This window comes from Macaca nemestrina, chromosome 8 (genome assembly GCF_043159975.1).
Source record: "Macaca nemestrina isolate mMacNem1 chromosome 8, mMacNem.hap1, whole genome shotgun sequence".
NCBI classification, from domain to species: Eukaryota; Metazoa; Chordata; class Mammalia; order Primates; family Cercopithecidae; genus Macaca; species Macaca nemestrina.
The window spans coordinates 68,333,544-68,477,722 of record NC_092132.1 but is presented as its reverse complement, the minus strand read 5'-3'; the positions used below and the strand labels follow the sequence as shown (position 1 = coordinate 68,477,722).

General features: G+C 36.3%; 1 protein-coding gene and 1 long non-coding RNA gene across 4 annotated transcripts; one reads left to right on the top strand and one right to left on the bottom strand.

Moving 5' to 3' along the window:
• Window positions 1-26,768: 26,768 nt before the first annotated feature.
• On the bottom strand, window positions 26,769-64,086 carry LOC105483557 (peroxisomal biogenesis factor 2). Of its 3 annotated transcripts, XM_011744439.3 has the most exons (5): window positions 63,888-64,086; window positions 62,948-63,090; window positions 51,038-51,069; window positions 48,869-49,012; window positions 26,769-47,264 (listed from the first exon to the last, which is right to left on the bottom strand). In XM_011744439.3, exons 4-5 carry the CDS (start codon window positions 48,903-48,905, stop codon window positions 46,330-46,332), a joined length of 972 nt encoding a protein of 323 aa, XP_011742741.1. In that variant the 5' UTR covers window positions 48,906-49,012; window positions 51,038-51,069; window positions 62,948-63,090; window positions 63,888-64,086; the 3' UTR covers window positions 26,769-46,329. The 3 variants fall into 3 exon arrangements, with proteins under 3 accessions (XP_011742741.1, XP_011742738.1, XP_011742743.1); XM_011744436.3 differs by lacking the exon at window positions 51,038-51,069 and having other exon boundaries at window positions 63,888-64,003; XM_011744441.3 differs by lacking the exons at window positions 48,869-49,012; window positions 51,038-51,069.
• A 21-nt stretch (window positions 64,087-64,107) lies between these two features.
• Window positions 64,108-126,892, top strand: LOC139355822 (uncharacterized). The gene is made up of 3 exons (XR_011606944.1): window positions 64,108-70,382; window positions 111,290-111,407; window positions 125,989-126,892. It is a non-coding gene; the product is annotated as an uncharacterized lncRNA (long non-coding RNA).
• Window positions 126,893-144,179: the final 17,287 nt, after the last annotated feature.

The following is a 144,179-nucleotide window of genomic DNA, read 5'->3' as shown; positions in this document are numbered from 1 at the left end:
CTTAAATATTTCCTTAATAAATGCCACCGCATTTGGGAATTCATTATATGGAAGAACACTCTTTTCTATATGTTAACTGCAGCTTCAGCAATAGGAAAGATGATTAAGAGATTCTTTGAACGAAGTTCAACTTTCTCAGCAGCAGCCTAATAGCTATGATTTTTCTAAAAAGAGCTTTCTTAATAACCTGTAAGCTTTCCTAATCCCTGATTCAGGACTGTTTTCTGTCTACTAATAAAAATAGAATAGATCTAGAACTCAACCCTAAAATGCTTAAAATTTAGAATTTCCTTGAAAAGAGAAGACAGGTTGGCTAATAAGCATTTTCTTTTGCTGAATATTTTTATTTTTGTTCCCTATTTCTTACCTATACAGGGCTCCAATTCAAGAAAGAAATCTCTAGCAATATGCGTTCATAAATATTACCTTAAAATTGGAATGCATCATAGATAAGTTAGATTACTTTGTTTAAAAAATGTATTTGTAATTAGTACTTGAAGAAATAACAGATTTCAGACACACAGAGTAGATATAGAAAGTAAAACTATAATATCTGAAAAAATTTAGGCTCCAGACTTATGAGGTCTTTTCAGTATTGGGAAAATATCATGAATATATTTGTAACAACAATATTAGCATATATAACTCTATAGAATGTCTAATGTCAGCTGTAAAAATAAAGCATAGAGAGTTTAAATAATTGTCTGAATGCAAGGGGTAAAACATTCCATGATTAATTTACATTTCTCCCACCCAGATAATTTATCTTAAGATAAAATGCTCAAATGTTTCTATACTAATTTGATAAAAGCTAAGTTAACGATAAAACTGAAGTAATTATGTAAATAATCCAAATTCCCATAGAATTTCTACCTATAATGTCCAAATTATTGGGCAAAAGCTTTTGTCCTTGGGCTGCCTAATAATTTCTTCAGGTCTTCATTTTGTGCAATTACATCCATTTGTTTCAGACACTATCAATACTTATGCACAATGGGAATTAGAAATTTACATAACACCATCAAGAACTCATATACTCTAACATAGTAAGCTAAGAAATATATGATACGTATATGAACTTAATTTCCATCTGTTAAAAGATAGAAAATATGTCTAATTCATAATCTGAATTTTGGGGATATTTTCATAATAAAAGAAGAGTCTCATCAATAAAGAAAAAATTAGGCCTCGTGCTGTGGTTCATGCCTGTAATCCCAGCACTTTGGGTGGCCAAGGCAGGTAGATCACTTGAGGTCAGGAGTTTGAGATCAGCCTGGCCAACATGGTGAAACCTTGTCTTTACTGAAAAATACAAAAATTAGCAGGGTGTGGTGGTGCACACCTGTAGACCCAGCTATATGGGAGGTTGAGGCAGGAGAACTGCTTGAATCTGGGCGGTGGAGGTTGCAGTGAGCTGAGATGGCACCTGGGCAACAAAGACTCTGCCTCAAAACAAACAATAAATTGTTTTAAATTCTATATTTTCCTTAAAACAAAACCTGTACATGAATTGTACGTTAAAACCAAATTTTAAATTTGGCACAAATACCACACTTTGACCAATTTTTAATTTTTGAAAGTAGATATTCACATGTGCATATGGATGTGCATTAAAAAAGCCTTATTCAATAAAGTTTGATTGCATACTATGTACCAGACTTTAAACTATGTGCTCTGCTGCCACATATACAAAAACACAAGTAACCATAGAATTCCTTAGAAAAACAAGAAAGTTTATGAGCCAGAATGTTTCCATTGTTCATCTAGGATGATACTTTTTAACCTTGGGCTACTTGTGGGTATTATCTAAGAGCTTCTAAAAGTTTGATACCCAAAATTTACTAGTTAAATAAGAACCTCTGGAGGTAGGACCCAGTTGGTTTTCAAGTTTCCCATATGATTCTAATGTGAGGCCCGCTAGCCTAGAACAAGTAAAGGATAGGGAGATGAAATTTTCATTAACTCAGCAGGTAGAATCAACACAAATGGAACGAGCCATTAAACGATCTTTCACCTTGATATTCAACATGCATTCTCTAAAAGCAGTTAGCACCTGCTATTCACAACTGCAAAGGCATGGAATCAACCTACATGTCCATCAATGATAGACTGGATAAAGAAAATGTGGTACATACCCACCATGAAATACTATGCAGCCATAAAAAAGAATGAAATCATGTCCTTCACAGAAACATGGATGGAGCTAGACACCATTATCCTTAGCAAACTAATGCAGGAGCAGAAAACCAAGTACTGCATGTTCTCACTTATAAGAGGGAACTAAATGATGAGAACACATGGACACATAGAGGGGAACAACACATACTGGGGCCTATTGGAGAGTCGAGGGTGGGAGGAGGGAGAGGATCAGGAAAAATAGCTAATGGGTACCAGACTTAATACCTGGCTTATGAAGTAATCCGTACAATAAACCTCCAGGACACAAGTTTACCTATATAACAAACCTATGCATATAGCCCTAAACTTAAAATAAAAAATTTTTTGTTTTGTTTGAGATGGAGTTTCGCTCTGTCACCCAGGCTGGAGTGCAATGACACGATCTTGGCTCAGTGCAAAAAATATTTTTAAAAATGTAAAAACACAAATAAGACTGCAGAAAAAATTTCCATTTGTGTATAAGTTAAATTTCAATTCCTGAGTTTTGAAGATGAAACTAATGCATTCAGCTCTTCCATATAAAATTAAAGGTTTGAAAAATCTATCTATACTTACGAAGTAGGATGTAGCCAATTTGCTAATAATCACCTCTACACATATGTTAATTCTTTCCCCTGAAAAGGATTTCTCCTCTTTTTCCTTTTTCCCATTGGTACATTTCTACTATATTTCAAATTATAGATAAAGTATTATCTTCCTGAAGAAGCCCTCAGTGACCCTCCAGTCTGATGTATATGTTGCTCTTCTGTGCTCCCATTTCATGCTAGCTAGATGTATTAAAAGGGCGGGCTCACTCATCTCTCTCTCCCACCTCTAACAAGTTCCATAAAGGCAGTTACCATAATTGGCTCATCTTTGTATACCTGGGACCTAACAAGGTGCCTGGACCACAGCAGCTACTTAATACTCAGTAAGATATTCAATAAATTTCACATGTCTAAGACAAAACCTATTAATAAACACAACATTTGGCTTTTTAAAAAAAATTAATCAGTGCTTGAAAATTACTTGTGTGATGAGCAAGTTACTTACACTCTGTGCTGCAGGTTGCTCATCTGTGAAATGGGGATTATGATATAAAAATTAAATGAATTATTATGTTCAAAACACTAAGACAAGAGTCTGGCACAAGAAAATATAAGTACTATACAGCTGTCCATTGAGTAAATATCAACTTACAACAAAGCAGCATTATTATGTTTTTTAAAGTGGTTGTATTTATTTTTTGAGCTCTACTACTTTAATGCATTTTGAAAATGTTTTATGCATATTCTTTACACAATGGAGGAATTTATTTCTCACAGTTATGGAGGCTGAGAAGTCCAAGGTCCAGAGGCCACACATGGTGACAGTCTTCTTGCTGATGGGGTCTCTCTGTAGAGTCCGGAGACAGTACAGGGCATTACATGGTGAGGGGGCTGATCATGCTAGATCAGGACTCTCTTCTTCTTTGTATGAAGACATCAGTCCCACTCCCATGATAATCTATTAATCCATTAACCCATTCATGGATTAACCATTTATGAAAGCAGAGCTCTCATGATTCAATCATCTCATAAAAGCCCCACTTCTCCATACTGCCACATTAGAGATTAAATTTCGACATGAGATTTCAGAAGAAACAAACATTCAAATCATGACATTTTCCCATGCTTTCTTCCAGTGATTTCATAGTTTCAGGTCTTTCAATTAGGTATTTAACCCATTTTGAGTTGATTCTTGTATAAGGTGAGAGAACGAGGATCCAGTTTTATTCTTGTGCATGTGGTTATCCATTTTTTTTTCCAGCTCCATTTATTGGAGACGGTGTTCTTTCCCCCTTGTGTGTTCTTGGAACCTTGTTGAAGCTCAATTTCCTGTAGATGTGTGAACTTATGTCTGGGCTCTCTCTTCGGTCACATTGGTCTATTTGTCTGTTTTTATGCCAGTACCACGCTGTTATACTTACCATAAGCTCTGTAGTATATTTTGAGGTCAGGTAATGTAATGCCTCCAGATTTTGTTTGTTTGTTTGTTTACTTAGGATTTCTTTGGCTATTTGGGGTCTTTTGTGGTTTCATACAAATTTTAGGATTGTTTTCCTATTTCTGTGAAGAATGCCATTGGTAATTCAATAGAAATTGCAATGAATCCGTAGATCACTTTAGGTACTATAGTAATTTTAACAATATTAACTATTACAGTCAATGAAGATGAGATGCCTTTCTTTTTTTGTATCTAATGTGTTTCATCAAAGTTTTGTAATTTTCATTGTAGAGATCTTTCATGTCCTTGTTTAAATCTATTCTTAGGTATTTTTATGTGTGGAGTGGGGGCTATTGTAAATAAAATCTCTTCCTTGCTTTCTTTTTCATCTAGTTCATAACTTATGTATAGAAACACTACTAATTTTTGTACATTGATTTTCTATCTTGAGACTTAATTCATTTATTAGTTCTAAGAGTTTTTTGATGGAGTCTTTAGGTTTTTCTTTATATAAAATCATGTCATCTATGAACAGGGACAATTTGACTTCCTCCTTTACAATTTGGATGTCTTATTTTTCTTGCTCTTGCCTAACTACTTTGACTAGGGCTTCCAGTACTATGTTAAATAAAAGTGGTGAAAGTAGGCATTTTTGCCTTGTTCCAGTTCTTAGAGGAAAGGCTTACAACTTTTCCCTGTTCAGTATGAGGTCAGTTGTGGGCTTACTATACATGGCCTTTATTGCATTGAGGTATGCAATTTTTAATCATGAAGGATTTTGAATTTTATTAAATGCTTTTTCTGCTTCTATTGTGATGATCATATTATTTTGATGTGATGTATCACATTGATTAATTTGCATATGTTTAAGCATCCTTGCATCCCTGAGATAAATTTTACTTGATATGGTGTGTAATTTTTTTATGTGATGTTGAATTTGGTTTGCTAGTATTTTCTTGAGGATTTTTCCTCCAGGTTTATCAGGGATGTTGGCCTGTAGTTTTCTTTTTTTGTTATACCTTTGTCTGGTTTTGGTATCAGGGTAATGGTAGACTTATGAATGAATTTGGAAGAATCTTCTCTCCTATAATTTTTCTGGAATGGATTGAGAAGAATTGGTTTTAGTTTTTCTTTAAGTGTTTGGTAGAATTCAGCAGTAAAGCCATTAGTCCTGTTTTTTTTTTTTTTTCGCTGGGAGAATTTTTATTATTGCTTCAATATTGTTTGCCATAATTGGTCTTTTCAGGTTTTCTGTTTCTTTCTGGTTTAATCCTAGTAGGTTGTAAGCATCCAAGAAATAGTCATTTCCTCTACGTTTTTTGATTTGTTAGCATATATTTGTTCATAGTAATTTCTACTGATCTTCACTTTTATGGTATCAGTTGTAATGTCTCCTTTTTCATTTTTTATTTTATTTATTAGGGTCTTCTTTATTTTTCTTAGTCTAGCTAATGGTTTGCCAATTTTATTTATCTTTTCAAAAAACCATGTTTTTTGTTTTGTTTTGTTTTGTTTACCCTTATGATTTTGTGGTCTCTATTTTGTTTATGTCTGCCATGGTATTTATTATTTATTTCCTTTTTTTTTTAAGGGATTGGTTTATATTTGCTCTCCTAGTTCCTTGAGATGCATAATTAGGCTGTTTATTTGAAATCTTTCTACTTTTTTAATGTACATGTTTATTGCTATAAACTTCTCTTTTAGTACTGCTTTCTACCCTGGAAAATGTTCCATGTGTTAATGAGATGAATTTGTAATCTGTGGCTGTTAGATAAAATACACTGCAAATATCTGTCAGGTCAATTTTGTCAAAGTGAAGTTTAAATCTGATGTTTCCTTGTTTATTCTGTCCAGACAATCTATTCAATGTTGAGAGTGGAATACTGAAGTCTCCAACTATTATATTGGAGTCTATCTCCTCTTTTAGATCTAATAATATATATACGTATACATTTGGGTGCTCTGGTATTGGGTATGTATATATTTACAGTTGTTATATGCTCTTGGTGTATTTATTCCCTTATCATTTTATAATAACCTTCTTTGTTTCTTTTTACAGAGTTTGATGTGAAGTCTATTTTATCTGATGTAAATATAGGTACTTTTGCTTGCTTTTGGTGTTCATTTGTATAGAGTACTTTTTCCACCCCTTCACTTTCAGTCTTTGTGTATCTTTACAGGTGAAGTGAGTTTTTGTTGGCAGCATACAATTGGACCTTATTTTTTTTCCATTCATCAATTTTATCTTATATTTGGGGGAAATTAATTCATTTACATTCAAGGTTACATTGATTGATAGACTTACTTCAGTAATTTTGTTAATTATTTCCTGGTTGTTTTATACACTGCTTGTTGTTTTCCTTTTCTCTTAGTGCTGATCTTTCTTTATGGCTTGGTGGTTTTCTGCGTTAGTAAGATTTGATTCCTTTCTCGTTCTTATTTGTGTCTCTGTTTTACAAGTGAGTTTTATACTTTCGTGTATTTTCATGATGGTAGCTAATATAGTTTGGTTATTTTTCTCTTCCACATCTCATTATCTTCATTGTTAGAGGTTGAGCCTGGTGGGAGGTGTTTGAGTCATGGAGTCATATCCCCTGTGAATGGCTTAGTGCCAGCCTCATGGAAATAGGTGAGTTCTTGCTTTATTAGTTCTCATGAGATATAGTCATTACAAAAAGTCCAACATCGTCCTTTTTTCTCTGTCTTGCACACTCTCTCACTATGTGACACATCTGTTCCTCCTTCACCTTCTGCCATGATTGGAAACCTTCTGAGGTCCTTATCAGAAGCAGATGCCAGTACCAGTTCTTGCACAGTATGCAGAACCATGATCAAAGTAAACCATTAAAAAAAAAAAAAAATCATTCAGCCTCAGTCGTTCCTTCATAGCAATGCAAAAATCGACTAAGACAATAGCTATTGCCTTTTGCTTCCACATGTATTTCCTTTAGTACTTCTCATAAGAACAGTTTACTGGTGATTAAATCCTTGTTTTTGCTTGTCTGGAAAAGATTTTATTTCTTTTTCATTTCCGAAGGATAGATCTACTGGGCATAGTATTCTTTTTATTTTATTTTATTTTTATTTTTGAGACGCAGTCTTGCTCTGTCGCCCAGGCTGAAGTGCAATGGCAGATCTCAGCTCACTGCAAGCTCCGCCTCCCGGGTTCACGCCATTCTCCTGTCGCAGCCTCCTGAGTAGCTGGGACTACAGGCGCCCGCCACCTCGCCCGGCTAGTTTTTGTATTTTTTTAGTAGAGACGGGGTTTCATCATGTTAGCCAGGATGGTCTGGATCTCCTGACCTCGTGATCCGCCCGTCTCGGCCTCCCAAAGAGCTGGGATTACAGGCTTGAGCCACCGCGCGCGGCCGGGGCATAGTATTCTTGATGGACAGTTTTGTTTTTGTTTGTCTTATAGGACTTTAAATACATCATCTCACTATCTCCTGGTCTGTAAGCTTTCTGCTGAGAAATCTGCTGTTAATCTATTGAAGATTCTGTTATATTTGACTTGACATGTTTTTATGGCTTTAAAAATTCTGTTTTTGACTTTCAGATTTTGCTTTTAATGTGTCTTAAGGAGATCCTTTTTGAGTTGAGTCTATTTCAAGATCTTTGAGCTTCCTGGACCTGGATGTTCCTATTGTTTTCAAGATTTGGGAAGGTTTCAGATATTATTTTGATTAAACTAAACAGGTTTTCTCTGACTTTTTTCATCTTTTCTCCTTTTGAAATTCCCATAATGTAAACATTTGTTTGGCTAAAGGTGTCACATAATTCCAAGAAACTGTTTTCATTTCCTTTTTTATTCTTTATTATTCTTTTTTGTTATTACAGAAAGAGGAAATTTACTTTGTTACTGGTTTATTTCAAAAGACTTGCCTTCAAATTCGTAAATTATTTCTTCTGCTTCATCTAGTCTGTTGCTGAAGCTTTATTGTATTTTTTCTTTCATTCATTAAATTATTCAGGTCAAAATTTTGTTTCGTGCTTTTTGATTTTATGTGTCTGTCTGTCTGTTAATTTCTTACTCCGATCATGAACTGTATTCTTAATTTTGTTAAATTGTCTATCTCTTCTCTTGCATCTTACTGAATTTCCTTAGAATCACTATTTTTAATTCCTTCTTTGGCATTAGATTTCTTTTTCTTTGGGGTCTGTTTCTGAAGAATTATTGTGTTCTTTGGGAGGTGTCATGTTGCCTCATTTTTTCATGTTTCTTGTGTTTTTACATTCGTATCTGCATATCTGGTGGAAGGGTCACTCCCCCCAATTTTATAGAGTAGGTTTTGTAGAGAAAGATTTTTCCTGTAAATATGTCCTATATTATGAGTTGCATAGGATGCTTTGGCTTTGGTTCTGGGTAGGCACAGTAGTATAGTCTCTGTGTGATTTCTTTGGCTGCAATCAACATGAGAGTGCCTCTATGGTCTAAAATGGTTTTGGAGAAAATGGCATGACTTTGCTAAGGGCAGGCCAGTTTTTGAGCCATTGGTGGGCATGCATCTGGCACAGTAGCTCTACTATTATAGAAATTGTGTTATGGCTGGAATGTACACTAAACATGTTTGTCTTCAATTTCTGAGGGACACAGTTGTATGGGGTAGCATAGCTAGCAATCACGGGGACTTTGTGGGCTGATCTGCATCACCTTGGGGGGAACATAAGCCTATGGTGGCTCTGGCACAGAGGAGGTAGGGTCGATGGCCAATTTGGGTGCTCAGTCCTTGCCTTATTTTCAACTGTAAATGGAATTACTGTCTATTCCAGCATTAAGCATGACAGTTATTAAGATGCCATAAATATTTATATCATTAATAAATTGTTCCTTTTTGCTAAAAATATACCTTTAATATAAGTAGATACTAAATTTATCAGTTACTTTTAGGTCATCTATTAAAATGATCTTTGATTTTGTTCTTGTGACCTATTAAAAGAATTAATTAGAGTTGACCATTGAAAAACATGGGTTTGAACTGTACAAATCCACTAATATGCAGATATTTTCCAGTAAATATAAATTAAAATATTATTGCAGATTTGTGATAATTTGAAAAAATTTACAGATGAACTATGTAGCCTAGAAATAATGAAAAAGTTAGGTATGTTATGAATTCAGAAAATGTACATAGATATTTGTCTGTTTTATCATTTGCCACCATAAAATATACACAGATCTATTACAAGAATTTATCAAAATTTATGCACACAAACATAGCCTGTCTGTGGCATCATTCATAGTTGAGAGATATGAAAGCAAACATAAAGATGCAGTACTATATCATAATTGCATAAAATTAACTGTAGTACATTAACTGTAATAATTTTGTAGCCACCTCCTGTCGCTTTTGCAGTGAGCTCAAGTGTTGTGAGTTTCTGCCTAAAACACCATGGAACACTAATCATCTCCACCTGACCAGTTTATCTCTCCAGTAAATTGTATGTCACAATAAAAAGAGATATTTTGTTGTTCTTGCATATTTTTCAGCGTGTTTAGTGCAATAAAATGTATCTTGAATATCACCATGTGACCCATATGAAGTGTGACTAGTGATGCTGGAAATGCACCCAAGAAGCAGAGAAAAGTCATGACATTACAAGAAAAAGGTGAACTGCTTGGTATGTGCCATAGATGGAGTCTCCCACTGTGGTTATCCAGAATTTCAAGATAAATGAATCTGGTCTAAGAACCACTGTTAAAAAAAAAAGAAAAAGAAAAAGAAAAAAAAAATTTATACAGCAGTCACTGCAGCTACACCAACAGGCACAAAAACCTTGCAATTTTGGTGAAATACCTTTTTATCTTGTATTGAAAGTGCAGCTTTTATGTGGATGCAGGATTTCTATAAGAAAGGTATACCCATAGACTTTAATATAACTTGAGAAAGAGTTATTATGTGGCAACTTAAAGCAGAAGGAAGATAGAGGATTAAAATTTGGAGAATTTAATTCCAGCAAAGGATGGTTTGATAATTTTAGAAAGAGGTATGACTTTAAAAATTTCAAGATAACAGGAGAAGTAGCTTCTGCGACCAAGAGGCAGCAGATAAATTCAGAAGCCTGAACAGGTTTTTAATGCAGAGGAAAGTGCTCTATTCTGGTGGGGAGAAAGCCAGAAAACAAAACACTTAATAATAATAAATAAAAGTGAGCATCAGGATTTAAGGCAGGAAGGAATAGGTTAACTCTACTGTTTTGTGCAAATGCAGTCAGGCTTAGAATCAGGACTGCCCTTATCTATGAATCTGCTAACTCTCAAGCCTTGAAGAAAAAAAATATAAATACTAGCTGCCAGTCTTTTGGTTGTGCAACAAGAAGGCATGAACAATGAGAACGCTTTTCTGGAGGGGTTTCATCAATGCTTCGTCATGTTATGCATGACTTCACAGGATTTAAAACAGAGCCAATCAAGGAAATCATGAAAGAGACTGTGGATGTGGAAAAAAAAAAAAAAAGTGGGGTTTAAAGGATTTCAAGATATGGATCTTGAGAAATTCAAGAGCCAACAGATGCCACACCAGAGGAATTAACAGAAGATGATTTGATCTGGAGATGAGTGCTTCCAAACCAGTGCCAGACAATGAGGAAAAAGCTGTTGAAGAAGCAGTGCCAGAAAATAGATTAGCATTAGACAATCCGGTAGAAAAGTTTTGATTATTAAGGACTGCTTTTGATTTATTTTATGACAGGGGCCCTTTAATGATACAAGCACTTATACTAAAGCAACTAGTAAAAGGAGGATTGGTACCATATAGAAACATTTTGAGAGAAATTAAAAAGCAAATAGACAGAAATTACAATGTCTTTCTGTAATGTTACACCAAGTGTACCTGCCTCTCCTGTCTCTGCTTAGGCTTCCTCTACTTCTTTCTCCCCTGTCACCCTTGAGACAGCAACCACCAACCCCTTGTTTCCCTCCCAGTCCTCAGCCTACTCAACCTGAAGACAATGAAGATGAAGACATTTATGATGATTCACTTCCACTTGATGAATAGTAAATACATTTTCTCTTTCTTATGATTTTCTTAATGACATTTTTCTCTAGTTTAGTTTCTTATAAGAATACAGTATATAATACATATACCATACAAAATACGTGTTAATAAACTGTGCTATCAACTGGGTGCAGTGGCTCACGCCTGTAATCCCAGCACTTTGGGAGGCTGAGGCAGACAGATCACAAGGTCAACAGGTTGAGATCATCTTGGTCAACATGGTAAAACCCCATCTCTACTAAAAATACAAAAATTAGCTGGGCATGGTGCTGCGTGCCTGTAGTCCCAGCTATTCAGGAGGTTGAGGGAGGAGAATCACTTGAACCCAGAGGCAGAAGTTGCAATGAGCTGACATTGTGCCACTGAACTCCAGCCTGGGTGACAGAATGAGACTCCATCTCAATAAATAAATAATAAATAAACTGTGCTATTGGTAGGGCTTCTGGTTAACAATAAGCTATTATAGTTAAGTTTTAAAGAAGTCAAAAGTTATACACAGATTTCTATGTATATATGAAATGGTGGGGGTTGCCATCTGACCTGGAATGTTGTTCAAGTGTCAACTGTATATTGATTCCTAACAGAAAATTACAGTTACATCCATTTTTTTATATAGTGCTGGGTTTATTTGCCATTATTTCATTTTAGAATTTGCATCTATTTTCATAAAAGAAATTGTTCTATTTTTTTGTCAGTATCTTATGACATGGTTTGTTAACAGGATAATTTAATTGTTTTGTTTATTCTTTATATTAATTGTAGGTTTTTCCCTTTTTAATTTTTTTTTAATTTATTTATTATTTCCCTTTTTAATTTTATGGAACTTTTTTTTTGGATAGGATCTCACTCGGTTGCCCAGGCTTGAGTATAGTGGCACAATCAAGGTTCACTGCAGCCTCAACCTCCCTAGACTCAGGTGATGCTCCTATATCAGCTTCCTGGGTAGCTGGGACTATAGGCACACCCCACCATGCCTGGCTAAATTTTTTTGGATTTTTTGTAGAGATGAGGTTTTGACATGTTGCCTAGGCTGGTGGTCTTGAATTCCTGGGCTCAAGTGATCTGCCCACTTTGGCTTCCCAAAGTACAGGGATTACAGGTGTGAGCTACCCCTCCTGGCTCAGAACAACTTTTAAAAATAGAATTTATCTTTTTCTTGAAAGCTTTGAATAATTTAACTGTAAAATAGAGCGGATCACATAACTTTTGAAAAAAAATCTTTTACAAGATTTTAAATTTTATATATATTGATTTATTCACATTTTGTCTTCTTGAGTCAGTTTTGGAAACTTTAATTTTCTATGGGTATCAAGAATTTCATCAAGATTTTCAAAATTATTATTATATAATTTTATATATAACATTCACTTACACTTAAAAAAAAAATCTGTTTCTATGAAGAAAAAGAAAGTGCACCCAAGTAGGAAGAGAGCAAGTCAAACTATCCCTGTTTGCAGACAACACGATTCTATATCTAGAAAACCCCTTAGTCTTGGCCTCAAAGCTCTTTCAGCTATGACTTTAGCAAAGTTTCAGGATACAAAATCAATGTACAAAAATCACTAGCATTTCTATACCAACAGCAGCCAAGACTAGAGCCAAGTGAGGAAGAAAATTCCATTCACAGTTACCACAAAAATAATAAAATACATACCTAACAATACAGCTAATCAGAAAGGTGAAAGATCTCTACAAAGATCTCGACTCTACAAAGAACTCTACGAAACACTGCTCAAAGAAACCAGAGAAGACACAAAAAAATGAAAAAACATCCCATGCTCATGGATGGGAAGAATCAATATCATTAAAATGAACATATTGCCCAAAGCAATTTATAGATTCAACACTATTCCTATCAAACTACCAATGGCATTCTTCGCAGAACTAGAAAAAACTATTTTAAAATTCATATGACCAAAAAAAGTGCCATAGTAGCCAAGGCAATCCTAAGCAAAAAGAATAAGTTGGAGGCATCACATTATTTTATTCAAACTATAATGCAGTGTTATACTAACCAAAACAGCATGGTACTGATACAAAAACAGACATATAGACCAATGGAACATAATAGAGAACCCAGAAATAGAGCTGCACACCTACAGCCATCTGATCTTTAACAAAGCCAACAAAAACAAGCAATAAAAAAAAGAACTCCCTACTCAATAAATGGTGCTGAAAAAATTGGCGAACCATATACAGGAGAACGAAATTGGACTCCTACCTCTCACCGTAAACAAAAATTGACTTAAGATAGATCAAAGACTTAAATATAAAACCCCAAACTACAAAAACCCTGGAAGAGAACCTAGGCAATACCATCCTAGACCTAGCAGCAGGCAAAGATTTCATGACAAAGACACCAAAAACAATTGCAACAAAAGCAAAAATTGACAGATAGGATCTAATTAAACTTAAGAGCCTCTGCACAGGACGAGAAACTATCAGTAGAGTAATCAGACAACCTACAGAATGGGAGAAAATACTTACAAACCACGCTTCTGACAAAGCTCGAAAATTCAGCATCTATAAGGAACTTCAACAAATTTACAAGGAAAAAACAAATGACCTCATTAAAACATAGGAAAAGAACATGAACAGACACTTTTTTTTTTTTTTTTTTGAGACGGGGTCTCGCTCTGTTACCCAGGCTGGAGCACAGTGGCCGGATCTCAGCTCACTGCAAGCTCCGCCTCCCGGGTTCACGCCATTCTCCTGCCTCAGCCTCCCGAGTAGCTGGGACTACAGGCGCCCGCCACCTCGCCTGGCTAGTTTTTTGTATTTTTTAGTAGAGACGGGGTTTCACCGGGTTCGCCAGGATGGTCTCGATCTCCTGACCTTGTGATCTGCCCGTCTCGGCCTCCCAAAGTGCTGGGATTACAGGCTTGAGCCACCGCGACTGCCCAACAGACACTTTTAAAAGAAGACATATATGCCGCCAAGAAGCATACAAAAAAAAAAAAAAAGGCTCAATATCACTGATCATTAGAGAAATGCAAATGAAAACCACAATGAGATACCATCTGACACCAGTCACAATGACTATCAAAAAATAACAGATGCTGGTGAGGTTGCAGAGAAAAGTGAACACTTACACAGTGTTGCCAGGAGTAAAATTACTTCAATTATTGTGGAAAACAGTATGGTGATTCTTCAAAGAGCTAAAAGCAGAACTGTCATTCAACCCAGCAATCCCATTACTGGGTATATACCCAGAGGAATAGAAATAATTCTGTTATAAAGACACGTGCACATGTATGTTCATTGCAGCACTATTCACAATAGCAAAGACATGGAATCATCCTAAATATGAATCATTGACAGACTGGATAAACACAAATGTGGTACAGATATACACCATGGAATATTATGCAACCATAACAAATAATGAGATAATGTCTTTTGTGGAAACATGGATGAGCTGGAGGCTATCATCCTTAGCAAACTAACGTAGAAAAGTAAAATCAAATACTGCATATTCTCACTTATAAGTGAGAGCTAGATAAAAAGAACTTGTGAACACAAAGAAGGAAACAACAGACACTGGGGACTAATTGAGGGTGGAGGGTGGGAAGAGAGAGAGGAGCAGAAAAGATAACTATTGAGTACTGGCCTTAATGCCCAGGTGATGTAATAATATGTACAACAAACCCTCATGACACCTGCTTATCTATGTAACAAACGTTCACATGTACCCGCAAACCTGAAATGAAAATTACAAAAAAAAAAAAAGTCACCAATGTTTTTACAAAAAAAGTAAATCAAAAGCAAGCTTTTTATTAATTTTATTCTTTTTTGTTTTCTGTGTCACTTCTTAAATCTATAAAAGCACATTCCCCTCCAAATATGTTTTTACGGGTCCTAGGATTTGTAGCAGAAGCTGTTAGTTGTTTACCCAATATTCAGGCTCAAGTTTTAAACTAAATAACAGAATCGTAATATTAATTTGGACAGCAATATGTCTTTTTTGAAAACTGCATTTCCCAGTTTCCTTTCAAGTTAAGTGTGACCATGTCACAATGTCCTGGCCAATGAAATGTAAATAGAAGGTGGAGGGTGAGACTTCCAGATAGGCTTTTAATGGAGTTAACTTTGCCTTTCCTACTTCATTCTGCTGGAGTATGGATGTCATGGCCAGAGATTCAGTAGCCATCTTGTGATTTTGAGAATGGTGTCAATGTTCAAAGGATTGTATAGCAGAGGATTAGCAGAAGGAACTTGGGTCTCTAATGTCGACCTCCAGACCAGACTTGGGATGCTCACGTCTGCATTTATTTTTTCATATGGGAGAGAAATAAATTTGTCATCTCATTCTGTTTCACCACAATCTATTGTCAACCTAATAGCCACATTTACACTTTCAAAGTGAAAATCAGATTATGGTTCTCCTTTGTACTAATCATTATTTGTCTTCACTTCGAATTTGGTGATTATTGATATTGGCTTCTTTGGTTTGATGCTTTTGTAATGCTTTAATTTTTCACCTTTTTCTGTCATTCGGTTTTAGGTACGACATAAATTGATTAGTATAAAATTTAACTTTGTTTAAATTCAGTATTTAATAATGAGTGCTTTTATTGAATACTTACTATGTGCATGGTGCCAACCACTTTTCCATGTTTATTTTTCTTTGTTTTATCTTGAAACTGTCATAGATTTTTATCATAAGTTATCAGGTATACTCTTATCACCATTTTATAGATAAGAGAATTGAGGCTAAAAGAGGTAAAGTGATTTGCCCAAGAAAAAGCAGAGAAATAATTTGAACTGAAATATCTCTGAGTCCTAAGATTTGCTCTGCCATCTTAGAGAGTCCATGACTTGTACACACGTATTGTACAAGTACTGTTTCATTAGTATATACGATTATCTTAGATTATGTAATGTTTTTTGTTGTGGTTCAATATTTTTTTCCATTTTGCTTTATTCAAGTTTTCCTTCAATTTCTGTAATTCATCTAATGAGGGGCTGGACTAACCAATATAGTCAAAGATTTTCTGGAAAAGCAGGACCAGTTCATTATAGACTAGACAGCTTGGAATAATCACATTGTTACCAAGATGCCTGCACTTGGGGCCCCGCGTAGTGTTGGACAGAGGAAGGATGTGAAGGAGAAAGAAAAGAGAATAAGCCCGGGTGGCTTTCTCCTTCTGTTACACTCTGAAGAGGAATTCCTAGAGGTCTGAGAAATTTACATTTGAACCTGCCTTCCAGGTTGTTATGGAGGACATATTTTTCAGAACAGAATTGACATTTTATTTAACAGTTAACTGAATTTGTAATTTTAAAATATTTGAAAAGATGGTTTGTGAGTTTCCATTTGTACTCTTTTAAAAATTATTTCAATAGCTTTTAGGGTACAAGTGGTTGTTTTGTTACATGGATGAATCATATAGCAGTGAATTCTGAGATTTTAGTGTACCCAGCTTCCCAGTAGTGAACATGGCACCTAATGTGTAGCTTTTAAATTACAAATTTGGGGTAGTGATCCACCTCAATTTGAGAGAGTTATTGGGAAAGGTGGATTATCTGAAGAAACCCAGACTTCCATTATGGTGGAGGAGGAGCTGTAGTAATCAGAAAAATGGCTCTCTCAAATACCCTAATACTCCCAATCCCTTATCCCCAGTATCTGTGAATATGTTATTTTACAAGGCAAAAGGGACTTAGCAGATGTGATTATGTTTAAGGATTTTAAAGTAGGGAAATTATCCTGGATTATCTTGATGGACCCAATCTAATCATACTGAGGCCTTAAAACCTGAGAGCCTTTTATATTTGTGGTCAGTGAGAGATGGCAATGCGAGAAGGCTCTAACATCCTGATTCTGGGACATAGGACCATAAACAATGACCATAAAGAAGCTTCTAGGAGCTAAAGGTCCCCATTGCCAGTCAGCAAAAAAACAGAGCTCTAATCCTGCAACTGTGAAAAACTGAATTCTGCTCGTAGCCAAATGAGGACACAGATCTCCCTAGAACCTCCAGACAGGAACATAACCCGCCAATACTTTGATTTTAGCCTGGTGAGACTCATACTGGACTTCTGACTTAAGAACTGTAAGATAATAGATTTATGTCGTTTTAAGCCACTACGTTTGTGGTAATTTGTTAGATCAGCAAGATAAAACTAACATTGGGACCACTGTGGGAATAAATTAAGGCATTAAAGTAATTTACTGACCAAAGAATGGGGATTTTAGAGAAAAGATTAAAAATGTCTAGGGGGATACTGACATAGGCTTCTTGAATTTCTGAAAATGTACGTATAATTTATTTTTTAAGTGCCATACCTTCTCTCATAAACTTACATGGCAATATAAGACTCCAAATTGTATGTGTTAAAATGGAAATGATGTAATATGAAAAATGTGAAAAATCAGTTTGACAATTAGTCCTTAAAATTTTTATAAACTAAAATTAAAACTGTATTTTTATATTAATAAAATTCCACAAACCCATTGCTTTTTGTAATTAAAAAAATTTTAAAATAACAAAACAAACTTCATTTTTATTGCCATAGGAGATTAACTTATAAATAATAAAAATGATTAACTTCTTGGCTTCCAGTCTACTATTTAAATCTAGAAATATTCTAGAAATGACTTAGTCTCAGGGCAGAGCCCAGCTCATATGACCTCTTGAAAACTGCTCAAAAGAAAGGAAAAAAAACACAGAAACAGAAACCAAACAAGAAAAAAAAACAAAAAACAAAACAAAACAAAAACCCTGCCTCTCTGCACCTTCTGTGATTTCACAGCAAAGATGAGTTCCAATCCATCCCATTTCCATTCTAGTCCTGTATGCCCCACTGGTTTGGGAAAATTGTTCCTGACAGAGGGAAGAAAACAGATGGGAACTTGCCTGCATTTTGCTGAGGTGCAGAAGAGTTCCCAGAATTTCCTCCTGGCAAAAGCAGATCTTTCAATTTACATAAAAGTGACTGTGTTTTTCCTTTTACACGTACCCTTTTGATTTACATTCTTCCTTATTGACTCACTTCTTCCTGGCGTGTTAAAAATCACTCCTCCAATTCTAGAATGACTAAGACTCCTCTCTGGCTCTTTTTCAAGCCATGCTTCTTCCTGACCACACTCTTTCTCGTCAAAGGCTGCTTCACTGTCATGACTGGCCTAGAGAATGGGCTCCTGCAGAGGTGGTCTCTGTGGACCAATTCTCTCTGCATATGGGGGAAGTAAAAACTTACTTATTGCACAAGCCCCTGTATGCATGTTAGTACCTAAAACATTTTAAATATTATTTTTGTTAAATAAATCAAGTATATTAAAAACAGCACTCTAGATAGAAGAATGTCAACTTTAAGAATATAAAGAATGAGGATGATTTACGGAAGACTTACAAACAAAATAAATGCAATAAGCTTTTGTACAGTTAAATTGATGGAGAACACGGAACTCAATAATAAAAGGACCATAGGTTTGAAATGAGATCGAACTACCTTTCATGTGAACAAAAGTTCCATAACCTATTAGCTCTGTGACCTTTAACACTTAACCTCTCAGCCTCAGGTTTCTTGTTGCGATTGTCCCCATCTGTAAAATGGTGATATCTACATTATAAGGCAGCTGTTGTGAGAACTAAAACACAATAATTCCTGATACACTGAACAACTTAAGTGCATTAAGCGGGGGAACGATGTCTTCTCACTTTGTTTTTCTCATGCTAAACACAGCAGCCACTGGCAGACAAGCAAAAGATACACAATGAATGACTGAACAAGAGCAGTGGTGCAAATAACCTAGAATCTCTGATAACTGGAGTGAATGGTATTCTTGGTGGTGGAAGTTTCCATGTGGCTTTCCATGGAATGAAATTTACATGATTCATGGTTAGCCATTATTTGCAATTAGATTGCACTGCTTGGGAATACAGAGGTGGAGAAGAAGGCCACTGGAGACCTTGCTGAACAATTAAGGGGCAACTGGCGCAGGACTAACAACCCTCATAAAAATTAAATTGAAGTCAATAACAATGCCAATCATTTTATATGTATTCTCTTTTTTAATTTTTAACCCTAGAATCAGTGGATCCAGGCTAACACCTACGTAATATTATACTGTAGTTAGAGCTTTTCTTTTGGCATATTCAAATAAAGTATTTGTATCTTATAGGGCATTTTGGCCCACTGTGGGATTTTGATTCTTTTCTCCACAAAATCTTTAATCTCAGAGTATGAAAAGAACCCTAAAATCCAGAATTGAGCAAAGATTAATTTCAGTGGCAGCTTCAATTTATGTCTAGCTCCCATGGTTTTTGTAACAGGCTTTCACTTACTTAAAACCCTATAGTGGGACTATCTTTGAGCTAAAACTCGGAGATCTTTTATTTAATGAAAATAGTAACCCAAAGAATAATATAAACATTACCAGTGATTAGGAAAGTAATTGTTTTGAAAACAAAATTTATGGGAAAGTAATTGTTTTGAAAACAAAATTATGGGTTATTATCGGTATTATTTTTAATCTGACTTGCTGTGGGTTGCATATAACCAAAAATCACTCATAAATATTTTAAAGCCATGTACTTTGAAGACAGTCGATTAAATCTAAATGATACACTTGTTTTAAAATGACATATTTAAGCCTTCAGCTACAAGGGCTCTTTAAACCTTAGAATGGCATCATGTTTTACTGGATCAATTGCACCAGAGAATGAACATGAACCATGCTTAATTTTATTAATCTATTTATATTGCTGCTTATTGTCTGAATCATCAAAATATTTATGGCTTTTAAGGAACCTAATGTTTTACTGTTCTTTTGTTTGCAATAATTTAAGAAATTCATATCATATGTCACTTGTAAATGCCTACTATGAGTGGGAAAAGTAATTAAAGACTTGTGATGACAAATATTTCCACTCCTGATAGAATAAACCCAATGGATTTAAGCAATTTAACAAATAATTTAGCTTGTAATTTTGTAGCAATAAATATAATGAAGAGAATCAGATTATATTTTTTAAAAGAAAACAGAACAAACATGTTTTTATTTAATTAAATTGATTCATTAGCTATATTATCATGACTAGCACACTAAGGAAAGTAATTGTTAAATAATTAAATATAGAGGCACTCCATAGTACAATATTGCATTGTTTTAATCGAAGTATCAGCTCCAATAATGTAGATACCAATGTGTTAAGGACAAGGAAAGCCAAATAGGTTTAGGGGATAGAGATGGTGGAAAGCATAGAAGTAGGTAAAGGGTAGAGATGATACAGTGGTTAAGGCTGAGCTAGGGTTCTGAAAGCAAGTCCAAAAGGTGGGTAAGATATGGGGAAAGAAAAGAGGGGAGGTTTATAATACAATATTAAAAGAAAATGAGCTTCGGAGTCCAACACGCATTGGTTCAAATCTCAGTTCCACTGATTATTTACAATATGACATCAGAGACTTATTGAGCCTGTTTTCTCATTTGTGAAATGTGGATAATAATGTTTGCCTCTTATGGTTAGTTTAGGTATTAAGATAGATAACTTGCATAAAACACGAACACAATACTTCCTAAATGACACTTTTTTGTGACCTTGACACTGCATTCCATATTTATTTCATGTGTTCTTACCATGAAGGATTATCTTTGAATTAGTTCCCACTCTTCAGGAACTTACATTTTAATACACAAGAGAATGTGTACACAAACAATGACTATAGCATGAAAAATAGGAATAATTAACTCAGCTTGGATAGGCAAAAGGAACTGCACAGAGAAGGAGATATTTAATCCTTATATATTCTATTATTGACTGTCCAAGGTAAGCATCTGTCTTAGTCTGCTCAGGTTGCCATAAACAAAATACCACAGACTAGGTGGTGTAAGTACCAGACATTTTTCTCATATTTCTAGAGACTGGAAATCTGAGATCAGAGTGCCTGCATGCTCAGGTCCTAGTGAGAGATCTCTTTCTGGCTTGCAGATGGATACCTTCTCACTGTGTTCTCACACAGTATTCCCTCAGTTCGTAGAGTGGAGAGAAAGAAAGATCTCTTCCTCTTAGAAAGCCACCAATCCCATCAGGTCAGGACTTCAGCATTATAACCTCATTTAACTGTAATTACCACCTACAATCCCCATCTCCAAATAAAGTCCCATTGGGAACTTGGGCTTCAATATATGAATGGGCGGGGGGCACAATTCAGTTTATAGCATCATCTAGTCAGAGGCAGGCGCCAAAGCTTTAGGACTAAGGGACAATGGATGCAGAATCCACGGAGGGAGTCTGAGCAAAAGAAATCAGAAGCCTGGACAAGTAGTCTTGTCCACTGGTTATTCTTTACTAGAACTGGAATTCTTCACACTAAGGTAGCAATTTTTCTCCAACTGGGGAAATTTTGCATATTTCCAATTTTTTAGGGAAAAAGTCTCCAAGTGTGGTTATCTGGAGTCTTGTGGGATAGCTCTGAGGGAGTACACAGTTGGATAAATAATGATGGTATAGAAAGGGATGAGAGAGAAACAGGAAGAACTGCTATCTCATCCATCTTTGATTTTTCCATGGGGCCTGGTACACTCAGCAGGTGTTCAATACATGTCAGTTTAATCAACTTGATAGGAAAATCCAAATACCTAAAAATAAACTTTAGTTTTTGCCCCATTGGTGACAGATAGTATCTTCTTTTCAGAAAAGAAATAAAATTTCTGCTTACTGTTTCAGGAAAGTTTAGGTATTTGTTAAAATAGCTGACTTATCTCTTCTACAGCAGCTTATATATGTTCAACTCAATGAAGATTGGGTATAATGACAGTGCCTTGGTCTAAATTCTATTTCCACTTCCTCTTCCATATGCACGAGAAGACTGTATTGTGCAGTCTTCCTTACAGGTAAATTGGATCCATGCAACCAAATACTGGCCCATGGGATATGGGCAGGAGTGATAAAAGCTACTTCCAGGCCTGCCTCTTAAATACACCTTGTGTGGCTCTGAACCTCTCTCTTCACTGCTGCAGGTGGCATACTGTCTTGGAGACCACTCATTCCATGTTGTGAAGTTGTAAGACTGAAGGGGCTCATTTAACCTGCATTGGCTTTGCACACGTAAGGAGATTTTTATTGTGTTAAAGACATTTAGGTATCAAGTATAGGTTAGTCTATTTTGACTAATACATTACCCTTTACATGAGTGAGGACATTTATTTTATCTTTTACTTACTTTTATTTATTTTCAAAATAGCTCTTCTCAACCTGCTAAATTGATTAATGAATCCTAGGGGGCTATGATCTGTAGTTTGAAAAACACACTTTAGAGACTGCTAGAGTTCAGATAAAGTAATGAAATGCTTGCCATGAAAACAGATGGAATGAATCAGATTCCAAAAGACTCTGGGGCTCTGGTTCAGACTAATCACAATGAGATGGTTCTGCTCTCTTCTTAGATAGTTAATATCTCACCCTTCTCCTCATTGATTGGTAACAATGGGCACTAACTCCAGATACTTGTCTTTTTCAAAATGCAGCAAATACTATTCAAACAACATAAATATTAATAATTCAATTCATAGAAAGAACAAAGAAATGAGAGATCAATTTTAAAATGACTGTGTTTCTTTTCTTCTGGATCTTTGATGTCACAGACTGTCTTGTCCTGTTTTATTTTCATGCACTGTCTTCTTCAGTCTAGGTTTCCTACCTTTCAATTCATATCTGTGTCTTCCTGGAGCAGTATGACTGTGGTGCATCCCCAGGAACTATGATCTGTCCAGTTGCTCTTCCTCCTTGAGGTTTGAATCTTTTGAGATAAACTCAAAGCCAGTTAGATATTGACCTTTCAATTAACTCAAATAGTTAAGATCCTAGTAAGAGAGGTTATTGTTTATTATTTATTTTTAAGAAATATGTTACTCAAGCAAGGGGGTATTGAGCTTAAAGAGAGACAGCAGATCTCTATCACTTTTGAAACTGTAGGAAGTCTGGATACCCTAATGTATTTCAGGTTTAGATCTGATCTGTCTCAGCCCAACTTTCCATCTTTGGGTTTCAAATTATTTTAAACTTTTAGGAGACTTTTTATCTACCCTGTCTCTACTTGAACAATGAGAAACGCTTGATAACAAGGAACTAAGCGAGCTTTCTGCTGATAAGAAGTTACGTTAAATTCTTTTTTGCATTAAAACATCTTGATGTTTCAACATAACATAGCAAAAGAAAATGTAAGACACATTTAGAACTAGCTTCTTCATAGGTTCAAATCCTCTGTTACTTAGTATGGGGGAAAACGATTAGTAAATGTTTCAGTAAATGTGGTCATGCTCTTATATGAAGATTCCATAATCTTTGGACTTGCAGAGTAGGAATATTAAAGTTCTTACAGTTTGAAAGTATATTAAATTCACTAAGTGCCAGATAATGAGCAAGAGGTACAAATAATATTATAATCAAATGTGCTGCTGTCATTTACAACAGGGCAGAGTCTACTAAGAGTGGAAATGATAAATTTATATCACAGTTTTAAGAACAGAAAAACCATCAGAAATCATGGTGAAATTTAAAGTGCCATCTTTAGGGAATGTATTTGATTCACAATAAATAAATTTCAACTACTAGTTTCTACCTTGATTTTGAAGAATGATTAGTATTTAAGACCACAGAAAATTGACATGAACTAGAAACAAAGATAATAGGTTGTTGGAGCCATGTTAGTTCTTGACATTTGCAAAGAAGTGAGAAGCATCAGAGTTATAAAGAAGTGGGAATCATCTGAAGCACACACACATAAAACCCTGGAAGTTTATGGTGTTTCCATTGTGGATAGCAAATGGGGCAAAGAATCAAAGGTTCTTGAAGCCATGCCAAAAGAATTAGGCATTTCTCCTTTTACTTAAATAGGAAACCATCAAAGAACTTTTAAAACAGTGTAGATGCCTGATATGGTTTTTGCTGTGTCCCCACCCAAATCTCATCTTGAATTGTAGCTCCCATAATTCTCACATATCATGGGAGAGACCCAGTGGGAGGTAATTGAATCATTGGGGTGGGTCTTTCCTATGCTGTTCTTGTGATAGTGAATAAGTCTAATGATATCTGATGGTTTTTTAAAGGGGAGTTCCCCTACACACGCTCTCTTCCCTGCCGCCATGTATGACCTGACTTTGTTCCACCTTTGCCTTCTGCCATGATTGTGAGGCCTCCCCAGTCATGTGGAACTGTGAGTGAATGAAATCTCTTTCCTTTATAAATTACCCAATCTCAGGCATGTCCATAGTAGGATGAAAACAGACTTAAAAGGTCTGATTAATTTAAAATTTAAATAGCAAGCAGCATTGTTAGAGATGCATTGGGTGTCTAGATAGGAGACAAGGAAGTCAGAGAGTATTATAATCCAAACTAGGGAAGGGAAGTAGAAATGAAGAGTAGTGAGTAGAAAGGATATATAAGGCAATACAAATGTAGAATTGCAGAGCTGGGGGAACAACTGAATGGAAGAGTGAGAGAGGAGGGGAAGTCAAGAAATAATTACAGCTTCTCTTTCATTGTAACTAAATAGATGGTGGGACAATTAAAAGAACATAGTAAAGAGGAGGGTTTGGGGATAATGATAATCAGTTCAGTTTTGAACCTTTTGGGTTAAATTTTCAAGTAAGATAGATCCAATCTATAAGTCATTGAAAGCCAGGTCCAAAAGTTCAGCTTTGATAAAGTAATTAGACAAGAGCTATTGAAGAATAGAATCACAGGATAATAAAAATGGTGCTACAGTATAATTTATTGCATAACAATATATAACTTTTAGGAACAACTAGATTAAGAAAAAATCTATCTTTCAGAAGTTGGTGATGTTGGCATATTGATAACAATAGAAAAATTTAGGAAGCAACCAGAGAGGGGAGATTATAAATCATGTCATGTAAAGAACACAGGTCCCCTAAACTCAGATGACAACTTTGTCTCAATAAGAGGAAGGTTCCTTCTTGAGATAAACTAAATCATATAGATAAAAAGCATGACAAGAGGACCAAATGGAAGTACTTTCATGAAAATTATAAAAAGACATCTTCTATGGGTGGATACAGTCCCAGTGTTGGGGTCCAACACTTAGCACATAGAGTGTAGCCTGAATTTCAGCTCCCATGCTGCTTCTTGACCCAGCTTCCATTGCAGCATGGGTGTATGGTTGGTGCTAGGGGTGACTGACTGGACATGAGTAAATGAAGACAATCATGCTGTGTTTTACTTCAATATATAAAGAACTCTCTTGAGGAAGGAATATTCTACTTTTTCTAATGGCTTTACAAGACAGAATTACAACCAGTAGACAACTATTTTTAAATGACAGGTAAACACTTTAAGTAAATAAAACATCTCAAAAGCATGACTGATTTTTTCTTGGGAGACTGTGAATTCAGTTACTGAAAGTAATAAAATGGAGTCTGAATACCCAATTGATAAAGGTTTTATAGAGGTATTCTTTAAAAAAGTACTTTCAAGCCTGTGATTTTATGATTACTTACCAAATAAGCACTGTGGCCAGTAAATTTATGATCACAGATAAGAGCCTACTATGCAATGGAAGAGGAAGAACATTTGGTTTTTGTAAAAGGAATAATTCCTCAACTACAAAGATTCAGGAAAAAAATAGAAGAACCTTGGGAAACATTTAATTTTTTATATTTGCATATCAGTATAATATTTACTACAGTTGACTGTGATTTTATATAGCTTTAGCCTAAAAATCCTACTTGATAGATTATTTTAGTATGAAGAGTTGTGGATGAAATCCTGATTAGTCTTTGGCTAGATTATGTGCATTCCCCATATTTTCTAACGTACATAATGAGATCGCTAGTGTTGTTTTGTGCTTCAAACTCAATTGCTTTGACTGGACGTACTTTAGAGCTAGGACATCATTTTTATTTCAAAACGGAGGTCTTCAGTCAGGACCTGACTTTGTTAATAAGTGTACAAGTATACAGTATCTATATTTCACTGAAACAAGAAAGTAAGAATAATAAACATCAAATACCTTGTTTTCACTGAATATTAACTTGATCAACTAATTTAAAGAAAATAAACTTTTTTTCCATAAAAAATGTAAGTTAATAGAAAAGTTCCACCCCCCCCCCCAAATACTTCAGCAGTAGAGAATGCTGAAAGAAAACAGAAAAATGGAAAGAGCCCACTAAGAAGGACAAAGAGGAACCTGAGCTAGCAGGTTAGTTACACAGCTAATGTTATTGCTTCTGTCTTTTCAAAAGATAAATAGAAGGTCAGGAAGATAAAGATCCTGCTTCCTGGTTCAAGAGGTTGCTGAGCATCTTGGAACACACTCTGCCTTCCAAACCATAGGCCTCACTGAAGATTAGAAACAGTTTCCGACAGATCAGAGTATCTTAGAGTTGGTGTTTTTAGCCAAGTAGAACATTGGGTCTAGCAATTATGTATACAAATACCTATTTCTGGTGATAGCAGTTTAATCAGAATTGTAAGAAATAGAGGAAAATAAACACTGGAAAAATCGGTGGTACAGTGAACTCAGTTAAACTCAAACACCTTACTATTTAAAAAGAAGGACTCACATTTAATTTATTCATCAATATTCATTTATAGAACGTTACCATGTGACAGGCATTTAAGATAAAAACTGTAGCAGCAACAGCAATAACAACAAACACAATACCCTTTTCTTCATTGTTTTTTATTTCCTTGTTGGCTTGATCTAACAAGCTAACTAAAAAAAAAATTTTGATTCAAGTAGCATTTTTTAATTGACTAGAAACGTACACCTTTATGATATATCAACCATAATTGAATTTAGAATATTATCATTGTTACCAATTGAAAGTATTGTATGTCAACATGCAGAAGTTATGTTCCTTAATTTTCAGTCTCAGTCAAAACACCTCAAGTGACTCAATGTAAGCTTTCCTAGGATTTATTCCATAAATTCCTCAACATATACATATGTAAACCATAGGAGTGCATATCACTTTGTAATATACATGTTTTGCATAATTCATTGTCCCCATTTCTGAATGCTTTACTGTGACAGATTCTAAGAAGTAGAAATCTTGGGTCAAAAGCTATGGTTGTTTAAGGCTCTTCATTCATTCTGGAAACCTGCTTTCCCCAAATATATCATTACCGGGCTTTCAACAATAATAAATATTCATATTCATATAGTACATTGTTATTCTAATTTGATTCTAATCACCATTTCTTTCATTGCTGGCCAAGAAGAACATATTTTTATAAGTCCATTAGCCATTTTCATTTCTTTTTTTCTGAGGATTGTTTTTTCTTGTATTTGTGCTCATTATTTTTTGGTAGATAGGTGGGAATTAAGTACATTAACTCTACTTTTTATATAATTTGAAAATACTTTTCTCATTTTGTTGCTTGCTTTTACATTTTTATGTTTTTTTAAAATTTTGGTTTTTGTATTTTTGTTTTTTGTTTTGTTTTTTGAGGCAGGGTCTTGCTCAAATTCTCAGGCTCAAGCAATCTTCCTGCCTCATCCTCCCAAGGAGCTTGGACTATAAGTATGCACCACCATGCCCAGCTAATTATTTTTAATTTTTTTGTAGAGACACGGTTTCACTATATTGTCCAGGCAGGCCTGGAACTCCTGGCCTCAAGCAATCCTATCACCTTGGTCTCCCCAAATGCTGTGATTATAGTCCTGAGCCACCAGCCTGATCCTATTTTTTTCCTTCTATAAAATAATTATATATTTATTGTAGAAAATTTGGAGAATACATACAATCACATAGAAGGGAATACAAATTACCTAAATCTCCCATAGATGGCTACTGCCAACATTTTTACTACAAATTTATCTAGTCTTTTATAATAGACTTAAATATAAAAATATACATGTTCTGTATTTAGGAAAACAGGATGATATTGTACATTTTGTTTATAACCAACTTTTACTTTTTACTAAATAATAGATAAAATACTACAGTATTATTAAATATTCTTTTACAGCATGGTTTATGTAATGTATCTCCTTTGGGAGATTTTTGGTTGTTGGCAATTTTTGCCATAGTAAATAGAGATGCACATCCTGGTAAATAAATCCTTCTATTAGCAGTATTAAATTACAGAACTATAATTTCTTGTGAAAAAGGGGCATTTTCTAAAGCTGCTGATGCATATAACCAATCTGCTCTCCAAAAAAATTTATACTGGTACAGTACTTTAAGAAGATGCTAACTTCTCTATACTCCCAACAATACTTGGTATTTTTATTACAAACATCACCACCAGAAAATAGCTTTGCCAATATGTAAGTTAAAATCAGCATCTCTAGTGTTTTCCCTTTCCCTTGACATTCATTCTTCTAGTCATTCAACAAGTAATTATTGAGTACAACCATGGATGAGGCACAATGTTGAGTTCTGAGAAAACAGTAACTCTTTCCTTTCTGAATCATTATCCTCCCTTTCTTGAGTCAAAGAAAGTCTTGACATGGGCTTTTCCTCTCATGTATCCAAGTATCTCAAGAATATGCTGTATCTCTTCTATCTCAATTTTACCTACTCAGGACATTCTAGTTGGTTTCTATTCTCATATCGCCCCTACTTTAAGTGGTAGTTCCATCTGCGTGACCTTTTTTTTAATTTGACACATTTCTGATTTTTGTTGAGATCAGTGTATTGCAGAGGGTATGGACAAGCCAGTTCAACAATGAGCCTCTGGCGACTGGGCGTTGTAGAAAGAGGGTAGATTTTGCATCAGAAAGACCTCAGTTCTCACCCTTGCTGTGTAACCTTGGGGAAATTACTTAGTTGTCTCTTTTGTAAAGAGTGTCTTATAACACATCTCACAGAGTAAAAAGTTCTAAAAGGGTACCGCCATCTGGTAGAATGATGAATTTTTGGTTCATTTCAGCCAAAGTTTGTTTGCTACTTGGTCTGTCCTCTTTCAACAGCCTTTTCTCTAGTTTTGCTTCCCTTTGTCTTCCAAGGCATCCTTAGCCTTCCCTAGTGGCCCTGGAAAAATCTCAATTTGGGATTACCAGTCTGTGCTTTCTTTCCTAAAGGATGTCTTATGTTATGACTCGATCTTCACCTTGATCTTGCATAAAATCCTGTTCTCACTGGACCCTGTTTTCCATAGTGATTAACTAGTTTTCAGGAAAACTGTGAGTTTCTTAAGGGCAGAAAACATGTCCTGTATTTACTGTCTTTGCGTCCTTGATGCTTACCTAGCACAGTGTCTGGCAGAATGTGAGTCCTTGATGATTGTTGAATGACTACTCATCTTAACTTGGCTGTTAGGGGCTCATAAGTCTCAATAACTTACATACTCTTAAGATATTCTTGAATGTTATTGTTTTTAGATATGAGGAAATCTAACGGTTCTGTGTATACACACACATATCCATAAAAACATATGTATATATGTCTGTGGGTGACGTGTGTGTACATGTGTGTATATCCCATTTTGATGTCCTTTTTAAATTTCTTTACCTGAAGATATCCTATATACCTAAAGACTAAACCGAAACGTCATTGTCCCCGGAAGGCCTCTACAGGTCTCTGATGAAATAAATCACTCATTTCTCAATGCTCTCCAAGCACTTTGTCTATTTACTCACATTGCCTTCTCCTTTGGTAGACTCTAATCTCCTATTTATCTTTGGATTCTTAATGCCCAACATACTGAAAAACAATATTGAAAAACGTGTTCAATAATCATTTAGCTGAATGAGGCGAGAGGCTAGGCTTAATCATTCATGTGGCTTTAAGTTTTAGTTTGTATAAACGAGAAGCCAGTTTACAATGAACTTAGAGGGCCAGATAGAGTGGCTCACATCTATAGTCCCAGCACTTCGGGAGGCCGAGGTGGATTGCTTATGGCCAGGAATTCAAGACCAGCCTGTGAAGCATGACAAGACCCCTGCCCCTAAAAAAATAAAATAAAATAAAAATAAAATGAACATGAATTTAGAGGATAGTAAGTAAAAAGAGGTAATGTTTAAAAAAAATTAGTGGTTAGGGAGATGAGGAAAGAGAATAGATTTTGATTGGTGGTTCTATAGGTTATAAATGTATGTATACGAGCCACCTTTCTCCCACTCCAGCTGCCTCTAATCTCTGACTGGTTCTAGCAGGAAATCCACAAAAGAAGGCAGCAAATTGCATGGAATTTACATTTTAGATAATGCTCTGCCCTTATAGACATACTACTTTCAATTGATGATTAAATTCCAGGAACCATGGCAGAGCTAAGGGCAGATATTTATACCTTTAAAACACACGTGGAGACCTCTGCCTAAGAGTGACCCTGCAGAGACCAAGTCCATGGGCATTACTTATTTAACACATTAAAGGAAATATGTGGGTAACTAGAGCTGCAATAGAAGGCAGAGGAGGAAATGAGGACCAGCTTCAGAACCAAATTGGCGATCTTGAAAATCTATCACTTCGCCCTTGCAATAGCTCATAACTTTGTATTATAAGTAAATTTAATTATCATGCTTTTGATTCAACCTTTCAATCCAAGGATGATGTTCTTAAAAAAATTAGACTTTAATTTCATAAGCCTTTTAGGAGGTATTTAATCTTCTGAGAGAAATCTTTTGTACTTCTGAGAAATTTTCTTTTATCATATATGGCCTTAGACCATCACTGAGTCTGCAGGCTTTCCCCCACTCTTATTTCCATATTTTATACTGAATACCCACCTTCAACTTCTCAACCTTGAAATGCTAGACAAAACCACACTCAAGTTATCAGTGGAGGAAATTTACCTGAGGAAAATTCTCAGGAGCTCCATTAATTGATAGATGGACACTTCTGAATTTCCCCCAGCCCTCTGCCTGACTTCCTTACCCTGGGGTAAAAAAAGAGTGAAAATAAGCACGATTGAAGAAAAAGGATTTAGGTTTGGGAAAATTTTTGTTTCTCTTAATAGTTCCACTTTGATTCCAGGGAAAAGACTGAATGTCATTGTTTCAAATATGAAGAAATCTGTTGGTTTTGAATTTGCTACCAGTTATCCATCCATGTGTGGAATCAACATATATAGGAAAGCAAAGGAGTCTGATTTCTTAATTTTTAAAAAATAAAACAGATGAGACAGCAAGTGATATTCAATCCTATTAAAGAGACTAAGCACCGACCTTTAAAAAAGTCCTTATGTTCTTTGCATTGGGATTGTGTGATATGGCTCCACAATTCAGGAGTACTGGAAATTACAGAACATCTGCAATGAAATTGTTTTTCTGTGAAAAACTGATGAATCACTTACTGCCAATGACTAGAAGGAGAAGCACTTGCTTATGCCCTTATGTAATGAATTTTTATGAGGTGAAGTTTGCTGTTTATAAAAAATACACTTTACGCTGCTATAGATGTAAAATAATAGAATTCAGAATTCACAGCAATGCATTACTGTGAAGACAGTCACCAGCAGAATATTACCTGCTTACAAAACACCAAAACAGGGCTATTACTTCTATAATGGAATTAAAAAAAAAAAAAAAAAACTTCACCTACCCAGTTGGATTCTAGAAGAAAAAAGTATTTAAAGAGACATAGTTAAAATTGACAGCTCTGAAATTGCATGTACTTTCAAAGCAAAGTTATTAATTCTCTTATTGGGTTCTTGAATTCCAACTGTTTTTTTCTCAAAGCAAGAATGCTACAGGATATTTTTAATTAAAAATGGCAATCTTAAGATACACTACAAACCTGAGGTGTGGCCTTTCTACAACATCATAGACATGCATATAGAATTCTCCCTACACTAATACCATCAGCTACTCTGCTCAATCCTTGTGAAGGGCTTGATGATCAAACTCCAAACTATCTTGGTTTCTACAGACATTTACAGAGCATCTATATTGTGCCAGTCAGTTTTTGGCTATAGTGCCACAAAAATGAGAAAGATACAGTCTCTGTCCTTACTGAGCTCAAAGGTTATTTTCCTGTTTGAAAGAGTCATCAAGTTGAAACTGAGAAAAATTCCACTAGGTCTGAGAAGGAAAACTAAGAAATAATGCTCACAATATTGGATGAGGATCCTTGCTCTTAAATTTTTTTTTTTTTTTGCCCTCTATATTTAGTCTAGAACTAAGTATTTTTAAAGCAAGTAATTATAATTTCATTTAGTGAAAAAGAACTGAAGTATTTTATTATTTCTGGTGACTATAAAGGCACTCTTACAAATTGGTGTGGATTTAAAATAGAGGCTGTCAGGAGAGGATGATATTTTCTGAGTGCATGGTGAGATATATTTACCAAGGAACCATTCTGAAAACCTCAAGAACAGTAAAGACTTAAGTTCCAATAATTCAGAATTGTGACTATTTACTTTATATATTTTCTTGAGACAGTCTTGCTCTGTCGCCAAGGCTGGAGTGCACTGGTGCGATATTGGCTCACTGCAACCTCCGCCTCCCAAGTTCAAGCGTTTTTCCTGCCTCAGCCTCCCAAGTAGCTGGGAATAAAAGTGTGCACCACGAGGGCCCAGCTAATTTTTGCATTTTTAGTAGAGATGGGGTTTTGCCATGTTGGCCAGGCTGGTCTTGAACTCCTGACCTCAGGTGATCCACCTCGGCCTCCCAGAGTGCTGGGATTACAGGCATGAGCCACCACGCCTGGCCAACTGTGACTATTCTTATTAGGTCTCAGTGGAGATTCAAGTTTGCATTGTCTCTTATTGGCAGCCAAACCATAACAATACTCAGAAATGTCAACATCTTTGTGTTGATATCTGGAAGAAACACAAAATCCTAGGTCAGACCCTGTATCTTAGATTCTTAGTTGTGGAAATAGTGACTTTACAAGTTTAGGCAGTTGACAATATTCAATATTCATGTCACTTCTTCAGATCTGGTGTATTAGCTCTAGAATTTTAAAGTAACTAAAATACATTTTTTTTTAATTTTTTATTTAGAAACACTGTACAAATATTTTGGAAAAGGAAGTAGGAACTTTTATTCCTTTTTGCCTACATACTTCTAAGTGATTAAAATGCACATATTACATGGAGTCAGATATTTAATATGTAATTTAAGACATATGAGATAATTCAGACTTTCTACAGTTGTGATTGGCTATAAAGGCAGGCTTTATTTAATGCAAAAATAGGTACTATAGTAATTTAGAATCTTTTACCTCCTAAATTATCTCACATCAAAAGACTTGTTTACGAGTTGTGAAGATGGTTTATCTTTGGATTAACTGAAAACTGGCCATGAGATTTTAAAGAAATAACCTGTTTGGGTCTTATTAAAAATAATTATATGCTCATTGTAGAAAATTTGGGAAATACAGAAAAACATAAAGAAGAAAATCAAAATTTGATTACCGAGAGGTATTTGTTGAAAGACATATTATGTGCCTATTTATCTCATTGGTGAGCTCATATTGTACTTAATTTAGTATCCTATTTATTTAATTTAGTATTACATTATGAGGACTTTCTCATGTAATTAAAAATATTCATAAATATTTCTGCATGAAATTCTTTCCTGTTGTATTTATATTGCATTACTTTAGTCAACTACATTGCTACACTCTTTTATTTATTTCCCTATTGTTGAGCATTTATGTTGTTTCACATCTTTCTGTATTATGAATAGTTTGGCACTAAACGTTACCATTTCCTTCAGATAGATCTCTTGAAGTAAATAAATATAAACATGTCCACATCCACCTGATTTTGAAAATCAGTTTTACTTAACTAAGTAGATATACAATTTATTGGTTCTGAGGTTTCAGCATAGACATAAGTTGAACCTGTTAATGAGAATATATTATTCTGCTGCTAATGGGAAGGGAAGTGAACTACCTACAGAATACTACACTTAGGGATCTCCTGGCCTCAAGAGTGACTTCTCTCAACTTTGTTTGACTTTTTATAGTTTCCAGAATAACAACGCAATTCAGGATTAGGTAAAAGACATTATACAAAATGGTGCTTACTTTATTTTTTCCCAACATTTTAAAACCATAAGCTTTTTTTTTTTTTTTTTTTTTGGAAAAAAGGGGAAATAAGAGACCACCTGGAAACATGAAGGCATATTCTCATATTCTGTCTTGTTTCATGATTTACATACTCTTTGAAAGATAAAAGAAATAGATACAAAAAAAGTTGATTTTGCTCCCCTCAAGATGGGGGATTAGAGACTTTTAATACATCTCAGCCACCTGGAAATAGCAAGACAGTGCATAAAGACCAAATCTGTGAGCTTTAATTCAAAAAGGAAAATAGGAATCCATCAAAATTGTGAAGGACACCCCAGATTCTATCAGTGTCCAGCTGATAAAAATGAGTGACCCCAAGTATGTGAAAGAGGCAGAGGGCCTCCCTCTGAAACTCACCTTTCCACTGCAGATTCAAGAAACCCAGGCCAAAGGAGAGCACTTTGTTTCTCCCAAAGCCAAGAGCTAATTTGGGGAGAGGCTTGGAGACTTTGTGAGGAAAAGACATTGGGAAAAGCTGCAAGCATTTTCCCACACCCAGGACTGAGAGCAGAATGCCATTTTTGATCAGGGTGCATACAAAGTCTCAGTCATTCTTTGGTGACCTAGCAGCACAGCCACGCACACATTGTAGTATCAGGCCAGAGACTGGAGCACTTGATCTGGAGCACAGTAGGGACTCCACAGCCAGAATTGTGGAAAGTGCCTCAGCAGTAGGTACTGGAATTGTGCTCTCCCCTGTTGCAGGCCTGAGGTGGGAGGAGATCTGGTACAGCTGCAGTTTCTCCTGGATGACAAGACTTGCAGCCAGGGCCAGCTTGGCAACCTGGAACTAGTCTGCCTGTGTTACCACTGGGTGTCCCTCCCTGCTCCCCTGAGATTGTGGTGCAGTGGGGCCTGTTCCACTCTACCCCCAGGCAAAAATCTAGGCATCTGGAGCACCTACTTGTCTGGACCAGTAGCTTGGCTACCCCATCCTTCATGGATGTAGATTATGGTGGAATAGGGCCCTTTCTGCTCCATTCCCAGGCAGATCTCCAGCTATTCAGAGCACTCCCTTGCCTGAATCAACAGCCTGAGCTGTCCCACCCTTCCAATGCATAGATCATGGTGTCGGGGGTAGTGGTGGGGGCCATGTTAATATACAGGCAGATCTCCAGAGATTAGGAGCACATGCTCCCCCTGGTTCAGCAGCTTAAACCGCCTCATGCTTTCTAGGCAAAGATCATGATACAGTGGGGCCCTCTCTGCTCCACATATAGGCAGATCCCCAGGCATTTGGAGTATCTGCTCACCTGGACCAGCAGCCTGAGCTGGCCCACTCCTCCTGGGCAGAGATTCTGGTACAGTGAGGCCCTCTCTGCTCCCTACCCAGGCAGATCTCCAGGCATGTGGAGCACCCACTCTCATGGACAGGGAGTTTAGGCTGCCCCTATGCCCTGTGCAGAGAACCTGGAGCTGGGAAACTTTCTCAGCTCCATGCCTAGGCATGACTCTGGGCACTTGGTGACGCCTCAATGGATTCTCCCTTGGCACTTCTGCATGTGCATGCCATCAAGGGGCCTGCAGGCAGACCTGTCTAGTCCAGCCCTGCCCATCTTGGCCCCCACCCCATTGGGGCTAAGGAGGGAACTCAGATACCTGTGTACTCTGTGAATAAGTCCATTGCCTGAGGCAACAGAGCTTCTCCAGTACACAATGATCAAGTATATATCCAGCTGTGTTGGCCCAAACTGGCTCTTACCCATGAGCACTATCCACTGGCTCTTAGGTTGAACTGCACAGCCCAATATAAAACCTGACAACAGAAGTGCCTATTAGGGCAATAGAAGTAAAGCCAGAAGATCCTACACAGCATTCTCTACAGTGATACCACTTAGGGAGAGCGGGAAAGGGAAAGTGGGGAAAAAAAAAAATTATAGGGCAAGAAAGAAAAAGAAAAAATCCTACCCCCACACAAATAACTACAAAAATTAGAAACACCAATGTCTCCAGATGAGAAGGAACCAGCAAAAGAATTCTGGCACCATAAAAAAAAATCCAAATGCAGTGACATCACCAACATTCTCTCTCCAGCAATGGTCCCTAACCAAAATGGAAACTCAGTAATGACAGATAAAAAATTCAAAGCATGATAGGATCAAAACCTCACATACAGATATTAACCTTAAATGTAAATGGTCTAAACACCCTACTTAAATGGCACAGAGTGGCAAGCTGGATAGAAAAAAAACATCCATCCTTTGTCTTCAAGAGATCCATCTCACATATAACAATACCCATAGGCTCAAAGTCAAGGGTTAGAGAAGATCTATCATATAAGTAGAAGAGAAAAAAGACCAGGGGTTGCTATTCTTATATCAGATAAAACAGACTTTAAACAAACAATAGTAAAAAAAGACAAAGAAGGTCATTACATAGTGATAAAGGGTTCAATTCAACAAGAAAACTTAACTATCCTAAATATACACAAACCCACCATTGGAGCAACCTGATTCATAAATCAAGTATTTCTAGACTTATATAAAGATGCAAACAGCCACCCAATAATAGTGAGAAATTTTTATCACCCCACTGACAGCATCAGATCATTGAGGAAGAAAACTAACAAAGAAATTCTGGACTTAAATAACCAATAGAACCTCATAGACATCTACAGAATACGCCACCTATCAACTACAGATATACATTCTTTGTTATCCGTGACAGAACACACTCCAAGATTGACCATATGTGCAGCCAAAAGCAAGTCTGAATAAATTTTTAAAAAAACCAATATAATACCACCAATCACACTCTTGGACCACAGTTGACTAAAAAGAGAACTCAATACCAAAATGATCTCTCAAAACCACACAATTAAATTAAACAACTTGGAAATTAAACAACTTGCTTCTGAATAACTTTTGGATAAACAACAAAATTAAGACAGAAATAAAAAACTTCATTGAAATAAATGAAAACAGAGACATATCATGCCAAAATATTTGGGATGCTGCAAAAGCCGAGTTAAGAGGAAAGTTTATAGTGCTAAATGTCTACCTTAAAAAGTTAGAAAAATCTCAGATTAACAATCTAACATCAAAACTAGAGGAACTAGAAAAACAAGAACGAATTAACCCCAAAGCTAGCAGAAGAAAAGAAATAACTAAAATTAAAGTGAAAATGAAACTGAGACTCAAAAATCCATACAAGGAATCAATGAAACCAAAAGTTAGATATCTGAAAGGATAAACAAGATTGATAGGCTGCTAGCTAGATTAACAGCCTGCCTCTCTCTCTCTCTGAGAAAGATCCAAATAAGTATAACCAGAAATGACAACGGGACATTACAACCCATCCTACACAAATACAAAAGATCCTCAGAGACTACTATGAAAAACTGCACACAAACTACAAAATCTAGAGAAAAGGGTTAAATTCCTGGAAACATGCAGTCTCCCAAGATTGAATAAGGAAGAAATTGAAGCTGTGAACAGACCAATATCAGTTCCGAAACTGAATGAGTAATAATAATAATAATAAAAAAACCTACCAACCAAAAAAAGCCTTTGACCAGACAAATTTACAGCTGAATTCTACCAGATGTACAAAGATGAGCTGGTACCATTCCTACTGAAAGTATTCCAAAAAATTGAGGAAGAGGCACTCCTCCTCAACTCATTCTATGAAGTCAGCCTCCACCTGATTCCGAAACTTAGCAAAGATATAATAACAACAACAACAAACTATAGGCCAATATCCCTGATGAACATAAATGCAAAAATCCCCAACAAAATTACTAGCAAACTAAATACAGAAGCATATCAAAAGTTAATTCATGATAATCAAGTAGGCTTCATTCTTGAGATGCAAGGTTTTTAAACCTATGCAAATCAGTAAATGTGATTCACCACCTAAACAGAATTAAAAATAAAAACCATATGACTAACTCAATAGACACAGAAAAAGCTTTTGGTAAAATTAGACATCCTTTCATTATAAAAATCCTCAAGAAACTAGGCATCGAAGGAAAATACCTCAAAACAGTGAGAGCCACTATGACAAAACCATATTCAACATCATACTGAATAGGCAAAACCTGGAAGCATTCCCCTGAGAACTGGAACAAGTCAAGGATGCCTATTCTCACCACTCCTGTTGAATACAGTATTGGAAGTCCTTGCCAGAGCAATCAGGCAAGAGAAAGAAAAGACATCTAAATAGGAAAAGAAGAGTGAAACTATTATCTCTTTGCTGATGATACAATTCTACAACTAGAAAACCCTAAAGTCTCTGCCAAAAGGTTCCTGGAACTGACAACAGACTTCAGCAAAGTTTCGGTATACAAAATCGATGTGCAAAAATCAGCAGTATTTCTATACACCATAACATTCAAGCTGAGCACCAAATCAAGACTACAATCCCATTTATAATAGATGCAAAAATAAAAATAAGAATAAAAAACCTAGGAATATATCTAACCAAGGAGCTGAAAGAGCTCTACAAGAACTGCAAAACACTGCTGAAAGACATCACAGGTGATACAAATAAATGAAAACACATTCCATGCTCCTGGATAAAAAGAATCAATATTGCTAAAAAGGTCATACTGCCCAAAGCAATCTATAGATTCAATACTACTCCTATTGAGCTACCAATGTCATTTTTTAATAGAACTAGAAAAAGGTATTCTAAAGTTCATAGGGAATAACAACAACAAAAGAGCCCAAATAGCCAAAGCAATTCTCAGCAAAATCAACAAAGCTGGAGGCATCACATTACTTGACGTCGAACTACATTATAAGGTGATGGTAACCAAAAGAACATGGTACTGGTACAAAAACAGACACATAGACCAATGGAACAGAACAGACAGCCAAAAAGTAAAGTCACACACCCACACCAATTCGTTGACAAAGTTGGCAACAATAAACAATGCGGAAAGGACTTCCTATTCAATAAATGGTGCTGAGAAAGCTGTCTAGCCATGTGCGGAAAAATGAAACTGAACCCCTACCTTTCACCATATACAAAAATTAACTCAATATGGATTAAAGATTTAAATGTAAGACCTCAAACTCTTAAGAATCCTATAAGAAAACCTAGGAAACACCATTCTGGATATCAGCTTTGGGCAAGAATTTATCACTAAGTCCACAAAAGCAATTGAAACAAAAACAAAAATTGACAAGTGGGACCTAATTAAACCGAAGAGCTTCTGCACAACAAAAGAACTGTTAACAGAGTACGCAGAAAATCTACAGAATGGGAGAAGACATTTGTAAACTATGCATCCAACAAAGGTCTAATATCCAGAATCTATGAACTTAAATAAATCAACATGTAAAAAATATGTAAAAAAAAGGTAAAAAAACCCATTACAAATGGAAAAAATATATAAACAGATACTTCTCAAAAGAAACTACACAAGCAGCCAATGAACATATGAAAAAATATTCCAAATCACTAATCACAGAAATGCAAATCAAAACCACAACGAGAGATCATCTCACACCAGTCTGAATGGCTATTACTAAAAAGTCAAAAAACAACAGGTGCTGGCAAGGCTGTGGGGAAATGGGAATGCTTATCATACATTGTTGATGGAAATGTACGTTAGTTCAGACCCTGTGGAAAGCAGTTTGGAGATTTCTCAAAGAACTTAAAACAGAACTCCCATTTGACTAAGCAATCTCATTAGTGGGTATATATGCAAAAGAAAATAAGCCATTCTACAAAAAGACACATGCACTCCCATGTTCACTGCAGCATTATTCACAATAGCAGAGACATGAAATCAACTTAGGTGCCCAGCAACAGTGGACTGGATAAAGAAAATGTGGCACATATACACCATGGGACACAATGCAGCCATAAAAAGGAACAAAATCATGTTATTTGCAGCAACATGGATGCAGCTGAAGGCCGTTATCCTAAGTGAGTTAGTGCAGAAACAAAAAACCAAATGCCACATGTTCTCACTTATAAGTGGGAGCTAAACAATGGGTATTCACAGACATAAAGATGGCAATAATAGACACTGGGGACTACTAGGTGGGGAGGCACAAAGAGGGTGCGAGTTGGAAAAAAACTATTGGGTACTATACTCCGTTCCCTGGGTGACAGGATCCACTGTATTCCAAACCTTAGCATCATGCAATATATGCGGGTAACAAATCTGCACATGGTACCCCCTAAACATGAAGTAAAAGTTGAATTTTTTTTTTTTTGACAGAGTCTCAGCCTCAGTTACCCAGGCTGGAGTGTAGTGGCATGATCTCGGCTCACTGCAGCTTCCACCTCCCGTGTTTACGTGATTCTCCTGCCTCAGCCTTCTGAGTAGCTGGGAGTACAGGCATGCATCACCAAACTCGGCTTTTTTTTCTTTTTTTTTTTTTTTTCGTAGAGATGGGGTTTTGCCATGTTGGCCAAGTTGGTCTTCAACTTCTGGTCTGAAGTGACCCACCTGCCTTGGCCTCCCAAAGTGCTGGGATTGCAGGTGTGAGCCACCATGCCCAGACTGAAATTACTTTTCTACCAAAGAAAAATATTTGCTAACTTATTTGTCGTGATGAGTATAAATGTACACTGCATAGTAGTTCTAGCTGCAGAGGACCACGGGTCATCAGTTCTTTAGACAACATGGCCAATTGGTTTGGCTAAAAAGCATGTTTAGAACTGTTTTCTTGCTGAAAATATCTTGTCTTAAACAGTAACACTTACTGAATGTTTTTGCTAAAATTGAATGTTTCAAATAAATCAAACTTTTGCCTCTAAGTGCCAACCCATTTTGAAGGCTTCTCAAACAGAGCAATACTAATTTCTCTGCCTTCTTAACCAAATCATACAGAATATAGGGTAGATTTCGTTGATTATCTAAGGTCATTTTTTAAAACCACAATTACCATTCACGGTTAGTCCTCAGAGCCTGTGTGTCCCTACTCTAAATGATACCAGATTAAAGTCTTTTTTAAGTTTTTCTTTTTTGATATCAAGTTGCTCATTATTGCTTGTTATGGTAAACCATGCTTGCTTTTACCAGTTTTCCTCTTCTCTTTTGTCTGTTATTTTTAATCTGTTGGTGAAAATTGTTTAGAATTATACTCAAAATAAAGCAGCCTCTAACTGGGGACTTGAGAAACTCCCACAAGTATAGTTTTGGTGATAGAATCTATTAAAATGTACTTAGGTTTCTTCAAGCTTTATTTCAGATTGCAGAACATTTCAGTGATACTGTTAATGGGAGTAACAATCATGGCTCATGTTGACTATCAGCTATAGCCTTTGACCTGTTTTCTTGCTTTGACTCATACCTCTGCACAAATTATCCAGAGTGATCCCTTAAAAATGTAAATCTGATCATGTCACATCTCTGCTTAAAATCTTCCTCTGGCCTCCTCAGACCTGGAATAAATTCAGGTATTGTCCCCTTGGCTTGCATGACCTCACCTCACCTACCTCATTTCCAGTCTCTTTCTGGTTCACTGGGATTTTTTGTGGTTCCTCAAAGAGGTAACACTCTCATCTCAGAGATTGGGCGCCAGCCATTTCCTTATCCTAGCACCCCTTTTCTGCTTGGCTTTCTCCCTGTTTCCTTCAGATTTCTTTTTAAATTTCACCTCAGAGAGGCATTCCACAAGCACACAATTCAATACAGCAACCCCTTTCACTCCCCATTTCTCAGCCTATTTTCTTCAGAGTACTGCTAACATTTGAAATTACCTTTATCATCCCTCTAAGAATGTAAACCCCACGACAGCAGGGGTTTTGTGGTATTCATGAAGGCATTCCCTGAGTACAGAAAAAGAATGTTTGCAAGGGCTCAACAGATATTTTTTGAGAGAATGCTTTATTTAATTCCCATTAGAATTCTAAGAGGTAGATATCACTGAATGTCCATTTCATAGGTGAACAAATTGAATCTTAAAGAAGTTAAATAAACTTGTCCCAAATCCAGTCACTAAATACTGAAAGCAGGGGAGCTGAGAGCAAAGTAGTAGGACATACCTTATGTGAGCTCTGATTGATATCTGAGTAATTTAGATATGATCACTGAAGTCGCTTGGGTACTTTAAATACAAAAGTAGCAAGCTTGATTTGAGAGCAAGTGCATGGGAGAGAAAACAAAAATGTTAAGCGTAAATGTTTTTATTTTCCCAAGGAAGAACATTTGTAACCGATGGTTACCTACTTGAGGCTAACATGGAAACATATCATGTTGCTAAATCCCACCCAGTTTTCCTAAAGCTTGAGCCTGGAGGCTGCTGGGGAGTAGAAACAGTTGCACCAGAGGTAGAGCAACTCTTCTGGCAGTGTCCAGAGAGGCAGAGACTGAATAGAGTTCCTGGGGGCTGACATAGCAACTTGGCCAGGAAGTCTGGTATCTGCAGTGGGGCAGAGATACTCAAGAGACACCTGGGTGTGTCAGCCTGTCATAAATCTATTGTTTATAAACTGAACACTACCTGGCATTAGTGTGTTGTTTGTTAAGCGTACTATATGCAAGAAAAAAAAAAAAAAAAGGAAACTATAAAGGAAAAAATGGACAGTATTAGATGTGGTACACACCAAGATATGCCACCCAGCTCCTTCTGCAAGGATGGACATAGTGCCCAGCTATGGAGTGTGGTCAGTGGACTGCCTCCAGCTGCTGGATATGCTTCCGCGACAGAGCTGCCATGCTTGAGATCACAACCTTCCCAGAGCTGCCCACACCCAGTGACTGATAGAAGTGTAGGTAAAAAGGCCTATTTACTTTGGCCTAATTTAAACATTCTGACAGATGACACTAGCTCAGAGCTCCCCTCTGGGTTGGCCAACTCTTTTCAGGCCTGCTTTAGAGCACTCCCATTTCTTCTGCCTATTCCTGCTTCTTTGCTCTTTCCCTTCACAGGCATGCATCCCTGAGAGTTATACATAAAAATCTCTTGTACTTCAAACCGCTTTCAGTGCCAGCTTCTGCAGAACCCTATCTGTGACCTTAGGTTTATTCAGCTAATAAAACGTTTCTATTGCTACACTAGAACTAAAAGGCTCTGGCTATCTAGTGATGAACAAAACAGTCATGGTCTCTGAACTCACGGGGATTATCACCTACTAGAGGAAGCAGATGTTAAATAAAAATGAAAAATAATAAAAATCTATTTTCACTAAGTGTCATTAGGGTCTATGGAAAAAAATACCGCCCCCCTAATACTCACAAGTCTATCAACTAGCATATATGTGAAGTACTGTTTTCATGTTAAGATTTTGACAATATGGATAACAACCACTTAGAAGTTACTCTATCAAAATAATATAACAAAATTATTGATATAACAAAATTTTGTTGACTTTATTTAATCCTTTCAAATCTGCAATGTTGAGGAATCATCCAGTTACTTATGAATGTCCTTATCAAACTAGATCACTGGTAAAATGAGACTGCATGTGGACTTCTGAAATGAGTAAGGCAAATGTAGACTCTAACTAGTAGAGATCTATCCGCCAGCATCCACTCTTCTAAGAACACCTCAGTTTCCTGTGGTGAACAGCCTCCTCCAGGACTCCTTTAGGTTCATGTGGTATATGGGAGGAGTGTCACCTACATTTAAGTAACCAGGAACAGTATTTTCCATCCCCTAGCTATGGTGGTTGGTTCAGGAATGTGCACATAATCCAAGGCAGACCAGTAACAGTGAGCTCCTGGACTTTAGCGGGAACTATTAGGCAAGAGTATCTCATGCCAGTGGGATCAGAAAACTAGCAGAATATAAGCCTTGAGTTTCTAGCGGCCATCATTCTGTGTGAGAATGAAATTGACTCAGAATAATACTGACAACAGCAAAGGAAAGCACTACTATTATATCCTATTTAGTATGTGTCAGGTATTGTTTTAAGAGTTTTATTTACACTAAACATGTAATCCTTACAATGTACAGATGTGCAGAGATGTGGCACATTGCCCTAGGTTATACACAAGTGGGATTTGAATCCTAGCAGGATCTGTGTCCCTCATGCCATGTAGATGCATCATAAAAATGAGAGCCAAGGGCTAAAGCCTGTCTCAGAGAGAACCATCTGAGCACCTACATCCAGACTGGGCCTGCAGTGTGCAGCTGGACTCTTCACTTAATGAACTCAGATTCATCATTGCATTATTCACAACAGAAAGTGAAAAGAACCTAAATACTCTATGACGGTGGTTAAATAATAATAGGAATAGGAATACGATGGCATATGCATAGCCTTTTGAAAATATATTATGGCCGGGTGCAGTGGCTCATGCCTATAATCCCACAACTTTGGGAGGCCAGGGTAGCAGGACTGCTTGAGCCCAGAAGTTCAAGACCAGCCTGGGCAACAAAGTGAGACCTCATCTCTAAAAAAAATTAGCCAGGCATGGTGGCATGGGCCTGTGGTCCCAGCAACTTGGGAGGCTTAGATGGGAGGATCACTTGAGGCCCAGGAGGGAAAGGCTGCAGTTAGCCATGATCGCACCACTGCACTCCAACCTGGGTGACTGGGTGAGGCCCTTTCTCACCAAAGAAAAAAAAAAAAAGACGTTTGTATATATTTTTATTTTTTTAGAAACGACCTCAAACTCCTGGGCTCTGCCTCCCTAAATAGGGAGCCTGAGATTACAGGCATGAGCCATTGTGTTCAGCCCTAAAATATTTTTGAAGAATATTTATGCATACGAAAAAATGCTATTTTTCAAAAATAACAAAATTGCATATTCATTGTAATAATTTTGTAGATAAGAAATGTATGTGCAACAAATCTACAAATATAGCAAAATATAGTGATGATCTCTCTCAAAAAATTGTGGGAGAGTTGATTTTATATTTTTTCCTGAATTGTTGATGTTTTCTACAATAATGTTTTAAAATTACAGGAGGCAAAAGAAGGAAAACTCTTAAGATGTAAAATACTCTTAACTCAAACTACAAAACTTCTTCGGTATCTTACACTAAATTGAATCTAAATTAAACTTACAGTTCATTCAATCACAGAATGTAAACTCCACGAAGGTAACTTTCTTTTTCCTGCTTAATGTAGTGTTGTGCCTCCAATGGCTACGTCAGTACCTGGCACCTGAGTGCTTTTCAATGAAAGATGAAGAGAAAAATGAACTGGCAGTGTATTTCCACCATACTAGCAAGACATTTATTTAAAAACATTTAAAAACTGTTTTTTAAAAAAATTCTAGTTAAGACTTGAAATAATTCAATGTTCAACCTAATAATTCTATACAATTTTAAGTCTAAATTTATTTTTAAGTAAAAAAATGCAGAGAAAAGGAGTGAATGATACAGAATTATCTTGATATGCGCTGCTGTATTATTACCATGCTAAAGGCCTCTTTTGTTTCAATAAAACTATGAATATTTACTGAGAATGAGAGCTCTGAATCAAAGGCAAGAGAAAGAGACCTGTAAATAGTGCTGTTCGTACTAGTTGCCCCCAGTTGTTCCCAGGCCTCACTTCCAAGTTGCCTTAAGTAATTTTTGCTTTCTCAATATAAAGCCAACTGTGGAGGGGTCAGACAGCTGAGGACTGAACTTCTTAAAAACTGGCTTCGGAGAACAGCGTAACATTACAACTGAGGTGGCCGGGCACTGGCTCACGCCTGTAATCCCAACACTTTGGGAGGCCGAGGTGGATAGACCATAAAGTCAGGAGTCGAGACCATCCTGGCTAACACGGTGAAACTAAAAACACAAAAATTAGCTGGGCATCGTGACACGCACCTGTAGTCCCAGCTACTCGGGAGGCTGAGGCAGAAAAATTGCTTGAACCTGGGAGGCGGAGGTTGCAGTGAGCAGAGATTGCGCCACTGCACTCCAGCCTGGGTGATAGAGTGGGACACCGTCTCAAAAAAAAAAAAAAAAAAAAAAAAATTACAACTGAGAACTGAGGCATCAGGTCTTAAGGTTTAAAACAACAGTCTTATAGTTGTCACATTATCATATTATGTCATCTCTGAAAATAAATGCACACTCATCCCAGAGTCTCCAAAATCTTTATCTTTAGAATCCAACCTCGTTTTAAGTAGTAGTAAAATGAAGGAGCATTGTTAGTAGTCACCTGACAAAAGTTGTCCACTATTCTTGACATTAAAAATTGAATGCAATGATTTAAATAACATTTCCATAATATATTTAGAATCACATGGTTTCTAGTGATTAGAATTTAGTCATGACTGGAAAGGAGCAGAAGACAATGGCTAGGCAGCACATTCCTTATAAAGGATACATAAATCGTTTACTTAGGATGATTAACATTCAGAATTTAAACACGGTGCATTTTTTTCCTCAGAGGAAGCAATTTTAGTTTCTAAAGAGCATTTACTTCTGACATCTCAATTCCTGATTTCAGTGGCTGCAGACTGTGCACTTCTGTGCCACACTTAGGACAAGTAAAGTACATGTCAAATAAGAAACTACTCTTAGCACAGAAATAACAGAAAATATGCTCACATCCTATGGTGTGAGGCATGGTGGGCCACTCTCCACAAAGAGAGCATTCTTTGCCACTAGTGGCTAATGTATTGTCACTATTAGGTGCACCAGTAAGAGGGATACACCATGAGGACAGCTTGGCTTTCAACTTCTGGACACTGATAAGTGGTAAGAGAAAAATCAGAAATTCAGCAAAACCATGCCAGAGAAGTTCCCTATTCATGTATTCAAAGCCAACTTCACGTATGTTTTGAGGCTTGCAAAATACAGAATGAATGCCTAGGAGACGTTCTGTCAAAGTTGCAAACTTTCCCCTCTGAAGGAAAATCAAAAAATTAATCAGTCCACCTAATTTCAAAAGTCCAACCACAAAATTCACACACTGCTTGACTTTCCCAAATGATGCTAAATGATGGTTTCGAAACAAATCATAGCATCGTTCTTCTAACCACCTCCCACCAATTGTACAAACAGCATACCAGATTTTTTGATTTTTACTGGGTGGCTGATATCTCAGGTTAGGGGAAAAATCATTTTTGTACTGAGTATTCAAAACTGACTGTCCCACTGTGGCATTTTTGGAGTAGATGGTGAATCTCCACAAGAAAAGCCATAAGCACGCTTTCACCTCTGGCTCAAAGCGAGCTAATAGCCCAGGTTTAAATCCATGAAAGCACTGAGTAAACTGGGACCAAACTAGCTGCTCCAGGGCCTTGTTTAGTTCAAGCGCATCCAACTGGCTTATTCTTAGCACTCTGTTTGCACTCTTTGCATTCTCTTTTCTGGAAGCCATGTCTTCTCTGAAGGTCTCTAGGAAAAAATACAATTGAAGAACATTAACAAAGAGTTGCAATCTTGTACAACCCCCTCAACTTATGCCCGGAAACTGTCATACACAAATTACACAGGATACATAAGAGATGAGCCTTTCAGTAGTCTAAAACAGTACAGCGGATAATCACTTCTTACTTGAAACTTCTGTCTCGTCTCTCAGAGCCTTTCTTTCTCCCCCTGCCTTTTTTTTATTAATTTCTTTTTCTTTTTTCTTGGCCCTCCTCATCAAAGAAATAACAAAACAAAACAAAACAAAACCTGTACCCTCTTTCCACAAATATACTTCTAAGCAATACTCTTTGGTCAGATATTCTAGCAGGGAGATACTAAAATCCTGAAGTTAACAGAAAGGAGGCTGAATAACATGACTAATGAAGAGACATTGGAAGGTAATAAATACAACTACTATATAGAACATTGCAATAGATGGTTAAGACAAGACCTCCGTTTATTTTCCAGCACTTCTACTTACTCCAAAGGTGTTATTTTTCAGCAAGTCATTTAATCTTTCTCAAATACATTTTCTATGTGTAAAGGAAGTTAAAAAGAAAAATAAAAGAACAATACTTGGTTACTATTCTATCACACTATTGCAGAAAATAAATAGTACTAAATCTTAGTATGAGGGAACAAGAATGCAGAAATATCATTATTAACGTACTAAAAACGTATACATCATACAGTACTCTAAGAAAGCTATGATATAAAAATATATACCACAATAATGTCATAAATACACTAAGGAAACAAATTGGTGCTAAAGGCAAAAAAAAAGAAATGTAAGAGCTGATTAATGGTTAGCTAGGTACAGCTTACTGATTCGATACACATATATTACTGATTCAATACACATATACGTATTATGTGCAAGCTGATATAATTAAAACACCAAGTCACTGCTATAATCCAGTATACAGACCAGTTCAGATACTTTAAATATTATTAACTGGCAAATCCACCCATGACCAAAAAAAAAGTACATCATTACATTGCTCACTTTGAATATATACCATTTTTACTTGCCAATTATACTCCAATAAAGCTAGGAAAAAAAAAAAACACAAAAAAATTAAAATGGGCTATCACCACACTGGGCTTGGTTATCATGTCTAGGCCTTTAAAAGGCCAATACACTAACAGAAAGAACAGTTATTGAAGGAGGCATGGATCCTGCCAGAGCTCACTGCCATGCTCTGGTCATGTATTCTTCGACAAGTCATTTCCCCGACCCTGACCTATGCCTTGGTTTCTTCACTGATAAAACAAAAGGCTGGAGATAAAACAACCTTCAAAGTCTTTTCACATTATATTCTGTTATGATTTTTAGTAAAAAAATGATAAACACAATTTATTAGAAGGTAAAATAAACGTGTACTTCTTGAAATTGGGAGTATCTTTGACAACCGAAGATGTTTTCAAGAGGGAAGTTCTAAATTTACCCATGCATCCTAGAAGACTTAGTGGCAGAAGACTACATGTTTAATAAGTTCAAGTCCAGGAAATAAAAGTGATCATTGAATAACAGGTTGTTTGGTGCTATTTTTCTCTCAAACCAGATATACAACAGGAATGCTTCTCACCATAAATGCCAATGATCTTCTGGGCAGATCTCACCATTTTCCCATTCCTGCAGCTCCCTCAAGACTGGACAGCCTATAGCTATGGCAGTGGGAATTTTTGCTCCAAGTTCTTCTGTGAAACCCTTGCCTCATACTTGCCAGAAGCTACACACAAAAAAGAATAAAGTTAGAAAGGTAGTTCCCTTTCCTCACTCTACAAATCAAATCTATTGCCAAGGACTGTTGATACGTGGTCCAAAATTTTTCCTAATCCATCTGTCACTCCCTATCCCCCGCAAACCTTTTCCTGAATTCTGGCTGCTCTCCTCTCTCATGGATTCCAACAAACTGGTCTACCTTACCTTTTGCCTCCTTCAGTGCATTCCCCACAATGCCAATGCTCTAAAACACAAACCTCCCCAAATCCACTCCCAGCTTGCTTTCCTTCTTTACGCATCATATCCAGTCAAAAAGTACCCCCTTCTTTTGTTCACCAGTAGACTTCACTGTCCTTTCCCTTTGTGTGGAACAGTCTGTTTCCAATCTTTAACTGAAAACTCATACTAAGTTTTTAAGTACTGGCTCAGACATCACTTCCTTCTGACTCCAAATTTGGGTAGCTGCCCATCGAGTTGTTCCCTTGGCACGCTATTCTTTCTCTTTCTTGGCCTCTATCTACTGTACATAAACTACTTATAAATTGTTTATTTCCTCCACTAGAGGATAAGCACTGTTGTAAAGATTATTTGAGCCTTATTACAGTTGAATCAGAACAACTATCTCAGTTCCTGGTACACAGAAGGCACTCTACAAGCACTAGATAAATGAATAAATGAACAGGATGAAAGTCTGTGATGTGTGAAGGATAGAAAATATAAATTCCCATCCATTACACTTTAAAATTATTTCAAATTACCATATCCAGAAAGATGATTATTACTAATTTCACTAATTTCAACATGTTTATTGTGCATCTGTTATTTACCTGTTAATGTGAGAGCTAGTGATATAATGGTACAACAGACACTGTCTCAACCCTTGTGGAGCCTATAGTCTACTGTGGAACGAGAGGGAAAAGTAAAGGTGTGCTATATAAAATAAACAGGTGATTACAATAAGGTGCGATCAGTGATCTGCAAGGGAAAATTCAAGGCACTATGGTTACAACTATACTTCAGAAGGTCAGATAAGGCTTCCTGGGAGAGGAAATACCTAAGCAGCTACCTGAAGTATTAGCATGTCAGCCTGGTAAAGGAGGGTAAGATTATTATTGCCAATGGTGGGAAGAGTAGGTACTAAGGACTAGAGGTGCACAGATGAGATAAGGCTGGAAAGAAGCAGGAGACAGGTCCTAAAGGCCCTAGAAGCCAAGCTGAGAAGGCTGTATTTTATGAAGAAGGTAATGGGAAGCCCTCAATAGTTGTACGCAAAGAACTAATAAGATTTACATTTTAGACTGTTTGTTCTAACCAACCTGAGGAAAGAATGGATTCGAGGCTGAGAGAAAAGACTGGAAACATAGAGACTAGTTAACAGGTTGTTAAAATGATCTGGTGAGAAACTAATGATGGCCTAAATTAGAAAAGTATCAGTGGGGACAGAGAGAAAAGGGTATCTTTGAAAGCGATGAGGTGGTAGAAGTGACACTATCTGGAGAGAAATAAGCCAAGACAAACTGACTTAAGAAATTGAGTGATAGAGATCCAAGTCCCTGAAACAAGAAATCCATGAGGCAATACAGGTTTGAACAGAAAGATAATAAATACATGCAATGTTAAAGATCTGAGGCTCCTATGAGACATCTAAGTGGAAAAGTTCAGTAGGCAGTTATATAAATATGACAGAAAAAATCTAGGTAGAATTTTAGAAGTCTGATGCCCCTCTGGTAAAACTAATCTATTTTAAATCTACTTGATCTATGTAAGTGCTAAAATCAAGAAGGCAGTGATTCAAAACAAGATAGATCTTGTCTATTTGTAACACATTCAACTTTCTTTGTAACAACATAATCTTATTCTGTTAGTTTTTAACTGCTAACATATATTTGTCTATGATAAAGATACATATATCTCTGGACTTTTAATCCGTCTAAACTGTGGTCTTCACCATCACAGTCCTGTGGTCTCTGTTCCTCTAGTCTAGTGGTTTTCAAACTTGTGAGTTCATCAGAATCACATAAAGCAAACATACCTCAGAGACATTCTAGGTTAGGTTCCAGACCACTGCAATAAAGTAAATATCACAATAAAGTAAGTTACACAACTTTTTTGGTTTTCCAATGCATATAAAACTTACACTTTCACTATACTGCAATCAATTAAGTGTGCAATAGCACTGTGCCTTAAAAACAATGTACATACCTTAATTAAAAATTACTTGATTGCTAAAAAATGCTAACAACCACCTGAGCCCTCAGTGAGTTATAATCTTTTTGATAGTGGAGGGTCCTGCCTTGATGTTAATGCCTGCTGACTGATCAGGGTGATGACTGCTGAAGGCTGGGGTGGTTGTGGCAATATCTTATGACAACAACAAAGTTTGCTGCATGGATTGACTCATTTCATGAAAGATTTCTCTGTAGCATGCGAAGCTTTCTAAACGATAGCATTTTACCAAGAGTAAACCTTCTTTCAAAATTGCAGTAAATAGTCTCAAACCCTGTCACTGCTTTATCAATTAAGTTTATGGGATATTCTAAATCCTTTGCTATCTTTTCAACAATGTTTACAGCATTTCCCCAAGTGTAGACTCCATCTTAAGAAACCACTTTCTTTGTTTATCCATAAGAAGCAACTCACTGGGTACAGTGGCTCATGCCTATAACTCCAGACCTTTGGGAGGCCAAGGGAGGACTGCTGGGCAACATAGGGAGACACTGTCTCTACAAAAATTGAAAAAAAAAAAAAAAAAAAAGCCAGGCATGCTGGCATGCATCTGTAGTCCTAGCTACTAAGGGGAGGCTGAGGCAGGAGAGTTGCTTGAGCCCAGATTGAGAGGCTGCAGTGAGCTGACTGCTATTGTACACCAGCCTGAGTGACAGAGCATGATCTTCGTTTCAAAAAAAAAAAAAAAAGAGGGGAAGCAACTCATCGATTCAAGTTCTATTATGAGACTGTAGCAAATCAGTCACATCTTTAGGCTCCACTCTAATTCTAATTCTCTTGCTGTTTCTACCACATCTGTAGTTATTTCCTCCACTGAAGTCTTGAACTCCTCAAAGTCATCCACAATGGTTAGAATCAACTTCTTACAAACTCCTGTTCATGTCGATATGTTGACCTCTCATGAATCATGTTCTTAATGGTACACAGAATGGCGAATCTTTTCCAGAAGGTTTTCAATTTACTTTGCCCAGATCCATCAGAGAAACTGCTATTGGCAACTACAGCCTTATGAAATGTAGTTCTTAAAAAATAATATATAAAAGTCAAAATTACTCCTTGATCCACAGGGTGCAGAATGAATGCTGTAATAGCAGGCATGAAAACATTAATCTCCTTGTACATCTTCGTCAGAGCTCCTGGGTGACTAAGGTGCACATCGATGAGCAGTAATATTTTGAAATACTTTTTTTGAGCAGGTCTCACCTGTGTGCTTAAAATATTCAGTAAACCATGCTGCAAACAGATGTGCTGTCATCCAGGCTTTGGTTTTTTTATTTATAAAGTACAGGCAGAGCAGTTCTAGCGTAATTCTTAAGGGTCTTCGAATTTTTAGAATGGTAAATAAGCACTGGCTTCAACTTAAAAGCCACCAGCTACATTAGCCCCCAACAGGAGAGTCAGTCTGTCCTTTGAAGCTCTGAAGCCACATATTGGCTTCTCCTCTCTAGCTATCAAAGTGTTACATGGCATTTTCTTCCAACATAAGGCCTTTGTCTACCTTGAAAATATATTGTCTAGCCTAGCTACCTTCAGCAATTATTTAGCTAGAGCTTCTGGGTAACTTGCTGCAGCTCTGATGTCAGCATTTGCTGCTTCAGCTTGCATGTTTATATTATAAAAGATGGTTATTTCCTTAAATCTCATGAACCAACCTCTGCTAGCTTCCATCTCTTCTTCTGCAGATTTCTTACCTCTCTGTCTTAAAGAATTGAAGAGAGTTAGGAACTTGCTCTGGATTAGGCTTCGGCTTAAGGGAATTTTGTGGCTGGTTTGATCTTCTATCTAGACCACTAAAACTTTTTCCACATCATCATCAACAAGGCTGTTTACTTTCTTTAATTCATATGTTCCCTGGAGGAGCACTTTTAATTTCCTTCAAGAACTTTTCCTTTGCATTCACAATTTGGCTGTTTGGTATAAGAGGTCTATCTTTTGGCCCCTGTTGGCTTCTGACATGGCTTCCTCACTAAGCTTAATCACTGCTAGATTTTGATTTAAAGTGAGAGATGTACAACCCTTCCTTTCACTTGAACACTTGTTCTAGTGAAAGGGCCATTGTAGGCTTTTGTAGGCTTATTTTAATTGGCCTAATTTCAACACTGTTGTGTCTCAGGGAATAGGCAAGTCGGTCGAACAGTCAGAACACACAATATTTATTAAGTTCACCATCTTATATGGATACCAGTTCTTAGTGTTTAATGAAGGATTCTACCATGTGCCCCAGAATATAAGTTCATCATCTTATATGGAAACAGTTCTTGGTGCCCCAGAATATTTATTAAGTTCGCCATCTTATATGGATACCAGTTCTTAGTGTTTAATGAAGGATTCTACCATGTGCCCCAGAATATAAGTTCACCATCTTATATGGAAACAGTTCTTGGTGCCCCAGAATATTTATTAAGTTCACCATCTTATATGGATACAGTTCCTGGTGCCCCAGAACAGTTATAATAGTAATAACAAAGATCACTGATCACAGGTCACCATTACAAATATCATAATAAAAAAAAGTCTGAAATATTGCAAGAATTACAAAAATGTTACACAGAGACACAAAGTTGAGTACATGCTGTTGGAAAAAAATTGTGCAGATAGACTTGATTGACTCAGGTTTGCTACAAAACCTTTAATTTGTAAAAGCAGTATCTGCAAACCAGAAGAAAGCACAGTAAAATATAATGAGGTATGAACTAGGCTATACCAACTAGGCTTGTGTAAGTACACTCTATGATGTTCGCACAATGATGAAATCATCAAACTATGTGTTTCTCAGAATGTACCCTCTTGATAAGTACAGCATAACTGCATCTCTTCCTCAGGTTCCTTAGTGATATTTAGTGAGCAACTGGTCAGAGGGAGTGGTTTCTCAGAAGAATCATATATTTCAAGTCTCTTGTTTTTGGAGGAATCACACTTAAAAACATTCAGTAAAAATAGGAATTTTTAATGACTGCCAGAAAAGGAGACCTAAACAGTCTTTAACCAATACAATATTTAACAATACTTATTATCAAAAAATTCTTTCTTATCCCTTCTGTTACAGTTTAACATTTTTTTCTTTCTTCTTTTTCTCCCCAGGCCTGGCCTCAGTGTAGATTAGGAACAGCTGGGCTTGCTCTCCTCCCTACATAAGACTCTTTAATAGACCAAAAGACTATTATTAAACTGTTCTTCAGCCTTTGCTCCTCCAGATGAATAATTTCTCTATTTTTTGTTTTAGGTTTTATTTTCCAACATTTTAGTCATTTTTGTGACTTCTTTTAGTTGTAAACATAGAACAGACACTGTCTATTACACATCATAGTTCATTAAAGTGGAATACTCCTCCCAGGCTCTACATTCTTCTTTAGGCATCTGTCATAGAGTGGAAAAAGCAGATTTAAAATCAAACAGGCCTGGGCTCAAGTTCTAGCTCTGCCACTTACTTGCTATGTGATCTTAAAAAAATTCATTAGCCTCGGATTCTTCTCCTAAAAGTTGGAAATAACAGCTACCTCACAAAGTTGTTGAGATTAAACCAGATGATGTTATGAAAGTGGTTTGGAAGCCACAAAGCAGTATTATTTATTACATTATTGTTGCTTTGGCTAGGGATGGGCATGAAAAGTAACAGGCCCCAAACTAATTTTGGCAAATCTCATTTCAAAAAACTGAAACCTTCACTATTAGTCATAGTAATGCCTCAAACAACCTGTATCAAAATATTTTTCCAGGAAATATTGACATCGTTAAGACATAAATTGTGGCAGTTAAACCACGAACATGATGTCACCCTTCTGTGTGCATGTGGGAGGGGCCAGGCAGGAGTGGGCAGAGATATGGTTCAGTGAAACTCATTGTCCACTTAACTTCCACCTTGTCTGAAAGGATATGACACAGTGTGGATTGAGAAAAGAGATGGGTTCCCACATGACCTGCTCCCGTGATTATTTAGCCCCATCAACACAGTTGTGCCTGTTATCTTAAAATAAAGAAACCTCATGAATGCACACTTGTAATACTTGATGCTAGGGTGCTTTGCTGCACAGAACATGGTACAGGCAGTCCAACACAAGCACACAAACTTGTGTTCATCACCAGCATATTACATTCAGTTCTTCCTCATCGCATGAACTCCCACCCCACCCTCTCTTTCTGGTAGGTACAGCTATTCTAGAATACTCTCTAGAAAAGGGCAGCCAAGGAGTAGAAGAAAATGATGAAATCAAAATAACTAGAAATTCAACTAACCCAATTATGGAATCTTCTTCCCTCTACAGCGGTACAACATTTGTTTTAATAGGTATGAAGCACAAATGCCGCAAACGACTTTATATCACATAAAATTACTCCCAATATAGTGTAAGCTGTTTGTGTTTTAGTGAATTCTAATTCTCTGACAAATGGTTACTCAATGTAACCAATATATACTGGACACCTACCAAATACAAGGCATTCTCCTAGGTACCAGAGATTCAATCTAAATATTTAACTGTCAGCTAACTTCTTTTTATTCAAGCATTTTAAAAGACACAGAAAATCAGGACTGGCCATTGATCTCTGAAGTGAAGAATGGATCCCAAAACATAAAAACATTATAAAGAATCACAAAACTTCCCAGGCAGAAAAGAGGAAAATGGTATGTAAGGTAAGGGAACAGGTTGTGTGAAAGCCCAGAAATGTGCAAGCTCCTGACCATAGCCTAGCTGGGACATATGGAGACAGGTTGCAGCATGAGCTTCATCCTTGGTTATTTAAGTCCCATCAGTGTGGCTACATCTGTTATCTGGAAGCAGACAAGTCATCTGCCATGACCAAGCAGGCCAGCAGGAGAGACTGACTGAAGTGTCAACCTAGTCACATTGTAAAAAGAACCGGTGTTAAGGAAATTGTATTGATTCTGTGGGCATGAATAATCATTGAAGAGAAGAGACACAATGGGATATAAATTTCAAAAGATTAATCTGATGGCAGAGTTCAATAAAACTGAAGAAAAGAAAAACTGCCGTTCTGGGAGACCTGATTTATAGGATCCCTGCAACAATTCAGGGGCCTACCTATGATGCTAACAACTTCCTGGAAAAGTCAAAGTAATTTAACTTACTTAAGAACCATGGAAATCAAGAGGAAGACTATACTATCCCTTCACATTTTTGGGTCAAAAATTCCCAATGCTTTTGGTAAATTAGTACTTTCCTGACTTCTGTTACAAGGATTGCCAATACCCATGCCCAACTATTGGTAAGTCTATTTTGACTTTACTTTCAAGAATTTAAGTAAGTTTAACAATTTCTATATTATTGGTTATTGTAAATTAGTATTTAGTTTTATAAATGTAAGCTCAAACTTGAATATTTTTAAAAATTACAAGCTAACTCCTTTTTTAAAAAAGTAGGAATTGCTTTCAATTGAAACCACCACCATTAAATTTAATTCTAATTGATTTTTCCAAAATGCCAAAACAAACAATGCTTTTTTCTATTCTATCTTTTCATACACAATCCTACCAGCCACCCACTCCTGCAACTCTCGAACTATACTAACTTTAAGATTCCAAAATGCTAACCCAGGGAAGGGGAGAGATACATTTATTCATTATGCAAAGAGATATATAAAAATATGTAACTATAATTATAATTGGCACTAAATAATCTTAGTGTTTAGGGAAGGATTCTACCATGTTGAGGATATGTGAAAAAGATGTGTAAGGCAAAATCAAGACCAGATAAAAAGTATAGCATCTACTAGAGTTAGTGTGATTAACTTGTCACATAAATATGTTTAAGACAAAATGATCTAGTACTAAAAACTATTAAAAGGGTCTCCTGCTGACATTTTATCACTAAACATGTCACACTGCTTTTCTTTCACAGAAAAAGACAACTAAAAATTATTTACTAAGAGCAGCAATATATAACCTTATCCCTTAAATAACTCATGCTTTCCTTTTATGTTTTTCATACGTCAAAATAAAAACTTTGCCATCTATATCACATTCCAAAAACTAAACAAATGACTGTATCTCACTGAGGATGAAGGAATTTTTCAGGATGTATTTTATAGTTTTATTGAGTATAGTACAAATTATGAATGAATATATTTTCTTTAAAAACATGTTATCGACAGAAATCTATCAATAATAATGTGGGTATTGTCAAGGGCCTGTCAATATTAACGTAATTATGATTAAGGGGATAACATGGATTTTAGCTATAATACCATGTAGCATCTCCTACATCGCTGCTATCAATACACACATTATTATTGACCTGTTCCAAGACTCTCAGTATTAGATGCATTACCATTAGGCATATTTGTCAATGCATACTGCCTACAAAAATTCTGCATTTAAATTTACAGTCCTGTAAACTTTGTCAGCAGAAACATGTGATTCTCAAGTAATCTCTATGGTGGCATACCCACTCATGCACCCCCTGCCAGGCTACTCTTTTCCATCTCCACAATAATAAACTAAGTTTTAGAATGAAAATGTCACTGCCACACTATCTTAAATGTTCTAGCAATCAAAGTGGATGAGATCACGTTCATTGTTTTCTCTTTCTGAAAATGTTAAACTTAGCATTTCGTATTATGAGGTTATATGAATAAAATTCTATGACTAGACATCTTAAGTTTTGAACCTATAACCTACCATTTTATTTCCTTTGTATAGTCAGATAGATTTACTGTCCACTGTATTGAAATCAATACTAATAAATGGGACATGCATCAAAGAGGGATTTAACCGGACACCGATTCCCAGAACACATTGCAAATATGGGCAAAAGAAAAAAGGCTATGGTTGAAGCCCATTAGAACACTGTGACCTCTGGCACTGTGAACAGGCCTAACAACTCTAAGTTCAAATCCCACTTCTGCCACAGACTTGCTAAGTGCCTTGTCACTACTTTCTTGTTCTTCTCTTTCATCATACATAATCTAAGTTTTAATAGTTTATAGACATCTGATGTTGTAAATCCCAGTTGTGCTCATTTGGGTATAGCCAAGATATGTGAAATTTTAAAACTGTGTTATGTCCAATAGACCTCTAAATTACTTTTAACTTCAACGAACACTGCCTCATCAAAATCCAAATAGGATTTTTCTTTTTGAAGTGGTAGTGGGTACATGACAAAACACTTCTAAAATGTATCTGAAAGATAAACTTCAAAGTTGCACATATTTCTCAAAAATATGGACAATGGTTAAGTAACCTGCCCCAGAAGAGGGGAAAATACTTTTGTTTTCCCCATTTGGGGAGAAGAGAAAACTCAACACAACTCAAGACTATACTGCGTCTTATACAATCAACTGAGTGCCTTACTTATCTCATATACAATATAGTTATTCAAGTATCTAAAACTAGCACAAAATACTTTTTTAAAACCTTAGAAAAGAATTTCCAATACTTGGGCCTAGCTTTATAAGTATATTTTTAAGATAACAGCATGGCACTCATATTTTTTTTTCCTTTCAGAAACCTGATACTTCTGAGTCTGAGAATGCTTATTGTGAAAATAAAGAACAGATGCTGAAGCGAATATCAGGGAAAGCAGAGTTAAACTGCCTCTGATTAGGTATGTATTCTAGCCCAGGTTCACTAACACATTGTGTGACTCTAGACAAGTCATTTTATTACACTACACTCTTCACTGGTTAAAAAAAAAAAAAAAAAAAAAAAAAAAGCAACTGTAAATTTACCTACCTATCTAGAATCCTTATATAAACTGTTTTAGGAAATCTTGGAAGGGAAAGGGAAAAAAATAAAAGAATAGCTATTTCTAATTGCAAAAGAGCAATATAGGACATGAGGAATAGAGAAATCAGAGCAGGACACAGGAGACAGAGACAGTATTCATAAAGAGTAACAGTGAACCACTAAGGAAGACAATCCCAATGAACTTGTTTACAACCAGAGAAAACACATAACACTTAGCAGTTACTGAATGCTAACAAGTAACTACTATAACTAATTACTAGGTACAAGTTTAAATATTAAATCATTTAATCCTTATAATACTAACAAAGATGTTCTGTTATTAATTCTGTTCTAAAACAAGAAAATTAAGGCACAAAGAGATTAGATGACTTGTGTAAAATCCCATGACCAGAGGGGGCAGAACCAGCTCTAAACCAGTGTCCTATACTGACAACGTGGTGATGGACCCAAAAGTTTAGGATGGTAACACAGGTCACACAGATGGGGCTACCTTAAAGAGGCCAAGTACTAAGAGTATAGGCATAAACTATGGGAAAAATACTAGTGCGAGTATGAACAAACAAGACACACATGAAATGTATGAGCAGCTAGATCTTTAAATACTCTATAAATTTAAAAAACAGGCTTTAGAATCTAATTGCTTAAGAATTCTAAATGACTTGAAAATAACTGAAACAAACATTTAATTGCACATTTTATGGTACAAGAGAATGTGGAAATATCCCCAAAGGAATAAACAGCCATTAGCAATGGAATAGGAGGAACTACCATGTGATATATATCATGTACAAGGCACTATAACTTTTCTTTACATTCTTTATTTCATTTAATCTTACAACACAGTAAGTACATTATCATCATCTCCATTTTAAGAAGACAAAAATTAAGGCTTGAGAAGATTAACAACACTTCTAAAGTCAAGTTGGTAATTAGTAAATTTATGGTAAACATTAGAAAAACTGTAGCACATACAAAATACACTTAGTGGAATGGATATTTGCTAAGCTTGGATCAAATTTAATCCCACAGAACTCAAAAGAAATCTTTTTCCCTTTCAAGATCACATTCAAAAGACCAGACTGCCAGACAAGTTGTCAGGATTGTAGATGGGGAAAGAAATTAAAGGAATGAGGTACAGTTTTCCTTGCTGCTTGGGATGTATCTTGTCTACATTCCCTCTCCCTGCCTCTCTATACATGTGGTCAAACGACCATTCTAAGGACCATGTCAAATCTGAACAAAGGGAATAGATTAGTGAAAAACCCAAGGTGTGAACATTAACTATTATGAACACATACATGCAAGGTAGAGGCAATGCCAACTCACTCATTTAACACTAAAAGACAAGTCGGCCGAGGTGGGCAGAGAGCCTGAGGTCAGGAGTTCAAGACCAGTCTGGCAAACATGTTGAAATCCTGTCTCTACTAAAAATACAAAAATTAGCCGGGCATGGTGGCACGCGCCTGCAATCCCAGCTACTCGGAAGGCTGAGGCAGAAGAATTGCTTGAACTTGGGAGGTGGAGGCTACAGTGAGCTGAGATCATGCCACTGCACTCCAGCCTGGGCAACAGAGCCAGACTCCGTCTCAAAAAAAAGAAAAGTGGTTAGGAATCATCAAAATAAAATTACACTGAAGTTCTTGATTTTTGTTTTACTAGTAAGAAGAAAGAAAAGATAACTTGGATGGAATTTGATCTCATTTTATTGACAGGCAGTAAGAAGGGAGATCTCTGATAAAAAGAAAATATATTAAATTGAGTAAGAAGCAACAGAGAACAAGGTATTTTTGTTGTATAGATGGGAATATGTTAGGAAGATTAATATCCCACATGGAGAAGGGCAGAGGATACTAGACATCCCTTCCTTGCCTCCACTTCCATGTAAAGAAACCACAGGGCTGGGTTTTAAAGATTATAGGATTATAGACATAGGGCAAATGGAGCAATTTAGGGCTTTTCTCCTGAGGTTTCTTGTACATTCCAAAGGAAGGGAAAAGGAACATGAAACATTTACAAACTGTTATCACTTCACAGAAAAGAGGTATAGAGAACATCCAATTTGCTTCTAGGCCGTCCAACTCAGATCATCAAAAGAGGAAAAAAATGAAATAATTCAAGAGAGAACTTCTGAAATAAAGAACTTCAGAAATAAAGATTGTGCATATTCACACATTTTCCTTGTGCTATAGGAACCTGAGCATGTGGACGGTGTGCAAGAGGGAAAGAAACTTACAATTATTTGATGTTGTGAGAAAAACATGGGGCTAGGACTGAGAACTTTTAATCGATGTGATGATGAGCAAGCCTGCTAATACCTTTAACGTTCAGCTACCAAATATATAAAATGGAAAATATTTGTCCTCCCTACGGCAAGAATCATTATGTGCATCAAATATACGCAAAATTTTATGGCTAAAATAAAAGGATATGAGGAAGACAGAATAATAAATTCTAATTTTGATCATAAAGAAAACAATTTCAAATTTGTATTTATAAAATAAATTGAAACAGAGTAGGGACATATTTGTAGCTTTTAGAAATAAATTAGCTGTGAATATATTATTTTTAAAAACTGTAATAAATAAAGGTACATTGAGTACAAATGAATATTCAAAAAAAAAAAACAGAATTTTACTGCTAGAAGAAAAGGCAGATCATCTCGTTTAAGATACAAATTTAATCTTCTTAACAAGAACCTTGTTATTCAAGCGGAACACATAAATAGCTGCTCTTGTTAAAACAAATCTGAGGGTGGGCTTGCTTTGTCTCTCCCTGCATGGCTCCAGAAAATTTCTACACAAGTTCTCCTATGGAACAGTTTTAAAACCCCAGCTTGAGTACTAACACTAATTTCTAAAAATAAGGAGAATACGGCCAAGAGATAAAACTGTACAAAGGCAATCAGAGTGAGGACTAGAATCCAACTTAGTCTAATACTCTTTAGTCTGATAGTCTAGTATTCACTCCATGTCCTGTTACTTGTATTTTTTTTTTTTAAGAAAAAATATGAAGGGTTTTTGTTTGTTTGTTTTTTTAATTCTGTAAATAGTTCTTTCAAATATCTTCCTGGCTCAAGATCACTCAACTGTAATCTTTCTGGAAACAAGTAATTAATAATATAGGTGAGATCAGGTAAGTTAAAAGAGTCAACCCAAGTTCACTCTGTTCAGGATTAAGTAAAGGTAACACTTTAGGGGAAGGTGTTTAGACTACAAGCTGTGGTGTTGAGAGCGCCCCAGTATCATCTAATTGCCCGAAACTTCAAGATAAAATATTTCCGAGGGGCATCATGGAAGTTTAATAGAATGTGTTAGACTTGAACGTTCAAGTCTTGCTCATCTTGCTAAAAGCCCTTTCACTAAATGTGGGAAATGTGGAAAATGGTACTTCAATAAATAAACAACGATTTTTAAGAACCCAGAAAAAAAAGTTAACGTTTCTCACATTCAGACTTCTTATCAAAAGACAATGTGAAATATAACTAATTTATCGCAAGCAATTTTATCAGAAACTTTTCATTATCTCTTCCCCCATAAGAAAATCAAACTGCTTTTACGTGCGCTTTCGACAATGTTAGAAAACTAAGTATACTCAAATTTTTTGTACCACATATAACACTTTACATAAACTTTCAGATATTAAGTAAAGCTTGGATCCTCAATTCTTTATAAAGCCGTTTATAAGAGGTAAATATCCTCACAACCGCCAAGTGAGAGAAAAAGATTTCAAAGTTCGTCTCTTAAGTCACTACGTGGAATGCAGAGGGGCTCAACTGCAGCTGTGTGTTTATTTTTAATGGCGCGATCCTAAAAACATCTTTTGGAATTTAGGTTTGCTTCACTGCCTTTCCCGACATTCAGAAGCTTTGATTTGCCTCTTCCAGGAAGACAGGAAGCCAATAAACAGGGGAAAAAAAGCAAACGGCGACAATTACAAGGTCGTGAAACTCCACGACCTCCCAGCTGAAAACAAGACCTCGGGTTTGCACTCCGGCTCTCTGGGGCAGACACTGACCTTAGGAGTCTGCGAAACGCCCACGCTCCACGTAACTTTCTCTGAAACATTCTCTGGAAAGCTTGTCTTTTCCTAGCAGAATCTGGATTACCAAGGCTTCCGGAACTAGCAGGCTTCCGGAGCGACGCAGGAGCCGGAAGTGGCTAAAAAAAAAAAAAAAAAAAAAAAAAAAAGAAAAAGTTACACCAACCAGCACTGCGCTTTAGCGGCGCTGCTGAAGGCCCGGGATGGCCAAACAGCCGCGAACGCCGACAAGCCGAAGAACCGAAGGGACAAAGGGCCGAAAAGCCGAAGCGGACACCCGCGCGCGGTGATTGGTCGGTTGGCCGGATGAACTCTGTCTCTGATTGGCAGGAGAGTCACGAACCGGTCAGCCCCGGGTCAGGGGCCGCAAGTGAGGAGGCTACAAGTGTCAAGGGGCCTAAGGGAAGCCGGGGCTTATGAGGGCCGGGCTTTCTCTGCTTGCGGACACCGCGAACGGCCCCTGGCAAGGGTCGCCGGATGTCGGCGAGACGCCTCCGTGCCTCTGGGGTTCCTCGTTCGCTGTCGGCGGAGGACTGGCTGAGGGATGGCCTGGTGGGGAGGGAACCCTCTGGCAGGTGGCTGCGTCGGGCCTAGGGCAGTTGCGCGGCGCTTGAAGACCTGCCCGCCCTCGGGGCCTGTGTGCACAGGGAGGATAGCTTGTTGATCTGCAGGCTCAGGAAGGAAGGTAGCTGGCCCGTCAGTCATCCGCCCTGCAAAGCGCTCCCCGGAGACCCCGTAGAGCGGACCGGACACGCTCTCGCCTTCGGGGCAGCGCGCGCCTGGCCTCAGGTTTCCCGCCCTCGGAGGCCCTCAGATCTCCCCGGTAACGCTTAGGAATTAGAGCAGCCAGGTCGCTTACCCCTTGGGGAGTCGAGGCAGAGCTTCTGGGAATGGGGTCTGAGGGAAGAGTACTCACCAGGCTGTGACGTGTAGCTGGCGTTGAGGATCGCCACTGCCATCTGGTTCTGCGGTATGAATGGCTGTGTCTCTCGAGAGTTAGTTCTAAGGTTTGAATGATGGTAGGCACTTTAGGATTCCAGCACGTAGCAGGGTTTAAGAACGTCTTAGTTCTTGCCTCCAGTCTCCACTCTCCGTCCCTACAAGGAGCAGGCACTTCTACGAAAGCTCTGTTAGACCATCGAGAAAGAGCGTATACTGTAGAACCACAGTTATTAGGTTTTTTTTGGGGGGGGGGGGGGGGGCTTGTATTTTTATTTCAGAAACTACCCATGGAGCAGACTTGCTAAAATAAAAGTTATTAATGAACTCTAATGCTATCCAAATTGTGAAACAATGGTACAAATTGAGACAGAGTAGAAGCTATAAGTTGATAGGGTATGTAGTTCACTTAGGGGTTTGGGAGTGGATTTTCTAGAGCTGCAACTGTCCAGTATAGTAGTCACTGGCCACCTGAAAAGTGGCTAGTCTGAACTGAGGTCTTCTCTAAGTGTAGAACATGCACCAGATTTCTAAAGCATGGTCTGAAAAGAAAAAGTAAAAATATTTCATTAATTTTATATTGATTACATGTCAAAATGAGAATGTTTTGGAAAATTTTAAATTACGTGGTTTCCATTCTATTTCTATGGATACTGCTGTTCTAGAGAGTAAAAATCTTGCTGAAGAAGAGTAGGCCTTTCGTTTAGCAATTGTGAAGAAAACCAACCACGCTGCACCTCTTTCAGGTAGCCTACACGTATGCTGTGCTTCACTTAATTTTTGAGAGGAACAGGGTAAAGTACTCACACAAAGACTTGACGTAGAGGACATTTTCATTAAGCAAATTCTGGTTCATAGAGCCTTGTGTATGTCGTGTGCACATCACACAGTAGTGAATGAAAATAATAAAGATATCAAGAAACTTGAAACATTTAATCTCATTCAGAATGCGGGGAAACATATAACACTTAACATTCTGTTGAAAATGTTTAAAATAAGTTCTGGATTTTAATGTTTAACCTGTAGATACAGTATACCTTGTTAGTTTTCCCGTGAGCTAGTGAGCTGAGGTTCTAGGGAAGCTTTGTTTCCACTTTTTTAAAGATATATTTATTTTTCATTCATGTATTTAACAAAAGCTTTCTGAGGCCCGGGAGTTTTGCTAGGCAGTGTTGATAAAAATGTGAAGACAGAAAACAGACACAGCTCTTACTCTCTCAGAGCTAATTCATATAAATTCAGAGGCAGTGAATAAGTAAATAATAACCAAGACAGAATATTTTGCTTCTTAGTAAATACTTACCTCTGTAAATGCAAAACATGAGTTATTTTAAACCTAGAATTTATATATTCCTAGTGACATGTTAAGTGCCTTTATTAGAACTTGGCTGTGGACTTAAAAAATATTAGGAAAAAAAATCAAAGTTAATTTGTTCATTAACCTTGAGAAGTTAAAAAATTAAAATTGAATTTTTTTACCTTTACATAGAAAAGATGAAAATATTTTGTAATAGCATTTTATATCCTCTTTAGCCTTTTAGCAACTTTTAGATTCTAAGAATTTAACAATAAAAATGTAAATAAGATATTGATTTATGTCCCTAATATAGTTTTAAAATGCTGACTTTAAGAAGTTAAATTTATTCTAGAATATTATGTAGTTCCTAAATCAATATGTTTGAGTCTTTTAGGAAAAAGTTAAGTGTGGATCTTTTATTAGTTTACTATTAATACTATTTCTGTAACAAAGTTAGAAGCTCGAACCACCACCAGTTTGTTACCTTACGGTTCTGTAGATCAGAAGTCCAACATGGTTCTCAATGGCCTAAAATCAAGGTGTCCACAGGACTGTGTTCCTTTCTAGAGAGTTAAGGGAAGAATCTGATTTTTTTTTGCTTATTCATGTTGTTGGACAAATTCAGTCCCTTGCTGTTGTAGCTGTTCTCCCTGTTTCTTTGCTGGCTGTCAGCTGAGAGCTGTTTCCAGCTTCTAGAGGCCACTCACATTCCTTAGTTATGGCCCTCTTCGTCTCCAAAGCCAGCAACAGTGGATTGAGACCCTTTCATCCTTCTAAATCTTCCTTTCCTCTTCTTCCATTGCTGTATCTCTCCAGTTACAGCCTTTTAAGAATCCATTGATTAGACAGAATCTCCCCCTCTCAAGGTTCGTAACTTTAATTACATCTGCAAAGTCCCTTTTGCAGTAATAATGTAACATATTCACAGCCTACAGGGATTGGGGAATGGATATATTTAGGAGCCATTATTCTGCCTATCTCAGATCTCAATTGGGGCCATGCAGTATATCCAGTGTTTCATACCACTATTCTCAATACTTTATATTAGAATAATAATATTGATAATAGGTAAATGTTATTGGTTATGTAATATGCTCAAGGTACTTTTCTGAGCCCTTTTACTAAATTTACGCATTTAATCCTCAGAACTACCGTAGGAGGCAAACACTGTTATTGTTCCCACTTACAGATGAGGAAACAGGTACTGAAAGCTGAAGTAACTAGTCGAATTTCTCACAGCCATTAAATGGTGAAATGGAGATCTGAACCTAGGTAGTCTGGTTCCAGAGTCTATGCATGCTCTGAAGCTCAACATAATAAAAATAATTTCTCCATATCTGGATTTAACCAAACATGTGTTAATGATACAGTGGCTATGAATTCAGGTTCTAGCATCACATTTTGGATTCAAATTCCACCTACCCATTACTGAATGACCCTGAGCAAGTTACTTAACCTCTCTGAGACTTAACAATAAACTGAACCAATGATAATATTTGAGAATTAAACACTATATGTAAGGTAGTTAGAGCACTGCCTCTACATACAGTCATTCATAACAGTAGGGATACATTTTGAGAAGTGTGTCATTAGGCTATTTTGTTGTGTGAACATCATAGAGTGTACTTACACAAACCTAGATGGTGTAGCCTACTACACACCTAGGCTATGTGGGATAACCTTTTGCTCCAAGCCTACAAACCTGCACAGCATATTACTGTACTGAGTACTATAGGCAGTTGTAACACAATGGCAAGTATTTGTGTATCTAACCATGTCTAAACATATAAAAATTGCAGTAAATATACAGTATTATAATCTTAGGGACCACTGTTATATATGTGGGCCATCATTGACTGAAACATCTTTATGCAGTGCAAGCAATAGCTAGCTGTAATTATTTATGACAATTCAACTTTTAAAAACAGTATTTATTATAAAAAGAATTGTTGCCTTTAGATATCAGTCTTTCCTGAAAATAAAAACTGAAAATTAAAATTTTAACTTTAATTTTTTATTTTTGAGACGGAGTCTCGCTCTGTCACCCAGGCTGGAGTGCAGTGGCCGGATCTCAGCTCACTGCAAGCTCCGCCTCCCGGGTTTACGCCATTCTCCTGCCTCAGCCTCCCAAGTAGCTGGGACTACAGGCGCCTGCCACCTCGCCCGGCTAAGTTTTTGTATTTTTAGTAGAGACGGGGTTTCACTGTGTTAGCCAGGATGGTCTCGATCTCCTGACCTCGTGATCCGCCCGTCTCGGCCTCCCAAAGTGCTGGGATTACAGGCTTGAGCCACCGCGCCCGGCCTAAAATTTTAACTTTAATACACTACATTACTATCTCCTTTCTCAGACGCTGATTTCTCCTCACTCTAGGCTAGCATCTATCTTTCTAACCATGGTACCTTCACTGTTATCTGATCATGCATTCTAACTACTTTGTCCAGATCCTAGTATCTGCAGGCTAATGTTCAAACTCTCTAGAAGGGCACCAGGACTTTTCACACATTCCAGAGACTCTCTCTTGCCATTCCTCTGCTGGATATTTACACAGTCATCAATTGTAACTTATCACTGCTCTCATTTGCTATTACTATTCTTTGAGGGAGACGTGTGTGGAGGGGATTCTGGGGAGTATGGACAATGTCATATCCTGGGTCCCTATCCATAATGCCTGCTAATACCACTCCAAATTCACTCTCTCTTTTAATAATCTTTCCTGCAATTGCCTTAATTCAAACCCTCATTATCCTTGCACTTTAAGCCATCTCTTAACAAATTGGTGGCTTCCAGCCTCACTACCCTTCAGGCTTACTATCCTTGCTTGCTGAAATGATCTCTAAACTACAAAACTCTGTATCTCCTCCTTCATACCATTCAGTGTCCCCTCTGCCAATTCCTACAAATATTTTTCTTTTTTCTGTGCCTCTTGGTACCAGCTACATGCTTCTACCATAACTTAAAAGGTATCACACAGCTGTTTATTTCAATACTTACCTTCCCTTCTAAATGAGGAAGTCATGGAGAATAGGGCCATAAGAGATGGTTTTGCTTTAATGAATTTATATTATTTCATGAAAATATAAATTATTGTATTATTTTGTCATCTGTCTCTTGTCACTAATCTGTGAACTCTCTAAGGGGAGACTCATTGTTTTATTCATTTCTCTTTTTCTTCTATGCCTGTGGCGTAGGAGGTACTTAGTAATTGGTCAACAAACAATTTGGGAAGAATAATCCAGAATATATACAATTTTTTAGTCTGCTTAAGTCTAAATAAATATATGAAACAATGTATTGGGAATATATATTATTTCATTATGATTATTATATACAATTCAGTTATGATTTTAGAAGAAGCACAATTCAGGTACTGTGGAGCCGGAGTGCCTGAGTTTGATTTCTAGCTCTGCCACTTACAAGCTTGGGGAAGTTTGCTTGGGAAAGCTCATCAAAATTGTGTTTGTTCTTTGTCTGTAGAAGAAGAATGATAATAGTGACTGTCTTGTAAGTTAATAGAACTAAATGAATAATATTTATAACGTATCTATGACTTTAGACTTTATAATAGTATCTACCACATAGTAAATGTTCTTCAAGTGTTTGTTAAATAAAAACGTAGTAGTTTTTATTCTCATTGCTTTTGATGATAGTTAATGGTCTTGAAATACAATGATTTAGAAAAAATAGTCGCATGCTTTGTAATGGTGTTTTGAACTAAAAGTTTTTTTACTCAATGATTTTTAATATTGTACATTATAGAATGATCTTATATATTCCTTCAACATTTAGAGAGTACCTGTGCGTGGTATCTCTCAGGACACACTTACATATTTTCTCTTTCTATTATTTTTCTGTTGCCATTATACCAAATTGCCACAAACTTAGTTGCTTTAAACAATGTAAATGTATTATATTCTTGTTCTATAGATCAAAAGTCCAACAATGATCTCACCAACCTAAGATCAAGTTGACAGCAGGGTAGCACTCTTTACTGGAGTGTGCAGGCTAGAATCTGTTTTCTTGCCTTTTCTCATTTTGGAGGCTGTCCACATTCATTGGCTCTTGGCCCCCTTCTTCTACCTTCGAAGCCTGCAATGCTGCATCTCTCTAATCATTCTGGCATAATCACAGGTGTTTCTCTGACCACAGCCAGGAATGGTTCTCTGCTTTTAAAAGATTCTTGTGATAAAATTGAACCCACCTGGATAAACCATGCCAGTCTTCCCATTTCAGGAATCTTAACTTGATTACATGTGTAAAGTTCCTTTTCCTATGTAAAGTAATTTATTCACAAGTTCTATAGATTGGACTATGGACCTCTTTGGGGGATATTATTCTGCCTACCATGCTCTTGTACTGTAAATGAGTCACTGCGGAAAGGTAATAGGTTGTACCTTCTGAAAATAAAGATAATGTTAGCGAGATTGTGAACAGTAGTGTCAGTATCATTTATGCCTCTACTGGTTGTTGAGAGCAAAGTTGGCTTAGGTACTGCAGGGCTCACTGATTATGTCTTTGTCTCCTAGGAGTTTTATTCTACTAGAGAGGGAAGAATACATTCATATTTGTTGCATATCTGCTGTGTCCTAGGTAGTCTACAATGAATTACAGATACATTAAGACCATTTAATTTCTATGATAACTTTATGAGGTGTGATAGGAGACCTTCTAAGATGACCCAATGATCTCCATCACATAGCACTCGCCCCCTTGTATAATCTCCCTCCTTTGAATGTAGGCTTGACCCTGTGACTCTACCAATGAACAGAGTAGGACAATAGTGATATTACATCATTTCTGAGATTGGGTTCCAGAAAACTATGACTTTTCTCTTGCTTACACTGTCTCTCTTTTGCCCTCTTATTTGTTTGCTTTGATGAAGCAAGCTGCAATGTGGTAAACTGCCTTTGAAAGAGACCCACATGTCAAGAAACTGAGCATCTCCTGTGGCCAACAGCCAGCAAGTCATGGAAGCCCCAAGACAAACGGCTTGTGCAAAACTAAATTCTGCCTACAACAAAAGCATGAATTGAGACGCAGATCCTTCCCTAGTTGATCCTTGAAATGCTTGCAGCTCTGTGGACATCTTGATTGCAGCCTTGTGAGAAATTCTGAACCAGAGGACCTTGTATGCCTTACCCATAGGACTTAGAAGACAATAAATGTTTTTCAAAGAAGTAAGTTTGGAGATTATTTCTTATGCAGCAGTAGATAATGAATAATAAAGTAAATATGGTTTTTTGGTATTGACTTCAAAAATGTTTGAAGATTTTACTGTTATATAATTGTACATATTTACGGGGTACATGTGATATTTTGATACATGCATATAATGTGTAATGATCAAACTGGGGTAATTTGAATATCCATCACCTCAAATGTTATTTAGTGGTATTGGGAACATTCCAAATCTGGTAGGTATTTTGAAATATACAAAAAGTTATTTATATATATAAATATATGTAATATATTTATTAATAATAATATATACCATATATGTGTATGTATATATAAATGCCATATATATACCATATATATTCATTATATATATATATGACATGTTTTCTTTTATACATTTATCCACTGATAAACACTTAGGTTCCTTCCTTACCTTGGCTATTGTGAGTAGTGCTGTAATAAACATGGGAATGTATATAGTCTCTTTGATGCACTAATTTTCTTTCTTTGGGATGTATACCTAGCAGTGGGAATGCAGGATCATATGGTGGATATATTTTTAGTTTTTTGAGGAACTTTCATACTGTTTTTTACAGTGGCTGTGCTAATTTACATTTCCCCCAATGGTGTGTGAGTGTTCACATTCTTGCCAGTATTTATTATTTTTTGTCCTTTTGAAAATAGTCATTTTAACTGGAGTGAAGTGATATAATTGTGGCTTTGATTTGCATTTCCTTGATGATTAGTGATGTCGGGCATTTATTTTTTCATATACCTGTTGGCCATTTATATGTATTCTTTTGTGAAGCATCTATTTAGATCATTTGTCCATTTGTAAATCAGATTATTTGTTTTTTTGCTATTGAGTTGTTTGAGTTTCTTATATGTTCTGGTTATTAATCCCTTGTTGGATGGATAGTTTGCAAATATTTTCTCCCATTCTGCAGGTTGTCTCTTTATTGATTGTTTCCTTTGCTGTACAGAAGCTTTGCTTTAGTACAGATAAGAAAACAAAAACTTGAAAAGATTAGGCAACTTCCTGGGTCACTTAATTATTAGTAGAAGCTCTTTCCACTGCAAATAATGATGATAATAGTAATAAAATTAAAGTATTGGTAGTTGCTTATGTTTATTGAGCACTTACTAGGTATTAGACACATTTCAATGCATTTTATATGTTATAATCTTAGATTATTACAACTTTATAAAGTAGGTACTATAATTATCTCATTTGATAAATGATGAAATTGGATTTAAGAGAGGTTAAAATATATTCCCAAGATCCACAGTGAGCCAATAGATTGGCAAGAATTGAACTCCAGTTGTATGGCTCTTGAGTTCTCACTCTTAACACTATAATAAATTGTTCCCTAAAGATCCATGCTAGGAGGCAAAAGGTGATGGTGCAGCAGGAAGATATGAAAGGTTGTAATTTGTCAGGCAGATGAGATTATCCCTGACCAAGTTATTATGAAATGCTGTGGCACTAGGAATGTATCCGACCTGGCTCTAGAAGGCTGGGTAGAATTTAAGATTCTGGCTGTTAGAGGAAAGAGCGTAATCAGCTGAGAAAGATAGCTGGAGAAGCATAAGATGGAAGACACCAGCTCACAGCGTCTAGAGCTGCATCAGGATAAGGAAAAGTGGGAGATAAATTTAGAAAGCTGGTTTGAGGCCTGGAGATAGTTATGTAAAAAGAGAAAATGAATGTATTGTTTATTAAAAAAACTGATTCTTGAGGTTTGTGACTAGTAGTTTAAATCAACTACATCTTAAACAGTTTAGTGACACTATTATAGAGATAATATTTGGGTAAAGTTGAAACACACAGAGAATCAGATTGTATAGATTGTATGAAAATATGAAATTTAGTTTCAGTACAGTACAAAAGAAAACTATGAATGTACACTGTATATTTTGTGAGGTTAAACTTCTTGACACGTTAAAAAATGTGTTAAATTTATATTTAGTTTCAGCAAAACTGCATGAATCATTATATATCAACATGTGCAGGCATTTTTTTTCTTATAAAAATAGTATTATTGGTGATTACATTCAAAGAACATTAAGCATCCCACTAAAAACAGAGCTTATAGAAATGAAGAAAAAATATCGTTATGATGGTGTTTTAGTTACCTGGGAGTAGGCATTAAAAACACAGGTATTTTTTCCTCAAAACATCCAGATTCACTAGATGAAAATTTAATTTTGTAGGATGTCTGTACTGTTCAACTTTGATTATGGTGTGAGCTTTCAATTTAGACAATTTATCATTACATGGAGAGGAATTTTTTCTCTTAAGCCAGATTGAGTTTTCTTTCCAGGGAATAGATGAATCCAGGAGAAATTTTTCCACAGCTTATATCTAGCCAAAAGCAGTGGCCATGGAGGAATGGACAGCTCATTGAATAATGACAAAAGGAAAATATGTAATATCTTTTCCTATAGTCTCTCTTTGACCTTGACATATCTCAAAATTCTCCTCTTCATAGATTAAAGCAGTTTACATTTTGACTCCTAAATTTGGGGGTTGGACTTCTGCTTCAAAACAGTACAAAGCAGGCAGTTGATAATATAAAATATATGCAGAGGCCTGACTGATTTGTCTCTGACAATTGTGTGACCTTTGGAAGGTCTCTTAACTGTCAAGGCCCTCAGTTTCTTAATCTCTCATCTGCTTGACATGTCCTCTAAATTTTTTGTTTTGTTTTAATGGATTGGGATTCTACAGACCAATTTTTTATGGCTGCAGTTTCAACCTGATTGTGCAGTTAAACATGTGGGCTTTTGTGCTGTCTATATGTTTTATTTGAAGTCATCTTTCCTATGTCTGCAGCTTTACAGGAATAACATAATTACATCCATAAGAGAAGCTAAGTCCTAAATTCCTAGCCTAGCCCAAGTTTGGCTCCTATTCTTGCTAATTTTGATCTCAAAATTTAGGAGAGGCTACTCCCTCTACCTCATAGGCAGACAGATTCTGTACCATCCCTAGAGGAATGATCTTGAAGTCCTTTCATTTTAAAATATCTCCCTTTTCTGTATGTATTTAAGTGTTTGTACTGTATATCTTACTGCCATAAAAGAGGAAGCCAGTGAGGTAATGAGGAAAAAATATATGGCAATTATTTGACCTGACATCATTAACCTTAACAGCCTCAGCATCCAATACCTAGCTTCATCCCCAACCCCTATGCTCCCACCCCTGGAAGACTGCAATGACTCTTAGAAACAGGACATTTCTTTGAAAAGAAACCTTTGGAACTCTGGATAGGGTATTTTGAACAAGAGTTCTTCACTCATTACTTCAGTTTCAGGACGAGTCTGAGGTCAATATTCTTATATCACTCAAAAAATATGAGTAGAATAAAGGATTATATACATAACACTAGCATTTCACATGATTTCCAAACAGAAAGTATCCAGAAGTCCTGGTTTTTCTTGAGTTTCTGAATTAATGAATTTTTCCTCCTCATTTTAGAAGGATATAATGATTAAAAATTGTTCCCAAGTACTTCTGGGCCATAGAAATTCTCCGACAGTTGGATAAAGAAGATTCTGTAGAGTTACAAGAACTGGGCTTGAAGTTAAGGAGACCTGATAGCTTACATCCACATACTCATTGAGTTGAGTGCCCTTGAGCAAATGATAGAGCATCTGAGGACTTTAGTACCTCATGTGAAAATGAAGAATATGGGCTAGATAAATTTAGTGAACTTTTATAATTCTAAATTTATGTGATTCTTTTTTTTTTTTTTTTTTTTTGAGACGGAGTCTCACTCTGTCACCCAGGCTGGAGTACAGTGGCGTGATCTCCACTCACTGCAAGCTCCGCCCCCAGGGTTCACGCAATTCTCCTGCCTCAGCCTCCCTAGTAGCTGGGACTACAGGCGCCCGGCACCACGCCCGGCTAATTTTTTGTATTTTTAGTAGAGACGGGGTTTCACGGTGTTAGCCAGGATGGTCTTGATCTCCTGACCTCGCGATCTGCCCATCTTGGCCTCCCAAAGTGCTGGGATTACAGGCGTGAGCCACCGCGCCCAGCCTAAATTTATGTGATTCTAAAAGTAAGTTGCCAAATGTCTGTAGATACTTTGGATTACACTCAGGCACCAAGGCGAATGTCAACAGGTAGTGCTGCTTAGCTAGGCTTTGACGTTATGCAGAGTAGTAGAGGTGGAAGTTTAATTCACTTGGTTTCCAAAAACTTCTGAGGGATGGGTTGCCCTGAGAATATAAGACAAGGCTAGTCTTTGCTACACCATCTTGTTTTGTTTTATAATCAGTTTACAGATATTTAGTAAATTTAAGGTGACTTTTAGCCATTATTACAGAAAGACAGTATAAAATCTATGATTTCTTTACTTATTCCTTTTAAATCCTATTATTTAAAAATTATCCTTGTTAGAAAATCTTACTAAGGTTTATTAATCCAATGGCAATCAATGAAATAAGATTGCATTGATTGTACTGAATGTATGACACTGTATTAGTCACTTTGGGAGGATATAAACATTTATGGGAACGTGCTTGCCCTTAGTTTGTATGTTAGGAGAAGAGAAAAGTCACAAAGAAATAAAATATGAAGAAGAATGAAAGAATCAAAATGCTCAGGACATTTTGCAGAAGAGTGGAATTATTCTAAAAGAAAGAATGTATCCTTTGGATTTTTAATGAAATAATTTTGGGAGTACTTTTTAAAATTAAAGATTATTTTACTTAGAAGCAGATTGAAATCTTTCTTTTTCCAGCCTGCAGAGCTCTCTTTAAAGATGAATGTTGCAGTGGTATTTTTAATTATTAAGGCTGGGCACTTATTTCCTTCTTACACTCACACACTTCCAGGGGGATTTGGAACATGGAAGAATTTCATAGCTATTTAGAGAAATGAGAACGTAGGTCTTTATAATTGCAAACGTTACTTTCCAGTTCTAAGTTCAGGCTCTATTCTCCATGGTATTGAATCTTCCAAGTTGTGATACATCAATATAATGTATGATCTGTGCCTGAACATCCAAACATTTGTAAGTTTCTAGGATGGATGAAGGCAAGTTTGTTTCAGCTAGCTTTGTTATGGTTTACTTTTTTCTAAGTGCTTAGTAACTTACCAATTAAATATATAATTTGGAAAATAAAATGTGATGATTTTTTTTTCTTTCACAAGTAACTGTAGCTCAAACACAAAGCAGTACTAATGTAGTCTGGCTGTCTATGGGCAGATTACCTGAAGCAATGTCTGAGCATGTTTAGTCATAAGCTTAAGATAGCCCGAAAATATTCATTTTGGGAAAATAATGATTTCTGCTCACCTATCAGAACCTCAAACTACATATGTGCTTAAGTATCGTTTAGTGAAGGTAAATATTTTTTTTTAGACATGGTCATTTTATTTAATAACAATACATATACCATGTTATCACTATAGAATGTAAATTCAGGTTAGACAAGAGAATTTCAGAAGTGTAATAGCATTCTGTAGTATATAAAAGTGTGTATACACTGTCTGACTAAACCAGGTTGCTCATAAAACATTAATCAATTATATTATAGGTAACTTGTTTATTTTAATGTTTACAATTCTTATGGAGAAAATAATCAAAACACGCATTTATTTATTTATTTATTTAGAGACAGGATCTCACTTTGTTGCCCAGTGCAGTGATGTGCAGTGGTGTGATCTCGGCTCACTGCATCCTCTGCTTCCCAGGCTCAAGCAATTCTCCTGCCTCAGCCACCCGAGTAGCTGGGACTACCAGTGTGCGCCACCATCCCTGCCTAATTTTTGTATTCTTAGTAGAGACAGGGTTTAATTATGTTACCCAGACTGGTCTTGACCTCCTACACTCAAGAAATCCACCCACCTCGGTATCCCAAAGTGCTGGGATTACAGGCATAAGTCACCGTGCACAGCCAGCAACGCACACGTTTAGAAAGTATTTACCTTTCCATGAGTGCTTAAAATACAAATTTCTATTTCAAGATGATATTTAAAAATTATTCTAATATAACAGCAGCAAAAATATAATTCTACAATTACAAAAGAACTAAACTAGAATCCATAAGTTATTCTCATTGTTTATAATTATGATTCTTTAATAAATACTACTAGTATGAAGCTTTATTGTAAGCTTTCTAGATTTGGTTTAAACACATACACATACACACTTTCAGCTGTGGGAGGCTTTACAGATTCTATTCCATGCGCTTTCTAGACAGAGCTCTAAAAGAGCCAGCCAGTCCACAAGACAGATAGATAAAAAGTTAAATTAACTGGGGCAAATAGGACTCTTATATAAAATCCAAAACATGTGAGATTCTGCAGCAAACTGGGAGTACTTCAGGGTTGGCCTGCTGTCTTCTTTAGAACTAATTTCACCTCGATAGTTTAAGAAGGTGGACATTTTAACACTATCAAGTGCATTTAGGTGACATGTTTCTTTCGTGTTAACTTGACTCCCCTGAATGACCTAGTTGGTAAACTAGTCAGGAATAGTTCGATCACCAGGCAAATCAAGCCTGCAAGAAAGGAAACCAATATTCAAAATGCCATGTTACCATCTGAACCCACTCAAATAGTTTATTTTTAACATTAATATGTAACTTGAGTAATGAGATGTCTAACTAAAGCAAGCTCCCCCAACAAGACCAAGACAGCTTCACTTCGAAGGCTTAGGATTGCCCAGAATTCCTAATACGTGGAATAGCCCAAGAGTCATTTCTCCTACAACGAAGCCTTGGGCTGCCACACGCATGTGGATCAGATGAAGGGACATTTTAGTATTTCCTCTGCTCTTTGATTTGTATAATCTATATGCAACAATTGCTGCAAAACCTGCCAATCCAATGGTGATGAATGGTATGTCTTTAGCTTTTCTAATAAGTTTGGATCCCTGATCTTTATCATATGAAGAAAGGGAAGCATCTGTGTCTGTTGACATAGTGATTGCTTTAAGAATCTAGAGCGAGCAAACCCCTCACACGCCAGCTGGCTCAAAGCTAAATATTTCTTAAGTATTGTCATATATAATTTTTAAAATAATGCTAATTTGTAATAATGTACTATAGGTGACTCAGATTTCTGATTAAAAGTAGGCTATTTCCCTCTATTTTATAAAATAATAGTAATGGTTAATAGTACCAAACATCTGCCACACACTATTCTAAGTGTTTTACATTTATTAATCTTCATGCACTTTACATTTGCAACAGCCCTGTGTAGTAGGCGTTGTTATTACCACATTTCCATTTTACAGATGAAGAAACTGAGACACAGAGAAATTAAATAAATTACCCCAGATCAAAAAGTTTATAGGGCCAGAATGTAATATCAGGCACCCTGCTCCTGGCATTAGTGCTTTAATTACTATACTATTCTTCCTCTCAATATAACAGTCTGCACTTCAGCTCCTTCATTTAGACATGGAGCCACATTCTAAACTTGAGCACCTGCAGCCAAAATCTGTTTTTCAGTTAATCACTCAATACTGAACGAATGAAATGGAAAGAAGTCAAATAACTAGCTTATAGTCAGAACTGGCTACATTATTTGCAGGGCTAAGTCCATAAAGAAACTGCTTGTTCAAAAAGTAGGAAAAAAATGTATAATTAAATATACTAAAATATAAAGCTTTTCCTTTATTTTATAATCTTTCTCCTGTCATGATCGTTTTTGTTTGCCATTTAGTGTCATCTTAAGAAAGGAAAATTAAAATTTAAAATGATTAGCATACCTTTTACCATTCATCTGTGTATTGTGCAATACCTATTTTTAAATGCAAATATGGGAGTATTTAATTTGTATGTGGAATCACCAAAATTCCACTATGGTTTTATTTTTATTTTTTTGTAGTTTGCACATGAATATCTTTTTTTTTCCTTATCCGAACAGTGGAAACTGTATAAACTAACTCAACTGCTTTTATTTTACTTCTTGACATGCATACATTCTACCAACATTCTCTACCTTCAGCTTACTGATGAGTGATGAAAGACAGAAAGAAAATGAAATATGGGTTGTCCTGCTTTTTTCTTTCCTCCTTTGTCATCATTTTCAATGTAAGTAGGTCATTAATACAGGAAACTAATATGCATAAGAAAGTATGATAAGTTTCCTTGGTTGTTCAGGTTTCTTAGAACACTATTGTTTTCTTTCTGTGTTTGAAGCAAGCTCTGGTTTGAATAAAAATCATGGCCTTTTGGGGCTATCAGTGCCTTTGCTTCCTCAGTAGTGGACATAAGACACCGACCTTGAATACTTGATTTGATTCTCTGTGAACTTCCACTTAGCATGGGTCCACGAGAATCCTGTGCTCCTGGACATCATGAACACTGTGTGAATTGGGAGCTAAGGAATAGAACAGACCAAGATACTTGCATTTTGCTTTGTATCTCCTCTGTTCCCATGTATATTCCCCTGAAACACTGGACTTCACTATGAATATGTTTAAATATGAAATTGCTGGCAATTTCAACATGGCAATAGCAGATCCTTTTTGAGTGCAAGGCACTGTATGACTACACAGGTCCTACACCTCTGAACTGGGCCCTGCTCAGGGCCATTAGATGAATTGAAAGCTGGATTGGCCTCACACCATTTTTCCAGTCAACCCTAAACGTGGTACTAAAGATAGAAAGAATTGTCCTAGAAGGGTTAGGTGTGATCACAGGTGATCAAGCCAAGGTGAGATTGACTTCCAAAGAATACTTGCCCTTTGACCAAGAACTCTTAAATATCCAGTCCCTAGTTATATCTGGCAGCCAGTAGAAGTGGTGAGGACTGCTTCTGAACAGGGCGTGGGTTACCTGTGTGGAGAGGTTCTGAAGTATCTTCTAGCATAGTTGAAATGGTAGATCTTTCTACAGAAGGGAAAGGTGGCAACTTCTACACACCAAGAGAATCCAGAGAGGGTTGCAGAGTCAACATCCTCGGGAAAATCCAGATAGCACGTCACAGTTATCAAAATCTGTAGTTTTCTTTCCTAGGGCTCTGACCTTCACATAGCAAACCTGATTTGACTGAGTTTTGAATCATCTTTGGAACTCTGCAACTCTCACAATTAATTCTCCTAGCCATTTGATTGTCTCTCTCTCTCTCTCTCTCTTTTTTTTTTTTTTTTTTTTTTTTGAGATGAGGTTTCGCTTTTGTTGCTCAGGCTGGAGTGCAATGGCATGATATCGGCTCACTGCAACCTCTGCCTCCTGGGTTCAAGTGATTCTCCTGCCTGAGACTCCCGAGTAGCTGGGATTACAGGCGTGTGCCACCACGCCCAGGTAATTTTGTATTTTTAGTAGAGACAGGGTTTTCCATGTGGGTCAGGCTGGTCTCGAACTCCTGACCTCAGGTGATCCACCCACCTCAGCCTCCCAAAGTGCTGGGATTACAGGCGTGAGCCACCGCACCTAGCCGAGTATTCCTCTCTTTTAATATGCTACTGCCATCCAAGCTCTGTGGTTCTCACACTTAGCTATTAATCACATATTAATGTCAGGCAATCTTACGCTATCCTTCTGAAGCACCTAATTTCAACAAGGCAGTAACCAGCCAATTTCACTGTGTTGGCAGGTATGATTCATCCTATATATCTCATATGCCAGCATCATGGTGCCTTCCTCAGCATTCCCTTTCACCAGGACATTTTTACAGGTCATTATCAGCAAAATGATTAGCCACTGAACTTCACCTTGTGCCAGGGGCTATTCGTCTCCTACCTGCCTATCAGGGCAGTGTCCACTTTTCCATTAAGTGGTTGGTAGGCCAGTGCCAAATCTTCATCTTACTCCTATTTTCTTAAACCAAATTTGCTCCCACTTCTTTTAGTTTAGATCCTCCAAAATGCAAATGCTTAGGCAAAATTAAGCATGTAAGGATTTTAGTAGAGCAAACACCTACAGGCAAAGAAATAGGGAGAGAGTTAGACAAGGGTGGGAAATCCATTAGACTGTGAATGAGGGAGAGCAGGAGAGAGAGTGTGTTGAGGAAAGGTGCCTAAGCTGCTTTACAGAGGAAGGTAGGGTCAGCAAAGCTGCTAAGGTTGGTCTAAAAAGGGGTACCGAGTATCCCAGGAACAATTCTGTTTTAGGATTCCAACTCTCCCTCACACAGTCTTTGGTGAAGAGCAGGACATGACAGGCATGGCCTCTACTCCAAGGCAATGAAGGGTGTATCACTGGAGCCCCTCTAGGTCGAGTGTGCACCCTGTATTAAAACCTGCACACACATTCTCATGGCCTTCACAGACCCTCACACTGTTTATCTAGTAGGACTTTACAATTGTTAATAATTGTTGACTGCTCTTCCAGATGAAAAGTTTATTGTGACGATCTTGTTTCCATTCCATCATTGTAGATGTACATCATTGGAGACAGATAAACCTTTTGTTCAAAAGTCTCGTGGGAAAAAGGAACCACTTTCAGACCAGTTGCAGAAATCAATCCAAGCTTTAAGGTCTGTGTCAGTTAGCATTTGCTGCATAACAAACAACCACAAAACGTTACCAGTGTGTAATAGATACTTATTTAGCTCAAATGTCTGCAGGTCAGTAACGTTCAGCTGATTTGGGTTGGGCTCTGCTGCACAGCTCTGCTCCAAGCCTTAGTCCAGCTGGATGTGGCTCTTCAATGGAGTTTGGGCTCAGGTCTGTCCACATGTGTTCAATGGAGGCCCAGCCAACAGGGAGCTCTTCTCATGGTGAAGAAAGAGATATAAGACAATGTGCCCAGCTACTAACCACATGTCAATTCCCTGCTTGTGGTCTCTCTTCTAGCGGTCTATTGGCCAAGGCAAATTAACAAAGCTAAGACGAAAGTCAAGGAGAGAGGCATGGCAGGAGGGATGGGAGAGAGGACCTTTAAACAGTAGTCTATCACAATGCTCTTTCCAGCAAAGACAGACTAGCCATATGCATTGGTAGGAAAACCAACTTGGATACCTCCCCTGACACACAGTGTCCATCAGCATAGGCCTTATACCATTCTTTGCCATACAGGAGAGGATGATGCTCCAAAGTGTGGAGGGCATATCAGAACCAACCAGGGGGATATTCTGAAGTGTTTCCTTTTTTATCTCTTGCTGTGTGAGAAACACCTTGTAGTGAGCCACTATTATCCATTCACTCAGCAGATACAGACTAAACAACTACATACAACAGACTCAAGGTGGGGCCCTGAGGAGACAGGGAAGATCCAGCCCCTCCCCTTATGTGATATAGTAAAAGAGACAGACACTAGGAAAAAATAATAATGATTAAGCAAATATTTAATTACAATTGAGGTAAGTGAAATAAGGAAAAAGTAACAGGGAAAACTGAGTTCGCCTGACTGTTGAGGAAAGATTACCTAAGAAAGAGACATCTGAACTGTGATCTGAAGAATGAGCAGAAGATGCCTCAGTTTGATGGGTTAGAAGTTGAGGTAGAAGATTCCGGAATGGGGTTCCAAGAAGAAGGAATAGCAGGAGTGATGGTCCTGGGACCATCTCACTCTGTCACCTATGCTGGAGTGCAATGGTGTGATCTTGGCTTGCTGTAACCCCCGCCTCTCGGGTTCAAGCTATTCTCCTGCCTCAGCCTCCCAAGTAGCTGGGATTACAGGCGGGCACCACCACACCTGGCTAATTTTTATATTTTCAGTAGAGACGGTGTTTTACCATGTCAACCAGCTGGTCTCAAACTCCTGACCTCAGGTGATCTGCCCCCCTCGGCCTCCCAGAGGGCTGGGATTACAGGCGTAAGCCACTGTGTCCCAGCCCATCAGTCAGTTTTCAACTCTGAAACCCACTGGCTGAAGAGGTGACTGGGTCCCTAAGAGGAAGCCCTCTTGAACTCTCTGACATTTATATACCATGACAATCACCTCATCTTTCCCCAAAAGGAATTACATGGACTTGGGAAATAGCACACTGGGTAGACAGGAATAGCAGAATATTTGAGGAGTATTGGATTCAAGTTCTGAGTTGACATTGAAGCCAGAGACCCAAAGTGTCATCATGGCCTCCTGTTGAGGTGGGGTTATGGAGGACAGGTAGTAAATGAAGACCTAACTAAAATTCATGTCACAGTGAGTCCACTTGTCCCAATGACCCACTTGATCATTTTTCCAGTCCCCAAGTGTATAATCAGAATTGATATACCAGGCAATTGAATTCTTACATTGGCTCTGTGGAGAAAAACCTATTATAATAAGGAAACTAAAGAGAAAACTTTGAAATTCCCTCTCCCTAACCCCCAGCCAAGAGAGTAAATCAAAACAATATTTTATCCCAGTGGAGATGGTGGAGATAAGTGGCACTATTAAAGAGCTAGATGATACAGGGGTAATGGTCTCTGTCACATATCCATTTAATGCCATTCTGGCCCCTGCAGCAACCAGATTGATCCAGGAAAACGGCTGTAGACTAATGCAGGCTAAACAAGTAGTAGCCATGATTGCAGCCACTGCGCCAGATTTGGCACTGTTGCTAAAACAGATCAACAAGGCCTCAGGTACATGGATGTAGCCAGTGATTTGGCAAATGTGTTATTTTTCATTCCAATGATAAAAGGAAATCAGAAACAGTTCTCATTTGTATGGGTCAGATGATAAGGAGGAAGAAAAAGTTCAAATTTGAATTATCAGTGGATTGGGTAGGTAATGAGTGTCAGCCAGAAATAGAATATAACTATATTACTGTCTCTCTACAGACAGTAGAGGCAGCAAATCTTACCAATGGAAAAACAAACAAACAAGCAAACAAACGAAAACAAACTAGTGTACTTGGTAATCTACTTTGTGTGGAAGGAGAAATAGCCTGAGGTGAGAATATTCATAGATTCCCAGTCAGTAGAGTGGCCAGCAGCCAGGTGGTCTTCAGGGGTCTGGAAGGAAAATGACTGAAAGGTTGGAGATAAGGAGACCTGGAGGAGAGGCATGTGGATGAATGTATGAGAGTGTTAACAAAGTGCAAATTGTTCTTTATCCTTAATGACCACCAGAAGACAACGATCGCAGAAGAGGCACTAGGAAACTAAGTACATAAAATCACTTGACCAGGGCCGGGCGCGGTGGCTCACACCTGTAATCCCAGCACTTTGGGAGGCCCAGGCAGGCGGATGGCCTGAAGTCAGGAGTGAGACCAGCCTGGCCAACGTGGTGAAACCCTGTCTCTACTAAAACTACAAAAATTAGCCAGAAGTGGTGGCAAGCGCCTGTAATCCCAGCTACTTGGGAGGCTGAGATGGGAGAATCACTTGAACCTGGAAGGTAGTGGTTGCAGTGAGCCGAGATTGTGTCACTGCACTCCAGCCTGGGTGACAGAGCTAGACTCCGCCTCAAAAAAAAAATAACTTGACCAGGTGATATGAGTCAATGCCGGCCACCCTAGAACTGACATGGTGGGCACAAGAATGAAGCAGCCACAGAGGGAGAGACAGGCTATTTATGGGACCAACAGTGTGGACTCCCACTTTGGCCCAAGGACAACTCCCCAGTGGGTTAGCTAGTGAATGGCAGTCTAGATTGCTTCCACCTAACCTTCTTTTCTCTTCTTCAGTCAGGGACGGATTTATATCATTGTCTGACAGACTCTCAGAGCCTTATCTGACTCCCTTCCTGTTTCCTTTCACATAGGAATTTTCCCTAATAAAATCATTTCATGTTTGATTCTGTCTTGGAATCTGCTTCTTGCAAGACCTTGTCTCACATAGTTTCCTAACCTAGGAATGCAGAAATGTGCTTTGATTAGGCTCCAGTTCTATTCCCTGAAATTAGCTCCCTTCTCTTCTGTTTTCTGTGACCCTTAACTCTGGTTTTCTTCTGCGTCAGGCTCCATGACCACACCTGAAGAGGGCATCGGAGAGTGAGTACTGATATCCCTCTCTTTAGACTTAATTGTTGGTAACTGAAAGGTCCAATCTTCTGTAGTTTACTTTTTTCTTTTTTTTTTTTTTTTGAGATGAAGTCTCACTCTTATCCCCCAGCCTGGAGTGCAATGGCACGATCTTGGCTCACTACAACCTCCGCCTCCCAGGTTCAGGTGATTCTCCTGCCTCAGCCTCCTGAGTAGCTGTGCGTACCACCATGCCCAGCTAATGTTTTGTATTTTAAGTAGGGACGGGGTTTCACCATGTTGGCCAGGCTGGTCTTGAATGCCTGACCTCAGGTGATCTGCCTGCCTTGGCCTCCCAAAGTGCTGGGATTACAGGCGTGAGCCACCGCACCCAGCCCTGAGTAGCTTTCTTAGCACCTGCTTTCTGCTTCTGAATGTTAGGAGCCCAAAGGACATATTAAGTAACAAATGACCACAATCTCTTTTTCTTCAGGTAAGTGATAGTACAATTCTCTCAAACAGTTTTGTATCTGTCTAACTCTGGTTAGCACAATTTTCCAATTGTACACCCATGATTCTTTTTGAAAGATATCCCTCTCTTTAGACTTAATTGTTGGTAACTTAAAGGTCCAATCTTCTGTGGAAGAGCCACTTCTTCAGATATCTTTCATTGAGCTATTTTGACCAATGGAAAAAATTTACTTCATTCTGCTGTAGAATATTTACTCACGTAATACCACACTGACCCTCATCCAATTTGCCTGTTTGCTCAGTTTTTGTTTTCTAGAATCCTCATGCTTCTTTGAGGCTTCATTTTCCCACTTGAAGTGTTGCTACTTGACCATGTTTTCTATATTAGAAACACCATGTTTCAGACAATGCTGTTAATTGAACCTTCACACACTTCCTGGATTCCAAATCTTCATTTTCCCTCTCATGCTTTTTCAAAATTTCCACAAACCAGAGATCTATATCATTTCCACACTTTTCCCCATTTTCTTTAGTTTACTTTGCTTGAAACTCACTCATTTGTTTTTTCACTTCTACTAAACCAATAGAAAAGAAGAACAAGGACCATAGCTGTAGACACTTTAACACGTAAGTATCAAGGAGAAAAAGAGGAACCAAGTGAAACTGAGAAGGATCAACCAACAAAGGAGGGGAAAAACCAAGAAAGTGGGGTGTCCTAGATGCCAAGTGGAGAAAATAGCAATTGTCCTCAATGTAGTTGAGGACATCTCATTTATCATGAGATGAAGACTGAAAATTGACCATTTGCTTTAGCCACACAGGTCACTAGTGACTTGGAATAGAGTGGTTTGGGTGAAGTGATAAGGTTGGTGCCTAATTGCAATGGGTTTAAGAGGAGATGGAATCTGTGTCTTGTTTCTTCATTAGGTAAATAAATTTCTCCCCCTCTCCCTGTTTTTTCAGTTCTGCATCTCTGCCAATCATCTCAATCAAAACTGAACCATCCCAGTAGCGAGAGCTGCAAAGGATGTTTCCTTAAAAAGTGGGAGAGATGGTTATTATATCCATTTTAATACGTTGTCTTCATCTCATTCATTGGTCTGATATGCTTGTAAAACCCCTGAAACCATGACTGTATTTTACCTCACCACTTAGCATCAAGGTTAACACTAAGTAGTTTTAATTTTGGAGGCAGTTTTCTTACCCTTCTAATTCAGAGTGTTTTTCTTCCTATCTAATCACATGCCAGCTGGAACTAGGATTTAAGGGACTGAAATTATCAGGTTTTGTTTCAAGGCAGTTGGAAAAAGAATAGAGTTGGTGGGAGTCTTGGGTTCTATCCCTGATTCTAAAATAATTGTGTGATTCAGTCAAGTTCTTAGCTGTAAGAGTATCTGGGCAAATTACTAAGAAAATGTTAGCTCTGAAATGAAAGAGTCTTTCAGGTTTCCCATATCCATAAAAGTCAATACCTTATTGCCCTCAGCTCTTAACACAATTTAAAAAAAATCAACATATTCTTCCTAAATGTCTGAGGAGGCACATAATATTATTCATGTTTTAGATATTTGGAAATGGAAACTAAGAGAGTGTAGATGGTTTACCATGTTTTAAAGTTGATAAGAAGGAGAACAATCTATAATTGCAAGCCATGAAGCCAAATGGCCTATGTCTGCAATCATGGCTCTGTAACTTACTAGCTGTGTGACCTTGGACAGCAACCTAAATCCTGAGACTCAGTTACTTTAACGGTGTAATGGGACTAAGGACAGCATTTACCTACGGACCATTGGGGGCATTAACTGTGATAATCTAGGTAAAATGCTTTAATATTCCTCAGCGTGCAGTATGTCTTCAATAAGTATTAATTCAGAATGAAATGTATTTCCTTTTCTCTTCAGTATCGGTCTGCCACTTGCATCTGAAGTATATACCAATTGCATATCTGGTCTTTTAAACCCCATTTTTATTTTGGAATTCTACTTGTTGGGTTATCTGACAAACTAAAACAGTTTCTAAGGAACAAATTAGTATAAAAGTAAGAGGAATTTTATCATTTTCTATCACTTTCCAATATCAAAACTAACAAATCAAGGCAGCTCAAATTTGAAAATGTGTAGAGAGGAAGATCACCACTAAACCACTTCATTTATTTTCTCTTTCAAAAATATATATTTTTAAAACAGCAAGATAAAAAAAGGAAAATTGCATTAGAAAAAAGGCTGTTACCCTACTACATTTCCCCCAGTGATTGATTGTATTTTCTCCCAGGAATTGAAGAAAAGGAGAAGAGAATATGAGGGTTGATTGCATCAAAAGTGTGACACGAATAAAAGAATCAAGAAATCACATATGTCTGCACAGAAGTCAACTAATAAATCAAAGGCATGTTCTTAGCTAAGTCAGATGTTTCTTTGAAACAGCATATGGTGCAATTCCAATATACTCTATATTCAGCTACCTAACAGGCTGTCTTGTTGCTTTCAACTAGTGAAAAATATGGCAGCACAAATGTTTATAAGGCTGGTAAAACATTTTAACTTTATTTTATGCCCTGATTAGCTATTGCTGGCCTGGCAATTACATTGTAAAACCTAAAATCATAAATGAAGAAAATAACCCGTTGGCAGGAGTGAACACTAATTGTTACAACGTCCTATATTAAACCTGTTCATAGTTTCTTTTTAGTAGTTATTTTGATGTAAAATTTAACAAGTTTTATTTTATCCTATATCAAGACTGTATTTTTAAAAGTTATGGATTTAAATTTCTGCATCATTTGTAGAATTTAGTCATAAAATTGACATTTTTCATCATAATTTTAACCAAATCAAATCCTCATGATGGAATCATGCCTTCATCAGGAAAGAATGAAGATTATAACCCTTAAAATATTATGATGGTAATATCTTGCTATAAATAATAAATAAATGTTAGTATAATTGAAGAAAAGTAGTTCACATGGATTTTTACACTTTCAAATACTCAAAAGTTTGTGACTATGTGAAGGTTACTCTTTGAAATACTAAAAAGTTTGTGACTATGTGAAGGTGGCTGTGAGTGAATGTAACTTTGTAACCAAAGGAGAAACTACTATAATTAATTGACAATAGTAGAAGAAATAATTTTCAGTGAATCATCATGCTCTCCATTTTTTTTCAGGATTATCTTTAATTGCCATTATATTATAAGGTTAATGGGAATCAATGTCAAATCTGAAAACTGTATTATACCCCCATACATACCTTGACCCCAAAATGCAACCACTCATATTTTTTGGTCATTGGTAACAAGTGGGACAGTCTTGAACAGTAAATTGTTGAGCCCTGTATTTTATCAGACCCAAAAAAGAAGGAGAGTTGGAGGATATCAGTGAAAGGGTAATTTTGGAATAGAAAAGTGATAATGGAGACATTGGTATAATTTTATATCCAGCTCTTTTACTGTCTCTAAATATGCAAGTTATTATGAATGAATACTCAAGATCACATTCAGCAGCGTCCATGGAGCACATGAGGAGTAAGAGTGAACTCTTTCCTACCTGTGTAGATACTTAAGTGTTCTGAGAGGTCCCTACAGGTACTTTGCCAGGATTCTGAAAACCATGTTTTTCTGCTTATTTCTTCTTACCATTAGCCTTACTCATTATTTTCCCAAGGCCACTAATTCTGTATTTAGTGTCTGTTCACAGCATATAGCTAATATTAGTAGCTTATTAGAGTGTGGTGCTGTCAGTAATAGCAAAACAACTAATGGAAATGTTGTGCTAAAACTCTACATGGTCAGATGTTGGTGGGACTGGTTATATGTTGTAGAAGGTATTACTTGTGTGATTTTTCTTCCCCTCAGTTTCCTAAATAATGTAATTGAAAAGAAGAAAGAAAATGGTACTAGTGAAGTGTTTCCTCTGTGATAGATACTTGGCACACATTATCATAATCGTTTTCCCAGTGATCCAAGCCCAAGACCAATTCTGTTCATTGTTGAAAAATACTAAAAAGCTTTGGCACAATAACTTGCTGACTCAGCATCAGGCCATCCACCTGAATGGCCTTGCCCATTGCTTGTGCTCCACTTGTAATAAATAACTGGTGTTGTCAAGCCTTTGACTAAAAATGTGACCTTTCCCTGGCTCCTACTTAATTTCTCCATAACTTATCCTTGTCCTTGAATCTTATCCAGCTTTACCTAATACCAAACTCCTGAATGCCTTTGCAATTTCTTCTGTTTGCATGTACAGACTTCTTGTTGCTTGCAGCTGCTTTCTACTGGTAGTTGGGTTCCATCTTCAGGAGCTGCTGCTCCAGGCTGGATTGCCTGACTGCTTACATTTCTTTGCTTGCTGTAATTCCCTAACATGCCACATGTGGATTCAGAATTACTCTGCCTACTTTGGGATCCATCCCTAGTAGCCTCCTCTTTTTATTCTTGTCAGCCTAACTTTACTGTCTGACCTTTGCTGTATGCTATGGTTCTTTGATTATAAGAGCAAGGAAGGACAGTATGTGTCGAGGGACTGGAAACATGGCAGTGGTGAAAAATCTGAACTTTGAAGATTTCTTTGCTTTGGAACTGTCCTGGATAGATTCTTCCATTTATTTATTTATTTATTTCCATTCTAATTGTATGGAGATGGGATTAGTGAAGTCTTGATTAATTTGAAGCTAGTGGGTATGTCATCTCACAGGTAGTGATTTTGGCAACTATATTGAGTTTATCCATGTCAGTAGCTATAATTGCAAGCTTCTTTCTTGTTAATTCCTGGAGTTGCCTATCTTCTTCCCCTGCTGTAAAATTTTGTCCCTCTCTGAAACAGAACACATTTTTTTTCCTGATATGCAAAGCACACTCATTAATTTCTCACTTAGTGATGATTCATTAATCATAGAAGGGCATGTAAGCTGCAGTAAAAGCAACTCCTTTAATTTAATTTAATTTAACAAACATTTATTGAGTGTTTAATGTGCAAAGCAACACGCAAAGCATGAGACCCAAAGAGACCTAGTTTGGGTGATATGCAAATTATTTTTCATCAGGATAAGTGTTTAATAAACTTTTCTGAATAAAATCTAATTGGCAGAGACTTTATTAGGGCTTTCAGTTCAGATAATAAGTTCTAAGATAAACTGTTTAGTAATACACTTTAAGAAACATACTTAGAATGTTTCCATAGAGAATTAAATAACTATTTTGGGAGGTAACTAATCTGCAGTTCATATTCCGCTAAAAACGGTGTCTAGTCAATATTAAAACCTGCAAAAAACCACTGGTTTTTTTCCTTGTGTGCTCTATTTCTTCTTTGTAGATTCCATTATGTAGGAATAATACAGGGCTATAATCAGAAAAACAGAGAAGAAATTATATTTAAGCAAAACTAAGACACAGTGTGAAGTGGTTATTTTAATTAAAGTAATTATATGTTAAATTGCAGAATCATGAAACATTAGGAAAGATGACAACCTGGGGATCAATCCAATTTCAATCGTTTTACAGGTAAGGAGGCTCAAATCCAGGGAGAAGATGTGATTTGCCTACGGTTGCACAACTAGCTGAAATTAGAAACCAGCTTGTGGTTTATATCTGAAGTAGTTAATCATGACTCTTTGGATGGTAAGAAATGGAAAACAGTTCAAGCTAACTTTTGGAAGATTTTGGGTCGTGCCATTAAGAAGTCAGTGGATTGCAGTCATGGCTTGATCTAGGGGTATCAATGCTTGTAGTTTCAATCACCTCTCTCTTTCTCTCCATCTCCAGAACTGGCTTCATTCTCTAGTGGCCTCATTTACTTCTCCTGGGGACAGGCTTCACTCAAAACAACAAAAACAATGGTTTCGTAGCCTACTAAATTAGAAAAAATGTTATTTTTTTAAGTTTCATATAATTAAAAATAATATATTTGAAACTTGACTTAATAATAACTTAATACTTCTGGAATGTTGCAAAAAAAGTGGGAGATATTGATGAGGAAATTGTTTGCTATATTGTATCTTACTGCAAACATTGAGTAATTTTTGTCAGCATACTATACTCTTCTCTTTCCATAAACTTGCCCCAATGTTTCAAACATATCCACTAATAATTAGCAAACTCACCTTTCGTACTCTGTCTTCACTCCTCTTATTCTCAACTGTAAAAATCCAGGTAAACAGCATAAAAATCATATATATATAGGTTTTTGGGACATGGGAGGTATTTGGTTACATATGTTTTTTAGTGGTTATTTGTGAGATTTTGGTGCACTCATCACCCAAGCAGTATACGCTAAACATGATTTGTAGCCTTTTATCACTCAACCCCTTCCTAACCCTTTCTTCTGAGTCCAAATTCCATTATATCATTCTTATGCCTTTGCATCCTCGTAGCTTAGCTCCCACTTATGAGTGAGAGCATATGCTGTTTGTTTGATTTTTCATTCCTAAGTTACTTCACTTAGAGTAATCGTCTCCAGTCCCATCTAGGTTGCTGTAAATGCTGTTAACTCATTACTTTTTATTGCTGACTAGTATTCCATCTCATATATATATATATATATATATATATATATCTCCATCATATATATGATGTAATGATATATATGAGATATATGATTTGTGATATGTATGTGTGTATATATATATACACATATGTGTGTATATATATGCATATATATACATATCTCACAGTTTATCCACTTGATTGATAGGCATTTCAGCTGTTTTCATATTTTTGCAATTGTAAATCGTGCTGCTATAAACATGCGTGCACAAGTATCTTTTTCTTATAATGACATATTTTCCTCTGGGTAGATACCCAGTACTGGGATTGCTGGATCAAATGGTATTTCTACTTTTCATTCTTTAAGGAATCTCCATACTGTTTTCCATACTGGTTGTACTAGTTTACATTCCCACCATCAGTGTAGAAGTGTTCCCTTTTCACTGCATCCACACCAACATCTATTATTTTTATGATTTTTTGATTACGGCTCTTCTTTTGGGACTAAGGTGGTATCGCATGATCATCTCAATAGATGCAGAAAAAGCACTTGACAAAATTCAACATCCCTTTATGATTAAAACCCTCAGCAAAATTTGCATACAGGGGACATACATCAATGTAATAAAAGCCATCTATGAGAAACCTACACCAACCTAATACTGCATGGGGAAAAGTTGAAAGCATTCACTCTGAGAACTGGAACAAGATAAGGATGCCCACTCCCACCACTTCTATTCAATATAGTACTGGAATTCCTAGCCAGAGCAGTCAGACAAGAGAAAGAAATAAAGGGCATCCAAGTTGGAAAAGAGGGAGAGAAACAGTCGCCATTTGATGATATGATTATATGCTGAGAAAACCTTCAAGACTCCCCTGAAAAGCTCCTAGAACTGATAAATAAATTCAGCAAAGTTTCAGGATACAAAATTAATTTACACAAATCAGTTGCTCTACTATACAACAATAGCGACCAAGCTGAGAATGAAATTAAGAACACAACCCCTTTTACAATAGCTGCAAAAAAATAAAAATATAAGAATACTTAGGAATATACCTAACCAAGAAGGTGAAAGACCTCTACAAGGAAAACTACAAAACACTTCCAAAAGAAATCATAGACTACACAAACAAATAGAAACACCTCCCATGGTCATGGATGGGTAGAATCAATATTGTGAAAATGACTATACTGCTAAAAGCAATCTCCAAATTCAATGCAATTCCCATCACAATACCACAGTTATTCTTCACAGAACTAGAAAAACAATCCTAAAATTCATTTGGAACCAAAAAAGAGCTCCCATAGCAGAAGCAAGACTAAGCAAAAAGAACAAATCTGGAGGCATCACATTATGTAATTTCAAACTATACTATAAGGCTGTAGTCACCAAAACAGCATGGTACCAATATAAAAAAAAGGCACATAGAGCAGTGGAACAGCATAGAGAACCCAGAATACAGACAAATACTTACAGCCAACTGATCTTTGACAAAGTAAACAAAAATATAAAGTTGGGAAAGAACACCCTATTCAACAAATGGTGCTGGGATAATTGGCAAGCCATGTGTAGGAGAATGAAACTGGATCCTCATCTCTTACTTTATACTAAAATCAACTCAAGATGGATCAAGGACTTAAATCTAAGACCTGGAACTATAAAAATTCTAGAAGATAACATCAGAAAAACCCTTGTAGACATTGACAGGTAAAGATCTCATGACCAAGAATCCAAAAGCAAATGCAACAAAAGCAAAGGTAAATAAGTAGGACTTAATTAAACTAAATAGTTTTTGCATGGTAAAAGGAGTGTACACAGACAACCCACAGAGTGGGAGAAATCTTCACGATCTATACATCTGGCAAAGGACTAATATCCAGAATGTACAAAGGAATCAAATAAATTAATGAGAAAATAATAAACTATCCCTTCAAAAAGTGGGCTAAGGACATTAATGGACAATTCTCAAAAGAAGATATACTAATGACCAGCAAACATAAGAAAAAAATGCTCAACGGCTCTAATGATCAGTGAAATGCAAAGAAAAATATCTTATTAAAAAAAGTTCATTACCAAGACAATCCTAAGCCAAAAGAACAAAGCTGGAGGCATCACACTACCTGACTTCAAACTATACTACAAGGCTAAAGTAACCAAAACAGCATGGTACTGGTACCAAAACAGAGATATAGACCAATGGAAAAGAACAGAGCCCTCAGAAATAATACCACACATCTACAGCCATCTGATCTTTGACAAACCTGGCAAAAACAAGAAACAGGGAAAGGATTCCCTGTTGAATAAATGGTGCTGGGAAAATTGACTAGCCATAAGTAGAAAGCTGAAACTGGATCCTTTCCTTACTCCTTATACAAAAATTAATTCAAGATGGATTAGAGACTTAAATGTTAGACCTAAAACCATAAAAACCCTAGAAGAAAACCTAGGTAATACCATTCAGGACATAGGCATGGGCAAGGACTTCATGTCTAAAACACCAAAAGCAACGGCAACAAAAGCCAACATTGACAAATGGGATCTAATTAAACTAAAGAGCTTCTGCACAGCAAAAGAAACTACCATCAGAGTGAACAGGCAACCTACAGAATGGGGGAAAATTTTTGCAATCTACTCATCTGACAAAGGGCTAATATCCAGAACTCAATCAAATTTACAAGAAAGAAACAAACAACCCCATCAAAAAGTGGGCAAAGGATATGAACAGACACTTCTCAAAGGAAGACATTCATACAGCCAACAGACACATGAAAAAATGCTCATCATCACTTGCCATCAGAGAAAAGCAAATCAAAACCACAATGAGATACCATCTCACACCAGTTAGAATGACAATCATTAAAAAATTAGGAAACAACAGGTGCTGGAGAGGATGTGGAGAAATAGGAACACTTTTACACTGTTGGTGGGACTGTAAACTAGTTCAACCATTGTGGAAAACAGTATGGCGATTCCTCAAGGATCTAGAACTAGAAATACCATTTGACCCAGCCATCTCATTACTGGGGATATACCCAAAGGATTATAAGTCATGCTGCTATAAAGACACATGCACACGTATGTTTATTGTGGCACTATTCACAATAGCAAAGACTTGGAATCAACCCAAATGTCCATCAGTGACAGACTGGGTTAAGAAAATGTGGCATATATACACCACAGAATACTATGCAGCCATAAAAAAGGATGAGTTTGTGTCCTTTGTAGGGACATGGATGCAGCTGGAAACCGTCATTTGCAGCAAACTATCGCAAGAACAGAAAACCAAACACCGCATGTTCTCACTCATAGGTGGGAACTGAACAATGAGATCACTTGGACACAGGAAGGGAAACATCACACACTGGGTCCTATTTTGGGGAGGGGCAGGGGGGAGGGATAGCATTAGGAGATATACCTAATGTAAATGACGAGTTAGTGGGTACAGCACACCAACATGTCACATGTATACATAGGTAACAAACCTGCATGTTGTGCACATGTACCCTAGAACTTACAGTATAATAATAAAAAAAAATTAAAAAAACAAAAGTTCACAGCTTGGGCAACATAGTGAGACCCTGTCTCTTAAAAAAAAAAAAAAAAAAAAAAAATAGCCAGGCATGGTGACACATGCCTGTAGTCTCAGCTAGTCTCGAAACTGAGGTGGGAGGATCACTTGAACGTGGGAGGAAGAAGCTGCAGTGACTTGTGATAGCATCACCGCACCCCAGCTTGGGTGACAGAGAAAGAAACAATGTCCAAAAAAAGTAGTTTAGGTGCCTTTATATTTGTTTGATTCTTGTTTATGTTCATGCTAATTATATTGTAATAAATATTATTGAGTTAATAAAGTAATGGGTAATTTGCTTAGAACTTCCCTACATACATTAAAAGCACTATTAGTTTTTTAAAATAAAGAAGTAAAAACATTTTGAAAGTTCATCTTCTTTAATATAATTATTTTGTGCCTGTGTATGATCAAATTCAGTCATTATAGTTCAAGGCGTTACATACTCATCGAACACTTATAAAGTGCTTTTTAGAATGAGTTGTCAAATAAATGGGAACATACAAATATATGTTGACTCACACATTTATAAACAAACAAACATCTGACCTGGAGACAAAGAAAACTAATGGTTCTCAACCACTTCTAGCCTTTATTGCTAATATTAATTCTACCTTTATAATGTAGATGTTATTCCAAGGTAAATCATTAAGTAATTAGCCAACTATAATGTTAAGGGGGGAAGCTTGGTATGATAGTACAGACTTTGGTTCTAGCTCTGCCTCTTACTTAAACTTTTCTAAGTCTCCATCCTCACTGGAAAACTAGTGATAGTAATAGGATCTAAATATGTGCCAGACAGAAAGCAAACACCCACATTTGATTGCAAATCCCAACCTGCTTTCTTTCATTCTTATTTTGTATACCTCAAGCTGGAGCATGCAAACCACTCTATTTCTCCCCCCTCGCACATACATTTATGCACAAGGGAACGTGGCAGTTTGTCATAAGTGACAAGTCAAAAGATAAATAAAGCAAATCATCCTCCAGCACCATTTACATGCAAAAGTTTCTGAAGAAAGTTAAATAATTTAACTACTGAATAATTTACAGTGTTTTAAAGATCACAAGAAGCATAGATATATTATAGCTTCCCACTTCCCTAGTTCCTATGATTAATTTGAGTATTCTAGCCAGACCTTAGAAGCTCAATTCTGTGAGTTCCTCATTTTCAGTTATCTTCACCCCTATTACCATGGTCATCTCACTCCATAGAAATTCTCTGGATCTGAAGGAATTTTGAATTCCTTTGCCTCTGAAAGACTAAGTTATAATATTTTATTCTTACCACAATCTCTTAGTTTCCTAACTCATTCTTTGAGAGCTCTGTGTCTAGAAATCTGTTCTTTCTTCCTATTAGTCTCTTTTCTTTCTAGCCTCTGGGTGAGGCTTATGTTTTCTCAGAGTAGACTCTGTCAATGTCTCCAGTTCTCTTCACCTGTTATCTGCTACTGTCTGTGTGCTGTGACTTTCAATCTTTCTCCATCTACCCAAATTCTATATTCCACTAGAACTAAAAGTACTGGAAGTTCCATGAATGTGCCCTGCTGCTATGAGTTTTTGTTCCTTTGCTTGTGCCACTCTGTACTTGAAATGCCTGTCATACAAAGGTACATTTAATTTTAAAGTCTTTTGGTGACACATTTCTATGAAAACTTCCCCCTAGATTAAATATATTACTAATTTATTTGGTGCTCCACAGTGATCTGTGTCCATTACAGCACAGCACAAGTTACACTTGTTTCTGTTTTTTTGATGTTTATATCTGCCTTCCATGGCTGTTTAATTTCTGTGGGCTCAGCGTCAGTGTAGTGCCTAACATGTAGTAGTCAGTTAATAAGTATTTATTGGATACATTCTTTAAATGAATTAAGCAACGAGAAATGCTATTTCCCTGGAAAAACTACAGGTTTTATTTTTCCAATAGTAAGGCATATGCAACGTTCACCCTCCCTACCCTGTTTTCTCTGGCAACTAGGAAGGAAGGGGCACGTGTGAGAACAAAAGTTATTAGCTCTGTTACCCTCATTGTTGGTAATTTGAATTCCCTATTTTCTCCTATCGAGAGTTTTGCATTATTAATTTTAGATTATGTGATTTTTAAAAACAAGTTATGCACAAGTGTGTGTTTGTGTGTGTGCATGTGTGATAAAGAATTTCAATAGGTACTATTTCAGAAAATAATATTTTCTTGACACTTCCTGATGCTTATAAATGTACTAGATTATTAAAGCTTTTCAATATGCTATAAAATACATTTCTAGGATTACTATTTTATATGGAAGAAGATTTTCATATTAAAAAAGAGTATTGCAGCACCAATAAGGTAATTTTTTTCTGTTTTAAAATGTATGATTAAAATAAATGCACTGAATCTTAAATAAATATAATATTAATTCTATAAACTTTAATTTTCTTGCTGTAAACATGACCTATGGCTCCTGAAAATGTCCAGTCAAATATTTGGAATGAAATGCACAAATAGTTTTTTAAGAGAAACTGAAGCTCAAGGTCTATGATGTAGATTTTGGGAAAATTTAGGGAAAAACGTTGAAATATGTGAATTCACTTTCATGTAGAAAAAATAAGTAGAAAGTCATACCAAACCAATCACTTAAGTCTGAAACTTTAGTAAATTTGGTTTTCACATCAGAGATAGCTAGCTAATTATGTCAAATGTTGGTATGTATTTTAAAGTTTTATGAATAGTAATGAAACAGGTCTATGATCTAATCCATTGTAATGAAGGCATATCAATTGTATAATTTACACTATGTTAAACTAATAACATATGTTGTATGTATGTGTAAATTTTGGAAACTCTTAGAATGATTGAGTTCATGGCTTATTATATAATTCACATTTACTCTAAACAGAGCATAATTGATATTGTTATTAATACTATTGATATATTTTGGATAGTTAGCAGTGGGGTGCTGGTAAATGTTTAATAACTTGCTCTCTGAAGGAAAAATTCCTAATTTGTAATATTTGCCAATTTCTCTGTTGTAAATGCTTCTACCCCAGCCAATTTCAAGTACTAATGTGGGGTTGCTGAATGCAGAATTAGGAACTGAGGCACAGGAGTCATCTCTTGCGAGCTCTGTAAGCCAACTCCAGAATACTGCCAAATTCTTATGCTTCTGGAGATATCTATTAGCAGCTCACTGTTTTGATTTAGATACTTCACGTAATAAAAAGTGATAAAAGAAGCCATTGTGTATGTGGGATAGATTACCCTGAAAAGCTGTACTCAAGGATACATTTTCTTGCTCTGAATTTCCTCAAGCATTTATAGTCAATGAAATTTAAGTTTATCTATCTATCTATCTATCTATCTATCTATCTATCTATCATTTTGTTAATTAGGTATGAAGCAATAGTAATTTTCTAAGAAATATGTAGAAATTTTCGAATGTGAGAAGGCTTTTTGTACATCCATTGTGTTGTCTGGGCTGCTTGAGCATAGCTTTTTAACTGGCACCTATCTTTTGTTTGCTTCAATAGGTCTCAGAAAATGAGAAAATATTAATTCCTAAGCATGTTCTGTTTGAGTGCACACTATCATTGATAAGATATAGTCACACATTACTACTCACTTTTCTTTATTCAGATTTTTAAAATTTTTCCAGATGCCATTATAGGTTAGTTCTGGAGACTCAAGTCTCTAAAGAGTTCTACAAAGGTTTTGCTTAAATGGAATATGAAATTTCTTTATCTGTGTAAGTTGTAGAAAGCATTATATTGTGGAAGACAAAAATCTTGATTTTATAGTAGATAGCTATAATATATAATATGCCCTCTGCTTAAATAAACAATATTTTCGGTGACGTAAGTAAAAATTATACAAAGTCCTTAGTTCTAAAGCCAAAGTTTGAATGTCTGAATGTTTATTTTTAAATTTCCAGATGGTTCTAGCTTCATGTTTTACATACCAGTTAAAGTCTTTGGAATTTATCAGAATTATATACAAACAACATAAAAAATATTTGAATCAAATAAAACCAGTTTCTGAGCTTTTGAAGTTTATGCATTTTTTCTTGTTGTGACAGGTGTTCTAGAAGGATTTGTCTTCCAGAAATCCTATCTCATCAGTCCTGAAAATATTTCTGCAAAACTAACCTTGATCTTCAAATTTCTTTAGACCTCTTTCCTAAAGTGTACCAGAGTATAAAAATCCCATGAGATGCTCACTAGAAATGGGGAATATGCAGTAAAATATAAACTTTAAAGAGATAGGATGCACATAAGAATGTTAAGGACTCTGACAAATCCCACAGAAAGTAAATCTTCAATATTTGTTTTAAAGCATTTCCCAGTGGTATTGAGTATGGATCCTATTTTTATGTTATCCTAATAACACCCATGAAACATACGTCTGGGAATATCTTCTTTACACATCTTTTTGAAAAAATATTGAATTTCCACTTTTTAGATTAATATTTTCCAAAGCATAACCAACTTAAAAAATCAGGAATAAGTTTCTACTTTTTTAAAAAAATTGAAAATAACTGACATTAATTCAAGAGATATAGATAGCTAAATAGAAGAATGATCATGGAATGAATTCATTCTGATGTTAAATTAGTGCATTGCCTATAAATATACCAAATAATTTCATGGATGAATGTTTTCAAACCTTCAAAGAGCAGGTAATTCCTGTGCAATTTAACTTGTTCCAGGAATGTAAAATAAAGGAAGTATTCCAATTCTTAAAAAAAAAAAAAAAAAAAAAAAAAAACTAATATGACATTGACTCCAAAATCTGACAAATAAACCACAAAAAAGAGAATGATAAGCCATCTTACTTATGAATATTAATGCAAACTAGTTAACAAAATCTAGAAAATAAAATCCAGCTTGACATTAAAAGAATAATATGCCAAGACCATGTAGGGTTTATTTTAGGTTGCATGAAGGCTTAACAATATTAAATCTTCTAGTACCACTGACTGCAGGTAAAACAAGAAAAGTCCTTTGTAAAAAAGGAAGAGAATGATAACTTAAGGTAAAATTATATGCATATCTCAGACCATTTACAAACATCATTCTTGGATGAAACAATCCAAGAATTCTTATTGAAGTCAGAAACAAGGCAGGCATTCCTAGTTTCCCCACTGTTCTTTAATATTTTCCTGGAAATGTTATAGACAATGAAATTAGCCAAAGATGTATAATGATGATTATACATATCAGGAAAGAAGGGACAATATTATCATTATTGATAAATGATATGATTATATATTTTTAAAATCTAAGAGAATGGGTAAAAATACTAGTAGAAAGAACAAAATAGTTTAATAATGTGACTGGTCACAAAATACATAGCGTGACTAATAAAACTGTAAGCAAGAAAATCATATAAGGAAAGGTATACCAAGCATAATTGCAACAAATAAATAAATTAAAACCCCAGACACCTCAGAATAAACCTAATTTAAAAATACACAGTTCCTAAGTAAAAACTGATATTCAAATTATTTTGTCATATTTGTAGTAGGACTAAATATTGTTATCAATAAGATATATATTAATAAGATATATATGGATAATAATATATAGTATTGTTATAATACCAAGCATTGTCATAAAAAAATACTAAACATAATACTATATTATTTTATCATATTTATAATATTATATATTCCTATCCAAATAAGGTATGTACCTTATAAATATGACAAGATAATATTGATTAACATTGCCATTCATTGCAATCCCAGTTAGAATCCAAACATAATAATTCTGAGGCTCATCTAGAATAACGAATATGTAAAAGTAGGTGATACATTTTTGTATTTTCACATTTCTACCATAAATAACATGATAGAAAATAACACTAGCAGAGTAACAGATTATTCTTAAAACCTCACTGGCGAATCCATCATTCTTAGCAAACTATCACAAGAACAGAAAACCAAACACCGCATGTTCTCACTCATAGGTGGGAACTGAACAATGAGATCACTCGGACTCAGGAAGGGGAACATCATGGGGAGGGGGTAGGGGGGAGGGATTGCATTGGGAGTTATACCTGATGTAAATGACGAGTTGATGGGTGCAGCACAGCAACATGGCACAAGTATACATATGTAACAAACCTGCACGTTATGCACATGTACCCTACAACTTAAAGTATAATAATAATAAATAAATTAAAAAAAAAAAACACCTCACTGGCTTGACATAATAGAAATGTATAACTCATTAAAGTCACAGTCCAATGTGGGTTTTTCCAATTGTATGTGCCTCTAGTGGTATTTTAGGAATCCCTGCTTCTGACATCATGTGGCTCTATCTTCCTTTAAGTCCTCTGAGACCTACCCATTAGAACTGTTTCTTAACCAGTTTGTCCTATATGCATTACACATCATCTTCAGGCCAGATCCCAGGCACAGTCTCACTTAACTGCTCTTGGAACTAGAAAATAAAATTTAGCTGTATACACTAGAAGAAAATGAAATATATTTTGACAAACCGAACAATCTGGCAACACTTTTATAATTAGAAACAAAAAAGCAGATTCCAAAATATATGATGTACATCACTATATCTGTCTAAAAGAAAAATTAACAATACAATTAACCAAGAAATATCATGCCCTTTAAAACTTAAATAGATTTTCTCTACTGGATTGAATAAAACTATCTTGCAAAAAGAAACAAATTCTTTTTCACATAATGGTGTGTGGAAGCATGCCTTAGCATTCACGAACAGCTGGGCTAGTTGGAGGAGCTAAGTGGGTGGATTTTCTAGTAGTTCTCAGTTCTTCATACTGTTTATTAAACAAAGCTTTCCTAAAAGTTTGTGTGGGCATGGTGCTTGCTTCTACATCTGGAACATACAATGAACACGGCAGATGGGACTCAATCTGGCAAGTGTACAGTACTGAAGACATCTTGAGAACACAAGTGTCTTTCAACGACTATTACAATCTGTGAACACAGATTTTATGTTGTGAACTATGAGCTTGGGAAAGTATAGGAAGATGTTTTCAAGACATATTTTCTTTCTTTCTTTCTTTCTTTCTTTCTTTCTTTCTTTCTTTCTTTCTTTCTCTTTCTTTTTTTTTTTTTTTTTTTTTTTTTACGAAGTTTCACTGTGTCACCCAGGCTGGAGTGCAATGGTGTGATCTTGGCTCACTGCAACCTCTGCCTCCCGGGTTCAAGCAATTCTCCTGCCTCAGCCTTCCGGGTAGCTGAGATTACAGGCATGCACCACCACACCCCGTTAATTTTTGTATTTTTAGTAGAGACAGGGTTTCACCATGTTGGTCAGGCTGGTCTCGAACTCCTGACCTCATCGTCTGCCCGCCTCAGTCTCCCAAAGTGCTGGGATTACAGGCGTGAGCAACCGCGCCCAGCCTTCTAGACATATTTTCTAACTGTAAGTATTTTATAGTATTTTTCTGAGAATCAATTGCAATAATATATTCAGAATTACTATTTAGTATGAAATTGTGCAAAATGAGGTAAACCTTTATCCCTTCCATCAACAGAGATTGTGCACCTACAGCACCTAGATGCTGTTCAAGGCACTGGGGATGTGGTATTGATGAGAATGGCCACACTCCCTGTTTCAAAGAGCTCACATTCTACTCGAGGGGGAATGGTGGGCAGTGGACAGAAAACAAACATATATAGACAAGTAGATAAGATAATTTCAAATAGTGGTAAGTGCTATGAATGACATAAAACAGGGTATTGAGCTAAAAAGAGACTGGAAGGGGGCAAGGGCTGAGTACATTAGCTAGACTGATGATCTCTCTGGGAAGGCAACACTGAAGCTGGGCCCTGAAAGATGAGAAGGGCAAATGATACAAAGGACACTCAGTACATGTTTGCTGAATGAATGCATTTACTTATTTATTTTTTGTTTTTTCTTTGAATTCATTTTACATCATGAAGTAAAAAATAAAACGTTTTCAACAGCTCAGCTCAAATAACTTTAAATTCATATATAAAGGTTTTGCTGTATAAATGAGCTAAATCAAATTATATGTTTTGACATCAGGTAGAATAGTAGCTCAATCTGTCAGCTTTTCTTTTCTTTCTCTCTCTTTTCTTTCTTTCTTTCTCTCTCTCTTTCTTTCTTTCTTTCTTTCTCTTTTTCTCCTTCCTTCCTTCCTTCCTTCCTTCCTTCCTTCCTTCCTTCCTTCCTTCCTTCCTTCCTTCCTTCCTTCCTTCCTTCCTTCCTTCCTTCTTTCTTTCTTTCTTTCTCCAGACATTTTAAAAGAACTAGGCCTTTATTGTAAATGTATCACTTACAAGTAGTCACAGATGTAAATGTTGTGGCTTCTGCCCTCTGACCACTCCCACCATCTCTGATTTCTTTGGCATCTTTCCTGATTCTTTTCCTCTCCAACACTATTTGTGTCATCATTCTTGGTGATTTCATCCTCATTGCTCACCCATTCACACTAATGATAAAGCTACTATACCTGTTTCCTCATCTATGAATTTGGACTAATAATTGATTCCTACCCAGAAGACTGAAGTAAGAATAAGTTGCCATGATTTATGTGAAAATACTGTTATCATAAAGCATTACTTTTTTTATTGTTCTTTTTCTAGTTTTGTAGAGCCTTTTCATATAATAGAGTCATAATTTTTAGATGGGTAGGTTGTTGACATTCTTCACAAGAAAAATATTGCTCTTCTGGTTAATTAAATGCATATCTAAACATTACATAAAAACAATTTTCTAGCATTCCTTTAAAATGTAGCTTGTAACAGGGTGTGGATGATAATTCTCAGAAGATTTGTGTCTCCTCGGCTAACTGTCATCACTTTGGCTGGCTGTGTCTTCAGTGAATGTTTCTGAAGACTTTGATGATCATCATCCATTTTGTGAACGTAAGTTCTTAGGTTCAGAAAGATCACAGGACAAATAAAAAAAAGAAAAAAACTGCACCACCTATCCTTGTGTTCCGAATATTCCAAAAGGAGAGAGTAAGCTGATCAAAGAGTGCCCTGAAATATTTTTGCATAATTGGCTTATATAACTTGATTTCAGAGATAGAGCATTCCACAAGCTAAATGATAAGAATCTTGGCTACATTCAATAGGCCTTTTAAAGATGTTATCAGTTTAGTGCTTAATATACTGGGCAGTGCAATGTGGTCAGGTAATGTGAAGTTACTTTTGTAAAGTCTTTCCTTTTCGCAGAGTTAATGGCAACTTTATTACGCAAAGCGAATGAATTCCTCAATTCCACTTTCAATTATACCAGAAATTCCTGTGATTTTCCATCAAAAGCTATTTAAGGACCATTGGTGGAAGGAAGATTTTAGTACAAATAGAAAACTCTTATCCAATATTAAGCCTTGTGTCAAGACATTATTATGGATTTTTTCAAAAACTGAAGTTCTTATTTCCTAGGAAATGGGGCTGTGTTCATTTCTATTCTTTCCAAGTGGGTGTCAATTTTGGACCTGTAAGCATAAATTCAGGCCAGTTCCTGGATGTGCTGTCGGTAAAGTACCTAAAATGTGTCAACAGACCCCTGGAATAGTGGTTCAGTTTCCCCAGAAGAAGCATTCTTTTTAGGGAGAAAATTTATGTTGATGATTTTCAAATTATTGCAACTCCTCAGGCAATTTTCCAGCTGGCCAGCCCCTATACACTGACTTGAGAACAAGGGCCAATTTTGGATTTTTGGCAGTCACTAGCATGACCTGGTCAACTTGAAGAGGCAGCTCAGGGAGAGATTTCAGCATCCACATTTTAACACAATTACCAGTTTGCTTCTGGATGAAATCCAGCACTTTATTTCTAATATATGAGGCTCAATATCTCTTTAAAATCACTTTCTCCTTATGTTCTGTTTGTGAGAAACTGAAGAAGCTGTAAGTTAGTAAAATCTAAAACAAAGTGTCCTTTAATTTATGAATTCTAAAAATGAAAATGTCTCTGATTGGATTGTCTAATACTTTTTTTACTCTTGGAGAGTCAAGTACTCTTTATTCATGCTATTGTGTGCATGTGTATTTGGGATGTTAATATTCAATATCTAGAATATTGAAGATGAGGATTATTCTTGCAAAATTTATAGAAAATGTGGAATAAGTGTTACATATCTACTAATTAAAAAAGATCATTTATATTAAATGGTTGCATTCATTATCTATCTATCTTCTGTTTATAGTAGAATTAGTTTATTACAGACTTACAGAAAAATAATAATGATTATGTGCGTAAACCATTGAGCTGCCTATAAATACTATTATAAAGGAATGATACTATGATTTCCTGGGCTTTCGCCATATTTTAGCCATACAGGGAACCATGATGCCTAGCTTTGAAACACACTCACATGCATGCACGTGCACACACACACACACATCAGATTTTCACAGTGCATATCCAACTTCTAAAGGTGGCAAATGTTTATAACTAACAATGATAACATGTAAGTGGGCTTGAAAAATTGAAAATTGCTGAGGAATAGCTTACTAATGTCAAAGAAAAGGGAGACATAAATATCTTTTCGAAGTGTGACCATGAACAAGTTACCTAAATCATCTAAGCCTCAGTTTTCTCATCTGCAAAATAGGATAATAATACCCAATCAACATTTTTGCTGCATTAAGCAAGTGCAGTGCCTAGTATGTAGTAAATATTTAACAAATGGTAGCTCTTGTGAAAATCAGTTGAGCTTTGGCGTTACATTGTCTGGGTTTGATTTCTATCACTTACGATCTGTGTGACTATTGGGTAAATTAATGAATTGGGTTTCATTTTCTATTTAGTATTGTTAGATAGTAAATAAGGTAAAATATATAAAGTGTTTAACCCAGATGTCAATAAATGTTGCTATTATGATTAATATAACATTACCAGTTTGAGGGTTCCCAAATGTTAGCATTGGGCAGCACCAGCTGGTTTAGTGGTTTTCAATTTGCCCCCCACGGTGCCTGATCTTGGATGAACACATACTCTCTCTCTGATTTATTTGTTTTGGGGCATGTAAAATATATTATTTTTCCACATGAATTTTCCTTTGAAGAAACTTCAGTTGCTAAGAGAAGTTTGAAAAACATCCACTTGGTCCAAACTCATTAAAAATGCAGTAATTGAAGCTAAGGAAACTTAATAATGAAGCAGTCAGGACTGGAATTCAGGTCAGCAGAATTCTGACTCTAAGTTATATGATATTTCCACTATTTCATTCTTAGTTGCACTTCAGTTTTCATTTTAATTAAGTGACTTCAGAAATTGAGACAACATCTGCAATTTTTTTTTGAATTACACACTAATCAAAGAGGACTGTTTCTGAAAATATTTTAAAAGAATTACTAAAAAAATTAGAGAAAATACATATTTTTATCACCAACTCCAAGTATACATTTTAATATGTGTATATATTCTCCAACATCAATATGCACTCATTCTCAATAAATATTGATTTTCTTGCATACAGAAATGTTCAATTTTTCAAGTCTAAAATAAATTCTTTTTCTTAGTCTATGTGGTTCCCCCCACATATAATACTCATATAGCATTATTTGCATTTTTCTGTTTTATGACAATTAATTCATTAAATAACTTGTCTATCAGTTTGCTCAGGGGTTGGCCATGATCTTATTACGTTTAGAATTTCTGTTATTGTAATATTTGATATAATATTTGAGCAAAGTTTACCTCTTAATTTTAAATGTATTTTCCTTAAAGTCTTAGATATCATTACTACTTAAGGTCATATTCTTCTAAATTTATAAAGAACATATCCTTAGATAAGAACAATGCAAAAAGAACCTTCTTGATATACATGAATATTCTGAAGTAAATAGATCAAGTAACCCAAATGGACTTACTTTGAAGAGGAGAAGAATAATATCAGGACAGTTGTTAGAAATACAATGATGGGAAGAATTTTTTTGTGGCCATTCATACATGGCAAACTGAAAATTGTGAATTAATCAGATCATCTGTCTACACTATCTAATGTCTTCAGATTATTATACTGTCCCTGGGCAGAGGAATGAGGAAAAAGCAATACTTTCTTTTTTCTATTCTTCGATATTTGATGCTTTGTGTAATTATAAAGACAATTAGGAAACATGTCACTTCAATTTTACATTAATGAATTTTGATAGCATATATCCATCCCATAGCTGATATATTCTGACATCTATTTATTAAGATACATACTAAATTGTCAAAAAAAAAATTGAAGGGTAGCATGTTAACAGATGTATTTTTTTTTCCTTTAAAATACCAGTTTTAGTAAGTGTCTAAATATTGAAATTGTTGCTCAATTAAAACTCTACTGAAGTTATGCTCTTTTTCTATTTGAACGAATTATCATTAATTTCTACTTCGTTAATTCAACATTTTTTATTATTTGACCAGGACTTATATGAGGTTTATAAAAGGTTTGTGAGCAGCATGAAACAGCATCATAATAGGAACATTAAGCCAACTAATAGAACAAATCTGAAACAATTTGGAAGGACTCTTGTATATATAATTTTGCTTAGAAAAATATCAGAAGATCGTCAAAGTATCTTCTTTTTTTACTTTATGTATTTAGCACTATTAAATATCCTCTCTTCAATGTTCACCTCTTCTAGTTTCTATGGTTCCACCTTGCTGTCTGGCAATTGTTAAAAATTCGCGACCACTGCTCATGGGTAATAAACATAACCAAGCCTAAAGACTGACATCGAATCTTGGTTCATCAGGTTATCTCTTAAATGACTGATTTTGCATACTAATTGATTTCTAGGTTGGTCTCAGAAGCTTTAATATAAAGTGCCCTACGTCTGCTGCCTAGCAATCTCAGTCCTTCCTCTGCTCATGCTCTGGCTTGTAAGGGATTGATATGATACATTTCTTCTGGTTGTGTTTCTTCTTTGGGGTGTTTTGCCGCCTCCATTGGCTTTAACTCCCTGTTTTCCAAGGTTAGCCTAATGTACTTCGTGTTATTTATTTTCCTCCTTTATGGCTCGTAGCTTCAGATGCTTCTTTATGGCTGAATCCATATCAACTTTGGTCCCCCTCCTGAGTTTTAGCTCATATTACAAAGCTCTTGCCAGATAATTTTGGATGTTTTACTCTTACCTCAAATTAGCATGTTTTATCCACTTCTCCTTCTTCTCTATCATTGCCAGTAACAACAGTACTACCTTTGTAATCTCTATAGACGTTCTCGTTCTTGCTTCACATTAAGGCTATTACCAGATTGCTATTTTTGTATTTTTTTTTTTTCTCAGATAGACGTTTTTTAACAGTCCTTGGTTATTTCACCTCATTCATTAATGGTTAATTCTAATTCGCCAACTAATTCACCAGCTGAATCCTCTTGTCTAGAATCTGTTTCATATACTTCAACTAGATTACCCCCACTAAAACACTGATGTATGCATATCATTGTCTGGATCAAAGCTACCAATGACTATCTCTGTCCAGTTGATTGGAGTTTAAACTTCTCATTCATCATTTAAAACCTCATATATTCTGGCCTCATCCTATGTGTGTTAGTCCATTCTTGCATTTTATATACAAAGAAATAGCTGAGACTGGGCAATTTATAAATAAAAGAGGCTTAATTGGCCCATGGTTCTACAGGCTGCCAGGAAGCTGGCATCTGCTCAGCTTCTGGTGAAGCTTCAGGGAGTTTTCAATCATGGTGGAAGGTGAATGGGGAAGCCATGGTGGGAGCAGGAGCTAGAGAGAGAGTAAGGGGGAAGGTGCCACACATTTTTAAATGACCAAAGCTCACAAGAACTCACTCACTATTGCAAAGACAGCACCAAGCCATAAGGGATCCACCTCCATGACTCAAGCACCTTCCACCAGGCCTCAACTTCAATATTGAGGATTACAATTCAACGTGAGATTTGGGCAGGACATGCAAACCATATCACCACCTTTCCCCACTTATTTTGTAAGACTTCCTTTTCTCCAAATATAATAATTTACTTGTAATGACCAAATATGCCTTATGTATTATTCTCTTGACCTTTTTGCACAACATTTGTGTCACCTAGAATGCTAAATTTAATCCTCTCCATTGATCTGAATTTGAGTCATTTTTTTTTAGTTCAGCTGATGTCCTATCTTTTTCATAAAATTTTTTGATAGTGAGTCTGCTTTATTGAACCTCTACACATCTCTTTTCTTTCCTTTAGCAAAACTGCCAATGCAAAATTTCAATGTAACTTTAATATATATTTATGTGTATATATCGTTTCCTCTTAGAAATAATGTAAGGTCCTTGAAGAAAATGTTTAGGCATGTTGTACTCTCATTGTCTATATTAATTTGCACATATTATATAGAATTCATTTTTTGGCTTGATGTAATAGATAACTCTATTGTTTTTTAGTCTCATATCAATTTCACATCTTATTTCAGATCCAGGTTTTATCTGAAAAATTTGTTTAAAAAGTTTTAATCACTTTTTTCTGAAGTACTACAGAATGATTTTGGAATTGGTGTTGGTGCATCCTGTCCAGGTCATGACAGGTCAGGTTTCAAAACATCTGGCCTTCCTCAATTTTTTATTTGTAAAACCTATATTAGCCTCGTATGGTGGCATACACCTGTAGTCCCAGCAAATCGGAAAGCTGAGAAAAGAGGATTGTTTGAGCCTAGGAGTTTGAAGCCAGCTTGGGCAACATTATGAGACTCCTTTTTTTAAATTTAAAAAAAAGTGCCTGTATTAGAATTTTTTTAAGCAAGAACTCAGAAAACTCAACTATATGATCTATCTAACTAGAAGTGATGTTGTAATTTTTGTTGCATTTTTAGAAATATAGTATTTAGGGTAATTCTGTCAGCTTCAACACTTTTGTAATCTCAGGAACATGACTTTTAGGAAGAGTGAAAGAAGAACATAATAGAGTTAGAGGGGAGTACCCAGTATGATGAGAGAAGTCAAAGCCATATCTTTGAGAAATGACTAAATAATTTGAGTGTAGTAGTTAGTTCTGTAGGAATATGGTACATATTTTGAAGGGCTGTGCTGTGGTTCAAATATCAACTTGGTTTGTGTGGTGTTCAAAGGTAGAACCAGAAACAGCGAGAGTTGAGGAAGCATATTTTAGCTAAGTATCAAAAATCATATTCTATTGAAGTTTCTGAATCATGGAATGGGCTGAAATATGCTGTATAGATGTTCCCAGGTTGTTGGAAGTGTTTAGAAAATGATTACTTCTTTATCTTTATTCATGTTTCTCTTGCACATAATTCGTTCTTCTCTTATGGAACTTAACACTGTCTGTCTTGCTTAATAATGTAACCAAATATGGAAAATAAGTGTGTGTGTGTGTGTGTGTGTGTGTGTGTGTGTGTGTGTGTGTGTGTTGTCTTGGAACTCATTCTTTCTCAGTATAAGCTGAGGCTCCTGAGGTTAAGAATCTTAGGTTATATAATTCTTGCCAACTATCCTCAGCTATCTTGGACAAACTGATAATTTGGAAAAATGGTTCTGCTGATGTTAATAATAAGTCACTTCTAGTCTACTAAATAGGAACTGAAGGATTGACAGAGAGGATACCTGTAGAGAGAGTTTCCCTTTAGTAGGAAAAGAGAGTAAGATGTTTTGCCTTCACTTTACATGTAGCCAGTGAGAAGAGTTTCAAAGTTTATTTGCATCCCTGAAGTTTAGGGAACTTGTATCTGATTCTCAACAAAATAATTCTAAAGCCAAGAGACCACAGGTAGAGCACCCGCTTGGCAGCAAAGACAAAGGGAAAGAAAGCTATCTTGCAAGCAAACTGTGCCTTCACAGTTGGAGAAAGTATGTATAAGTCTTCTTGTGAGTCAAGTAGATCCATGGGAAAGAGATAATCAGGGAAATCCTTGAAATGGATTTCATTCACAAAGGTTACCCAGAGAGATGAAGTCACTGGGAAGAGTAACATATCAGTGGAGTCCCAGCAACTGAAGTTTAAGCTGCTTGAGGGAACATGGTCATGATGTCTGTGTCATGGAAATTGCAACTTGAGATATCTCACGGGATAACCTCAGAGAAATCCGCTCAACACTCCAGAAGGAGTCATCTTTGAGTATACAAAACCCAAAGTACATCAATGCTATAATGATGTACTTTGATGATGAGAGTTCCAGGCAGTCACATAAGCCTGGAGATAGGGGATCATTTCCCTTGTCCTTTTTTCCCTGGGCCTCATCTTAGAAGGGTGGGATACTGTGACTTGGGAATGAGGGTGTAGCTGGCTCAGTAATAACCTCTCAGTACTGCAAACTTTCAACCTGAGATAGTGCTATGCTAGATGAGGGAAGAATTCTATCATCAACAGTTCTGAATTGTGATTGTTACACTGACCTGGACATTTTCATTACCAAAACAAGACTGTTTTTATGAATAAACTGATGAGAGTACTATTAATTACCTAAGAACAAAAGCTATAGTAATTGTTTGATGTGTCATCAGAGGAATATAAAGAATTACCCCATAGAATTATTTACTTATAATAAATAAGCCTGGAATCTATGGATTTATGAGGCATGCCTCTGTGAAGAAGGTGATGTAAACTATATCACCTTCTGGAGTATAAAATAACAACATTTCATAATTTAATATTTCCCTGTTGCATGTTTTCAACCTCTTTTGCTATTCTAGGCCAGACGTGAATGTTTGACACAGGAAAAAAGAACTTGGGGAGATGTCTTCACTCTTCAGGCCTTGCTGTGCCTTTCAGCTGTTTATCTCCTTGAAATTATTTATAGAGTGTGAAAAGGTAAGATCTCTGATTTATGTACATCTAATTTCATAACAAGTTTCTATGTGTTATTTCAGAACTTACATAATAAGACTAAACTGACTTTTATTTATCTGAACATGAGTGAATAAACTATGAAACTGCCCAGAATTTCATACAATTCTAAGAAAACAAGTTAGGAAAGCTGATTTGAAAACATATTATGGGGGAAGAATAAAGTTGTTTTCTACTTGTGTCCTTATGAGTCCAGAATGTTTAATAAATCATTCGTAATATTTATTTTTGTATGTGTTTTTTGTTATCTTTCAGACTATATGCTCCTTGATTGCAATAGGCATGCCTTCATTTTTATATTCTTCTTAATTTCTATTATAGAACAAACTAAATCATGCATTGCATAGGGATTGAAGTGGATTCATTCCAACCTTTATAATAGGAAATTCAACTCAATATTTAAAAATTCAGTGTTTCAGTATTCACATTTGAGTCTATAGTTAAAAATATCAATTTAACAAATACCATTTTCTTGAATGAACTTTTTATAATGAAAGATTTCCAAGATCTAGAAGTGAATTATTTCAAAGAATACTCTTTTTAACACAATATCATGTAAGTATTTCTGTAACTCCATGCAGTGAGTTACTTGCAACTGAATTTGAATTGTGCAGGTAATATGTATGGAAACATCATTTTATTATAGAATTATTTGAATTCTGGTACAGTTACAATTTATTAGCCTGTGACCTACCAAGAGAGTTCATTGTTGACTAATTCTGTGTCTCTCTGAATCTCAGTATCTTAATCTTAATCTATAAAATATGAGAAATAGTCATTGCCTTGCTTTCTGCTGTGTGCAATAAATCCATTGAGTACATATTTATCAAGTGTCTAATATGTAGTAGAAGGTAATTCTGTCAATTCTGACCAACTATTCCTATTCCTCTTCTTAGTTATTTTCCTTTGTTGAATTTTAAAATCAACTTAAGGCATAACTTTATACCAAAAATTCACTCAATTTAAGCATATAGTTTGATATGTTTTTATCAAATGCATGCATAGCATATTTATACTAGTATAATAAACATCACAGTCAAGATACTGAACATTTCTCTCTTCCCCAATCCTTCCCTTATAACACTTCACCATTAATTCCCAGTCCCCGTTACCACTCCAGGCAACCATTGATTTCTGTTACTAAAGATGAGCTTTTCCTGTCCTAGAACTTCAAATAAATGGAGCAGAAAAGTATATACTCTTTTGCATCTAGCTATTTTGTTCAGCATAGTACTTTTGTGATTCACTCATGTTGTTCCTTTTATCAGTAGTTCATTTCTTTTAATGACTGAGTTGTATTCCACTGAATGGACATTTTCACTGTTTTACTTTTTGGAGTAATGTAATAGGAGATTTGTAACAGTGAAGTCAATAAGTGGAAGCATAGAGGACTTAACTCTTATTGATAACCAAAATATAAAGTATACATAGACAATGGCAATATGTAACTTCCTGTACAAGTCACATTAACTTTTGGTAAGAAAATGGTAGAAATAGTAGGTTTTTTTTGGGCTTTGTGTTAGATACCTTTTTAATGCTTATATAGATATTATTTGAAGTGGGTGATAGTGAAGTCTGCTTGTATACCTTTTTGCATAGTTGTTACACAAATGCTTGCTAATTTTTGTGGACTATGCATAAAATGCTTTCAATGTATTTCATATTTTCAAGAACTCTTGTAAGAATAACTGCTGGAATAATAATTCTAGACTACATATGTATTAAGGATAGTTTCTAGAACACACAATAAAACACTGTGTAGTAATTGGGAATAATTCCAAAAGCAATATAAAAACACATTACTTTCCCCCATATTTACAAGCACTAATATAGGAAAATATATTAAACTAAATCTTTGGGGACTTAAGTAATGTTGTGTGTCATATACTCGATGTTTGAATAAGTGTTTACAGATTTTTCTGTAGTAGACTTTGATTTTTATTCTTGCACATTTCGAAGCTTGTGAATGTGTATGTTAAGTTGAGAATTTGATTCATGCTTAACAGGGAGGTTTTATTTTTGATGGCCTTCCATTTTACCTTTTAGTACACTAAATAATCCTCTGCTTCTAGAATACGTCACTTTTACAAAGCCTGCTAACCTCAGGGTTGACAAGAGTTTTTTTTTTTTTTTTTCTTCTTTACCAACCTCACATACCTTACATATTGATATTTTAATAAGGTAATATACCGCTATTTTCAAGTGAGGGAAGGCAATTTCCTTTTTTGGTGGGCAGTTTTCTTTTAAATATCTGATTTAGTTTTTTAACTTGATTCAGTTTTGAAAAGAAATAGGACACGACTCTTCTTATTCTATACATGAGGAATGATTACAGAACAATTCAGTAGCAAATGCAGTTGTTTCTAGCTTTCAGCAAAGATCTTTACTTCTTGGATGAGCTTATCTGTACAATAGTTGTAGTTCAGTTTTGATTTCTTTCTGTAAATTAGATGCTAATTCAATAATTCAATTAGTTGATAAGTAAAAAATTGAAATAATTCCATTTGAAATTAATTTTACTGCAAAATTGGAACTATTTGAAAATCATTCAGTTTAAGTAAATTTATATGCTCAGGTTTCTATTGTTTAAATGTAAGTGCTCTCTCATAGACTGTGAATACTATCTTTTCACAAGACAATTGGCCATAGTGATCACAGTTTTAAAATTTGCATGCCCTATAATACAACAATTCTAGGAAACTATCTAACAGAACAGGTATTTAAGTATAAAAATTACTTATGAATGAAAATTCATTGCAACTTTATCTGGAAAATTTTAAAAATGCAAAGCACCTGCATAGAAACTGTATGAATGCGGGAGTGCTATCTGTTGGATCAGCCTGTTTCAGGGCCTAAAACAGGGCCTGTCATACGGGAGGATCTCACTAAATATTTATTTAATATAGTTAATACATTCCTAATCATTTTGACACTATTATGAATATAATTGTTCTCTTCATTTCATTTGTAGGTTGTTTTGTTCATATGGAAACATAATTGACTTTTGTACATTAATATAGTATGCTGGTTTTGACACATTCTTCACTGTATCAATAAAGACTTTTTCTTTTATTCTTTATTTTTTTAGCTCCTCCATGCCTAAGATAAACTGTCGTAATTTTTTTACCTATAAAAATGATTCAATAATGACTCATTAAAATAATATATACCTTTTAACAAAGTTAAATGATATAGATAAGTAGAAGAAAAAGTACAAAAATCAGTGCCCATATTTAACTCTCAGTCTAAATGTGTGTCTGTGGATGTAGGTGTATTGATGTGTGTTTAGTCACAGAAAGACAGGTTTTGTTTGTATGGATACACCTTCTCATATCTTTGTGTAAATAAATAAAGTAGTTCTATATCATTAATTTTAATGACTGCCTGATATTCTATGTTCTACAATTTATTTAATATAATAAAATTTGTTTGTCAGTCATTATTGAGTTGCTTAAAATTTGAAACCACTATAAATCAGATGAGTTTTCCTGTGTGTAACTTTGAGATAACCTTGTATAGTATTTCTCTGGGAGATAATTCCTGAGAATGTTATTGTTGGGCCCCAGAAATGCTCACACACAATCCCTGGATCCTATGGAACATTTATAATAATTTATTTTCCATCAATACCACATGAAAAATTCAATTTCCATATACTCTAACTGATGCTGATTTTTTAAACAAGTTTTAAATCATTTTAAACATATTTTAATCATTTGCTGTTTCTTCTGAGTTATAAAAAGACACTATTCAATTTTCCTTAATTCACAGGAGAAAGAAAATGAAATATCAGACAGGTAACAATTTTAATACAAGTGTTGTTTTTGAGGCTCAGAATTTAACACCTTAAGGGATATTACTACTACTTTTTCCATCTCATCTCTTTTTAAAAATGTTTTTATTTTGAACTTTTATGGGTCCATAATAGGAATACATATTTAGGGGGTACATGTAATGTTTTGGTACAGGCATACAATCAGTAATAATCGCATCAAAGTAATTAGAATATTTATGACCTCAAGAATTTATCCTTTTTTTTGTATTAGAAACATTGACGTGAAAATACTTTCTAAGACAACCCTGACAGATAGCTACAGTATATTTTAGTGGCTATCTCTATCAACACAACATTCATTACCATCAGGCATACAAATAATTAGATATTTTAAATTATTAAAATATTTTTATTGTCTTGAATGAAAATCTACTCTTTTGAAATTTTGTTAAGTGAATCAGACTTCTTTCTAAGTCCATGCAGCTTTCTTTCCACTGCTTCTTTCACATTGGAGGTCTTTATATACAGGAAGCTGTTTCTTTTTTTTTTTTTTTTTTTTTTTTTTTTTTTTTTTTTTTTTTGAGACGGAGTCTTGCTCTGTCGCCCAGGCTGGGGGGCAGTGGCCAGATCTCAGCTCACTGCAAGCTCCGCCTCCCGGGTTTACGCCATTCTCCTGCCTCAGCCTCCCGAGTAGCTGTGACTACAGGCACCCGCCACCTTGCCCGGCTAGTTTTTTTTATTTTTTAGTAGAGACGGGGTTTCACCGTGTTCGCCAGGATGGTCTCGATCTCCTGACCTCGTGATCCGCCCGTCTTGGCCTCCCAAAGTGCTGGGATTACAGGCTTGAGCCACCGCGCCCGGCCTAGGAAGGTGTTTCTTGTTTCTCTCTTTAGTTACCTGTTTCTCAAAATTTTCTAGCATGATTTGGAGATTATGAAATTGAGTTTCTGTGTACTGCAGTTTGGCAAATCATAGCAAACTTGATTTTATTCCTTTTGCTATGTGTTGCTGATAAATTTTAGAAGTTGGGTGAGTTTTACAACACTTAATCTTGATACATTTAAATACAGTAAGGTAAACTTTTAAGAAGCAAAATGTTAAGATTAGCAATTAAAACTAGGGCAATCTGCCTACAAGTATGTTAGGAAAATGGCTGTTTCCAACATCTGTTTAGGAGTGTGAATAATAAGAATACAATGCAAAAGTTGTCTCAGTCTAGTGGAAGTATTTCAGATTTGTATGCTGCCTTACAAATCATATGTCAAAATATTAAATGTGTCATCTGTTTATATTTTAACATGGATATGCAGAAAATTAGATAAAATATTAATTCTCAAAATTTTTATTCTTTTCTTGAAAACATTTCATATATAACTTTAGGGAGATGGATGAGCTCACTTGAAGTATTTATTGGATTTACTCATCATGATTTTATTGGCTTTGGCATGTAGTTGGTTGGTCAATTAATAACACGTTTATATTCCAATGTGAAAAGATGAATAAAGAATGAATATATGTCTCCAATTCTGTGAAAGCTTCTTAAAGATTTTTATTTTTTGATCTTCAAAAAAGCAAGCAAGCAAGAAAAATGAGTAATGGACTGACCTCTCAATACAGAATACATAAATATTTATAAATGCTTAGATTCTTCTTTTAAGTTGTAATATGGGATTTAAACAGGATTGGTTGATAGTAATTTGAACTCTAATAGGCTGTGGCTTTTTGACCTATGGTGTATTGTAATTATTGTTTTTGGCTAAGACTTCTCTACACCTTCCACCCTCATTGAAACTGTTTCTCAGATCTTATTAAAGTTAAAAAATTGTCAGTAAATATAGAACGAGGCAAATGTGAATGACATGATCCAAACATGAGGCACTACCATCCTTCTACCTATCGTTCATTTACCTTTAAGTGTCTGCAATGGGCAGGTGCTTCTCTTTCTTCTCATATGTGAATGATGAATATATTTTGTACTATTTCATATTTTGACAGTGCTTCTCATTACAATTTTTCTTTTCATATTATGCAGTTGATGGAAAGTCATTTTTTCTGTCTATGATAGTTTCCATCATTTTCTTAGTAATGTATCTCTTGGCAGTGAATATATTACAATAGCAAATCCCAGTGATTTGAACAGAAAGAATTCAAGTTCTAATCCAGACCCAGATTCCGTGTTATCTATTTCTCAAATAGGAACTCTACTCATAAGAAATAAATATTCCTAAATATTTTTTATTTAATTTGTTCCCTATACTGAACGCTAACAAAACAGTAAAAAAAATTGTCTTTATTGCAAGCGTTTAAATGTGATTTATTTCTGAGAAATTTTCAGTTTAATAACAGGTATATAATTTTAATGTTTTATTATTCATTACACATATCAGACCAGGATCTGGATGGTAAACACCTGAATATTTTTTTAAATATCATGAAGTATTTTGGCACAATTTCTTATTATTGACCCTTTCATGTCGTGGCATGACAAAGGCAAGGAATGAAATAGATTCGTGGTAAAAGTGAAGAGGATGAGGGTGAGAATTTGAGAACATGGAGCTTAAAGTATACATATTTACTTACGTAGAAAACATAATTTCTCAGATAGTCTGAGCATGGAGGAACCAGGTAAGACGTGCTCTTTCAGGATTACATGAACTTCTCATTCATATGATGCTTAGTTAGGTACAAAAGTGTCTTAGTCTGTTTTTAGTAATCAACTTCCCAATCTTTTCCCAACTCTACATAGACTAAGAATTTTGACTGCTAAAAAGTCATATGTCAGTTGCCTAAAAACAAATTAATCAGCTATTATTTGAGCATCTGTCATCTTCAGTTAAAAATTTGTGGTCATTTTCTCAGAAAACTAATTTCTTGTAGTTTAAATTATTTTCTTAGAAAAACATTATTTTAGCCTCCTTTTCACCATGTTCCTTTTTCCTCTCACCTACCCATGTATGAGACTTCTGTTAAAAGTATTCTTTTCCAACTGTCATTCTTCAAAGATACCAAAACAACAAAAAAGTCATATAGACTTTTTTTTAAATAAAAGAGGAAAAGATTATCATTGACACTCATAATAACTTCACATCTGACTCTACTCACTGTTCTCTAAGACAATAGTCTTCTGCTAGGGTCTCTGTCACTTCCACTTTGCCGTCCCATCCCTCCTTTTGCTAAAAATATTTCCCAAATGTACTTCCTATCCCACCTATATTACCTATTTTAAAAAATCTTTTGTTAGGTTAAACTGTTAGCAAGGCAAGTCAAAATGTTTTAAGTTGCTTTACTGATGGCCAATGGAAATTCCAACCAATGACTGAGAATTTGAAGTTGTACATATTACTAGATTTTTACTGTATTTCATAATCTTCTCTCCATTATTTTTGTAAAGTTATAAGGGATGCACCATTTCATTACACTTTTTTGCTCCAAAAAACAATGTTACACTTTCAGAGTGATGTTTTTCTTGTTCTTCTCTCTTATAATCTGTAATTTCTCCAATATACTGTCACCACCAAGATTGTGAATAAACACTCAAATAATGCCATCCTCCAAAAATATTATGCTACTAGGCTTTCTCATTTCAAGTGCTTGTTTAGATATATCTTGTTTATTTTGGTTAGTTTTATTTTTTTAAGAATATATAATTTCATTAGTAACTTCTAGTTTAAAATTTTATATTTAAGGGAAATCTATGAGAAATACCTATTACTTTTTTTTTTTGTTTTAGTTGGAGTCTGGCTCTGTTGTCCAGCCTGGAGTACAGTGGTGCAATCTCAGCTCACTGCAACCTCTGTCTCCCAGGTTCAAGAGATTCTCCTGCCTCAGCCTCCAGAGTAGTTGTGATGACAGGAGCCCGCCACCACATCAGGCTAATTTTTGTATTTTTAGTAGAGATGTGGTTTCACCATGTTGGCCAGACTGGCTTGAACTCTTGATCTCAAATGATTCACCCGCCTTGGCCTCCCAAATTGCTGGGATTAGCGGCGCAAGCCACTGCACTCATTCACCTTTTTAAAAAATAAAACAAAATGCCAGACAATTTAAATTTATAGTATATGAAGTTGTCATCACAGATTACAAATATTGTTTCTAAATTCCTTAATCTTTTATTTGGTATGAATCACTGAATACTTTCGAACCTGCTCAATTTTGTTTTCATTTTCATTAGTCTTCCATCTTAGTCTCTTTCTCCTTAATTATTTGGAAGCTATTTTCATCATACCAACTAATTTCTGAAGAAGTAGGCTTTTCATAAATTATTTTCAAATGATACATTTTATATATATATATATATATGGTACATGTGACATTATGTAACATGCATACAATGTGCAATGCATATCAAAGTAATTGGGATATCCATCACCTCAAACATTTATCATTTCTTTGTGTTGGCAACATTTCAAGTATTTTCTTCTAGCTATTTTGAAATATAGCATAAATGCTCATCAATTGTAGTTGCCCTATTATGCTATCGAATAGTAGAACTTACTCTTTCTATCTACCTGTATTTTTGAACCCATTAGCAAACCTCTCTTCATGGCCTCCTCCCTCAGACCCTTCCCAGCCACTGGTAATCACCATTCTATTCACTACCTCCTTGAGATCACTATTTTTTTTTGCAGCTTCCACATTTGAGTGAGAACATGTGATGCTTATTTTTTTTTGTGCCTGGCTTATTTCACTTAACATAATGTCCTGCAGACTCATCTGTGTCACTGCAAATGTCAGTATTTCATTCTTTTATTGTGGCTAAATTCTATTCCATTTTGTATACATACCACATTTTCTTTATCCGTTCATCATTAATGGTCACTTAGTTTGATGTGTCCAAACAGTTTGATCTTGGCTATCATGACTGGTGCTGCAATAAACATGGGAGTGTAGCTTTCTCTTTGATATAGTTATTTCCTTTCTTCTGGATATATATCCAAGACTGAGATTGCTGGATCATACGGTAGCTCTATATTTCTTGAGGAAGCTCCGTACCATCTTTCCTAGTTGTTGGACTAATTTAAATTCCCACCGAGAGTGTGCAAGTATCTCCCTTTCTTCACATCCTCCCAGCATCTGTTATTTTCTGTCTTTTTGATAAGAGTCGTTTTATCTGGGGTGAAATGATATAACATTGTGCTTTTGATTTGTATATCCCTGATGATGAGTAATCTTGAGCATTTTTTCATGTATCTGTTGGTCATTTGTATGTTTGCATTTGAGAAATGTCTACTCATAATTTTTTTACCAAAATTTTAATCAGATCATTTGGGTTTTATTTGCTATTGAGTTGTTTGAACTCTATATATCCTGGTTATTAATTTCTTGTCAGATGGATAGTTTGCAAATATTTTCTCCCATTCTGTAGGTTGTCTCTGCACTTTGTTAACTGTTTAAATTACTGCACGGAAGTTTTTGAGCTCATGTAGTCTAATTGGTCAATTCTTGCTTTTAATAACTGGACTTTTGAGGTCTTACTCAAAAAAAAAAAAAAAAAAAAAAAAAAAAAAAAAATCCTTGCTCAGTCCTGTGGCATTTTTCTAATGTTTTGAAGAAAAGTGCTTTTAAGGTGACTCCAGCTTGAGCAAGACCCCATTGTTTTCATGTCATAGTTCTTATACATACTTGGCAATTGTAATCTCATGGATCTATAATCTAGACAAAATTGTTTGACTTTCTCATTTCATTTCATATAGATTTTGAAGCTGCTGACTATCTCCCTGTTCAACTCCATATGTCACTATTTACAGTCACTAATCAGATATTTGATTCAGACTGTCACTAAATCTTCTTTGAATTCTTCTCCCTAAATTCAGTATAATTTAAAAGCATTTTTTCATATTATCTGAAAGCTTTTTTCACATTACCTAACTTTTTTCACCCCTTCTACAATCCTAATAAAATATATAACAATATCCCTCAATAAAACTCAGTCGTTTTTAGTATATTCACAAAGTTGGTCAACTAACACCACTAATTAATTTTGGAACATTTCGTCACACCAAAAAGAAACTCCACTCGCATTAGCAATTTTTCCCTATCTGTACCTCCTCTCAGTCTCTGGCAAACCACTAATATAGTTCTGTTTTTATTAATTTGCTTTCTCTGGACATTTCATATAAACACCTCATGCAAAATGTGGCCTACTACAAATGGCTTCTCTCCTTTAGGATTTGTTTTCAAAGTTCATCTGTGTTATAGCATGTGACAGTACTTCCTTTTTATGGTTGAATCACATTCCATTGTGTGAATAGACGATATTTTGTTGACCCATTTATCAGTAATTGGACCTTTAGGCTGCTTTCATTTTTTGTCTATTATGAATAATGTTGTTCTGAACGTTTCTGTATATATTTTTATGTGAACATATGTTTTTATTTCTCTTGGGTATATACCCAGAAGTAGAATTGCTGAGTTATATGTTAACTCTATTTAACATTTAGAGGAACTGAACTGTTTTATAAAGTGGCTGCATCATTTTATAATTGAAACAGCAATGAATAAAGTTCTCGGCTGGGTGTGGTGACTCATGCCTGTAATCCCAATGCTTTGGAGGTTGAGACCAGGCCAGGTGTTCAAGACCAGCCTGGCCAACATGGTGAAACCCCTCTCTCTTCTAGGAATATAAAAATTACCCAGGCGTGGTGGCTCACACCTGGAGTCCTAGCTACTCGCGGGGCTGAGGAGGGAGGATTGCTTGAACCTGGGAGGTGGAGGCTGCAGTGAACTGAGATAGTACCACTGTACTCCTGTTTTTTTAGAAGTTGTATCTCATTGTGATTTCGTTTTGAATAACCCTAATAATTAATGATGTTGAAAATCTTTTCGTGCACATATTGAACATTTGTATATCTTGTTTGGGGAACTGTCTATTCAAATCTTGTGCTCAATTTTTAATTGTTAAATTGTGAAATTTCTTTATACAGTCTGGATACAGGTCACTTACACGATATGTGGTTTGCAAATATTCTCTTCCATTTTGTGGGTTGTCTTTACACTTTTTTTTATTGGTGTTCTTTAAAACATTTCTTGGTGGTAAAATTTTCAGGGCAAAGATAAATATCCCATTTTCAATTTTGATGGAACATAAGTTATCTATATATATTTTTGTCCATTGTGCTTTAAGTATTTTTTTCTAAGAACCCATCACAAATATTTACACCTATGGTATCTTCTAGGAATTTAATAGATTTAGCTCTTAAATTTACATCTATGATCTATTTTGTGAGTGTTTTATATGTGGTGTGAGATAAGAGTCCAAGTTATTTTTTGCTTGTGGATGTCCAGTGACCCTACACTATTTGTTGAAAAGACTGTTTTAGACACATTGCTTTGTCTGGATACCATCCTTGTTGAAAATCCAATGACCGTAGATGTATGGATTTATTTCTGAACTCTTAACCCTATACCATTGATCTGTATGTCTGTCCTCATGTCAGTAGCACACTGTTTTAATTATTATAACATTGTAACAAGTTTTGAAATAGAGAATTGCAAATCCTTCAACTTGTTCTTTTTGAAGATTATTTTAGCTACTATATGTCCAATAATTGTTTTAAATGTGGCAAATACGCTTAAGAACTATTAGTTCTTAAGTAGCATATAGTAACCATCATTGTAAATTGTGTCTCACATTTTTTTAAAATTTGCATTTTGTGAAGTTACTAGCACCTTAGCTCCAAGAGTACTACAAACAAACTTTTTCACATATGTGGGCAGAATGATTGTTGACTTGGCATCTCTTTAAGAATGACAGTGTTGGCTTTATATTGTCAAGGACTCCCACGCTTTATTTGAACATTGGGAATTGACTAAGGGAGTTGCAAAATATATGTTGCAATTTTAGATCACCTACAGTGGTGACTTAGGTTTTTCCAAGGTAGTACAAATAAAAGGTAAGAACTGAATCCAACTGGCCGTTCTGTAATTACGGCTGAAGATTTTAGTGATAGCCTAACAGGCTTCTTGATAAAACACTGCAAAACCATCTCCCGCTCTAGTATAAATAATAATTATTATTAATTTCAATAGTTAATTCAATTTTTAAGTTGAATTATTTTTAAAATGTTACGAAAAATTGCTTTTTATATTTGTGCTAGACATATTAGACTGGACACATTACATTAACGAGGTGATCTGCAGGTGCAAGAAGTTGAGAAACACTGTCCTGAAACTAAAGACAGCATTTAACAAATACTAAACACTTTTTACACTTTCCAGAGAAATTCTGTTTCTCAGAAACCATGTGATATTTCACCATTGCTTGAGAACTACTTTCTGCAATTCTTGGTGATAAAATTTTCAGGGCAAAGATAAATATCTCATAATAGCTCATATGTGGAATTATTTTGCCTTTTTATCTGGTGTTGTGATTGCTGTTAGAGAACTTTTACTGTCTTTAACAACGCAGAATTGATTTTCTAAATGAAATGCATCACAGAAAAAGTGTCAGTGAATAATTTTAATAACACTTTATGGAGCTATCTTGGGACAAGCAGTCCTCTAACACTTATTTTCCCTTGAGATTTAGAAGAAATCGTATCTCTAGTGCTCATAATAAGGAACTAATTTAACTGAGTTCCAGTTAGCTGTGAACAAATGGATTAACAAGCACCTTATTAAAATTTTGAATTTACATTTCATTTATCACATTTAATAGAATCAACTTTGTTGTTTCAGGATGGGAAAAAGCATTAATTTCCAAGGCTAACTTTGGGTACCATTAATTTCGAATGATTTCCTTGTTGGTTTTCATAGTTACCAGAGTTATGTACCCTATGTAGCATGGAAATATAAGATGCATAACATAAAATTTTGCTCTTAAAGACCACTTAATTATTCAACAAATAAAAAATATTTATGTTTGTATAGCTTGTGGATTGTGTTGCCACTGTAAGAATGTTTAATTAAGGTAATGTAAAAGTTTTGGTCCTTTTAGGATATAACTTAGTTAAATATTTCGATGTCTAGAGAAATAGTCTGGATATTCTTTGATAGTATTTTGTCTTATATCTTTTTTACTCATATCACTTGTTTTTCTTAAATTTACTTATTTCTGTTATTTGTATATGAGAATATTCCAATTATATTTGTTAAATATTTATGCTTTTATTGGTAAAGTGTATTGGTAGAGTAGGAAAATTGTTATGTGTTCAGGAAAAAAAATTATTGTATGTATTATAGCGTTTATTATAATACCAATGAACAAAAGACCGATGAAGAAAATGATGCAGTACACAAGTGTTAACTTCAACAGAAAGAAGGAAGCATTTGGAATCAATGTGTAAATTAAAACCTTTTTATACAAAGTCTTTCCTTTGAAGCATATCGGTTGATTACTTGAGTAGGACTGAAAGGATATTCTTAAAATTCAGTTTTGGGTCTGTTCTTTAAATGAAGTTTTAACTATAATGCATGAACTCTGATGGTTCTTATAAAATAATTGATGACTTTGATCTATTTTTATAACACCAATTATACCTATTTGATATACTTGAAGGCACAATTTTAATTACTTTTTATATGTCTCTGAATAGGAATAAAAATATGTATATGTTTAAGGGCCTGTATTTCATTTATAGAATTAGCATCCTGTCAAGATATTTTTCAGATTATATCATTAAAATAGGAAAAGGTAACATTTCCTTAAAATGAGACAAGTGATCTAATCTTAATGACAGCTACTGTTAATGTCATGCACCTTGATATAGTTTATAATGCTTAGTAATTACAGCAATCTTTCTTCTCTTTTACTAATTATTTCAAGAGAAAGAAGTAAAAGCTTTAAGAACGGGCACAAAAGGCAGCTACATTGAATCTTTTTTGTAAAGCAAATAGCTTTCAAATCATTCCATTAGCTGTCATCAGAGTACAAAAAGAATTAATCAAAAATGACATCAATCTTAAAGGCCTGCCAAAACCTCATGAGAAAAACAATCCCATCATAAAAAGAGATAAATTAAAGGCACTGTCCCTGATTCTGTAAAAGGATTTCACGTTTTCCCCCTATGCACTCACATTTGTGTTATAGAGGATTATATATAAGATATATACTTTAAATTCTTCTGGTACATTTATTTTGAGCAACTAATGTATCTAATGTGATAGTTAATCAATAGATTTCAGTATATTTTGTATTTACCTAAGTCCTTTTCTTCAAAACATATCTTTATTTGTCTTTTTAAGTTTGATTTTGACATTTTTAGCATAATATTTGAAATTATTAGAATCTCATGTGATTTTGACATTTTTAGCATAATATTTGAAATTATTAGAATCTCATGTGGAATAACTAAAGCATGTGATACTTGGAAACCAAAAGAAAGATAAAAGTTGGCAAGGACATAAAAGGTATTTTTGTTGAGTCTAAATGTAAATATCCAAGAAACTGTAATTTAATATTATTTATCATACAGTTGTTTTTAAGTACTTATGAACATAACACAACTTTATGTTTACTTAAATGATTTCAAGCCTATATCATCTTGTTTGTTAAAATTTGGTTATTGGTAAACCTTGATATCCACAAGGATAAATATCACTTCTACTCTTTATAAGAATTAACCAAAGCTCAGAGCAATGAGACTGCCAAATTTAATAATGTATTAAAGTGGAGAAGTAAGACCTGGAACCTGGATCTTTACTTTTCTGTTGCTCTTCCCACTGTTTTACATCTCCTGTCTTACTATGTTCTGTGCAAACCATCTTGGACTTCAAACTTTAATAGGGGGTGAGTATAGGAAACATAATAAAGTCAATTTCCTTATTTTCCAGTGTTTACTTGGGATGCATCAGTGAACAAAACAAAGATATCTGTCCTTATGAAACTTATATCATGGCAGAGGAAGACTGGAAATGAATAAATAAATAAAGAATAGAGTTTGTTGGAAGGTAGTAAGTTCTATGGAAACAAGGAAAACCAAGGCATGGAGGCTTGGAGTGCTAAGGTGAAGGTGTGAGAACAGATTGCTCTTGCTGAGTTTTCTGTCTTCTTTTGTTTAGGAAATTGTCATTCTCTGTATGTCTCATTGTAATATATAATAAATATGAATCGTTATAATTTAAGATAAATTATATAAATATAAATGATAAATGTGTGTACATATGCATATATATGCACATATATGAATACATGCATGTACATACAAATACCTACATATTTAACACAATTTGTATTTATATAATTTATATTTTATAAATGCATATGTTTTGTATTTATGAATTCACTCACTCAAATTTTTTTGTAACTCAAAAATGAATGCTGACGACACTTGATTCATCTTTCAAAGACACACACATAAGTAGAACAGCAAAAAATTGGACTCTCCCAGCGTGCATATTCCCAGGGAGGTTGCACGCTCCCTGGGAATTGTTCAACCTCCCTGAGGTCAAACAGGGAGAATCCATGACTTCTTGTTTCAGTCCTTCTACTGTAAACAAGTGCCCTTTTTGCAGTGTGTTTAGTGCTGTGTTTTTCACAATTTGTGCATTTTGTCTGTGACTTCACTGTTGAGAATGGCCCTCAAGTATAGTCCTGAAGAGATGTCTGGTATTCCTAAACACAGGAAGGCTGAGACGTGCCCTGTGGAGGAAATAAATGTGTTAGATTGGCTTCATTCAGGCATGAATTGTAGTGCTGCTGGTCATGAGTCCAGTGTTAATTGATCAACAAAGTGTATTAAATAAGATGTCTTTAAAAAATATACATGTGCATGTGTCTTTATAGTAGAATGATTTATAATCCTTTGGGTATATCCCCAGTAATGGGATCTCTGGGTCAAATGATATTTCTGGTTGTAGATCCTTGAGGAATCGCCACACTGCCTTCCACAATGGTTAAACTAATTTACATTCCCATTGCAGCACTATTTAGAATAGCAAAGACTTGGAACCCACCCAAATGCCCATCAATGATAGACTGAATAAAGAAAAAGTGGCGCATATATACCATGGGATACTATGCAGCCATAAGAACGAATGAGTTTATGTCCTTTGCAGGGACATAGATGAAGCTGGAAGCCATCAGTCTCAGCAAACTAACACAAGAACAGAAAACCAAACACCATATGTTCTCACTCATAAGTGGGATTTGAACAAAGAGAACACATGGACACAGGGAGAGGAACATCAGACACTGGGGCCTGTCAGGGGGTCAGGGGCAAGGGGAGGGAGAGCATTAGGAGGACAAATACCTAATGCATGCGGGGCTTAAAACCTAGATGACGGGTTGATAGGTGCAGCAAACCACCATGGCACATGTATACCTATGTAGCAAACCCGCATGTTCTGCAGAGGTACCCCAGAACTTAAAGTAAAATTTTAAAAAAAATAAAAATAAAAATAAACAATGTTGGAGAGCCTTCCAGTATCAACTGTGAACAAGACAGGAAAGCATCCACAGCCACAGAGAACACCTGAACTGAGGTGTCACAAAAAAATAAATAAATAAAAATAAGAGAAAGGCTAAAAAGAAGTCAAGTAGAAGAAGGAAAAAAGGAAAAAATACCATTTGAGGTGGTCTGTTAAAAGTAATAATCATATAGTATAGTCTCTCAAAAAATAATGAATTTAGACAGTCACCTTCTGGGCATGTACCACACACTGCACTCTGCTGAGTACTCAGCAGTGAGCAGGTCAACAAAGCCCTACTCTGCTGGAGCTTTACTTTGGGGAGAGAAAGAAGGATGCAGGGTGACAAGTATATTAGCAATATCATTTCAATTTGTGATACATGATACAGAAAAAATAAACAAGAAGCTGTAACTAAAGACGAAAAAAAATCTTTAAATAGAAATGCACATAAAACAAGGCTATGTATTAATAAGTTAATAAAAGTGTTGTGACTGGAGGGTCACAGGAACCTAACCCTGTTTTTCCCTGAGGAGCAATTATTCGGTATTCACTAATTCAAGTTTCACAATAACTTTTTTTTTCTTCAACTCCTATTTTAAGTTCAGGGGTACATGTGCAGGATGTGCAGGTTTGTCACATTGGTAAAAATGTGCTATGGTGGTTTGCTGCACAGATCATCCCATCTTCTAGGTATTAAGCCCAGCATCCATTAGCTATTCTTCCTGATGCTGCTTCTCTTCCTGTCCCCTAACCCCAAAAGGCCCCAGGGTGAGTTTTTCCCCTCTATGTGTCTATGTGTTCTCATCATTCATCTCCCACTTGTAAGTGAGAACATGCGGTGTTTGCTTTTCTGTTCCTGCATTAGTTTGCTAAGGATAATGTCCTCCAGCTCCATTCATGTCCCTGCAAAGGACATGATATTTCAAATGATATTTCTGCCTCTAGGTTTTCGAGGAAGCCCCACACTATCTTCCACAATGTTTGAACTAATTTACACTCCCACCAACAGTGTGAAAGTGTTCCTTTTCTCTGCAACCTCACCAGCATCTGTTGTTTTTTGACTTTTTAGTAATAGCTATTCTGACTGGTGCAAGATGGTATCTCACTGAGGTTTTGATTTGCATTTCTCTAATGATCAGTGAGGTTGAGCTTTTTTTTCACATTTTTTGGCCACATGTGTGTCTTCTTTCACAATGATGTTATAGAACATGACTACACTGAAAGAGAAAAGCAATCGTATTAGGTTACAAGGTGTTTAATATAGATTAAAATTACATCCTCAATTGCAAACAATTATAATAATTTTCACCAATAAGCCTCTGATTATTTCCTGTAGTCAGTGTACTTACTGACTAAATATTTTAACACTATCCTGTATGATATAAGAGCTTAAAAAACATCACCTTCAAGAACTACTGAATGATTCTGGTGGAGATTTCTCAATCTGATTCTGTTTGACAAGAAATTTTTTTTGGAGCTTTATGAGTAGAACTTTCTTATGTGAAATCTTGGCAGTTGATGTATAGCTTATTTCAATATGCTTCTTATGCAATTATACTCAATTCTGTCTTTTTTTGTCATTTTCTCTTCATGCTTCGATCGGAATATTTTCGATTGATCTATTTTCTAGTTTGCTCATCTTCTCTATGTTGTGTCTAACCTGCTCTTAAACTTACTTATTGAGTTCCTCATTTTAATTTGTGTGTGTGTGTATATATATATTTAATTTTTATTTATTTATTTTATTTTATTTATTTATTTATTTGAGCCAGAGTCTCCCTCTGTTGCCCAGGCTGGAGTGCAATGGCACAATGTCAGCTCACTGCAACCTACGCCTCCCAGGTTCAAGTAATTCTCCTGCCTCAGCCTCCCAAGTAGCTGGAATTACAGGCATGCACTACCACACTCAGCTAATTTTTGCATTTTTAATAGAGACAGGGTTTCACTATGTTGGACATGCTCATCTCAAACTCCTGACCTCAAGTGATCTGTTGGCCTCGGCCTCCCAAAAGTGCTGGGTTTACAGACATGAGCCACTGCACCCAGTTATTTTTATTTTTTCAAGAGAATCTAGTTTTGTCTTTTAAAGGATTTTTAGTGAGTCTGTGAATATGTAAAATTAAGCTCAGAATAGACTATTGAGTGGAAAGTTAAATTGTTCTGCCTAATAAAGTGAGAAAGCCTAGAACATAGAGAAGCAGAGAGAGAAGGAGACAATCTTGAGGGTAGAAGTGTGCTCTGAGGGATACAATAAAAAACTAAAGGCTCCACAGAAAGCTAGGCAGTGAGAAATTCCTATGAATGGGCTCAGAGAGAAGCCTGTCCATGCAGTATGTGCTACAGGGACTCTGAGTTTAGAAACCGTGAATCATTATAATGGGCTGTGTAAAGTGGTCCTTGGATCTAGAGGGAGACATCCTTGTCTCAAGGAAACCTGTCCTGCTCTGCAGGGAAACCTTATTATTTTCCAAGGCTGTTTTCTGTACAAACATACTTGGAAAGATAGTCAGAAAAAGAGGGCAGTTACTGCTTGAAACAAATGACAGACAATGCCTTACTTCACAAGACATGCAACAATGTGAGAAATCCTTGGAGAATTATCTCCCAATGGGCTCTAAAAATTCATCTTTCTTTGCAAACGTTGGACATTTTTTTATAGGAGCTTTTTCCATTTTAATTGCTTGGTATACTATGCCACTTGGCATCCTCACTTAGAAACACACATTTTGATCTTATGCTGTGGGTATGATTATCATATGACTCATAAATGACAGTATGATATGATCATCACCTTAAAGTAGGAAAAACTCTTATTTCTCTTCAATTACATATAATTATCCTTGGAAAACTGTATTGAAAGACTAATTTTACATTGATGTGTCACGTAATTACATATCACTAGTGACATAAAAAATTCAAAATATTCTATAAATTATCCTTTAAAAAAAGCCAAGACACTACTTACCCCAGTATTACCAAAATCAAGAATGTTGGATCATCCAGTTTTTATAAATAAGCTCAGATTGCTATTACTCAAACTGAGTAACTAAGCTGTGATAAAGCTTGCAGTTTGTCTGTTGGGAAAGTTGTGGGAGCTCCAAGAGTCCATCTGTCACTCTGTTCCAAGCCCTCTTCTTGGGCCCAGGTGTTTTTCCTGAGAGTTTCTTTCTTCCCTGAAGGAAGCTCCAATGACTTGGCATGCTTTCCGCCCTGCTCTCAGTTCCTGTGATCTTATCCACTTTACTCCTTGGGATTTTTTTTTCTTTCCTTCTTTTTCTTTGTTTTGTTGTTGTTGTTGTTTTTGAGACGGAGTCTCGCTCTGTTGCCCAGGCTGGAGTGCAGTGGCGTGATCTCGGTTCACTGCAAGCTCCGCCTCCCAGGTTCACACCATTCTCCTGCCTCAGCCTCCCGAGTAGTTGGGACTACAGGTGCACGCCACCACGCCTGGCTAATTTTTTGTATTTTTAGTAAAGATGGGGTTTCACCATGTTAGCCAGGATGGTCTCGACGTGCTGACCTTGTGATCTGCCTGCCTCAGCCTCCCAAAGTGCTGGGATTACAGGCATGAGCCACCGCGCCTGGCCCTCTTTTTCTGTTTTAATTCAAGCCTGATTGAAGGATGTAAAGCAATCTCTATCATTCTTTTCTTTCTAGCTACTTTGGAAAACAAACAGAGATGCTTTTCTATTGAAGGATTTTAATGATCATCACATTAGGGAAAGCTATTCAGATTAATTAAATCATTAACACGAGGAAATTACAAAATCACAGACATCTAACAAAGTTCTTAGTATGTAAGAATTATTCCAAGTTTCTTATTTCCTATAGAATAAAGTTCAAGCATTTTATTCATAAAAGTTAGTCTATCATCTTCTCCCTACTTCTCTTTCTAACTTCATATCACTTAGCAGTTGTGATTCTGCTACATTCACTGTGTTGTTTTTGGTCAAAGTCTCTCCTGTGTTTATGCTTTCCTATTTTTATAGGATGCCTTTTCCTCTCATGTCTGCTTTACTTGTTCTTTCTCTTTCTTTAAGAGTGCATTCAAATGTTTTTTGAATTGATCTCCAGGAAGTTTTCTCTTACTATAAGCCGTGTTCCCATAATATACCATGTATACCTTCATATTGTACTTATATCACTTAAGAATATTATAATTTTATTATATGTATGGACCACTGTTACACTGCAAGTCAGTGAGGACAAGTATTTCTGTAACATATTTAGCACACAGACTGTCACAGAATTGGCATTCAATGTTTGGTGAATGGATGAGTGAATACCTCTTTCCAGGATGACTTTTACTGGTGCCAGTCTCACACTTTATATCATCCAGTCCAAGCATTCATTTGTCATCTGTGTACTCCTTCCTGTGCTTTCATTCATGATCTTGTCTTGTCAGAATGGCCATCTCTAACTCAAGCCCACTTCCTCCATTATGCTCTTCCTTGCAAACTGCTACCTTCATCACTGATACAGTGAAAGGATGCTCCCAACGAATGTCGTGTAGATACTTTTATTGTCACACTTAAAACATTATTTTGAACATTTTTTTATATGTCTCTCTTTCACTGACAATTATAACCCTTCAAGGATGAGGCAGTTTTGTAAATATTTTTGCCACCCCAGAACCTAGCATAATGCCTACCACTTGCTGGTTTGTCAAATGAATAAATTATTTAATACACGGTGACTCTTTACATATATCATCTGATTCTCAGCTGACTCTGTAATAGGAAGCTCATGCCTTCTGCTCTCCATTTTTATAATGCTGAGGGTGGTATTCATCAAAACCAACCTTTATTTTTGACTTTTGTCCCTGGTCAGAGCTATAATAAAAGCAAGCTAGTCATCTCTTTTACCTCAAATGGGAAATTTGAATTTCTGAGGACCTCTTGACTAGGTAACTTCTAATTATCCTGGCTTTTATCCAGCCAAGAAATTACCATCTCTAGCTAGAGATTTCTTAACACGAACATATTTTTATCTAGATATAAATATGCAGTGGTCTTGTTTGGGCTGCATGAGTTTCCACATGAAGATGAAGAAGACTGGACTGGATAAGACCATGGGCCTCAGCCAAACCAATCTTATTTTAAAAAGTATTCAATATTAATTCATAGGAAATACTAAAGGCACTGCAGAAATGCATCTTGTGGGGAGAAATGAAGGGAGATCATCAATATCACCTTCACCATTTTCTCTTCTTTACCCCAGCAAATCAGCTCTGGTTGAATTGTGCCCCTCACTCAGCCAACAAATCAGACATGTAAGGAGATGTGTGGCCACCACATGTTACTTAGGCATGCTCCTTAGTTGGTGGTGGTGGTGGTTTGGGGGTGGGGGGTGTTGTTATATCCCATTTCTACCCAGAGGAACTTAGCAAAGTATTACCTTAAAACCACATCTGATATTTTTGCTGAAATTTTTATTAAATCACTTGTTTCCTTCAAGCTGCATTTGCGGAATGTAATTGATCTCCCCTTAAAAATCTTGATCAGGACAACTGTAACAGGATCCTTGGGGTGTCACTTTGCCAGCTGGAAGGCTCTGTGACTGGTGGTGCCTTTGCCCAAGTTTTGCTTGGGCCCACTGGTCTTTTTCTGCCCACTTAGCCTGGCAAGCTGTGCTTAGCCTGCACTACCAGCCTGAATTTCACACCTGCCAAGGGCGAGCTAGGCACAGAGTGGTGAGGGGTGTGTGAGCAAGCATGGGGGTCTGTGCACTGTGCACAGCAAGGTGTGCCAGGTGCCGTGGGGTGGGCAGCTGAAGGCACCAGCACAGGCTCCAGTTCTGTGTGAGGCTGTGGCTGGATAAGACATACCCACAAGCGGCTTCCACTTTGGGCATTGGGGAATGCAGTGGCACCTGGAAGCTTGGAGACACCAGGAGCCAGAGTCCCAAAAAGGGCAAACAGGGTCTCAAAGCTCTGGTTTAAGGGTCCCCTAGGTCTGGGCTTCCCAAAGGGCTGCAACTCTTCTCCCCTTCTCATCACCCACAATGTGGCAAGCAGGAGACGTGTTTCAGCCCTGCTTGTGTTACAGCTCTTTCAATCCTGACATTTGCTGTATCCAGAGTTCGTGTCCCACATCCAGGAGGAATGAGGTACATGGACAACCAGAGAGTGAGCAAGGGGGAGAGGAGCTTCATTGAGCAAGAGAGCAGCTCTCAGGAGACCCGAAGTGAGTAGCTCCTTTCTGCAGGCAGGTCATCCAGATGAGTGTCCAGCTCTCAGCAGAGAGGAGACCCATGGTACATAGCTCCTTTCCACAGGCAGATTGTCCCAACAAGTTGAGGAGACCCCCAGGGAGGGAATTGGGGAGCTCCTTCCACTACTGGCAGCTGGTAGTCCCCAGTGATATGTCTGGCTGAGTCCAGAGCTTTTATGGGCCCAGAAAGGAGGAAGTGTGTGCTGACTGGTCCATGGGCAGCCATGGCAGGCACAGAAAAAGCACCATCAGTTCTTATCCCAGGACATGGACTCCACCTGGAACAGGCAGCCATTCACCCTCTCTTTAGGACATCCCTGGCTTGAAAGTAGGGTTTCACCAGGAACCTGCCCCTTTCCACCCAGGAACCTGACTTCCCCCAAGCCCCCCACCCTCCACTCCTTCTCAGCACTCCAAGTCTGGAGGAAGCTGAGACAGCAGGGGGCTGATGTGTCAGGACTATCTTGAGTGCACACATACCTGGCTCTTTGCAACAGTGCCTGGGCTCAGCCACTCCTTTGCTCCGGGGGCACTGGGATCAGGGAGAGGCCAGGTAGCAGGAACAGGCACTTCTAAGCTTGCAGGGGCAGGGGCTTCCTGAAACCCTCAGAGGACAGGGATGCCTGGGTCTGGAGCCACAGCTGCACCCAGAAGCATGGGCTCCTCCCCTCCCAACTCCATAGGGGGCGGGGCTACCACCTGTTCCCACTTCCTGCTAGCCCTGCTGAGCATGCAACTGCCGCTGTGCCTTTCCCACCTCAGCCAGCGTTTTTGCAGTGGCCACTCCAAATGGGCTGCTGCTGCCATCACAACTGTCTTACAGTACTTTACTTACTGGTAAACCAATTATGTGGAAACCTGTAGAGCTCAGTGGCACTCAGTGTTCTGTGTTTCCTGTGACTGGAAAGAAGTGAGAAGGGTAGGCAGCAGGGCCCCAGAACACAGCATGTTCCTGAGAAGGGTCAAGATTCCAAGACAGGGGTTGTGGGCCATGTTGAGCCTTGCCAAGATAAGCAAACTAGTGAGCAAATGGCAGTTTTGCTCAACTTCTTGGTTATTGCAAGTCTTATTTAGTTGTATTTCTGCTGTTAAATATTTGTGTTAGGGGGTGTAATTTTCCAAAAAAAAGTATGTTTTAGTACAGAGTCTTATTTTGAAGATTAAAAGTGGCTGAAGTCTTAATCTAATAAATAAGCAACAGTGGTGTGGAACAACCAGACATCATTTAGTTACTGAGAAAAAAGCTCTTCATTTTTTGCCAGCAATCAAGATTTTAAGACTAACGAAGTTTTCATTAAGCTTCACATTTTTTAGTTCAATAAGGATAGATTATGGCTAAATCATTATCATTATAGCTAATACATTGAGTTAGTTTAGGATTATGGCCTGGGCCAAATGTGTGTACATCATATCCTATCTATCTATCTATCTATCTATCTATCTATCTATCTATCTATCTGTCTATCTATCTATCTTTCTACTTATCACTTATTCCATTTGGCATCTATTTGTAATATCTCCATTTTACAGATAAAAAATTTAAATTTAGAAACAGTAAGTAACATTTACTGAGTAGAAGAGTCAAACTTAAAGCTGAGTTCTCTTTCAATTGAAAACCTTATTTTTGCCCTCACACATGAATGCAAATGCACATAAATCTGATTGGCAAAATAATAATGCACATTTTGAAATTGATATGTTTGAGGGCATGTCTCAATGATTTATTGTACAATTTGAGGGGATATGGAACTTTTTTAAAGACAATCTTGATGTTAACCTCTCCTCTTCCTCTTTTCAGGTTTGAAATTTCCATCATTTGAGGTACTGTGATAGTTAATATTGAGTGTCAATTGGATTGGATTGAAGGATGCAAAATTTTGTTTCTGGTGTGCCTATGACAGTGTTGCTAAGGGAGATTAACATTTGAGTCAGTGGACTGGAAGAGGAAGATCCATCCTCAACCTGGTGGGCACCATCTAATCGGCTGTCAGTGTGGCTAGAATAAAGCAGGCAGAAGAACTTGGAAGGACCAGACTCGCTGAGTCTTCCATCCTTCATCTTTCTCCCGTGCTGGATGCTTCCTGCGCTTGAACATTGGACATCAAGATCTTCAGCTTTTGGACTCTTGGACTTACACCAGTGGTTTGACAGGGGCTCTCGAGCCTTCAGCCACAGACTTAAGACTACACTGTCATCTTTCCTACTTGTGAGGTTTTGGGACTCGGACTGGCTTCCTTGCTCAGCTTGCAGACGGCCTATTGTGGGACTTCACCTTAAGATTGTGTGAGTCAATACTCCTTAATAAACTCCCCTTTATACATACATCTATCCTATTAGTTCTGACCCTCTAGAGAACCCTAACACAGGTACTTACTGGCAACTTATGACTGGGAGAGAAGAAAGAAGGCCTATTGTCTTTAGAAAGCTCATATATTAAAGTGGAAGGAAGGAGCGAGACATTGGGGACAACAATTCCTTACTTCTCAAGTGAGCATGGTTAGTTATATAAATTTTACAAGTGAGATAATGTGTCACTTTAGAATATTCTGAGACCCTTGCCCAGATAAGAGGCAATTAAAAAGGAAAGAATCATAGCGGATGTTTGTTAGAATAAAGACCATGTGAGCAGATCAGGCCTGAGAGGTAAATCTCTGGGCTTAGGAAATTTGAAGTGGGTCCTACAAGGGAAAAATCATAGAGAACACGAAGCCAAGGAATAATGCCTTCTACTTTACAGTTGTACTTCTGACTGACTGTCTTGTTAATGAAGGAATATAGTTCACTTAGAGACTATGTAAGCATTTTTTAAATTAAATGCAACTCGTTTGAAGCAAGTTATATGAAATGGGATTAAAATATCCACTACTAATAAAGAAGTAATAGTCTCTGTGTTTCTAGGAAACGTGTCCCCATAAAAAAGGGTGCAGATGCAACCATCAATGTGTTATTAATTCATTCTACAAATCTTTAATTTAGTTCTTATTTGATGCCAAGTACTTTCATAGGCCTGGGAAATTCAGTAGTAACAAGACATGATCACTGCCCACATGTAGCTCCTACTTTGATGCTGCAGTTGATTTCTTGTTTTCTCAGCACTATTTGAAACCTCCATCCACTAGCACTCTTTCAGTGGGACTCACCCCAGTCTTTGCCTTTAATCCTGTGAAACTGCTTTAGTTTGAACCTACAGGAATATAAATACTTTTTTTTCCTAAATCCTGTAGATTTTAGGTGTGAAGATCATCAAACCATCTACTGGTCCAGGTGCTACGAGGACAGGATTTCCTGATGAAAGAAATAAAAACTCACACTTTGATGTTCACAGGAGCCAGTAGGCAGAATCTAGTTTTGTAGATGAGAAGATGTTGGCAGAAATGTCAGAGCAGGAAGCCAAGGGTTCTCTCTGCGTGTCTACAGGTCTTGAGGACTAACCTTTAAAAGCAAAATAGTCTTAAAGCCTAAAAACTAGAGTGTGGATCTTTGCATAGTTTTTAAAGTGAACTAAAGAGGAAACAAAAAAAAAAAATCTGAGCTACAGTTACATCCCATTTGAATATTAAGGTGGCAATAAATCAGCAGAAAGGCACTCAAACCAAAGTGGGACACCAAGTTGAAATAACAACTTAATAGGATATACAGAAACTAAAGAAGCTTTTTAAAAATAGATGGTGAAATATTAGGCTGAGGCCAGTTACAACAGTTGGAATTTTTCTCCAAAAGGCAAGTGGCACAAATCAGGCTAACCATTGGGTCTGACTCTCTAAAGTTTTTATTAGATTTAAGATTGTAACCCGGATCTAAGCTGCAGTTGTACTCAAGCTTTTTAATACCAGTGTGTTAGTCTGCTTCAGTTGCTATACCAAAATACCATAAATCATGTGCTTACATAACAAAAATTTATTTTCTGACAGTTATGGAGGCTAGGATGTTTGAGATCAAGGTGCCAGTTGATTAGACTCTTTGATGAGGGCTCCCTTCCTAACGTGCAGATGGCTGTTTCTCGTGTCCTTAGATGGCAGTATACAATGCAGTTCCACCTTCCTGTAACTTGCCAATACCATTCAGTTTTTTGTTTGCTAGATAATGTCTGCCTCTCAGGATCTTTCGTTACCTAAAAATTTATCTATTACCTCTCTAAAATTGCCTACAACTAATTCACTTTCCTCTTTCTTATAAAGGGGTTTGTATTAGTTCTTGAATTTCTATAAAGAAATACCTGAGACTGGGTAATTTATAAAGAAAAAAGGTTTAATTGGTTCACAGTTCTGCAGGCTGTACAGGAAGCATGATGCTGGCATGTGCTCAGTGTGTGGGGAGTCCTCAGGGAACTTACAAGCATAGCGGAAGGTGAAGAGGAAGCAGGCATGTCTCTCATTGCTGGAACACGAGGAAAGAGGGAGAGCAAGGAGCTGCTACACGCTTTTTAACAACCAAATCTTGTGAGAACTCTATCATGAGACAGCACTGGGGGATGGTGTTAAACCAAGAGAAACCTCCCCCACAATCCAATCACTTCCCATCAGGCCCCACCTCTAACATTGGGGATTACAATTGAACATGAGATTTGGATGGGGACACAGATCCAAACCATATCAATTGTATTGAAACCTCACCCATGTGGCCCTTCTTTTGAGTCTCATATTTTTGAGACTCCCATGTCCATGTGCTTGTGAAAAAATTGTATGCCTTTTCTCTTATTAATCTATTGTCAGCCCATTTCAGTGGGAACTTCAGAGGGCAGAGGGGAAATTTCCTTCTATCCTCACAGCAACCAGTAAGGTTAATTCACTCCCTCACCCCACTTGACTTCCAAGTCCTGTGGAAATGTACAGCCCTCACCAATATCTTTGTGAATTTCACCAGGCTTAGGTTCTCAGCCTCCTCTGCTTCTAAACTCCTCCCTCTGGGTGTGCCACTTCTGTTTTGCACTGAAAAAAAGATCTCAACTCTTTCTGAAGTTGCCCTAACAAACCCACTCTCATACATAACATATATGAGCGTGTTAAATTTTACTGAAGAATTTTGGAAGAGGTTTAAGGATCACATACAACAAACATAAAAGCATTGATTTGAATACTAGTCATTTTATTCTTTAAAAGTCCTTTAGCCATTACACTTCATAGAGGTTTCCACTGGTTGATTTCCTGCATGGTCCCCACTTTCAGACCTCATCCCTCATGCTCTTGCTTCTCTTTTTCTTCTCCTTGGTTCTCTCTCTTCCTCTTAAGATCAAACTAAAGCCCTCTTCCTTTCCTGGTAACCTACATTTGCGTTTCTTGTTTTAACTCCTACTGACATTGCTGCTCATGCTTCTAGCAATTACTCTCAGCCTCAGTTGGTTCACTAAAGTATTTTCTAAAAATCAGCTCCCTATCTAGAAATAATTTTGCCAAATGTGAATATACATAATATTTTGAAAGATAATATATTAGTTTTATAAAACATAAAAAATAGAGCACAAAGAAAAATAAAGATCATTTCTGATCCTACCATTCCTAAAGAGGTTAACATTTAGCCTGCCTTCATGTTTTATTCTTTTCCGTCTATAATTTATTTAGCATATTTATATTTGTAGATATTATAACAAAAAGAAACACTAGTTAACAATTAACTGATAATAACAAAAAGAAACACTAGTTAACAATTAACTGACAATTTGTTTTAGTAACTTAAATTTAACAGAATTTTTAATGCTATAAAAATAGTTTTCTGCTTCATTTATAATAGCTATTTAGTATTTAACTATCAGAACACAGTGTACTTTCTTGGTTCTCTACTATTGACCATGCATGTTTGTTTCTAAATTTTTGCTAAAAGAAACAACATTTTGAAACACATTCTCAAGTGTATACCTTTACTCCACATATATCCACAGTCATTTTTAAAGATAAATTCCCAGAAGTGAGATAGCTATAGCAAAGTATATGTGTTGCTGCCTTTAAACAGTGTTGCTAAGGCCTTTTCAGGCATTCCAGCCAGAGATAACCCACCTTAATGTTTAATGGGGCCGTGTCCTCTAAGCAGAAAGGGACTCCAGTGGGTCCCCGGCATAGTGAATCTTAGACAAGAGTTATTTATTACGGTCAAAAAGAGGTTAGAATTTCAAAGTGAATCCTGTTTTTTGATGACCTAGGGACAGGGACAAAGCATTTTTTCATGCATGTCTGCTACTCACAATGTATATAAATTCTCATGGACAAATATATTGCTGCTTCCACCTCATTTTCAAAATGCACACACTCATACACCCACACAGTGTTTCATATTGGACACCATAGTGCATACAGAACATGGAGCTGTTGCTTTCAAGCCATTTGGAGAGCTCTTTTAGTTTAAACTTCAATTTTTGTTTAAAATTCCTTTTGCTTTCTTTAAAATTTTGAAGTGTGCAAAAATCACCCTTTCTTCCAGTGACAAATTTCAAAGTGAATTTATACATAGAAATGTGGAGAGGTGTTTGTGTGAAGTGGTACTAGACAATTGTTATCATTGCAGTATCTGTAAGTATCCTCTCAGATGAGTAAAATATTCCCTGTTGTGTCAAGTGCCTCATAGTTGCATTACATCCTCCCTCCCATTAAAGGACCACTTAGTACAATGGGGCGCAATTAAGTCAATAGAGCCTTGGTGGTCTGAAAGATAGTTCTCTTCCAAAGTGCTTCATTTACTCCTCTGTGTTAATAATGGATGGTTTTCCCATATTATGCTATCATGGATTACCTAGTTGTAAGAAAATACTTTAGGCCTAGACTAAATGGCACAGAAATTCTTATATTTCATCAGCTTATTCTCAATTCAAGTTTTCTACAAACATAGCCTTCATTTTTCTTACTCTTTTCTAAAGACAATTTTACCCTTATGTAGTATATTCTAATATTTTCTGGGAAAATGATTTCTGCATCTTCCCCTGACTGTATTTTGTTCCTCTCTCCTGTGTTTTGTCTTTCAGCTTGAATCATAAATTCATATAGAAGTGGCTATTTCTACCTTAAGTACAGCTCTAATGTATTGTTGATGCTCAGATATATTAAATAATGATTATAACAATAAAAGTTTAGTCCCACAGAAACATTATTAAATTTTCCTCTCCCTTAGATTACATGTCATCCTCTTGGTAATATATGGTAGCTGGATGATTTACGTGTTCTCCAAATTTTCAAATATTTCTCTGACTGTATAGCTGTTTTTTTTTTTTTTTTCTTATTGGTTGAGATGCGTTAGTTTTTCAGTTCTTTCTTACTCTACATATTTTATTTCTTCATTTTTTTCTACCTAAAGACTAATATGAAGTCCTTTAATATTTTAGCCATTTTCAGTAAGTTGTATACCCCTATTGGTTTATTAGGTTTATTTTTTCCTCAATTATCTTTTCCTTAAGATAGAGTATTTATAAAATTCCATCTTGTTGCTTTATCCTGATGCCTAGCATTTTATCTTACTTTTTCTTTTCCCTTTAAGTTTCCATTAATGCTGTGTATTCTTTTTTTTTCTTTTTTAAATTTATTTCCAGGATCTTTAAATCACAGTCTTTGGTTTACTTTTCTTGACTTCCTATTAATGATTTCTTTTCGCTCTGTACTATCAATAGAAATCGTGTGTAGTCCTTTTAAATTTTTACACTTAACGATGTAATTCAGGATGATTTAGTCATTGCTCAAACTCTTGTGTTTAATATAATCTGTTTGTGAATTGCTCAATTTGTTCATGCTTTTGCTTTAATTTACATAGTAGAACACCTTTAAGCTATAAAAGAGGTAATTTGATTCTCTTCATTTCTCCCTTACTAGGCTGCGAACCCAGCACAAACTTTTGGGAAGTGAACAGAGTTATTTCCCGGAAATTCTGGCTCGGAATGTTCACGTGTTCACTCACACATAGGAATGTTAGGGGTTCTCTAGGAGCTTACTCCTTCAAATGTGGACCCTGGACCAGCAGCTCTGGCATCAGCCAGAAACTGATTTGAAATGCAGAATCTCTGCTTCCACCTCAGACTCTGGATCAGGATTTGCATTTGAAGAGTTCCCCAGAAGACCCTAATTCACATTCCAGTTTGAGGAGCCCTTCTCTAAGGTTCACTTTTAGGAGAGCTCCCTGGGGAATTAAAATGATTCTACCCTTACTTGGGGGCTGAACATGGGCCAAATGTTCAATGGCTGGATATTGAAATAAACATTTGGTTGAAGTCAAAGTTGAAGCCAAATATCATCAGTGTAGAATGTCTGTGATACAAAAATAAATCCAAGATTTTGTAACTGCCCAATGGGTTCAACTTGCCCGCTGCCTACACAGAACCGATTTATCAAGACAGGGGAATTGCAATGGAGAAAGAGTAATTCACGCAGAGCCGTCTGTGCAGATGACTGGAATTTTATTATTACTCAAATCAGTCTTCCGAGCATTTGGAGATCATAGTTTTTAAAGATAATTTGGCAGGTAGGGGCTTGGCAAGTGGGGAGTGCTGACTGGTCAGATTGGGGATGGAATCATAGCGGGTAGAAGTTAGGTTTTCTTAATATGTTCTGTTCCTGGGTGTGACAGCAGAACTGGATGAGACAGATTTCCAGACTGGGTGGTGTCAGCTGATCCATCCAGCGCAGGGTCTGCAAAGTATCTCAAGCACTGATTTTAGGTTTTACAATAGTGATGTTATCCCCAGGATCAGTTTTGGGAGGTTTAGACTCTTGGAGCCAGAGGCTGCATGACCCCTAAATTTCTGATCTTTTAGCTAATCTGTTAGTCCTGCAAAGGCAGACTGGACTCCAGGCAAGAAGGGGTTCTTTTTGATAAAGGGCTGTTACCAATTTTGTTTCAGAGTCAAACCATGAACTGAATTCCTTCCCAAAGTTAATTCAACCTGTGCCTAGGAATGAACAAGGACAGTTTAAGGGTTAAAAGCAAAGGTTAGAGGGTTAGAAGCAGGACAGAGTTGGTTCGGTCCGATTTCTTTCGCTGTCATAATTTCCTCAGTTATAGTGTTGCAAAGGTGGTTTCAATTTTACCAAAACTTACAATATATATATTTATTAATTATTTACATTTAAAGATTCATGTTTGCATAATTTCACCTTGTGATTTAGAAACAATAATTTTTCAGCACTGCTGGCTTCTAGATTGCTCCTGTAGACACTTTACTACCTATTTGTATAGTAAATAGATGCTGTCTTTTGACTGATACCATTGGAGAAGCAAGATATGAATCTTGAAATACTTATGGCCTAAATATAATTAAATATCTCAAATTATCAGCCATTTTTTAAGGTTATTTGCTTTAATGTCAGGAATACTAGCAAATGAATAGTTTTACAAATATTAGAATTATAATTTTATCTACTAATGGTTGTTTTGCTTTATATCATTATTTAAATTTTTAGATAAACTATTGACTAAAAAATTATATAATATGCTTCCCAGGGTTACCTAACTCTTTCTTTTTAATATTCTTACTGTCTCTTTAACTATTAATTTCACTTCTGTAAATATAGAATAAAATAGTTTCACTTAAAAGTAACGGGAATCAAAGTGCTTATTAATTATTTTACTCTGGCAAAAAAATTTACACAATTATACTTCAAAAACTTGATGGAATCTCAAGATACAAAGACAGAATTTCATAACGAAGTACATATTGAACTTTTTTATGTATGAAATTTTAATATTCAGATATTAACACAAATCTGAAAAACATACTTTGTACTCATAATGGCTGAGTTACTGATTTTGTAAGAAGGTAACATGCTATAATCACATTGTCATTTGTCATGCACAATTTCTAAGTTACTAGAGATGATACTGAAGTGTGCATTTGGCGTAGGAGGAAACTATCATGTCGATTTAGGCTGAATAATAGGCTAAAGCCAAACTTGTCTGTTTTTTCCATTCATGATAGTAGCTGCAGTTTTCTGTTGTGCCTAGTAGAGAATTTTTAGCATTACCATTTTTGCCATTGTAATTTTTATGACAAATAATTTTGTCATATATATTAACATGGGTGTTAGCTTTAAAATGTCTAAAATTTTACTCCCTCGATTTTGAAAACAGAGAGAATTAAAAATGTTTTCCTCAATAAAACTATATATAAATTTTTTTTGAAAATATTTTCCCTTCTACTTTTGTTAATTAAGAAATATAAATATGGGGAGACCACAGCTCTACAAAAAAAATATATATATATATAAATTAGCTGGGCATGGTGATCCGCCACCTCTGGTCCTAGCTACTCAGGAGGCTGAGCTGGAGGGTTTGGGCCTGCAGTGAGCTGAGTGAGCTGTGATCATACCACTGTACTCCAGCCTTCATGACAGAGCAAGACCCTCTCTTAAAAGGAAAAAAAAAAAAGGAAGAAATATAAACTCTTTCCAAACATACACATTACTAGAATTAGTCTCTCACTTGCAATTAAAACGT

Coding starts and splice junctions, on each gene's coding strand:
- LOC105483557 (XM_011744439.3), bottom strand. CDS start 48,905: ATGGTGAGATCTGCCCAGAAGATCATTGGCATTTATG. Junction 47,265..48,868: donor GAAGATCATTGGCATTTATG/GTGAGAAGCATT, acceptor ATTTTTTCCTAG/AGACCTTCAGAGAAGACATG.